Consider the following 144,179-nt stretch of genomic DNA (forward strand, 5'->3'; position numbering starts at 1 on the left):
CACTTGCCCTTCACTCTGTGCTCGTGAAAACATGAATTCTTCTCACTGGATCATTCTACTGACTTACGCTGGTTGGATCGCTCTCAAAGTCCATTGGTCCCACTCGGGGTTCACTTTGGGCTAGATCTATGCATCTGCAGCAGCTGCTGGAAAGCCATGAGCAATATGTAAGTGGTCGATGATTATGACCCACCAGCCATGGCCAAGTGAGCCCCTGGCAGGACGGACTGTACAATTCCTCCCAGTCTTCACGGTGGTGAGACAGCGCGCGAGACAGTCAGAGTCAAGACCCAGGCCCATCGTATGCCGAGTAGATGGGCAAACCAGCCTGCCTGATCCTCAGTCTCCTCGTCTGTGAAATGGCTGTAACATATTCTCTTCTTCCTTTACAGGGTTGCAGTGAGCCTTAAAATGAGAGGGTAGAAGACAAAGCCTTTTAAAACAGGTTTTATCCAGCAGAAAGAATTGACTAGCTGCAGGTATAAGTCCACAGGGAAAGGTATCCAAATCTCAAAATGGATCATATTATGGTCTAGTCCTCTGCCTAGGCATTCAGAGGTTTAGCACATACTGGTCCATCCCAGTGGTTGAGAGTTTGTGAAATAGGGAGAATTGTGATCACGCACAAAAAATGAAGAATTTAGCTTTTCTGGGTATTTGAAAATTTTTATTATAAAATGTTGGAAAACCAAATAAATGACATAAAGCTCTTTCAAATTAAGTTCTCATTTCAATGAATCACTCACTATCTGTATTCACCTACTCTATAGCCTATTAGTTTTTATCACTAAAATATAGGCAAATAGAGCTATCTTTTGAAATTCAACATTCATATAAGTCTATTGAACACCTCGTTTTGACCAGGCACTGTGTATAGGAGATAAATAGAAAGGAAGATATGATCTTGTACAAAACAGAATTTGCTGGGGAGATGGAGTAAAGGAACAATTACCGCACCCCAGGACCTCCAAGGAGGAAGGCAACATCTGAGGGAGGGGCGATATCAAGCCGTCCTGGACGAGGGCGGGGTTAGGCGGGCAGCTCCTAAAGCAATCCAGGGTGCAGAGTGGGTAGAATAATGAGGCAGGCACGGTGTGTCAGATGGTCCAAAGAGCAGAGGGAAGAGCGTGATCAAAGCAGATTCACGTCACCTGGGAGACTGGGGGCCTGGAGCCTGCGGAAGCAGCCAGTGACAACCTCAGGACCGTCTTCTTTCAGGTGAAGCGAGTGCTATGCAGGGACAGGGCGCTGAAGATGCTGGGCAGAGCAAGGGAATGTGAAGGCTCCTACTCTGTTCTCCACCCAGATCTCCGTATCCTGGAGAACACTTCCCTGGGATGCCAAGATGGGAGTCACAATTGCAGGAGGACCAGCACTTTAAAGGTGTCGTCAAGCCTGAGAAATCTGAGAGTGGAAAGCTAGTGAGGACAGGGAGGAGGTCCTGCGTAACTGAGCCGGGCTCACTTGCAGCCCGACATCTGTGTTTCTGGATCCTGAGCCCAGGTGCCTGCAACTTGATGAGGAATGGAAGTTCCACTGTGCATTACCCAAAGATGCTCAATGAACTCTGCTTGCTAGGGGCGCCACTGCCACGTCGTGGGGAGGCCCACGGTCATTCGAAGAAGAGTAACGTTAGTTAAAGCTACATGATTACTCATTTTGTAAACCATCTGGGAACCACGTTAATGAATACCAAAGTGAAATTCTCTGGGCCGGGCGTGGTGGCGCATGCTTGTGATCCCAGCATTTGGGAGGCTGAGACAGGAGGATTGCGGTTTGCGGACAGCCTCAGCTACTTAGTGAGGCCCTCTGCAACTTAGTGAAACCCTGTTTCAAAATAAAGAATAAAAAATAGGGCAGGGGGTATAGCTCAGAGGTCAAATGCCCCGGGTTTCATCCCTAGAATCACACACACACACAAAAAAAATTTCTGGCAATTCCATTATCTCAACACAACAATTTTCATTGTTTGAGAGAGCTTTTCAATTCTATACATTTATTGCTTTTTGGGATTTTAATCATAGCTTATATGCCATTTTAAAAGCTTAGCATTATATATATATATATATATATATATATATTAGCATTATATATATTATATATATGCCACATGGTTACATAGTTACCCTGTTGTTTATAATAACTGAAAAATACACTGTATTCTTTTTTATTTTTTTGAGATGGCTCTTGCTAAGATGCCCAGGCTGACCTCAAACTCCTGGGCTCACAGGGTCCTCTTGCCTCAGCCTCCTGAGTAATGGACTCCACCCTGCACCCAGCCACAATATATGCTGCATCCTAGTTCACAAAACTAGTTTCATTTGTTGGACATTGAGGGTACTTTTATATAAAAAATGATCAGTCCCTAAAAATGTATTTTAGGAAACAAATACATCTGTTGGAAACATTGAATTGAGCCCTCTTTAACATTAAAAGCAGGGATTTTCTGCTCATTTCTTCCTGAGGATCGTGTATACAGGAGCCTAGGGTAAGAGAACATTTTAAGTGTGCTGTCCAGAGGAAGTGTGGTCTGCAGAAGTAACGGGGAAGGGGCTGAAGTCTCCAAGAGGCAAGTAGACTGACCTCAACTTCAGGAAGTCCTACTTCTTAACCTCGGTATGGTGGGCAACTATGGTAGGGTGCCTGGGACCCAGGGGTTCCTGGATCTTGAGACTTTAGGACTGAAACCAGGACCTGTGAACCAGGAGGATGTGGTCACTGTTGATGTTGGTATGGAGGACTGAGAAGAGAATGAACAATTTATAGAAGCCAGCCTGTATCACAAAGCAGCAATTCAGAGAAAGCCTGCTCAGGCACTGCGATGAAGCTGTTGTCCTCCATGTACAAGACAAATAGATGTTTATCTCAGAAAACCTGTCCACTCATTTATTCAATAAATATGTAGGGAACACCAGGTGCTGTTCTAGGCATAAGACATATAATACATGTCCCCTGCTTTTCTATGGTTCTGGGGTGTGTGTGTGTGTGTGTGTGTGTGTGTGTGTGTGTGTGTGTGTAAGAGAGAGAGAGAAAGAGAGAGAATATATGGAGAATAAATGAAAAAAATATGAAACATGAAATGAGAAAACACAAAATAGCTGGGCATGGAGGCACACGCCTGTAAAACCAGTACTTGGGAGGCTGAGACAGAAGGATTGCAGGTTAAAGGCCAGCCTCAGCAATTTAGTAAAACCCTGTTCCAAAATAAAATGAAAGTAGAAAGGGCTGGGAGTGCAGTTCAGAGGTAGAATGCCCTTGGGTTCAATTCTCAATACAAACAAAAACAAAAAACCATGAAATAAATAAAGATGGATTTAATCAGTGCAGTGACAGATGAAAATGGGTTCATGGAACAAAAACTGCGGGGCAGTGGGATGCAGCCAGGGAAGGTCCTTCCTAAGAGCTGACATCTGAGGCCACCAGCAACTGAAGCTGATGCGGCATCCACATCCACAGAAGCATTCGGAGCAGAAAGAAGGAGGTGTGGAAGCCAGAGGGAGCCAGGGGTCCTACCTGGAGGGGAGTAGAGCTCCCAGTCCAAGCTCTGTTTTCACGCAAGAGCTCAGGATGCAGAGGTCACAGGCCCTGTCCACAGGCCTGTGAGTCCTAACCCAGCAGCTTGGTTCATTGTGGTTCCAATCTATTTGGCTTGAGAATGTCAGCCTCTCCCTTCATGCAACCAGAAGGAAGTCAAAGAAAGTTATTTATTTCAGACAAAAGGAAAACTGATACTGTAGCTGGATGTTGTGGCCCACGCTTATAGTCCCCGTACTTGGGAGACTGAGACAGGAGAGTCGCAGGTTCAAGGCCAGGCTCATAAACTTAGACTCTCAACACCTACAAGAGATCCCATTTCAAAATAAAGTAGGGGTTGGGTGTATTCATTTCGAGTCACCCCCTCATGCCATTTTGGCATGGGGCTGTATTTCTATCTTTCTAATAAACTTCTTTAAATCTTCAAAAAAAAAAAAAAAGTAGGGGCTGGGTGTGTGTGAGGCTCAGAGGTAGAATGCCTCTGGGTTCAACCCCGTGTGCACACACACGCACGCACGCACGCACGCACACCAAAACTGATGTTGTAACTGTTTGCTGACAGTCACAGAGATGAAACATTGACCCAAGACAGAGAGGAACTTTGAGATCCAGCCTGACCCCCGCGTCGGAGCCCTCAGTAAGGGCGTGCTTCAGAATCTCAGGTGAAAAGAAATACGGATTCAGAAGCCCGCAGAAACTGAAAATGAAACGGGTGCTCAGGCAAGCCACCCCACCTACCTAGCACCTGACCTGGAACTTGGGCCAGTTCAGAACCTGGTGCTACAAGTTGAAGAAATGGACAGCCCCGAGTGTAAGGGGCTCAGAAGACCGGCAGGCGAAACTGTAGGTGTGCCAGTTAGAGAAAGGTAGAGGAGGCCGATGATGACGACCAAGAGTTAACGCAGCCAAAACTGGTGGGGAGAAGACCACACCCGCGGGAGCGCGGAGCCAGCCCTGGGAGGAGCATCCTATTGGCCCCGCGGCGGCGGCCAGCCCCTGGGCGCGGCCTGCAGGGGGCAGGCGGTCTCCCGGGGAGGCGGGGGCAGGACCGGGGAGCAGGTGCCGCTCCGCAGCCGCCGCCGCGGGAGCCCGGTGCGCCTCCGCTCGGCCCGCGGACCCGCTGCCATGTGTGCCGCCCGGATGCCGCCCCTGGCGCACATCTTCCGAGGGACTTTCGTCCACTCCACCTGGACCTGCCCCATGGAAGTGCTTCGGGACCACCTCCTCGGCGTGAGCGACAGCGGCAAAGTGAGTGGGCGCGGGGCCGGCGCACCCCGAGCCGCGGGCGGACAGGTGGCCGGAGCCGGTGCGCGGCTTCGGGGCCGCGGGTTCGCGGCCGGGTTGGAACTTGGGCGCTCCGGAGCCCTAGGTCCGCGGGCTGTCTGGGGAGTGAGGAGATGCCAGGAGCCTGGAGCCCGGGAGTTTCTCACACCCCTACTGGTTTGATAGCCGTCCGGGCTGCAGGAAGGGGAGGCCAAAGAGAGCCCCCTCCCCCGAAATCTTAAGAGACTGGCGACACACGTAGGGTGGCTTCATTCATCTTTAGATCTTGGAGCCTGACGCAGAGCCTGGCACAGGGTGGGCGCTCCGCAAATTTGATCAAATTTATTGTAAAAAGACTAACGGAAGGGGGGCCCCTTGTGTTGATTAGCTCAGTTGGTACATAAAATAAGCAAAGAACGGATTCCACTCACTGGATCACACGACAGGCGATATACTGACGATACAGGCTAGACAACTTGCCATACTAGAAAGGAGAGTTCAAGAGAGAGAAAGAGAGGACATCTCTCTCTCTCTCTCTCTCTCTCTCTCTCTCTCTCTCTCTCTCTTACACACACACACACACACACACACACACAGCCATTTGCATCAAAGCAAACAGTCCCATTTTAAGGTTTAAAATGTCTTCTATACCTGTTTTCGAAAAAACCAGGACTTCTACAAATGACAGCGGTAACTTGATGTCTGCTATTTCCTGTTACACACACACACACACACACACACACACACACACACACACACGCTCGCGTGCCCACGGAACGTGCATTAGCAATGGACAGCCCAGGTTGGTAAATGAAGCCACTACATTTGGGGGAGAAATAAAATAAATCCAGAAATGGGATTTTTTTTTTTTTAGCCATTTCTCAACTACCAGCTTGGTTTGCAAAAGTACACATTTTTATAAGTATTTATGATCTGTCAGGTTGAAGATATTACTGTTGACTAAGGATGTTCCTGAGGCGGTCATAGTTTTGAATCATGTTTCCTACATTTGGAGGTAACCAAACCCTGTTATCTTATGGTGCTTAAAAAATATTCTCCCTGTATGTGTTTGGGGAGCTTGTGGTTGAGTTTCCCAGATGATAAAACTCCCAGAGCTCACCCAAATGCAGAGAGGCCAGTAAGCCCTGAGACTAGTGCATCTTTGCATGGAGCCACGACCCTCTAGTTTCAGGGACCTTCTGTTTGAGGCAAATCCTAGGAAGCCAAAGCTCGGCAACTGCAGAGTTCTGCAAGTGTTAGTCTAACCACACGAAGCCGTTCAACTCTTAGGTTTCATTAAAAAAAATTAATTTCCCATATCCAGAGTTCTTATTGGTAGAAAAGCAAGCAAGAGAGTGGGTTTGAGGACTGGCTTTAATAGTGGAAAGGAGTTAGAAAAGGAAGTAAGTTATTTTAAAAAAATTACATTTCCTAGGAATTACACAGAAAAGTATCAAAGTGTGTCCTGAATATGCAATTAGTGGTTGAGTCAAGGAGTCTATTCCTAACTAAGGAACATACTGAGATTGTAAATTTAGAAAACATGCCATCTCCTCACAAGCTACAATTAACTAGGAATTGACTACAAAGGTGAGTTTATCAGTGAATTGGTAATGATTTCTCCCCTCCTAGGTGCCAGACAGTTAATCTCAATGTTTGAAGGGAAAGCATGTTCTATAGATTTCAAGATTTGGTTTCTCTCGTGTGGAAATAGGGAATGCCTCATCTTTGGGAATGCTGGGATTACTTCTTATTTTCAAGTTTTGAAGATTAAAAAAAGAAAATATGTCATTGAGATAATAAAAATGTGGACATATGAGGATCTTTAAATTTTTACTGAGTTCCTAAAGCTATTTGGGGGATAAATATTGGGATGAATCAGGGGTGTGTGTCTAGGGTGCTTGTGAAAATGATGATTCCTGGCCGTCCTCTTGAGAGAACCTGAATTCCACAGGACTGGAGTCGGCTCCAGCTTCCCAGGAGATCTGGGCCCAGGTAGTGGGCGGGTTATATTTTGAGGAATGTAATACAAGGCTTGTGCGATGGGACCCGTTGTGTGAGATGTCGGGAGCTCAGTTCCCTGTATCAAACCCAGGCTGGGGGACATAGGGGACTTCTTCTGTCCTTCTCCCGTGTAGACCTCATCTCTCATTTTGTATGGCTTCTTTTAGACTCAAAGAATGGTAATGATTACATTTAATGCATTAAACTAAAGCTCATTCACAATTAGCTTAATTAAAAGTATTCTTGAGCCAATATTTTGCTATTGGACATTTTGAATTCATAGTTTTTCTATTTAAGCAGCATGTAGGCTTTTTATAATTCATTTGCAAATGTTTAATCATGAGACCCAGTGTGCTCAAATATTACTAAGGTACCTGATTCTTTCCACATACACCAGGGTCAGGTTGACTTTAAAAACACATCAAAAAAGACACGTTAGCCTTGGGACTTTTGATGCATACTTAGCTAGAAAAAAAGAGCGAGGTAGTGCCTTGGGGCAGCAGCAGTAAACCCTGGTGAGGACCTGGCTTTAGTTCCCTGCTCTGAGACCCCACGTGCCACCCAAGCTTTCTGAGACTCCATTTTCTCATTTATAGGATCAGATTTCCTTTTGCTAAATATTAAATGAATGATGTAAGAAGATGCCTGGCACTTAGTGGCAGCTTGATGCGGACCCTGTTCATTCCATCCCTTGCTTTCTTCTGCCCCTAACCCTTACTCACTGCGGAAAGTTCTCCTTTCCACCCGGTGGCACCGGTGCAGGACCAGAGGCAGAGAAGGAAGCCTGGGCTTGGGATGCACAGTGTGGGGAGAGGGGGCAGTGGCTGGCCTCAGCTGTGCCTCCTCATTGGCAGGTCACTGGCTCACTGGGGCACAGACTTACACCTGGGAAGAAAGAGCTAAGTTAGGAACAGCTACTGCTAGGGCTGCTTATTCTCAGTATTTCTCTTGGTCTTCCCGTTGTCACGATTCAGTCTTACAGATGAAGAAATTGAGATTTGGGAAATCATGCATCTAGAGATAGGTGGTGGTCCTCTAGTTGGATTTTGAAATATGGACCAAAGGGCATGTTCTCTTTACTGTAGCAGGCTGCTTTTCTAAGGCACAGCCTCTGACTTTAAAAAAGTTGAACTTTAGCAAAGGAGCTAAGATTTGTTGCTGTAATAGAAGCAGACTGATTCTTGAACCAAACACTGGGCTCACCACTGGAGATAAATTGATGAACAGAGCAGAACTCTCCCTTCTTAGTGAGGTTGACAACCTGGTGACACATTAACAGAATTGCTATGACCTATCAGAACTTGAACTGGTCTGGGGTGGAGGGAAGGCGTTCCCCAGTGTCAAATAGCAATGTGTAGAATAACGTTAGGCAGGAAGGATTCAAAATAGAGAAGAACCCTCTAGGTAGCAGAAACAGCCTATGCAAAGGTCCCAGGGTAAGAGAGAATAAAAGGTCAAGTTGGTTAGAGTCCAAAAGTTGAAAGAAAGGATAATACAAAGTAAAGCAGGACAGGTAGGCAGGCCAAGAATCACAGAGGGCCTGTGGAGTGGAGGAGGGAGTATACTATGATCAGAGTTGGCAATTTTTACAGGTCATTTAGTACAGGTCATTTTAGCCCGGCATTACTTAGCATTTCTACTTCCAATTTTTCTTACCTATAAAATAATTGCCTTAGCCGGGCATGGTGGCACACGCTTTTAATCCCAGCACTTGGGAGGCTGAGACAGGAGAATTGCACAGGTTCGAAGCCAGCCTCAGCTACTTAGTGAGACCCTGTTTCCAAATAAAGTATAAAAATAGGTCTGGGAGTATAGCCCAGAGGTAGAAAAGCCCCTGGGTTCCACCCTCAGTACCACAAAAAATTGCCTTAGGTTATCTCATGGGGTTGTAGGAAGGATTACATGTATTAATAAGTATAAAATATATAAAATACTAAACATCAGCAATTATCATCAACAATGGAGATATGGAGAGGGGGGCAGAATCCATCGCTGTTTAGATCAGTGCACTAGACTGGATGAGACATGCACTGTGTACATAGGATGAGAGGGTAGGAGCCTCAAGTGTGACACATGCACACACCTCTCGACAGGTGTATGTTAATGTGTGCCTACAGCACAGCGGGGCACTAATTCACCAGTGATAAGAAAGGCTTTCAGAAGGAGATGGTCATTAAGTTGAACCTTTAAGGACACAGGATTTGGATAAGCAGGAAGGAGTCACATAGCCTCCGTGAATGGAATTGGCCTGGGGCCTTCAATTCCCAAGACTGCCAGGAGGTGAAAGTTCTTTTTCATCTGAGTCTCCTTCACCATCTTGCTTTCCCAGAAGTTCTCCAGCTGAACCACAAATCCTGGTGGTCCTGTGTCACCTTTTCAGACTGCTTGGGAGGGTGAAGAGCCACCTTCCCTCCAAGCTCAGGAACACAGAGCATCCTCCTGGTCCCGAGGAGAGAAAGGTGGGCTAAGCCATCCCTTCCAAGACTGCAAAAATAGAAACTTGGCTCTCACACAAGGATGCTTTCACGCCCAAGTACTGCAGGATCATCTTGAGAATTCCTGTTTTCTAGAAGGCGGATGTCTTTGTTCAGCATGTGTATGACAGATCCAGATAGATACCCGTTCAATAGCCGTGACCTTTTTTTATTATCACATCTTGAATTTGGGCAGCTTGTGATCAGCTTGGCAAGAAGGTACATCATGGTGGGAGCCAATCGTGGGAACCCTATCCCCCCTTTACAGCCAGCATACTTGTTCTCCCAAGTTTCTATTTCAGCAGTCTCAGAAGAAATATCTTAGCCCACCTTTCCTCCTTGGAGCCAAGAGGATGCTCTGCATTCTTGAGCTTGGCACGAAGGTGGCTTTCACCCTCCCAAGAAGAAACACAGGACCACTAGGATTTATGATTCAGACTGAGAGAAATTCTGGTAAAGCAGAATAGTTAATCAGTCTTCCCTGCTAGCTAAGGATGGTGGAGATGATGTTCTTGCAAACAGGAAGTCTGCTCAGAAGCTCCATACTGCTGATAGTTATTTTCTTGGAGGTGGGTTCTATCATGTGTCTCCTCTTCTGCAGCCACCTGTGGCTCACTATGGCTTCTACCGTCCAAATGTCCCTGGAAGACTTTCGAGACAAGGACATTTTTTGGATGCAACCTATTTTCTTTTTTATTATACTTTTACTGGTGCATTGTAATTATACATCGTAATGAGATAGAGAGTATTGATAGGAAAATACATGCACACAGTCCTTGGTGTGTTTCCCTCTGGATTCCACCCCTCTCCAGCCCTTTCTCCATACATGTCATTGAGGTTGGTACTGATAATTTTGTATGATCTCACTTGTCTTCTAATCCTTCCTCCCCTTCATCTCCCTCTCTGGCAAATAGGAATAGGATCACTATGACCAGCTCCCACAGGTCATGACGGGTCTGTGGGCATGTTCACTGTTTTCCAGCACATCATGGCTTTCATATCTCCATGTTGTTGACGCTGATATCTCATCATGGAATCGCCTCCTTTCAATACCCCATCTTTCACTCCACTTCACAGAATGGTTTGAGCAGAAAGAACCTCTTTTGTGAAGGTTCAGCTATGAGGTCCTTTTTCTACAAAACTTCTATGGCCATCATCCTTATCTTGGAATAAATTGTTCCTTCCTCTGTTCTTGCATAAAAGTTTGTCTAGATTTCTAATTAATATTTTTCCTAGTGGTTAACAGCATGACTTCTGGAGATAGACTGTGAATTTTAATTTTAGCCTTGCCCCTTGCACAATTTTCTTCATGTATTTGAGCCTCTACACCTAAGTTCTCAAGCGTTGAGGTTTAATTTCTATTGTGAGATATTAAGAGGGTAGACACTTGATCTAATTATTGCATTTGGAAATGAGGCCTCTTGGAAGGTGATTCGGATTGGATATGGCCATCCTGGTGGAACCCCATGAATCCTGGAGGCTTTATAAGAAGATGGAGGGAGACCAGAAGATGTGTATGTACACACACACACACACACACACACACACACACACACACACATCCTCTCTCTTTCTCCCCCTGTCTCACACTGTGATGCCCTGTGATGCCTCAGGAATGTGCCACCAGGCAGGCTACCACCACATGTGACCCTTGACCTTGAACCAGAGCCATGAGCCAAAGTAAACCTGTTTACAATTTACCCAGTCCATGGCATTGCATTATTAGAATCATTTTGGTTTTGCTCAAGCCATTCTTTAACGATCAGCTCAAATACCATCTCTACAATTATTTTATTACTTTTCTACTCCAAAGTGATTGTTCCATTTATTTATTTATTATTTATTTATTTTTGGTGTTGGGGATGGAACCCAGAGGCATTCTATCTCTGAGCTAGACCTCCAGCCCTATTTTATTTTTTATTTTAAAACAAGATCTTGCTGAGTTCCTGAGGTTCTCACTAAGTCTATGAGGCTGGTCTCAAACCTGTGATCCTCCTGTTTTAATCTTGCAAGTACTGGAATTCCAGGAGTGCATCACCACGCCTAGCTTTCCCTCCTTTTGTTGTCTCTTCTATTACCGTGTTCCTTATAGATTATGCATACATTTTCTAATTATCTACATTATTTGTATGTATTTTCAAAGTAGTTCAAAGTTCCTGTTCACATAACATATGAAAAAAGGGTCCTGTTCACATAACATACTTCTTAGGAAGTAGTAGGATTTTACAAATAGTACAGGTGCTCAGCAAATATTGGTTAAATGGATGCATGCTCTGAAAGATTACAGCAATTGTTGAACAATTTGTCTTAATTTTTGCTAAGTGTATTCCTAGAGTGTAGTTGTGTGTACCTTAGTGTTGCATATAATTTAATCTTGTCTCCAGAGTAAATTTTATCACACAAAATGTAGATGTTCACAAGTTGTTTTGTTGATTAAATCCATTCTGACTTGAAAACAATGTTACCTAAGAGGGTTTTTTGGGGGGAGATTTTTGTTTTATGACAAAACACAAGAATTGGATATTACTATCTTGCATTCTGTTACCCATAACTGTATTATGCTTTTAACCATTTATTCTATACTGAGTACCTGCTATATGCTACATGTTTAACGTCCTAGAAAACTGGCTTCTGGCCAGTGCCTTTGTTACAAGCATCACCTTCCAAGTGCAATGAAATGCGGATTTCCTGTTTAAAGCTAAGCACTTGGGGTAAAAGGTTGCACTTCTAAATGAACATACAATGAGAAGCACCATACAGCTCAGGAAACCAAGTGGTTTTCCCAGTGGGATACAGGCTGAGAAGGAATGGGGTTTGTACCCGAATTGGCTTCCTCTTTAGTGTTATGATCTCGCTGGATGTGGTGGGAAGACCCCAGGCACCATTTCATCCAGCTAAGCATTTAGCTTTCCCTTTCAGTCCTGCCTCCTATGGGTTCCATACAGAAACTCCCTCCTTCATTCTGCAGTGATGTGCAGGGTCTCCTCTGTCTTGTTACTCACCTCCTGGTCTCTCCCTGTTGAAGCTGTGCTCCCTCAAAGGTCTTTTCCTTCAGCGTTGCTTCCTGCTCTTCTCAACAAAGCTAATTTTGTGTGGCAGCAACCAGCACCCATCAAACTCTAGCACAATCTGGCTGTATCCTCAAATCTACAGCCTTCTCACAACAACAAACTTTCCCTAACAGTGCCAAAGTGGTGACCTTTTTAAACTAATCAATACACATACATCAGACTTGACTAAAGTTGTTGAGGTAGAATACACTTTATGCTTCAAAAAAGAGTGGATAAGAGGTTTTTTTTGTTTTGTTTCTTGTTTTTTGTGGTGCTGGGGATGGAACCCTTCTACCTCTGGACTACACTCCCAGACCTATTTTTTATATTTTATTTGGAAACAGAGTCTCTTAAGCCAGCAAGGCTGGCTTCGAACCTGCGCAATCCTCCTGTCTCTGCCTCCCAAGTGCGGGGATAACAAGCCTGCGCCACCATGCCTGGCTGGATAAGAGGTTTTTTAATAGATCAACAGAAGGTCCGTGCAGTGGCGCATGCCTGTAATCCTAATACTTGGGAGGCTGAGACAGGAGAATTGCAGGTTCAAGACCAGCCTCAGCAACTTAGCAAGACTTAAAAACCTAGTGAGACTCTGTTTCCAAACAAAAATCAAAATAGGGCTGGAAGTGTAGTTTAGAGGTAGGCCCTTGAGTTCAATCCCAGTAAAACACGTGCGCGCGCACACACACACGATAGGACTGAGATAGATTAAAAAGGGCATTAGCCAGGCGTGGTGGCGCACGCTTGTAATCCCCGCGCTTGGGAGGCAGAGACAAGGAGGATCGCGCAGGTTCGAAGCCAGCTGCGCGCACTGGATTAAGAGACCCTGTTTCCAAATAAAAATGTAAAAATAGGTCTGGGAGTGTAGCCCAGAGGTAGCAGGGCTTCCAGGAACCCCAGTACCACCACCAAAAAAAAAAAAAAAAAAAAAAGGGCATTAGAATGTTCTTATTCTGTTTTTGTTTTGTTTTGTCTTTTGTGGTACTGGGGACAGAACCCAGGGGCCTTCTACCTTCAAGCTACACTCCCAAACCTATTTTATTTCTTATTTGGGAATTGGATCTTGGTAAGTTGCTGAGAGCCTCACTAAGTTGGCTTTGAACTTATGGTCTTCCTTACACAGACCTCTGTGGTCACCGTACTCTTAATATTAGGCTTCTCTTTTAGGAAGAAGAACACTGTTTCATTCTTTTCTGGTGTCTCTAAAACACTAAAAAAAAAAAAAAAAAAAAAAGAGTACAAGGTAAATTTTCAATTGGTCACGCAACTACAATGACAGCTTCTTTTTTTGTGTGATCCTGGGATTGAACCCAAGGGCACTCTGTCTCCAAGTGACACCCCCAGCCTTTTTAAAAAATATTTTTGTTTTGTTTTGAAGCAGTTTTGAGGCGGCCGAGGGTCTTGCTAGGTTACCAAGAGTCTCACTACATTTCTGAGGTGGATCACGAACCTGTGAGCCTTCTGTCTCAGCCTCCCAAATACTGGAATTACATGTGCCACCATGCCCTGGCCAATGGTAACTTTTTAAAGCACTCCATAGTACATTTAAGATCAGATTTAGAAAGTTTGACTGATTAAATACTAGCAGCACACCTAAGCAGATGTATATTTTAATATTGTAACATGATTAAAAAAGAAGAAATTTTGGCTAGAGTTCATCTTCATACATTGTGTTTGGCTTCTTGCTTATGACATTTGATTATACACCAACAGATTCAAGGCATATTGATGATGATATTGATCATACCGACGACAATAAAAATATCAAATATTTACTGACTGTTTGTTGCCTGCTGGGCCTGTGCTGAGTGCTCCACAGGCATTTTCTTACTAGAACTCCTGGCTGCTGGAATTGAGGTGGCATTGTTTATAGACAAGGAAGCTAAGGCTCAGCGTGTCCATCTTAGCTGTGCAATGATCGTCCAATGGTAAGAGGCTGGATGACTCTCCTCTCTCCTCACAGCGTCCTGTAGCTCTGTTTCAAGACAGCCAAGCAGCGGACTTACACGTAGCTTCTCTAACTTAAGTTGTGAATTCCTAAGACTAAGTAAGGATGGACTCGTGTCTTTGATCTTATGCCTTGCCTTCGAAAAGACCTACCCTTTTCCTTAGTGAAAACACTGTTTAGCTATCACACTAACTTATTAATGCAAAAGGACAAATCACATTAACCTCTAATTGAGATCTGTTTTTCAAAACTGATTTGACTGTTGAAGTGGTTGTAATACATGGTTTTTCTCACATGAATTAGTTACTCAGCATATTACCTGAGACCCCTTCACCCTAAACACCTGCCATGTCTTCTTTATCTGTCATGGGTCTCTACTAAGGCTGGCATCACCGTAGCAACAGCACCTGTTGCTATGGTCACAGTCTCAAACTATTACTGGGCTTTAAAATTTTATTTTGACAGAATAAATCTTATCCAGACAACTCCACATTAAAATACAGGTGTATCAAGGTCAGTTTATTGATAAGCTATTGATAGGTTAAAAATCTTTGGACCCTAAAGTGATTATAAGGTAAGTCTACTTTTAAGTGAGTCCTAAGCTTACATATAATGACATAATGATAGATCTATTCCCTTCCTTTGCCATTCTGGCAACTACTAATCTGCATTCTCTCTCAACAGACTTGCCTATTCTGAATTTTGCAAATAAATGAATGCATACATTACATAGTTTTTGTGTCTGGATTTTTTTTCACATAGCATAATGTTTTCATGGTTCATCCATGTTGCAGTGTGGGTCAGAATTTGTTCCTTTTATGGCTGAATATTATTCCATTGTTTGGACATACCACACTTTATCCATTCATTAGTAGGTGGACATTTGGGTAGTTTCCACCCTTTGACTACTCCCAATAGGGCTAGACCCCTTTGTACACAAGTTTTGATACCCAATTTATGTATAAAAATTCTTTTATGGCTCCCTGTTGCCTAACCCATGGGACACAGGTAGGCCTGGCCTTGCTGACGCTTGCTGAACCTCCCATGTTATTCTGTATCTTTGAGGTCTTTGCCAATGGCACTTCTCCACCTTCCATCTGTTGCATGAATACACCTTTCAAGACTCAATTTAAGTGTCACTTCATCAGTGGCCTTCTGCCTTCTGGCATCTCGTGCCCCACTGTCCACTCAGCCCCTCTCTGTGCCTCTTACTTGGCCTCAGGAATCTCCCCCAAAATCTAATCTTGAAGAAATGTCCCTGACTTTATTGCCACACGAATGTTTGTTGGAAAAATGATGTTTGGATATTTTTCACCACGGGTTAACCAGTTTGGAAAAGTTCACCTTAGGAGCCAGCTAAATGTACAGTGGCTAAAAGTATCTTCCAAATAACCAGTTGTTTGAATAAGAGCTCTGGGTTTAGAGTTGAGCACAGTGGCTCATGCCTAGAAGTCCAGGACTTGGGAGGCTGAAACAAGAGGATCATAGGTTCAAGGCCAGCTTCAGAAAATTAGCCAGATGCTTGACAACTGAACAACATTCTGTTTCAACAATAAAAAATAAAAAAGGGGCTGGAGGTGTCACTCAGAGATAGAATGCCCCTGGATTCAATCTCCAGGTTAAAAAAAATGAGTTTTTGCTGGGTGTGGTGGTACACGCTTGTAATCCCAGCACTTGGGAGGCTAAGACATGAGGATTGCACAAGTTCAAAGCCAGCCTCAGCTACTGAGTGAGGCTCTCAGCAACTTAGTGAGACCCTTTTTCCAAATAAAATAGAAAATGGTTATGGGAGTGTTTTGGGGAAAAGCCTCTGGGTTCCATCCCCAGCACCACACACACACACACAAAAATAGGTTTTAAAGACCAGATGCTTGAAAAAAAAATTATATATATATATTTGACTGCTGTGCCTTTGTCCACTCCGAGCTGTAACTGGTTTTATGTCCTGCTGAATAATTAAGAACTCTGGAAGAGTAGCTTTTCATTTGAACTCCAAGGCCTCATAAAGTTCTAAATGCCTCTGACTCGGCCTATGTTAAGGAGCTAGAATAATGTACATTATATAGGTCTGCTTACTTGAGTTTCATATTGTGGTTAAGGGTTTGCTTCTTCATACAGTGTTAATTTGCTTGGAATGTTGCTTGTAAATTGCCACTTACAATTTACAGTCCTGGAACATGGTAGACTCTCCATAAACAATAGCCCTTATTTTCCATCTCCTGTTCCTCACAGCACTTTACATAGTACTTTTGAACAAAACTAGTGTTCAATAAATGTTTTTTTAGTGGAAGAATGAATAGGATCAAATCGAATGGGCTGCTGTGCTCAGTACAGAGTAGATAAGAAATAGTTAATCAACAGGTTGTGGCCAATGTGTATGTAACCCAAGAATAATATTATTTGTGCCTTCTGCAGAAACATTTTGCCATGTTGTATTTAACGTGAAAATTGTTTTTTCCTCCGTCATATCTCGAGTGGCCTCACACAGCCCTTCACCTCCTTTTGAAGTACAAAACACTGAAGTCCTCCGGGTCCCTGGCTCACTGAAGTCATTTATACCTCCTCATGTTTCAAGGGCCATGTGGAGCTCAGGCTCAGAGCTCTCAAATGAGGGCAGGGCTCAGGTTGTTAGGATAAAGTGATGAGCAAAAGAAATGCAGTTTCTATCATATTTGAACTCAGAGGCAGTCATCAAATCAGTATGGATAAGTATATAATTTCTACAAAGAGAAAAAATGCAGAGTACTATGGAGATGTAGAACCAGAGGACTTGGTTTATTTTTAGGAGATGCTTCAAGAGCATAGCTCTAAGAAAGTGATATTAGAGTTTTGTTTGAAGCTTAAAGAGAAATTAAAGAGGTTGATGACCTGGGTGTCCATCAGCAGAAGAGTGGATTACAAAATTATGGGATATACACACAATGGAATTCTATTTAGCAATAAAGAAGAACAAAACTATGTCATTTGCAGGAAAATGGGTGGACATGGAGAACATTGTGTTGAGTGAGATTAGCCAGTCACAGAAAGTGAAGGGTCCTATGTCTTCTCTCATATGTAGAAGGAACTTAAGGAGTAATTGGAATACAAAAGGGAAGTTAGATAAAGGAGGAGAAACCTCAGTGGTTGGAGGGAGGTGGTCCAGGAGGAGGAGGGTGGGAGAGGGAGGATCAATGAAGGAATCACTTCCATCAACCTTATGTACAGATGTGAGACTCCCCGTGTCAATCTCAGTATGGTGAAAGGAGGGGATAGGAGGGAGTCAGGGGAAAGCCCCCCAAGTGCTGTGTGCATATATGCCACTATCACCATGAACTATATTATGCTGTCAGATTATAAGACTATAATGCACCAATAAAATTATAAAAAATTAATGAGGCTAGAGAGGGTTGGAAAGGGCTTGTACAAAGACCTGGAGGGAGGAGAACGAGGTACTGAGTGGCAAAGGATGGAGCAGCAAAAGGTATCAGGAATAGATGAGGCCCGAGATATAAGCAGTATCCACCTTGGGTGTCCTTGTCGATCTTTCCCTTTATTCCAAGGGCAATAAAAAGCTGGTGACCAATGTTAGAAGGAGGATAGATCAGGTTTGCCCAGGGCAAGCAAAAGTAGTTGCTGGAGGAGATAGATTAGAAGGTGATTGCAGTGGACTACAAAAGAGACAGGTGGGTGGTGACAGGGGTGAGGGGAAGTGGGCAGAGCCAGGCACAAAAGGAGGCAAAGTCCATTGAATCTGATGGCAAATGGATGAGGGGAGAGGAGAGCCTTCCCTTGAGTTCCAGTCTTGTACAGCTGGATGGATATGGTGACCATTACTGAGCTAGGGAACATGAGAGAGAGAGAGAGAGGGAGAGAGGGAGAGAGGAGAGAGAGAGAGAGAGAGAGAGAGAGAGAGAGAGAGAGAGAGAGAGAGAGAGAGATCTGACTTGTTTAGACTTTGTGATATCCACATGGAGATGTCAAGTAGCACTGGCATGTATGAGTAAGAAGAATGTGAAGCATAACCCAAAGGTCCAAAGAACACCCTAGCAAGATATTGTCATAGAAGGGAAGAAGGCGATCCTTCAAAATGGAGGGCGTAGACAGGTGTCACACATACTGAGAAGTAGCAAGAACATCGGACACACGTCCAGTAATGTTGTAAATGTTGACCTAGGAAACAATGCAGATAATGACAGACAACCTTTTTGAGATGCTAAATATATATTTTAATTACTTACTTATTTAATTTTACTCATCATATGAGAAGAATAATAAAGTCCCCTAGCAACAACAAAATACAAATGAGGTACATTGGTTTTTATCCTCCCAGTGCTTAAGTGACCGGAGGATTTTTACACAAACATTTGCACTTGTGACGTTCTGCAGCCACAATACTCTCACCCCCACCCCAGGATTTTGTGGATTCTTACATTTGAAGTGACTTTAGCAAAAATGTTCGAACTGTGGATTCAGAATCCACCTGTGCGCATATTCCTGTGTTTGTATAACGCTTCCCAGCCTCCCTGTGTTGTATAGTGATTAACTCCAATTACATTTAGAAAGTTATATAAGCCTGCTGGTTGGTTTTGCTCATTTGCAAATATTTCAATTGAATGGATGCCAAAGGATTGGCAAACATATATATATATATATATATATATATATATATATATATATATATATATATATACCAGATGTTAGACTTAATCACGGCTCTTTTAATAATCATTTACCACGTTATCTCAGAAGTCAGATTTAGCCCTGGAAATATAAATATGGAGTCCATGTTTTCGTTTTAAAGTACAGGATGCTATTAGTGAAACTTTCTTAAGGTCCAACAGGTAAGGCATATATTCTCTAAAAATTCAAGATTGTTTTGAAATTAAGCAGTAAACACATAAAACCAGGTAAGGCAATAGAAGATGTTTCTATTATGAGAAATGCAGTTTGGCCCCAAAGAAGCCCTTCCCTGAGGGAATTAAGAAAATCTCATCCTCCCCTCCCCTCCGTGAATGACTGTACAAGGGATATTTAATCCAGCTGAGAGAAGAAGCACATCGATGACTCACATGAAGAAGGAAAACTGCAACCTTTGGATGTATGAATGGAGGTTTGTACAATCCGTATCCCCCCACCCCAGACAATCAAGTGGGAAGGAGATGAAAACCAAGAAGATTTAGGCTGCTGGTGGCCTAAAGTTAGAACGAGGAAAGCTAGCCCTGTGATCTAGACAGGATTGGTGGCTCCAGACTTGTCAGGGTATTGGGCAGACAGAGAGGACAGGGAGAGGACGAGGGCATGTCTACATGACAGCAAAAGCTCAGGCATCTGTTCAGATAGTTCTTGTCTTTAAACATCCTCATCTTTCATTCCCACTCCCTTAAAGCCCTAACTCCTATTTCTCCCTGTAGACATTTTACCCATCACCTCCTCCAAAAAAACACCTTGACCGTTTTCCTTTCTTTGAGCTTGTGTAGCTCAATCTATAACGGCAACTTGGCCCTTGGAGACATAACACCACGCATTGTTCTGGTTTTCTTATAGGCATGTGAGTTTTATTTCCTTTGCCAGAAAGTAAAGGCTTGAAATGCAAGGATAGTTTTTTTTTTTTGTTTTTTTTGTTTTTTTTGTTTTTTTTTTTTTTGGTGGTACTGGGGTTCCTGGAAGCCCTTCTATCTCCGGGCTACACTCCCAGACCTATTTTTACATTTTTATTTGGAAACAGGGTCTCCTAAGCCAGCGCAAGTGGCTGGCTTCGAACCTGCGTGATCCTCCTGTCTCTGCCTCCCAAGCGCAGGGATTACAAGCGTGTGCCACCACGCCCGGCCAAGGATAGTTTTTTTATACACTTACATGGCCCTTAGCATTTTGGTAGATGTATGATATACATTTAAACAATATGAGGTTCCTTGAACCGTTATCAATTTAAACACTATCTCCCTGAGAATGGCATAAAATGGCTAAGAAGCACATACTGATTGACCTCCGGTCCAATCCTGGTATTTCTGCTCCCAGCCTCTGTATATGGTGATTTGATCTGCAGACTCCCTGCCCCGGGCCCGGGCACAGACTGTGTGTGATTTTGTGGGAGGGTGTTGAGTCCTACGAGCTGCGTGTCTGTGTGCTGGCCATTGCCCTCCTCAGTGAGCACCGCTGCCCACCAGCATCAACCTCTCCGAGCCCCTTCTCATCCTGTTATGTGTGTGGTGTCTCGTAAGTGACTGAAAACCAAATAAAGCTTTGTAGTTTTTTAAAGTGCTCTAGAGTTCTGGACAAAATTGCTGAGTAAGTTTGGAGGACCTTATAACAAAGTAGTTCCTTTTTTTTTTTTTTTTTTAGTGTTGCTGCTGCTGGTCTATAAACTCCAGAGGGCAGGGAGGGCGTCTTGCTCACATCCTGACCCCCCATTGCCTGGATGATAGAGTGTGCTCAGCAAATATTTGTGGAGTGGATAAGTAAGAAAATAATTATTTTTAATAAAGTAAAACACTGCCTAGTTTAAACACCATCTCCCTGAAATAGCATTTGGATTGAGAGGACAAGACGTGGGAAGGAAGTGTCTATCATTTGGATATGTTTCTTGAAAGCCCAAGTGGTCTTCAGCTTGTGGCACTGAAATTTCTTTTAGAAGGTAGGCTGTATGGAAGGAAGTTGGGGATGTGGCTTGAAGGGGGCTTTGGGATGCTGGCCCTTCCCCATCTCTCTGCTTCTTGGCTGCCATGAGGTGAATAAGCCTCCTGCACCGCAGGTGCTTACCAAAGCAACAGGGGCAAGTGACCATGGACTGTAACCTGTGAATTTGTGAGCCAAAATAAACCTTTTCTCTTTATTAGTTGATTTTTTCAGGTATTTTGTCACAGTGATGGAAAGCAGACTAAGACAAACATTTCATGTGCCAAGCCTTGCTCCAACTCTTTTTTGACTTAATATCTCTTTTAACTCAGCGACAAGTCTTTTACTCATTTAATTGTTGCAGAACCCCTATTAAATTAAGTACTACCTATTTCCATTTTGCAGATGAGGAAACTGAGTCACCAACAGTTTTGAGTCCCTTGTTTAAGGTTTAAGGTTCCATATCTAGTAACTAGTGGAGTTAGGATACAAACTCGCAAGTCTAGTTCCAAAGTCTTTTAACAGTTCTGCTATGAAAGAAATTAAATGTTATACTATTCAGTGTGTGGGGTACACAAAAGTCTTAGAATGTAGTCACCAGTCTATATTTGTTTTTTTTCTTTTTTTTCTTTTTTACTTCTTTTTGTCTTGCCAGAGAAAAATTCTAAGGGTTTCTGAAAAATTATCAGTAAGCTTTCTAAAGCAATTTTTATGACCCTTCCAAGATCATCAAATTGCTAATTCTTAATCATTTTCAGTGATACTGCTTGAATTGTTACATGTCAGGGATTTATTTTATTTATTGGCCATCCTGGGGATCTAACCTCAGGTCTTGCATATGCTAGCCACATGCTCTGAGCTATACCCTTGTCTTGAACCAGAGCTTTAGAAGCAGGTGAGGTAGGTATCGGCTTTTGGAAGTGAGGCAAAATAATCTAGTGTTTGTGGATAACTAGGGTCTTTCTCCAGGGGGAGAATTTGCAAGCCTAATAGCCGGGTTTGTTTTGAATTTCTTTTATTAACTCCAGAAATTGTTTATTGAGATAAGCAGGCAATTCAGTAAAATTCAATAATATGTAGATCATGTGAAACCTAATGCCAAGTCTATTTTAGAGCCACCACAAACAGAACATAAACAAACAAGGAATGAGAGAGGTATCAGGTCTCATGGAACACTTCTTGTTGGACTCAGATTTGACTGTGTGTGTGTGTGTGTGTGTGTGTGTGTGTGTGTGTGTGTTGCTGAGGATGGAACCCAGAGGCTTTCTACCTTCTAGCAGAGTCTATACTCCCAGATCTATTTTATATTTTATTTGGAAACAAGGTCTCACTAAGTTGTTGAGAGCCTTACTAAGTAGCTGAGGCTGGCTTCGAACCTGCGCGATCCTCCTGTCTCCGCCACCACGCCCGGCAGATTCGTTTTTTTTAATCTCTTGTTTTGTAGATGGAGCCATAGCTGATTTAATTTGGTCCTCCTGAAGGCATGCTCTCTTGATAGGCAACATCATTTCTGTACATGTTATTATTGATTTTGTAGGTACGCTTTATAAATCAAACTATGGAATAAGTTTTCTGGTATGACTTATTTAAAGAGCTTTTCCTAAATCATAGGCACACAGTCTTGGGGGTTCTATTTAGCAGAAACAAGCTAGACCAACATTTTGCTTTTCTCCTGTCATCCAACTGCCAATATGCAGTGAATCTGATCAAAATAGGCTAGGGAGCTCATGTTAGAGTTAGAAGTTGTAAAATATTTGACTCTTCATGGGGCTGGGAATGGAATTGTAATTAATATATAAGAGGAAAAATTGAAATAAAGATGTTCTGAATTACACCATTGCTATGATTTGGGTCTGGAGCATGTCCCAAAGGCCAGGTATTGAAGGCTTGGTCCCCAACCTTTCAGTGGGAGCGAGTGGGAGGTGCTGGCACCCTTGGAGGTGGGGCCTGGTGGAAGGAAGTTAGGTCATTGGGGCTGCGGGTGTATTCCTGTAGGGGATATTGGAACTCCAGTCCCTCCTCCCTCTATGCTTCCCAGCTGCCATGAGGTGAGTAGGTTTTCTGTACCCCCACCCTCTGCTATGATGTTCTGCCTTACCATAGCGCAAAACAACAGAGTCCAGCAACCGTATACCGAAACCATTAGCTAGAATGGTTATAAATTAATTATTTTTGGTATTTTGTCATATTGATGAAAATCTGATTAATACAACCACATGTTAGAAAAATAATGATTTAAAAATAGTCCTCTAGCTCTAAGGACAGGTAAGGATATATAAGAACTTCCAGGAGGATGTGTTCTCTGATAGTCTGTTCCACTATATCCTAGTGACCAAAAAGGAGAGAGACAAATTGTAAATGAAACTAACAGAATGCAATACAATGACTTTCTTTCTTTCTTTCTTTCTTTCTTTCTTTCTTTCTTTCTTTCTTTCTTTCTTTCTTGTAGTATTGAGATGGAACACAGGGGCTTTCTACTCCCAGGCTCCACTCTCAGATCTATTTTATATTTTATTTGGAACAGGGTCTCACTAAGTTGCTGAGAGCCTCACTAAGTAGCAGAGGCTGGCTTCGAACCTGTGCGTCCTCCTGTCTCAGCCTCCCAAGCACTGGGATCACAAGCATGAGCCACCATGCCAAGCATTTTTTTTTTAAATTAGGAAATATGACATCAAAGATCACTTTCTCATTACCATAAAAATATAACAGAAAAGATGGATTAAACCCACATGTCTGATTAATGGATACATCGTTCATGAATATGCATGAATATACTGTATTCATATGCTCTTGGAATGAACCAACAACAGTAGCATCTGGGAGCATTTGTACATATTCATTTTAAAAATATAATCCTAGTTAGCAAAAAATGATTATCCTAGTCCTGTATATAAGTAGGCAAGAGGTAGGGAATGTAGGTAAAGATCAAAAGAAAAATTAAGCTCATGACTGTTTCTATACAAGTCCAGAACTCTCTTAATATGTAATAATTGGGCTTTTATGGTGTTGACTATAGAGGAAACTTATAAGTAATATGGAGAAAATATATTTGGCCACAACTTGGGGTGGCTGAGCTGTAGAAGAGATTCTATCACTCAGCTGTAATAGAATGGCCGTGTGGTCATGGGCTGGGCAGCATCTTCCGTGTTTCTGTCTTCTTTACCCATACCAAGGGCATGGGAGGGCGCGTAGACCTCTCCAGCTGCCTCAAATGAATCTCTGCTCATCCCTTTGTGTTTTAGAAATTCTTTCCCAATATAAGCAAATAGAGCTTCAGGTGAGTAAACAGTTACCAAGTGCTTCCTGTTGTCAGGCCATGATAGGTGACAGGGATTACAAGATGAAGAGTCACTGTCCCTCCACCCACAAGGTCAAGGCCAGCAAGATGCACAGAATTTAATATCACAGGGGAGCTGTGATGAGTGACTCTGGTGAAGAAGGCATTGATTTTTTTGTGGTACTGGGGTTCCTGGGAACCCTTCTACCTCTGGGCTACACTCCCAGACTTATTTTAATATTTTTATTTGGAAACAGGGTCTCTTAAACCAGCAAGGCGATCTTCCTGTTTCCACCTCCCAAGTACGGGGATTACAAGCGTGTGCCACCATGCCCGGCTAAGGCAATAGATTTGAAAGTGTTTTGCTACCCTGAAAACTTTTTAACAGAGGTTAAATAAGAATGCTCTGAACTAGGGCTGCATTCTGACCTTCAGGGCATCATTATATCATTGCATTGGTATGAAGTACAAAGATGAATTATATAACATGGATTATATTCAAAATATTTTTGTGCTTAAACAAAAGATTTGTGGACCCCTAAAAGTTTCAAGGGTCTCCAGCTACCTTATGCCTACCTGCCTAATACACCAGATAGAGTTGTTTGTTAGAAACAGATTCTAGAGAAGCCACACATAAAAATCCATGAGATCAAAATAACTTGGCAAGACAGTTTACCTCTGCAGAAGGGTGTGCAACCGACAAAAAGTCTGGTAAGCAAGCACACGGAGCAGGAAGTCCTCTCAGCTTTTATCCCTAACGTGATCCTGCCAATCGAGGCAAGCCTTGATTGGTCAGGGCTTGGGGTACACAACTCTGCACGATTGGCCATTTTCTAACACAGACAGGAATTCTGAAACAAAGCTTGGCAAAGAAAGTACAACTCTGTGGCGATTAGCTTATTTCTATGACAGGCAGCAGTTTTGAAACAGAATTTTATTCTGGAAATTCTGGCTCAATCAAAGGTCCTGGGAGCTAAGATGAATGAATACTAGGGAAGTCTGGGAGTGGCGCTTACAGACGCATGTATACGGTTACAAAACGGGTGCCTAAGCTATAGTTACGAAGTGGAAAATAGTACACGTCTATGTAATTTTGCTGTTCCCATAAAAAAAGATTGTTTTTATTCCTAACAACCCCACCGTGAAGCATGGAAATGCCACTGGGGCACAGAGGAAAGGAAGTCAGTTCTGACCAGGTTGTTCTGGCAGAAGCTGCATGCACTTGAGGTGGCCTCAAAGCTGGGAGGGTCTGACCAGGCGGGGAAAGAAATCCCGAGGTGAGGGAAGAGTGTCAGCGCAGTGCCGCAAGCGCGCGCAGCCTGTGCGTGGGAAGGAAGAACCGCACAGGAGGGTGAGGATGCAGGAGGAGGTGAGGGCTGGGCCTTCTACACGTGTGACTGAAGCATTATTATTCTGTTCACGCTGCTTATTGGCACTTCCTTCAGCCATGCCCAAGCTCTTGTTTATCCACTCTGTAAACATTTTTAGAGCTACAATTACAATTTTTCAGTTCTTACAGTCCTACTTGGTTCTTTTTCAAGTCTGCTGACCATATTTGATTCTTCAAGTGTATCTACCTGTTTATCTGTGTATTTTCTCACCATCCTTCCAGAATTTCTAGGCTTTGGGGGATATTTCCGAAATCAGTCCTCAAGAATTGCTTTGGTTTAGGTTTTCTGGGGTTATAGACTCTCATAGCCTGTAAAATCTAAAAGAGTCTTTATTTTGTCCTTGTTCTTTTTCTTTTTGGATCTGGAAGCTGAACCCATGGGTGTTCTACTTCAGAGCTATGCCCCAGCCCTAGTTTACTTTCCAGTTTGCTGAGTTGCTCACGGTCTTGCTAAATTGCTGAGGCTGACCTCAAACCTGTGATCCTCCTGTCTCAGTTTCCCAAGTACCAGGATTACAGGTTTGTGCCAACACGCCGAATTTGTTCTTATTCTTGAAAGACAGTTCAGCTGGATACAGAATTCTAGGCAGGCAATTTTTTCCCCCTTAGCAGTTGAAAATATTTGTCAACTGTTTTCAGATTTCCATTGTGGCTTTGGAGGGTTCTGATCTCAATCTAAGCATCTGTCCTTTATGGGAATGATTTGTCTGGGTGCATTTTGTTTTTATCCCAGAGAATATTCTCTATCTGTGCATTGTTGTTTTGCATCAGTCATGGGAAACTCTCAGCTACTATTGCTCTTTGACTGTTGCCTCCTGCCATACTTCTTTCTCTTTTCTTTGGGACGTTGGCTCAGTCTTTCTTAGGCCTTCTTTTGTCTTCCATCTTTCTTCCTTCTTCCTTTTCTTTCTTTCTCACTCTCTTTTCTCTCTCTCTCTTTCCTTTCTTACTTTCTTCCATCTTTCCTTCCTTCATTCTTCCTTTATTGCTGTACCAGGGATGGAATCCAGGGGCATTCTACCTCTGAGCTATAGAGATACTGAGCTCAGACCTATTTTTTATTCTTTATTTAGAAACAGGATCTCAATAAGTTGCAGAAGGCCTCACTAAGTAGTTGAGGCTGGCCTTGAACCGCGATCCTCCTGTCTCAGTCTCCCAAATGCTGGGATTACAAGCGTGCTCCACCACGCTTGGCTTGTCTTCCATATTTCTTAATCTCTTCTTCATTGTATTTTATCCTGTTGTATCTCAGTTGTACATTATGAGTAATTTTTTAAGCCTTATTTGCAGCCTACAGAAGCTTTCTTTAGCTACAACTAATCTACTGTATTTTCCATTTGGTAACCTTGTTATATCTACAGTATAAGTTTTCTTTCCCTTCCTTTTTTCTCTCTCTCTCTTTCTTTCTTTCTTTCTTTCTTTCTTTCTTTCTTTCTTTCTTTCTTTCTTTTTTACTTTTTTATTTAGAAACAGGGTCTCTTAAACTAGCATGGCTGGCTTCAAACCTGCGCGATCCTCCTGTCTCCGCCTCCCAAGCGCGGGGATTACAAGCGTGCGCCACCACGCCCGGCTCCCTTCCTTTTTTAAAATTGGCTGCTGCATTATAGTTATAGATGGTATTAAGATTCAAAATCATAATTGCGTCCATATAGCACACATCTCTAGGTGTGTTTCCCTTAACTCCACCCACTTCCTGTCTCCCTGTGCATGCTAGTGAGATTGATAGCGCTACATGCATAAACAGAGATAACATTTGGTCTTTTTTCTTCCTCAAATCTTCTTTTTCCCTTCCCAACTCCTTCTCCCAACCCCCTTCCACTATTCTACTGGTCTCTCTCCTCATTTTCATGAATTTTTTCTTTCCTCTTTTCTTTCTAGCTTCCACATGTGAAAGAAAACATTCTACTCTTGATTTCCTGAAACTAGGTGATCTCACTTACCATAATATTTTCTAGTTCCATTTATTTTCCCGCAAATGACATAATTTTCTTCTTTTATGGCTGCGTAAAATTTATTGTGTGTGACTTTTTTTATTTATCTGTTGTTGAATACCTGTTGGTACTATAATTTGGAATTAATTGTATTTTTGATTATTTTCTCTCTTCTTCTTGATGTTTTTGTAAAAGCTCTAGGTCTTTTTAAAATATGCCTGAGCATTTTTTATTATCTCTTGGGATTCCATTCTTTATTTCTTTAAGCAAACTATATATACCTTGCATATATTTTGTCTCAGATGTTTTCAATACCTAAAATCTTTGAGATTCTAAATTCAGACTTTATGGTTTCTGCTAGTTTTTACCCATGATGGATTGTTTTGTTTGCATTTGATGACTTTTGATTATGGGTGTGATTTTGGTTTGTCTTAATCTGAGAAAACCTAGGGGTATAAATTTAAGATGTGATCCTCCAGGACCCTTAGATTGCATGTATATTTCATCTGAGCTGACTGCTTACTGTTCCTCTTTCAGTTTAGGGTCTATTTGTTTTTCACCAATTTTGGGGGGACGAAGGGGTTAGTGGGGATTCAGTCCAGGAGCATTCTACCTCTGAGCCACACCCCCAGCCCTTTTTGTTATTTATTTTAAAACAGGGTCTTAGTTGGTGAGGCCCTCACTCAGTTGCTGAAGCTGGCCTCAAACCTGTTATCCTCCTGTCTCAGCTTCCCAAGTACAGGGGTTATAGGCATGTGCCGCCACACCTAGCTTCATTCATGACACGTTCCCTCACGTTCCGCAAATTCTCTCCAAGAAGTCTTAGCAGCTCAGTTATTCTGAGCTGGAAGGCCCTGTGGAGTATCTTCCCCAGTGTGTTTTAGCAGTGGAGATGCTGATGCTCTTCAACACTTAGTGCCAAGCGCTCTTGAGCTTTTTACTTGCATCATCTCATTTAATACTTGCGACACTTTCCTGCGAAAAGGTAGTGATTTTTTTTTCTCATTTTACAGATGAAGAATTGAAACTCAGTGATTAAGTACGGGTTGCCAGCCAAGCATAGTGGTGCACACCTGCAATCCTAGTACCTGGGAGACCGAGACAGGAGGATCACAGGTTCACAGCCAGCCGCAGCAACTTAGCGAGGCCCTCTGCAACTTAGTGAGACCCTGCTTCAAAATAGAAAATAAAATAGGGCTGGGGTATGGCTCAGAGGCAGAATACATCTGTATTCAATCCCTAGTACCATACACACAGAAAATTAAAAATTAAAAAAGGGACCGTGGGTGTAGCTTGAAGTCTCTGAGTTCCATCCCTAGCACATATCAAATATAAATAAATAAATGAATGAATAAATAAATAAATAAGATTAAGGGCTGCCGGTATTATATACAAATGATAAAGCTGGAATTTTAAAAATTACCTTTAGCCTGGCGTGGTGGCGCATACTTGTAATCCCAGTGCTTGTGAGGCTGAGATGGGAGGGTCGCACAGGTTCGAAGCCAGCCTCAGCTACTGAGTGAGGCTCTCAACAACTTAGTGAGACCCTGTTTCCAAATAAAGTATAAAATAGGTCTGGGAGTATAGCCCAAAGGTAGAAAAGTCCCTGGGTTCCACCCTTACCACACACACAAAATAAATAAATAAATAAATAAAATAAAAAATTACCTTAAAAATTTATGTATGTGTTAGGAAATACAAACTGCACAAAGGATGTGTGGTGAATCTCCTGTCCCTGTCCCCAGAGATGTAGCATTTTCTTTCCAGCAGTTAACAATTTTTTATTTATTACTTAAAGATAATATACAAAAGCATTTAAACATATATATTATATATGATACTAAATAGCATGTAATACGTATTTTACATATCATATACTATATCACATAGTAAATAATAGTTATTATATATTATATTGTATGCCCAGTTTTTCTCGAAAAATAGATAAGACCAAAAAGGGTGATTTCTTGAGTACTTGTTTCATGTCTGGTATTTCCTATTGACGCATTCACTTTTTTTTTTTGGTGGTACTGGGGGTGGATCCCAGGGCCTTTTTTACCTCCAGGCTATACTCCCACACTTACTTTATGTTTTATTGGAAACAGGGTCTCACTAAGTTGCTGAGAGCCTCACTAAGTAGCTGAGGCTGGTTTCGAACCTGTGCGATCCTCTTGTCTCAGCCTCTCAAGCGCGGGGATTACAAGCGTGCGCCACCACGCCCGGCAACTCATTCACTTTTTGAGGAGCTATTAGTTTTATTTTATAAATGAGAAACTGAGCCTTAGAAAAATCAAGTAACCTGCTGAGGACTTGCAGACACCCCGGCAGAACCATCTTGTTGGCGGAGGCAGGTCTTGCTGCCCGCAGCCTGCAGCCCGCAGCTCAGTGCTGGCTCTTCAAAGGGAAGTGACTTAGCATCACACCCTGGTTGCCTAGCCCAGCCTCGTCCTCTGCCCTGGCTCAGAGGGAGGGTCAGGTGGAGGCCAGAGTTAGGCTTTGCATAGACCCTCCACTCTGGAGGTGCCTGCATGAGTTTCTGTAGAATTTCTTCTGGCCTCTGGGGAGTGCAATGGGGGCACAGATTAGGGTATTTTTCTGCTTAAGGATAAACCTTTGTTCCCCTCTTTTGAAACTCTCCCTTTTTTCTTGCCTTTCTGATTTTCTTAAGTCCTTCCAACCTTCCTGAAAGCATTTAGTTGAGTACCTTTGTGTGCCTAGTACTCAGGTGCTAAAAATACCAAGGTAACGAAATAGGAAAACACTGCTGTCTCTTGTTGAGGATAGACTGGATAGACTGTAGCGGGGAGAAAAACACATTACCTCCAAATTAGAATCCAGGGAGTCAGGTGATTGAGTTAGGCGATAGCTTCCTATCATCGCTCTAACAAATTACCACGAACTTGGTTGCTTAAGATGACATGTGCTGATTCTCACATTTGTGTAGGTTAGAAGTCTGAAATGAGGTTCACTGCCAAAAATCAAACTATCAACAGGGCTGTTTTCCTCTGAAAGCTCTAGGGGAGAATTCCGTTCCTTGCCTTTTCTAGTTTCCTCTCCTTTCCTTTCCTTTCTTTGTACTAGGGCTTGAATCTAGGGGCATGCTACCTCTGAGCCACAACCCCAGCCCTATTTTATTTTTTATTTTGAAATAGTAATTTGCTGAGGCTGGCCTCAAACCTGCTGTCCTCCTGTCTCAGCCTTCCAAATACTCTATCACAGGTGTGTGCCACTGCACCTGGCTGCCTTTCCAGTTTCTGAAGTGACAGTCCTTGTTCTGAGACCCACTCTCTGTTGATACAGCATCTTGCTTAAGTGGTCACAATCTTCTGTGTCAAATCTCCCTGATCCCTCTATTTTAATGACTCTGTGATTACATTTAAGGGCTGTTCTGATCATCTGGGACAATCTTCTCATCTTGAATTTAGCCACATCTGCAAAGACCGTTTTGCCGTATTAGTTAACACTCCTGGGTTGCAGGCATTGGGCCTGGATGTCTTTGGGGGTCGTTATTTGCCTTACCACAGTACTTTTGACAAATGCACAGAGGCAGGGCTCAAGGAGCAAGCAGCTCCTTTATCTTGAAAGCGCTGGTGAAAAATGTCCGCAGGGGAAGGGGCTGGCCCTTCAGCTCATTCCTTGAACAGCAGGTGGGAGCGAGCCTTCCTGTGTCGCTTTTGGGTGCTGTCTCTCTGCCCTTGATCATTGCTGTCCCGGCTTCTTTCACTCTTCTAGACTCTTCACATCATCCCGCTACCCCAGACCCCCCATCAGCCCTTCTCCTCTTCCCCAGATTCATCAGCCTCTTGTTTGGAGTCCACATTCATCTCTGAACAGAAGACTCCTATCTGTGTCCAGACCTGGCCGTCCTCGCAAGCCGCAGTCCTGTGTCCACACCTGCTGCCTGCGGGCTCTGCCCCCTGCACCATCTTTCCTCCATGCTGCCAAGCCGGCCGCTGCTTTGGCTTCTATAGTCTGTCCTTCTGTCCTCCTCTCATTCAGAGATTTAGTATTTACATTTCCATCTACATACTCACCAGTTCCCTGGTGTCCCAGGTTGTGCGGGCCTTCCTCAACGCTTTGCTCACATGACACTTCTTTTCATCTCTCTCTCTCTCCTGCTCTACACTGACCACTGCCTCTACGCAGGTGAACCATTCTAATGGTCAGTGCAAGGTTCTGCCTGTTTGACCACCCTGCTTCCTTATGGCTGCTGCTCTGTTACTTTTAATACGTGAGTCTTGCTTAGAAGCTTCTAGAGAATACATTGTAAATTCTTTGTGGCACTTCCAAGTCCTGAAGAGTCTGGGCCACACATCCAGTTGACTTATTCACTCACCAAAGGTTTGTTAGGATTTCTGGTATGTTTAGACTCTGCCTGGCACTGGGTATGGTGGTGAGTAAAAATAGGCATTTACATTGCTGTGAAATTTTTCATCTGATGGGAAAGACATTATGAAAAAAATAATTGTGGATATTTGTGAAATTGCAACTATAATAAACCATCTGCTTAGATTTATGTAATGCCTGTTAGGCATTCATTACTGGCCTAAGAATCTTACCTATATTATCTCACTGAACCTTCACAAGATGTTCATAACTACAATGCCCACCTTATAGATAAGAACATAGATAAGGAGTTTGGCTCATCCAAATTCACACAACTGGAAAGAATGTAAGCCAGACAGTGGCTTGGCTGGTTTTGTGCATGGAGCCACAAAATGAAGTACCTGGTGCTTGAGAACCATTACTAGGGGGTAGGAGTATGGGTGGGGATAAAATACTTCTAATCAGAAAGGCTTTCTAAGGAGGGGACATCCACACTGAAATAGAAAGATCGTTAGGGTTAACTGGTCAAGAAGAAAGGATAAATGTCTGTCCAGCGAGCAGATGATTTGTCTAGGCCCTAAGTAGGAGAGCCGGATGCCTATAAGGTTGGAATGGGACCAGTGGCAGAAGCAGGGAGAGCACAGTGGAGGGAGAAGCGAGGCATGGGATTTGGCTGGAGAGACAGGGAGGGGCCAAACCATCCACTTCCCTATAAATCGTGTTGCAAACTTTTTTCTTTATCGTAGATGTAATGCAGACTCAGTGGCTGGAGTCTTGCTTAGCATATGCGAGGCCCTGGGTTCAATCCCTAGCACTGCAAAAATAAATAATAAATAGATAAAGAAATATGATGGAAGCTACTGAGGTTTATGCAGGAGGTGTGAGAGAGATGTGTCAGAGGTTTTGACTGCCTTCAGCCGATGTGGCACTTATTTCCCCTGTGATGTGAGAGCAGAGCCCTTGCTCTTCCCCCTCTCTGTGCTTTCCCTCCATGCTCTGAGCTCTACAGGTATAACCTATTCTATCATGAATTGAACCTCTGAAATCTCCAGAACTGTATGTCCCTTCCCCCAAGCTGTGGTGGTCAGGTATTTTGGGTCACAGCAGTGAGAATGTTGGCTGAAACACTGTTGAAGACTTTTTTCTTGTTAAAGAGAAGCATGGTCTGCATGGTTCTTTTCTAACAGATTTGAATGTGGGGCGAAAATCAAGTAGAGTGGGAGGAATTAATTTTAGACTGCTTCTCTGCTTTCTACTTATTACAACAGAATACCATTGAATAATCATTATTCTTCAATGATGGAAATTAGTTGTTGGAAACTGTGGTTTGAGTTTGTTAAAAGGAAACTGGAAAAAATTAAAAATCTGTGTGAACTGTTTCTACCAATTTCACTAACATGTGGGGGGGGGAAGCGGGTTGAGATGTGGGAAGAAATGCCTGAAGAGTTATGTATATGTATGATTTTATCACACAGAACCTCACCATGATGTGTAATTGCAGTGCACTAATAAAAAAAAATCTGTTTGAGCCTTTTATGACAACAACTTTCAGGTCAAAATGGATTGTACTTGTTAGCTACTGCTCCATAGCAAATTACCCCCAAACTCGGGAGATTGAAACAACAGAAAGCTGTTTTCCTTATAGTTTCTATGGGTTAGGAATCCTATAGAAGTATGAGTGGTCCGACTCAACATGCCTCATGAGCTCTCAGTTGAGGTGTTAGCAGAGCTGTAATTCCATCTGATGGTTTGCCTAGGACTGAAGGATCACCTTTCCAAATTCAAGTTCATTCACTTGACTGCAGGCTGGTGCCAGCTTTGGGCAGGAATGCTTGGATTCTCCCCATCTGAGCTTTTCTTAGAGCTACTTGAGTGTCCTCACTACCTGGTTGGAGGCTTCTCTTCTAACAGTGGTCCAAGAATGGAAGAACAGGTGGGCCAGGTGTAGAGGTGCATGTCTGTAATCTCAGTACTAGGGAGACTGAGACAGAAGGATTGCAAGTGTAAAACCAGTTTCAGCAACTTAGCTAGGCCTTGTTTCTAAATAAAAAAAGTAAATGGGTATGAGGGTATCAGAGGTAGAATGTCCCAGTACCCCCCCAAAAAAAGTCAGGTGGACACTCTTTTTTATGAACCAGCCTTAGAATCACATAGTACAGTGAGCTCTTCATTCCAAGCAAGGCTGAGGAAGGAAAAGGACCAACCTTTTGAAGGAGGCTTGTCATGGGGTTTGTGAGAAGGTGTTTGGAATCCGAGCTGTGGGCGGGGCCTCCTCTCTTTCTAGGTGTAGGAATGGATTTCCGCCTCAGTGTTGCTGGCAGATGGTCAGTCAGCCTCTGTTTGGCACTCCCAGCTGTGAGGAGTGCACCATGCTGTTGTGAGTCAGTGCGTTCCATTTTTATCCAGTTTTAATTGTGAGAAGCTTCTTCTGTTTGTGTAACTGAGGGCTCTGTTGCTGGCTAGACCACTACTGAAGCTGGCCTGGCTGGTCTGGGAGGCCACTTCCACTTGATGGCTTTCCAGTCTGTGCACGGGTCCCCATCTTCCTACCGCTCTTTTCTCCAGATGCAAAACCTTCAGGTCCGTGCAGGGCACAGCCTTGTCCCAGGCTTTGTTTTTAGGATTTTCTCACTTTCTGATTCTCTTTCTGTAAAGACATTCCAGTTCAGTGTATTCCTCCAAAGCTGAAATCAGACTACGAGTTCTGTATCCAAGCAAAGTATAAACGTACATCACAGGCACTCCTCATTCTACCCAATAGGATAGGTCTGAGAGAAATGCCTGTAAAAGCTGAAATCATGCAAAATGGTCCTAATAGCCAATGAGAAAAATTCAATCATCTGTCACCTTAAAAACTTCTGTTAAAACATTAAAAACAAGCCGGGCGTGGTGGCGCACGCTTATAATCCCAGCATTTGGGAGGCTGAGACCGGAGGATCACGGTTTGCGGACAGCCTCAGCTACTTAGTGAGGCCCTTTGCAACTTAGTGAGACCCTGTTTCCAAATAAAGAATAAAAATAGGGGAGGGGGTGTAGCTTGGAAGTAGAATGCTCCTGGGTTCCATCCCCAGACCCGTTAAAAAAAATTAAAAACTTTATTTCACAATTAAAATCAGAGAAACTAGTGCTTATTTATTTGTTTATTATTATTTTTTTTTGTGGGTCTGGAGATGGAACCCAGAGGCATTTGACCTCCAAGCTACACCCCCTGCCATATTTTTTATTCTTTATTTTGAAACTAGGTCTCACTGAGTTGCAGAGGGCCTCACTAAGTAGCTGAGGCTGTCTGTGAACCGTGATCCTCCGGTCTCAGCCTCCCGAATGCTGGGATTACAAGCGTGAGCCACCATGCCCGGCTACTAGTGCTTATTTAATACACCAGAAATATGGACTTTCGGTTGGGTGTGGTGGCACACACTTGTAGTCCCAGGACTTGGGAGGCTGAGACAGGAGAATCGCGGTTCAAGGCCAGCTTCAGCTGCTTAGTGAGGCCTGCTGCAACTTAGTGAGACCCTGTTTTAAAATAAAGAATAAAAAAATAGGGCTGGTGGTGTAGCTCAGAGGTAGAATGCCTCTGGGTTCCATCCCCAGTACTGCAAAAAAGAAAAAAAGATTAACTTTTTATAAATATAGAAAAAAGCACCCCAAGAGTAGTTTGAGCAGTGCCTGCTGACTACCTCTCATCCTATAACTTGTGGTACAGTGGGAATGTATTTTCTCTCGAAAGTTGTCATCCTGTTTTACAAATTGAGATCAGCCTCCAACATTGTATCCTTTAACCTTCAGTGTCACGAAGTATCTCTGATGCTGTCCCTGAGAATTCCCTGCTGAGAAGCTTCCTGGTGTCATTTCTGTACATCTTGGAGCACGAGCCACCTTTATGTCCCTGAGTTCACCCTTGCTGAGTAGATCTGGAGACTCGTGGGTAATTCAGTGGCCACATTGCCACAGTCAGCTGTTTCTTCTATAACTGTGTTTATGTTGGATTCAGTTTTACTTCCTGTGTGATCATTTTTTCATTCCTGGGATGCATATTTCTCTTGTCTGACCAATTCAAATTTTCAATGATTTACTTTTGTAAAAAATGCCACGTGAGTTTATGGCTGGGAGACAAGAAAGCAGCACTTTGATGTGCTCTGGTGTCTGAGTGGGAACCAATAGCAGGTGCACAGTGATGAGTCGGCGCAGGTTTTGGAAGAAGGAACATGACCGGTCATGGGTCGTGATGTACATCTGTTATGGATAAGGTGATTTGTGGGCTGCAGAGCTACACGACATGCCCTTTAAGTACTCACTGGCAGTTAATGTGCTGTAGAGACTGATACTTGAACCAGGTCATTGGGAGACTGGTATTATTTAATTAAACCATAGTTTATGGAAATTTATTTATGTTTATTACAGAAATTTATGTTTATCAGAACCAAACACAGCAAGTCATGCCTATATTCCTACAAATTTGATCTTATTTGCAATCTATTTTTGTGAACAACTCTTCTATAGTGCTTAGTTTAAGCTCGTAATCCTGGCTCTTATCAAGTCTCATAATCTTAAGCTGTGCACTTGAATTTTTAAAAAATGTAAACCTAGGATTTTATTTACATTCCTTGATGTTGTTAGATTTAGCTTGTAGCTGTCTTTCAAAAAAACCACATTGTGTTTGGGCATCGTGGTACATGTTTGTAATCCCCGCCACCTAGGAGGCTGAGGCAGGAGGATCACAGGTTCAAGGACAGCCTGAGTAACTTAGTGAGATCCTGTCTCTAAATAAAAAAAAGCAGAGGATGTAGCTCAGTGGTAGCGCACCCCTGGGTCCAATCCCCAATAACCAAGAGAACAAAAACTGGATTGTGCTATGTAGGGAACAAACTGGCCTTTCAAATGATTATCTTTGCCACATCTAGGCCATTAACAAGAACATGGCTGGGGCCCAGCTCAGTGATTTGTATCTGGAGCTTCCAAGAACTCCCCAGCCACGCTCCCCTCACCCTGCCCACCAACCCTTTAGGAGGACTATGCAGCCAGATAGGATGTTCCTCAAGCTGCCTTCTTCGAGCCTGTTTAACAAAGTTATCTGATTGGTGCCCTCAGATGCCTTTCTGAAATCAAAGCTCACTGTGTCAGACAGAACATCCTCAAATACCAACTCCTGTTACCTCCTGAACACCGCTGATCATATTTTATATTCACAGAGAACTTTTACAGTCCCTGGAGCATTTGATAGACTACATTTAAAATGACAGTCCCTGGAGCATTTGGTATAGGACATTTAAAATTCATTGTGTTTATAGTCAAAGAAAATGTCACATTTTAAGAAATAATAAATCAAAGAGGTTAGGGGTTCACTCTTGTTTACAGAGCTAGTTAATCGCAGAATCTTGATTCTGCAGTAAATTTAATGCATTTTTCCTTTTCCAAACTATCTCAGAGGTACTTACAGGCAAGGAAAAGAATGTTTCTCCTTTGTAGATTTTTAGAATGGACTAGTTTTATAACTTCTCCCTCCTATAAGGTGTTCGTTATTTGTCAGGTCTGTTGTAACACAGTACCGCACACTAGATAGCTCAACAACAGAAGTGTATTCTTTCACAGATTTGGAGGCTGGAGGTCTGGAATCAAGATGTCAACAGGGTTGATAGTTTGAGAATTGCAAATAAATGATCTGTTCCAGGCCCCTCTCCTTGCCTACAAATGGCTGCCTTCTCTCTCCGTCTCTTCACCTCGTCTTCCTTGCATGTGTGTCTCTGAATCCAAAAGGATACCAATCATATCAGATTAGGACCCACCCGACTGACATCCTTCTGACTAGATGGCCTCAGAGAAGACCTTACCTATAAACAACATTGCATTCCTGCTGACTGGAGATTAGGGCTTCAGTATAAAAATTTTGGGAGAAAATGCACAATTCAACCCATAACAGGTCTTTAAAGGAAATTTCATGGTTTTAAAAAAAATTCCACCGGGCATGGTGGTGCACGCTTGTAATCCCTGCGCTTGGGAGGCTGAGACAGGAGGATCACACAGGTTCAAAGCCAGCCTCAGATACTTAGTGAGGCTCTCAGAAGCTTAGAGAGACCCTGTTTCCAAATAAAATATAAAATAGGTCTGGGAGTATAGCCCGGAGGTAGAAAGCCTCTGGGTTCTACCCCCAGTACCACGAAAAAAAAAAAAATTCCAATGGAGCAGGCTTGTGTGTGGCGGGTACCTTTGTATATGCCTGAATTTTCCTATCAATTGTTGTGTCTGCTGCAGTTGAGACAGACTTTGTGGTCAGCTGATGTCTCCTTTTAGTTTTCTAAAGATAGTGAGTGCTTCTCCTAAATCGATCGCAGTTGCCTACTTGCCGAAGAGAGTCCCTAAAGATGTCCTTTCTGAGGCAGCTGCTGAAATTACTCGCTTGTTTAATGATTTCAGGATTCAAACGTGTCATTTAACTCTGGGCCTGAGATTTGTAGTGAATTTCACTCAGTGCTCGGCGCTAATTTTACACTCATCGAAGCGGCTTCCTTCCTCTGCGTGTCGGTTAAGGCATCGAGGACTCTGAATTTAGGAAACAACAATTAGGGAACGATTTATATCCCAGGATGATTCACAACCTGGAAAGTGCATGTAAGGGTTGTTTATTGTGTTCCCAAGTGCTCCTAGAACCAAGGGACCGACAGGATTTTGTTTTAGATAGCTGGTGCTGGGATGCTCAGCACCTTCGCTGTTCTGTTTTCTTGTTGCCTCCCCCCTCCCTGTTTTTTCTTCTTGGTCATTTGGGTGTTCCATAAATGGCCACAGATGTGTATATTTTATATGATGCGAATTTTGATTTTTTTTAAAAATTTGATATGGGTAGAGGATTTGTTTTGCCTCTTTTAAATGTGATTTTGGTGCATCTTTCTTGTTTTTTTAAAGATGTAATTATTTTTTATTATTTATTTTTGTAGTACTGAGGATTGAACTCAGAGACATTCTGCCTCAGAGCTATGCCCATAGCCCTTTTTTGGAAAAAAATTTTTTTTTTGAAACCGGTCTCTTTAGGTTACTGAGAGTCTCACTAAATTGCTGAGGCTGATCTTGAATCCTCAATCCTCCTAGCTTAGCCTCCCATATACTGGAATTACAGGCATGAGTCACCATGCCCAGCTGATTCTTGTTTTTAGTTTATTCATTGATTAGGAGAATAGTAATGTCCATGTAAGATGTAATACGAAAGAAATGAAGAAACAGTGTTATCAGTTGTCTCTAAAGCCCCTTGGGTGCCCTCCCCACCTATTTTCCCTTCCTTTCCACATTATCCTAAGTTTTATCATGATCTCGCTTTTCTTTGTGCTTTTACTCTCTATATTTGTGTTTCTAAGCAATATACTACTTAGTTTCACAGCTAAAATTTTTAATGATTAATTGCAGTACTGGAGATTGAACCCAGGGCTTTATGCATATAAGGCAAATGGCAAATGACAAACACTCTAAGCTGCACCTCCCATCCTGAAATTTCCTTCTTCTTTTTTAAAATTTATATTTATTTTATTTATGTGTGTGTGTGTGTGTGTGTGTGTGTGTGTGTGTGTGTGTGTTACTAGAGATTGAACCCAGGACATTCTATCTCTGAACTACATCCCCAGCCTTTTTTATTTTGAAACAGGGCCTCACTAGGTTGCTGAGGTTGGCCTCAAACCTGTGATCCTCCTGCTTCAGCCTCCCAAGTACTGGGATTACAGGCATGCACCTTCACTAAAAAGAAAAAAAAAGGTTGAAATGTTAATAAAAAAATTATTTTATTTTATTTTTCTGTGATAAGGGGGGGTTGAACCCAGGGCCTTGCACATTCTAAGCTAGTGCTGTGCCACCGAGCTATTCCTCCAGCTCAAGAAGAATATCTTATAATGTGAACATTGTATAAAAACAAATTTAAACTTCTGGAAATAAATATGGACTATACACAACCCCATTGTCTGTGGTTACTTTTGCACTATAAAGACGAATTTGTACAACAGAGACAATAGGACCCACCAAACCTGAAATATTTATGTGGCCCTTTAAGGGAAAGTTGCTGACCTGTGGTTTATTATACTGGAGAAGCAGTCACAGTGGGTCTGGAGGAATCTCTGAGATGAACCAAGTCCAGCAGATACCTGTGCGTGCTCTCTGCCATGGGGAATTCATATAATCTGCTCTATTTCCTTATCTATAAGATGAGATCGTTGGCTCTCAAGACCCACACACCTCATGATACTCTTCGCTCCAGTCTACTCCAATAGGCTGACAGGCTTTTCTGTTTGTTTTTGAAGGCAATCTCACTTCACCTTTCTTTTCTGTTAATCTGTTCGATGCAAATTGAGCTAATATGGCAAATGTCATCCCTGTCCAAGAGCGCCAGAAACTTCTCTCTCATCATAGTGACTTTCTGTGTCATGGTGGGAGATGCGTGCCGCTTTATTTGGTTGGATGGCTGTGCTCTTTCACAACGCTGTTTACTCTGTTCCCTGGTTACCAGCCTCTTGCCCAAATCTGCCATCTGGTGTTGGAGGCCTCTGTCTTGCAGGGATTGGTGTTCTGAGCTGACAGGCATTACTCATCTGCCTTTGGCTTTAGTCTTTCTGACTTCCTCATTACTGCTCATCCTAAATTGTCCTGGTTCCAAGTAAGAAAGCACTTGGAGTTGTTCGCTTAACAGAAGGGACTCGATTTCCTCATCTGGAAAAAAAGGGGTTTGGCTGAGAAGGTCCCTGCCAACTGGAACCATCTACGACTTTTGGGTTTTGTGAAACTCGACCGCCCATCTAGACAGTGTGTGGGGTGTGAAGGGGAAGGCCCGCGGGCCATGCCAGGCACGTGTCCCACGGTGGATGAGGGAGTAGATAAGCAACAGCCGCAGAAGCCAAGACAATCCTGGGGTAAAAAGGCCAGGGCCCCACAAAGAAGACACCCATCATAGTTTGTATCTTTGCCACACTCATTTTATAAAACATTTTTAGAGATGTCCTAAAAATGAATCTCAAGGCTGAACCATGACCTATAACGCCCAGCATCCTCCTTGACCCGGCTTCCTGGCCCCTCTGTCTCCTGGTCCTTGTGCTGAATCCCCATGGGCATTTCTGGGGTTTCAAGACATGCTGGGCACATCCCCACCTGGTGGGCCTGGCACTAGCTGTGCCCTGACCCAGAATGCTCTTCCCAGAATAGCCAAGTGGTTCCCTCGCTCCTTCCTACGAATCTGTGCTCCAACATCGTCTCTCAGGAAGACCACCACACCCAACCTTTCAATCCATTCATTCAGCTCCCTTTTTTATTTTTATTTTTATTTTTATTTTGGAGGTACTGGGGATGGAACCCAGGGGCATTCTATTTCCAAGCAACACCCCTAGCCCTATTTTTTTATTCTTTATTTTGAAATAGGGTCTCACTGAGTTGCAGAGGGCCTCACTAAGTAGCTGAAGCTGTCTGCAAACTCCCTTTATTTTTAAATCACAGCACTCACTACTATATGCAATGTGTCTTATATTTATCTTTTATTTGGAATAATGCTATGCACACAGGGGGCACCCGGGAAGTATTTTATGAGCGAATTCATGACTAAGAGGGGTGGGGGGGACATTAAGTACTTGATTTGTGAATTAAAGTTGTCTCCAGCCCAGTTCTTTGATATTATTTATAGTGCACTCTTGTCTGTAACACATCTGTAGCATTTGCTTCTGTGCCCCTGTTTTTTGTCATCATTTAGCCCCCCAGCCCTCCTCCCTTCCCACCCGCCAAACTCTGGTTACTTATCAAGTACCAATTCCCACCTATCCTTGGGCAAATCCTCTTTCCCTCCATCTGAGCTGGTGAGGACGAGTGTGCTCCCTTATCAGCCCCTTCTCCATCTCACTCATCATCTACACGGGTGTCTCAGCTCCCCAATAGGAAGTTCCATGCATGGGGACTAGACTTGTATATTTCTATTAAGACTTTGCATTTTCATATATGTTTTAAATGGACTTGGTCTTATTGTTTTGGCTGGAATAAGTCACTTACTATAACAAATTTGAATCTGAAAGGGTGCAAAAGTGAAAGTGGACTTACTCATTCTGAACCACTATTAACATTTAGACACACCACACTTCAACATTCACGCACACAAACACACCACTCTTACCAAAAATGTGATCACACCTTGCATGATATCTAATCATGTGATTAGCATTGTATCAAGGATAATTTTCCATTCACTAAATATGTTTTCACTGCACTGTTTGGTTGTATCTAGCCAACCCCTCACTGACTGCCCTTGAAGTGCTTGCAATTATTCACTATTGTGTGATGTACACTTTGGGGTAGATGGGATAAAAGATTTGAAGAGATGGTAGATTTAAAATCAGATGTGTGGTTAGCTGGAACATGACTTGACTGGAAAAATAGTCTTTCATACGTTTTTAAAATAATATGCTCCCTAAAAGAATTTTGAGAAATCTTAAAATTTCTTGTACTCTTAAAAGCTGATACATATAATTTTATTAAATTCAAATATAGGTGAAGCCCATAATTTCTAATGAATTTTAAATGTACACATGTTAAAATTCAGTCACGCTATTATTATTATTATTATTATTATTATTATTATTATTATTATTTTTGGTGGTACTGGGGTTCCTGGAAGCCCTTCTATCTCCGGGCTACACTCCCAGACCTATTTTTACATTTTTATTTGGAAACAGGGTCTCCTAAGCCAGCACGAGCGGCTAGCTTCGAACCTGCGCGATCCTCCTGTCTGCCTCCCAAGCGCGGGGATTACAAGCATGTGCCACCACGCCCGGCTCACGCTATTATTTTTTAAGTATTTTTGGTGGAATCAAAATATAGAGATTTGATATCCATTTTAATCTATTTTTTAAAAACCTTAAACTAGCTCCTTTTTAATGGTCTGAAATGTTATACAGTCCCTTTTTCTTCTTGAATTAATAATTTTATTTTACTTTCCTCACAGAGTTTTTGGCTAATGCAATGTATTTTTACACTTGAAAGTCTTTTATTGATTATTTCAGGGCTGGAGATATAGTTCAGTGGTAGAGTGCTTGCCTAGCATGCACAGGCCCTGGATTTGATCCCTAGCAACGCATACACACACACACACACACACACACACACACACACACACACACTCTCTTCCTTTGGTCAACTATTGTAATAAAATTGACTTATATAAATCTAACCACTTTAAAATTTCCAGGAACACAGAGATATTTAAAGATGTATACTACAAACTTTGAAAGATCATTTGCCACATGTAAAATAAAAGGGCTTTGTTTTATTTTTCTACTAGATAATATATCTGTGATTGTTGCTTATTGCTAAAATGAAATTGGGCAGCATATTTTTTTTTCTTCTTTTCTGTTTCTGTGGATGTGAATCCTGAGAAACATTTTCACATAAATCAAAAAGATGGAAATGGAAAGTTATTTTATCACAATATTGACCAATTATTTGAACTCTATATGAGTTGACATTGTATATTAAGCTATAACCAATATATATATATATATATATATATATATATATATATATATATATCCTTATTGTTAGGAACACATTTGAGCTGGATGACTTATGGTTATTCCATTGACCCTGTTGTGTTCTTAGCTCTTATACCACTTGACCACTCAGGTATAGCCCAGAGAAAGAGAAGGCTGGGTTCCACCAGGGCTGGAATCTTATCAGATGAGCATTAATTAAAAGACACTGGAAATGAAAGAATAACAGTGGGATCTAACCTACACAAAGAAAAAGGTGAAAGAAAATGCTTCATGGGCTGGGAAAAAGCAGAGGAGAGATGGTACTGGGAAAGGTCCTTAGGGCAAAGGATTGGTCATCATGGTGGAAGTGGCCAACAGGCAAAGGGGGAAGTGTGGTCACAGGAGTGATCCAGTGGCTTTGTAGGTAGAGCCGTTCTGGGTCATTAATCTGTCCAAGAAGTAGCCATGGGTTTTGTGACTGAATTGAACGAGAACAAGTCAATGAAGACGGGTTCATGGAAACAGGTGGCCATGGACTTCAGAAGAGTTAGAACCACAAAGAGTGAAGGAGGGCTGGCCAACAAGAGAAGGTATGGGGCCAACAGGAGCAACTCTACAGCGGGAGGCAAGGGTTGGTGAAGGAGACCACTGGAGAAAGAAGAAAGATGCTCTGAAAACTAAACAGGGACAGTCTTAACGAATCAGGCTTGTGTGTCTGTCGGAAGCTGCAGGAAAGTGGTTTGGAAGTGGCTCTGGGGACGGAGGCCTCCACACTCACTGCTTCAGCCCGAGATCTAGTACCGGCCCTTTGAGAAGCCGAGTCCTCAGGGGAGAGCTCTGGTTATTACAACAGAGAAACTGGGAGCAGATATTGAAGGCACAGGGGAGCTCGCTGCCTAGGAAGGGCAGCAGCAAGAGGCCGCCATGAGGATGTCGTTAAGCGGGAGGTGTACGGTTTTGTTCAGGCGCATGGATGTAAGAGCTTTATGAAGATCATGTAAAATCAAGATCCCTGGTGTGTGTGTGTGTGTGTGTGTGTGTGTGTGTGTGTGTGTGTGTGGTGAGTGAATTCTAGTTTGGAGACTGACTTAAGAAAACAGAGAGATGGGTGGCGTTGTTCTAGTGGTCTTTGAAGAGTTGGGTCCTTGCCTAACTACTTAAATCTGTGGTAAGTTGTTACATGTGTCTCATCTGGTTGGAATAATGGAGGCTTGACAGGCTGCAGATGCACTGAATTATTATTTCAATGCATTTTTGTTTTTTACTGCCAGTATGTCATGGGCATCATTTTTTTGTACCTATATTATTCAATAAATAATAGTATTTGCTTGTCTTTTTTCTATTTGATTATCTATGCTTATATGTGTGTGTGAACTTTGTTAGTTTTTTGGTAGGAGCATTCTGCTAGCTTTATAGAAATAGAGAGATTTCTTCCTTCCTTCCTTCCTTCCTTCATTTTTCTTTCTTGTGGCACTGGGGATTGAACCCAGCAGTGTTCTACCTCTGAGCTTCAACACCGGCCTTATTTTTATTTTTATTTGGAAACAGGGTCTTGCTAAGTCAGTGAGAGTCTTACAACTTGCTGAGGCTGTCCTCAAACCTGCGATCCTCCCATCTCAGCCTCCAAGTACAAGCATGCACCACCACACCTGGCTTCCATTTTTCTTTACTCTGGAGGTCTTTTCCTAGCACAGAATTCCATCCTTTTGCCAGGTGTGGTGGCGCACGCTTGTAATCCCGCGCTTGGTAGGCTGAGACAGGAGGTTCGAAGCCAGCCTCAGCTGGCTTAAGAGACCCATTTTCCAAATAAGATATAAAATAGGTCTGGGAGTGTAGCTCGGAGGTAGAAGGCCCCCCTGGGTTCCATCCCCAGCATCACAAAAAAAAAAAAAAAAAAAAAAATCCATCCTTCTGCTCTGTAAGTCTCTGACTGTATATTGTCTAATAGAGCAGCCACTAGCCAGATACGTGTTTTGTTTTGAGCACTTGAGATATGACTATTGAGATTTAGGAAATGGATTTTTTTTTTTTTTTGCGGGTCTGGGGATGGAACCCAGGGGCATTCTACCTCAAGCTACACCCCCTGCCCTACTTTTTATTCCTTATTTTGAAACCGGGTCTCACTGAGTTGCAGAGGGCCTCACTAAGTAGCTGAGGCTGTCCGCGAACCTCGATCCTATGATCTCAGCCTCCCAAATGCTGGGATTACAAGCGTGCGCCACCACGTAAACTTTATTTTCAATCTAATTTTCATTAAGTTAACTTAAATTTACTTAGTTTACTCATTTGAATCAATTTTAAAAACATTTTAGTTTTGAAAAACTTTTAAGTGTTTGGAACAACTTGGGTTTGTGAGTCTGCTTTTTGTAAATTATGTCATGTAAATATACAAATGGAGTATTTCGGACAAACTTTAGCAACTGGCTTAAAATGTATTTAAATGAGCCAGGTGTGGCGGCACACACCTGCAATACTACTACTTGGGAGGCTGAGACCAGAGGATCACAGGTTCGACATCAGCATGAGCAACTCAGTGAGACCCTGCTTAAAAACAAAAATAAAGTAAAATAAAAGGGCTGGGGGTGTAGCTCAGAGGTAGAATACTCCTGGATTCAATTTCCGGTACCAGACAAAAACAAACAAAAAAGAAAGAAAATGAAAAAATACTTTAAATGCAAAATGTAATTTTAAAGTCCAACTCCCTATGAAAGGTAATTAATTTTTATATTGATTTTATGTTAAAATGATAATCTTTTATAAACATTGTCTTAAAACATTATTAAAGTTAAATTTTTTTGTGGTATTGGAGGTAGAACCCAGAGGCTTTCTACAGCTGGGCTATACTCTCAGACCTATTTTATATTTTATTTAGAAACAGGGTCTCACTAAATAGCTGAGGCTGGCTTCGAACCTGTGGGATCCTCCTGTCTCAGCCTCCCAAACGCGGGTATTACAAGCATGCGCCACCACACCCAGCTAAAATTAATTTTATATTTCATTTTTATACTTTCATCTTGCTACTAGAAAATCTTAAATTACAGGTGCAGTTTATATTTGTGATGGAAATTGTGTTTCTATTAGATAGCATTGTTCTGAACTAGGTGCTTTTGAAAAAGAGTTTATAAATGTAACTTGGTTTCCTTTAGGTTTACTGATTCATTCAGTTTCTTTCTCCAAAATATACTTTCATCATTTATATTGTTCTTAAAAAACTGTTATTGCAAATATATTTTCGAATGTATTAATGGAGTGCCTTACAATTTTTATTATTTATTTACTTATGGATTTTGCATTGCGCCACCTTTGAGATGTATGATAAAATCTGTTTTTATGGTTTTCTGATCTGCTTTGATTTTTATTGATTCCTCCTTTTTAAACTTTACTCATTTGAACATATTTTAAAACAACTAGCCGGGCGTGGTAGCACACGCTTGTAATCCCCACGCTTGGGAGGCAGAGACAAGAGGATCGCGCAGGTTTGAAGCCAGCTACGTGCGCTGGCTTAGGAGACCCTGTTTCCAAATAAAAATATAAAATAGGTCTGGGAGTGTAGCCCGGAGGTAGAAGGGCTTCCAGGAACCCCAGTACCACCAAAAACAACAACAACAACAACAACAACAACAACAACAAAACAACCACAAACCAAACAAAAAATAAATTAATAAATAAAACAACTGAGTTACTTTTCCTTAATTGTATGAATTACACTTTAATTTTCTCTTCTAATTAAAATTCCATTTTAAAAAAGAAGTATTAATGAATAAAGAAGTCAGCATTTAGTTCTTTTTCAGTTCCACAAACAAACAAATTATTTTTCCTGAGGTATAATGCCTTGCTCCTAATTAGTTAGATGCATTTTACCTAAGTTTTTCAATATTTTGTATTCAATGAAACATTTTCCCCCTAACAATTTAAAGATAAAACAGGAGTGGGCCTGAAGCTGTAACTCAGTGATAGAGCCCAAGACCTTGAGTTGGATCCCTAGCTCTGCAGAAAAACAAAACAAACATAAGCAAACTAACAAGCAAAACAACAAACAAACAAACAAAACAAAAACCCAGGATATTTTCTATAAATGACTCTCAGTCCTTCTTGTCCTCTGTGTGTGTGTGTGTGTGTGTGTGTGTGTGTGTGTTGCAATCCATGCTTATAGAGAAAACAATTCTATCATACTTTAAAAAACAATAACAACAGATATAATTGATCTATCATTTAACATGTTCCAGGCATGTGCTAATTTCATTGCCACAATAATCACGAGTCTTCACAGTAGCCCTGTGAGTATGCCCTAGAGTTATCCCACTTTGCAGATGGGGAAAGCAGACCAAGAAATAGTGAGGGGCCCTTCACAGCCGCCTTGCTGCTGCCCTGGGGCTTCAGCCCTTGCAAACCTAACTCGAGGGGTCACCATCTTCTCTACCTCATACAGTGCCTCTTGCACTTTCTACGTTTGTAGAAAACCACAACACATCTCTTTACAGAAGACGTCTAGCATTTGGACATCAACACAGTTCACGCCGAGTCTCAACTGTCAGATAATTATGTGTTTATGTGACATAGGTTGCTGGTTGACGTCACTCCTGTGACTTGGGTTTTCCATCACAGTCTAACCAAAATCATTTATTCACCTGAGATAAGGTACATTTTCTATGACAATTGTTTCCTTGACTCATTTTCAGGGATGGGAGAGAAATGCATGTCAATTAACCACCTTTAATACCTTTTATCTTCAAATTAGGATTTTTGAAGTCTCATAGACATATATTTGGTAGAAAAGGAGAAATAACACAGTTTCCGTCCATGGATGACCAAAGGCAAAACTCCTGTTTTTTTTTTCCTTCGGAACTCAATCCTGTTTGGTTTCAGATTCTCCTTATTTATCTAATTTTACTATTATTATCATTTGTGTACTGGGGATTGAAGCCAGGGGCATTCAACTTCTGAGCCAAATCCCCAACCCTTGTTTTATTTTTTATTTTAAAACAGGGGCTCACTAAGCTGCTAGAGGCTGGTCTTGGACTTGCGATCCTCCCATCTCAGCCTCCCAAGTCCTGGGATTACAAGCGTGTGTCGCCATACCCAGCTTGAAATACTTCTTTAAAATAAACTCAGCGACAATAATTATATATTTTATGACAACGAATGACTATGATTTATTAATATGTGATTCTTTTCTTCCTTTTAAAGATAGTGTTTTTAGAAGAAGCATCCCAGCAAGAAAAATTGGCCAAAGAATGGTGCTTCAAGCCATGTGAAGTGAGAGAACTGAGCCACCAGTAAGTCGCCAGCGACCTCTCCCCCTTTGCTGGGTGCCATTAACTAGGTTCAGTGACGGAATCCGCCCCAAGGGTGAAGTGCTTACGATTCATTGATTAGCTACTTAGATGAAGGTCCAGAACTCTGAGAACCCAAGGTGTCCATTTTATATATATATATATATATCTTCAGCAAAGATTTGTTGAGCCTCCTGTGTGCGGTGCTAGCACCCGGAAGCAGAAAAGACTGCCGGGACCCTTGTCCTCAGGAGGTTTTCTGCCCTTGTGAACAGGCGCATAAGCCTGGCAGCGGCAGATTATAGCTTCTCCCATAAAGAATGCATGTGGGGGAGGGGTGGAAACGATGGATCCGCTCTTGGGGGCAGAGTCTGAGAAACAGCCACTGTGACCGTGTGGTTAGGGAGAACCTCTGTCCAGATGTGCCCTTGAGCTGCCACCTCAGTGATTTTTAATATTTGTAGAAAATGTGTTTCCCGTGGCAGGTCCGCTATCCTCACAGCCTGCTTCACTTGTTTTATAGAAATGGGAATACTGGCTTTCGGCTCAGACATTTTATCTTGTTTTGGGCCAGCCGTGGGTCCAAAGTCAGGGAGAGTGGCATCACTTTCATTCTGAAGAGACTTTCACAGAAATTGAAACGCTTATGTGAAACGTTTAGTGGAACGCAGGAAGTGGAGGGTTCGAGGTGCCTGGTTTGCATCCTCGCGCTGCGCAGGGTGGCTGGTGGGTGTGGAGTCAGCCACTCTCCTCCTCTGAGCTCATCTGGGCTACTAAGTTCATCTAGGTGTGAGGTCAGGGACAGTGATCACGGTGCTCACAGTTTCCTGGCGTTTGCAGCTGATCTCGCATCTCCTTCCTCCTTCTGTCTCCCCGCCGCCTCTCAGCAGCTTGGAGGTGTGTGGGGAGTGGGCACAGGCAGTCTGCCCGCTGGATTTTCCTAAGAATCTAAGTTGAGAAAGAACAGGCATGTACAGTCACCTACCGTGTGCCCTCGTGATGGGGACTGGAGGGCGGATTGGAGATGGAGGAAATGGAGATTGGGCAGAGGTGAGGGGCTGGGGACTGGTTGGATAATGGGCGAGGGGTGGCTGTACCACAGTTTCTTCAAATTCTTCCTCCCTCTGTATGAGGCTGCATTTGGAGTTAAATTCACCAAAAGTTCACAGTCTGGGGACTCTAGGAGCACTACACCCAGGGGAGTGGTGAGGTAAGACATAGTTTAAATTTTACCTGGGCATGGTGGCACACAGTTGTGATCCCAGTACTTGGTAGGCTGAAACAGGAGGATTGCAGGTTCGAGGCTAGCATTAGCAACTTAGCGAGACCCTGTTTCAACACAGGCTGGGGTGTAGTTCAGAGGTAGAATGCCTCTGGGTTCAACCCCCAGTACCTGTCTCCTCCAAAATAAATAAATTTTGGAGGGAAACTGAGGTTTTTGAAGAAATTTATATTTAAAATGCAAAATGATTCATTATCAAACACAAGTTAAGCTAGGTGTGGTGGCATAAGCTTGTAATCCCAGTATTTGGATGGCTGAGACAGGAGAATCACAGGTTTAAGGCCAGCCTTGGCAATTTAGTGAGGCCCTCCACAACTTACTGAGACCCTGTTTCAAAATAAAGAATAAAAAATGGGGCTGGGGGTATAGCTCAGAGATAGAAGACCCTGGGTTCAATCTCCAATACCGAAAAAATAAATTAAATTAAATAAATGGGTGGATGAGCCCAGCATGATAGCACACGCCTGCAATCCCAGTGCTTGGGAGACTGAGACAGGAGGATCTCAAGTTCAAAGCTAGTGAACAGCATCTTAGTAAGACTCTATTTCAAAATAAAAATAAAAGGGCTGGGGGTGTAGCTCAGTGTAAAGCACCGGGGACCTCAGTACCCCCAGTGGGTGAATATTCTGTTAAGAGCACATAGGGGCACAGACTATTCTTTTTCTTTGCGTCTGATATGGCTTGGCCAGCATTGCAGGTTTGGAAGTTGAAGGTTTTTATGGGGGGGGGTGAGATTTTTCTAATGGGATTATGACAGTGGTTTAAGTAAGGTGGAAAGAGGAAAGCCGACAAGCAGAAGGGAGAGGGAAAGCAGTTTCACTCCTGCTGCTGCTGCCTCCAGCCTTCTTTTCCAGCCTCCTCTTTCAGCCTCGCCCCCCGCCCGCCTGCAGCTGGGCTCCGAGCGTCAGGAGTACAGAGCCCAGGGCTAATCCTGCTGGGCACTGACAAGTGGCAGGTGTGTAGCTGTGCCTGCTACTCCAGTGCTTCCTTTTGCTTAGTCCCCAAAAGGAGGCGGGCTCAAGGACTTCTAACGTGGGTATCTCCCTCTCATACTGCACCTTGGCACATTCTGATATCTGGAGTCATCCTGGAACTGCAATCTCACTTATGTGACTCTTTCTGTTAATAAGCATTTCACAGCGCTTCCTCTTTCCTAACAAGGATGGTAATCGTTCTAGGTGAAAGTCACCCTTCAGGCCCTTCTGTTGCCTCTGCAGATACCGACCCGGCCCCTGAGTTACTTCTCTCTAGTATCCCTGTTCCTGATAAACATGCTCAGGTTTTCCCTACATGAAAAGGAAAAAGTAACTGGTGTGTTCTTTTCATCCTACCTTTTACTAGCAAACATTTTTTTAATACTGGAGTTTGAACCCAGATGAATTCTACAATTTTACCTCTGAGAAGTACCCTCAGCTTTTTTTTATTTTTCAGTACCTAGGGACATTCTACCTCTGAACAATGAACAACTCGTCTAAACCTATTCTTTATTTTAAAACAGGGGCTCACTGAGTTGCCAAGGGCTTCACTAAGCAGCTGAGGCTGTCAGCGAACCCCGATCCTCCTGTCTCAGCTTTGCAGATGCTGGAATTTACAAGCATGCGGCACCACACCCGCCCTCGGCCCTTTTTATTTTTATTTTATAAAAGTCTCGCTAAATTACTGAGGATCTCATTAAGTTTCCAAGGCTGACTTTGAACCTGCGATCCTCCTGACTCAGCCTCCCAAGTACTGGGATTTCAGGTGTGCGCCACTGTGACTGGCTTTTTCTGCCCCACCAAACATTTTTGAAGGCGGCCTCTCCATCTGCTAACACTTGTCTCTCAAGTGCATCACGGTTTCTTCAGCACCTAGGACAGGGACTAAAACAAGTCAGAGACTGAGTACTTTTTAAATAATGGCCTAAATCCCCCCGAAGCTGAGTGCCCCCTTCCAGCCATTGTCCTCTCTTTGACTCACTCTTTTCCTTTGCTTCCTAGAGCCAATAAAAAGATCAAGTGCTGTGTCTCACCCTCTCTGTTCCTGTCGCCATCATCTTTATTCAGAAACTTTATGCTTGGAAAGAGTCTCTCGGCTCTGCCAAACCATGCATTCATCATCATAAACCCAACATGTGCTGGGCATGGTAGTGCACTCCTATGATCCCAGTATTTGAGAGGCTGAGACACGAGGATTGCAGGTTCAAGGTCAGCCTCAGAAACTTAGTGAGAGCCTCAAAAACTTAGAGAGACCTTGTTTCAAAATTAAAAAAAAAAAGGGCTGGGGATGTAGCTCGGAAGTAAAATGCCCCAAGGACCCATCCCCAGTACCAACAAAATAAAATAAATAAATGCAATATGCCACAATCTGGCAAATAAAACCACTGCCACTACCACCGTCACAACAAAAAACCCAAAGAAATAAATATCCTCTTGATCCCTCCATCTTGGCTAACAGATGTGTGATCGTTCACTAAAGGGAATATTCAAGACTTTATATAAAATTTTATTTTTAAAGAAAAGAATTATATAGTGAAATGCATAGATTTAAGGTATATAATTTGATATTTTGACAAAAATCTATGCCCAATGTGTGAAGAACTCACATATAAATCTAGATATAAGACACTCTTATCCAAGAAACATCCCTGGAGCCCTGCCAGTTACTTTCCGGCCCCTTGTAGGCAGCCACTACTCGATTTCTGTCACAAGGGTTACTTTTGCCTGATTGTTTATTTTGTGGTACTGGGGATGGAACCCAGGGGCATTCTACCTCCAAGCTACACTTCTAGCCCTATTTTTTATTCTTTATTTTGAAACCGGGTCTCACTGAGTTGCAAAGGGCCTCACTAAGTAGCTGAGGCTGGCTGCAAACTGTGATCCTCCTGTCTCAGCCTCCCGAATGCTGGGATTACAAGCGTGCGCCTCCATGCCCGGCTGCTTTTGCCTATTTTTGAATCACATACATAGAAGAACTCAATATGTATTCTTTCGTGTCTGCATTCCTCCATTCAGCATCATGTTATCGAGGTTCATCCATATCGTTGTACGTAAGAGTAATTGATTATTTTTTTTGTCGTGCCACAGATTGTTTATCCACATTTTCCTGTGGTGGCTATTTATACTGTTTCCAATTCGGAGCTAGTATGAATAAAGTCGCCGCGAGCATTCTCACGCAATCTGTTTCGTAAGCTTATGTTTTGTTTCACTTGAGTAGCTATCCAGGAATGAACTTGCTTATTGAAACCCTTTATGTTTGGCCATATCTGCACACACACTCTCACCCCTAACATCCTCAACTTGATTAAAAAGTGTTTGAGGACGCAGGAATGCCTTGCTTCTCTTTGGACTCCCCACAAAGGCTTAGCAGAGTTTCTTAACCACAGTGGGCACTTGGGAAATACCATTGGCTTGAACAATTCTAAATGCACAAAGAAGTCACACTGCCATTTCACTTTGTGGTCATGAGGGAAGCAGATCAGAGAGGAACCCACATTCCGTCTTTCCTCCTTGGGTGCTCCCCACGTCATAGGTCTGCTTACTGCCATCTCCTGCCAATCTCACAAGGTGCCACTGTTCTTTATTTCCATGTTGTGAGTTAGCAATTCTGTCACGTGGGGTATAGTGACCAGGAGTGCTGAGACTTCAAACTTCTCCAGCTATAAAGCTGAATCTGGCCGGGCGTGGGGGCACATGCTTGTAATCCCAGTATTTGGACAGCTGAGACAGGAGGTTTGCGGTCAGCCTCTGCTACTTAGTGAGGCCCTCTGCAATTTAGTTTGACCCTGTTTCAAAATCAAGAATAAAAAATAGGACTGGGGATTTAGCTCGGAGGTAGGATGCCCCAGGGTTCAATCGCCAGTACCTCAAAATAAAGCTGAATCTGAGTCTCAGCTCCAGAGCTGGCTAGTTTATGATTACTTTTTTCAAGCTAGTTAAATTTCCTGAATTTAAGTTTAACTTAAGCAAATGAGGGTAATACTCTCACACTTCATAACATTTGTGAGACTTATATCATCATCATGATGAATATTTAATGATGCTTTCCATTGGGTAGGCCCAGCTCTTAGACACATCAATCCTCACTACAACCTTCTGGCAATACTACTGTCCTCATTTTATCTAAGGGGAAACTGAGAAACAGAGCTGACATAACATGCTGGGTATCCCATTGTTGAGTTAGAGTGGAGCCAGACTTCCAGTCCAGACAAAGCATAGAATGGATCCACTTACACCTCTAATACACTGTCTCCCAGTATATCATAGGGGTAAGTGTATTGACACTTCTGTGTCCAATTCCCAGTGCACATGCATCTGCAGGAACTAGTAGCTGCTGTCTCCATCACCACCATCACCATGATCACCATTTCTAACTCTCTTTTTAATTTATTTTTTATTTTCATATATATACTTTTATTGATGCATTATAGTCTCACATCATAACGTAATTCATAGTGATAGTGACATACATGCACTCAGCACTTGTTGGGCTCTCCCCGGCTCTCCCCATTCCTCTCCTCTCCAAACAACATATTGAGATCAGCATTGGTATTCTTACAGATGTATACAATGTCAATGGAAGTGATTCCATCACTGATTCTCCACCTCTCAACCTCCACACGACCACCTCCTTTGGCTCTACTGCAGTTTTTCCTCTATTAAAGTCCCTCTTGTACTTTGATTACTCCCTACATTCCCCATATGAGAGAACACATATGACCCTTCACTTTCTGTGACTGGCTAATCTCACTTAACATAATGTTCTACAGGTTTATCTATTTTCCTGCAATTGATGTTATTTTGTTCTTCATTGCTAAGTAGAGTTCCACCGTACGTATAACCCATAATTTTGTAATCCATTGGTGGACACCTAGCTTGGTTCCATAATTTAGCTATTGTGAGTTCTGCTGCTATGAAATGGGTATGCATATATTACTGTAATTCTCTGATTTCAGTCCCTTTGGAAAGATACCCAGGATAGTTACAGCTGGAGAGCTCTCCTTTTTAGCTTTGTCTTGCATCTGAATGGTATGTGTACATTTGATTCAGTAGCATAAGAAAGCCTTTGTGATGTCAAGTTTAAGTTCAAGTTTCTTATGTGATTAAACATTTGCTTAGGGTAATAGCATGGTAGTAGTAAACAGATGTCTGTTTAGGTGAGTTTAGACACTTAACAGACAATGGTAAAGTGAATTCAATCTTTAGAAGAATTTTAAGTGTCTGCACCTTTCTAGGACTTCCTAGTACAAGAGTGAGTAGAAATGCAAACACTAGTTGGTGGATGAGAGCAGCATTCAGAAACACCCGGAAAATGGGGGTCAGGACATTGCAATCCTTCTTCACATAACTGCACACACTGCAGTGACCCATTTACACTCCTGTCTCCTAAGGTCACCTTTCCCCAACCAACACTTTGCTCTCGCCGCATCTGTTTTAGAACTCAGCCCCTTGGGCTCATGGTGAAGAAAGAGCTTGATTTCTTGCAATCAGCCAAGACCGAGGTGGCCATTGTGCCTAAGTTGGCAGCCACTGTTTCTCATCTTCTGTCACTCTTAGGCATTTCCTCTCCTCAGCTCAACTCTAGAAGTCATGAAGATCTTCTCTCCTGTCTTTACTCTCTGTCTTCTAACCACCCATCATGAGAACAAAGAATGAGGATTAGGCGATGATTTCCCTCCTTTCTTGGGCCATGACTGCTTTGTTTCCGCTCCCAGCTGTGCTTTTTCCTCTTCTCGCCCTCTCTGGCTAACCCCACACCTGCCATTTCAACTCTGGAGCTCTGTATCTCTTAACAAAGCTCCATTCTGATTTCCAGATGACTTCCAGCTGTCAGGTTGCATCAGCTATAAACTTAAGTAGGATGAAAATTTAAACCATCGTCAAGAAAAAAAAAGTGATCTTAAGGTACCGAAAGTGACGAACAGTGTAACTAAATGCTCTTTTTCTTGTTTAATTTGCAGCGAGTTCTTCATGCCTGGGCTAGTTGACACGCACATCCATGCCTCTCAGTACTCCTTTGCTGGGAGTAACGTAGACCTGCCGCTTTTGGCGTGGCTGACCAGATACACATTTCCTGTAGAACACAGATTCCAGAGCATCGACCTTGCTGAGGAAGTCTACACCAGAGTTGTTGTAAGTATCCTGTGTGTGAACATTGTATCATGCATGGTCATCTATAGACATATCCATTTCTAAGGCCCTAATTAAGTTATAAAGCATAGGCCAATGAGTGGTTGGGTGGACCATGGGAATTTTTCAAGTGCTTTTTAGTTCTTTCACAATCCAGTGAGTTTGTGACCACCTCATCTGCACAGCTGGACAGTGGCAAGGAGGGAATTTGAATCTAAGCTCTCAAATACCCAATCTGGTGGGCTTCGCATTACTCTCTTACTTCCCATGTTTTATATTGCCAAATCTGGGTTTAATGCATATGTGTATTCCCTTATTCTTGCCAATTCATAATGCTGTTCTGAGGACCATATGGAATAGCTGGGTGACCTTTGGAAAGTTCTGTGACTCACTTTCCCCATCTGTAAAAAAATAGAGATAATCATAGTACCTACTTTGTAGGATTGTTATGGTAATTCAGCAAGTTAGTATTTGTGAGGTTCTTAAAATAGTGCCTAGCACATGATAAGAGCTCAATGTGTTGGTTCTAAAAATACCCATCAAAATTTAAAAATTAAAAATGTATGCTGGGCGTGATGGTGCACACTTGTAATCCCAGCATTCGGGAGGTTGAGACTGGAGGATCGCGGTTTGCAGACAACCTTAGCTACTTAGTGAGGCCCTCCACAACTCAGAGAGACCCGGTTTCAAAATAAAGAATAAAAAAATAGGGCGGGGGTGTAGCTAGGAGGTCACATGCCCCTGGGATCTATCTCCAGACCCGCAAAAAAAAAAAAAAAAAAAAAAAAAAAAGCCAGGCGTTGTAGTGCATGCCTATAATCCTAGTACTTGGGCTACTGACACAATAGGATTGTGGGTTCGAAGCCTACTTCAGGAACTTAATGAAGCTGTCAGCAACCTAGTAAGACCCTGTTTCCAAATTAAAAATAAAATAGGTCTGGAAGTGTAGGTTGGAAGTAGAATGCTCCTGGATTTGATACTCAGCACCATAAACAAGAGAGAGAGAGAGAGAGAGAGAGAGAAAATTTCAGCCAGGTTCAGTGGTACATATCTGTAATCCAGCAGTAACAGGAAGATCATAGACCAGCCTCAGCAACTTTGGGAGAACCTGTTTAAAAAAAAGTCTAGAAGGGCTGGGAGTGCAACTCAGAGGTAGAAAGGTAGAACACCCTTGGGTTTAACCCCCCAGTACATTTTTTTTTTTTTTTTGGTAATTACATTTACAATGATGTCATCTATTTTGGTAAGTTTGCAAGGAGGGAAAACAGATTGGTCCCAGTTGTCAGGTCACGTGGAAATGTGATTTGAGCATTAACACCACTAGAGGGGACCCTGGGGCTAGTTCAGTCAATGAGCTTTGCTTCAGTGTGTGCCAACTACAAATGAAGGCTCGAAAAACGTCCTTCCTCCTCCTCTTTCAACAAAATCAGCTGCCTTTCTTTTCTAACACTGTGCCCAGAACATGAGCACCCCGAAATACCAGAAAGCTTCTGCAGTAAGGAACCTGCAAAGGCTTTTTCATCTGCCAGCCTGTACCCGTGGACTGTCACTCCTGGGTTTTCTTGTGTCAATTGATAGTTTTTCTTCCAGGATGTTGACTTTGTAGTAGTGACAGTATTATTAGCGTCCCACAGTGACTGACACAGCCACCCCCCTGCTTCCCTGGCCTCCCATCATCCCAGCCGTTCAAAGCAGAAGCAAGTCCAGCATTTGTACACTTGTCTCACTTAATTATAATTCAGTGTAATTGTGGGTCATACATGTTTAGCATGTGTTCACATGACACCGGAAAAACTGAGAAGTTTCAAAAGCTGCACATGAAGTTGCTGGCACATTGTGTTCATGAATTGTGTTAACCACACCAAATCTTTATCCTTGGAATTTATTTATACCTCCCATTGTCCTAAAAAAGGCTTGAAATGGCTAAAAATTGCATTGTATACAGCCAAAGAAAATGAGTCATCAAATCACAGCAAAGAAGAAAAAAGGGAGACGAAAAATAAAACAAAATTAAGAAGTCAATGCATATGAGCTTTGTGGAGGGGGAGGGTGTCCAAGCACTTGACAGAATTTGCCACAAAGTTGGCTTTAAGTTTCAACTACCTGATCCAGAAAGAGAAATCAGTTATGAAATTGCACCATGTACGTGACCTTTAAAAATCACACTTGTAGCTGGGTGTGGTGGTGCACGCTTGTAATCCCATACTTAGGAGGCTGAGATAGAAGGATCACAAGTTGGAGGACAGCCTCAGCAAATAGTTAGACCCTCATTAACCTAGGGAGACCCTGACTCAAAGTAAACATAGAATAGGGCTCTTGGTGTAATTTAGAGATAGAATACACCTGGGTTCAATCCCTGGTATCATAACAAGGAAATAAACAAACAAACAAATAAACCACACCTGTTAAAGCATATATAGGCTGGGTGTAGTGGCACATGCGTGTAATCCAGTACTTGGGAGACTAAGACAGGAGGATCGCAGGTTCAAAGCCAGATTTGACAGCTCAGCGAGGCCCTCAGCAATTTAGTGAGACCCTGTTTCCAAATAAGAAATAAAATCAGGCTAGAGATTTAGCTCAGAGGGAAAATATCTCTGGGTACATTCCCCAGTGAGAAAGAAGGAAAGAAAGGAAGAAAGAAAGAAAGAATGAGAAAGAACCCAGTATTTCTTAATGTGGATTCATACTCATTGTAAAGATGCTGTAGCAGTAAAAAGTTTAACTCTATCCAGACTTTCATGTTTAGAGAGATGAATATCAAAGATTATGCATCTTTAAGCAATAATCTATAAATATTATTTCTTACATCAGAGGATTAACTATTTTATGCCAGTGAATATAAAATAGACTTCATTCCTGATAAGTATTTGATGTGTGCACCCAATGTTTCAGACAATGAGCAGGCCCACACCCTAACAATTGGATGAGCTGAGGGCGTATTTGGCATCTGTTTATAAAGTTGAGATCAGCCGGGCGTGGTGGCACACGCTTGTAATCCCCGCGCCTGGGAGGCTGAGACAGGAGGATCGCATAGATGTTTGAAGCCAGCCTCAGCTACTTACTGAGGCTCTCGGTAACTTAGTGAGACCCTGCTTCCAAATAAAATATAAAATAGGTCTGGGAGTATAGCCCGGAGGTAGAATAGCCCCTGGGCTCCACCCCAGTACCACACACACACAAAAAAGTTGCGATCCACTCACTAGAGCTAGTCACCAGGCTGGCCTCCTGTGGCATTGCAAAAGGGAGCAGAGGAAGTACCCACAGATAGGACCAATAATATTTTGCTGAAATGAAACTTTTTTTTTTCATTTTCTCCTCCAGAAACAACCATAGATCTATTTCAACAAATTTACTCCATACATTCTGGTAGTGGTAGCTTGCTTTGCAAATAATTTAAAATGTAATTTTTTATTAGAAAAAAAATATCCAAGCAGTTCCAAAGACATATCAAGTCATTGTGGTACAAGGTAAAAAGAAAGGGAATCCCCCCCCCCATCATTGTAGCTCCCTGAAATTATCTAATCTGTTAAAAGGTAGGGGGACAGATATTCCAGATCTTTGATTTTCCCCAAGTGGTTTTACTTTGTTATTATTAAGTCATGCGTTAGCTGCAAGAGAATTCTTTTTGAAATTATTTACCTATGACCATCTAATGTGATGATGTCAACCTAATTCCCATTCTTTTTTGGGTAAATTTGCTGGCCCTTAGTATTCTCTCTTCATTCTATTTAACTATCTTATTCAGGTGTGATTGACATAAAAATTGACATACAAAAAGCTGCATGTGATGGATGTCCAATATAACTTGATGGATTTGTAAATAAGCATACATACCTGTGAAATCATCGCTATAGTCAAGGCCATAAGCATGGATATATCACCTCCAAAAGTTCCCTCTCAATCCCTTTAGTTTTTATTTTTCTATTGTGGTAAAAGACTTTCAGTGTAAAAGCTACCCTTTTAGACAGATTTTGAAGAATATAATTGTATACAGTATTTCTGATCATGGCCATTATTCTGTATAATAGATCTCTGGAGCTTGAATGTCTTGCATAACTGAAAGGTTTAAACCCTTTGGCAGCTGGGCGTGGTGGCGCACACTTGTAATCCCCGCGCTTGGGAGGCGGAGACAGGAGGATTGCGCAGGTTCAAAGCTAGCCGCGTGCGCTGGCTTAAGAGACCCTGTTTCCAAATAAAAAAAGTATAAAAATAGGTCTGGGAGTGTAGCCCGGAAGTAGAAGGGTTTCCAGGAACCCCAGTACCACCAAAAAAATAAAAATAAAAAATAAAACCTTTGGCAAACACCTCCTTATTTCCCTCTCTCCCAGCCCCTGGTAGCCTCCATTCTATTCTCTCATTCTGTGAGTTTGACTGCTTTAAATTCTGTGATGATTTGTCCTTCTGTGTCTGGCTTATTTCACTTAGGATAATGTCCTTGTGATCTGTCTCATCGTGTATAGCATGATTTCTTTTAAAAATTAACTACGTGTGTGTGTATGTGTGTGTGTGTGTGTGTGTGTGTGTGTGTGTGTGTAAAATTTCTTTATCTATTCATTTTTCACATTTTTCAGTGGGCATTTAGGTTGATTCCATATCTTGATTATTGAAAATAATATTGCAGTGAACCTAGCACAGGTATGTGTTTGTAATTCTAATTTCATTTCCTTCTGGAAATGAGATTGCTGGGTCAAATGGTAGTTCTATTTTTAATTCTTTGAGAGATTTCTGCCCTGTTTTCCATAGTGGCTGCACTAATTTACATTCTCAATAACAGTGTACAAGGGCTTCCTTTTTTCCACGAGCTTGACAACACTTGTTATGATTTGTTCTTTTGATAACAGTTATTCTAACAGGTGTTAGGCATCTTACAGTAGTGAGATGTGGATCTTTTCTCAATTTGACATATTTATTTATTTATTTATTGGTACTAGGAATTGGACCCAGGGGCATTCTACCTCCGAGCTACACCCCAGTCCTATTTTTTATTTTATTTATTTTTATTTATTTATTTATTTATTTTGCTGTACTGGGGATTGAACCCAGGGGCATTCTACTTCTGAGCTACACTTGCAATCCCATTTTTTTCTGCTTTTTATTTGAAACAGGGTCTCATTAAGTTGCAGAGAATCTTACTAAGTAGCTAAGGCTCACCACGAACCTACAATCCTCCAGTCTTAGCCTCCCAAGTACTGGGATTGTAAGCAAACACCACCACGCCCGGCTCAGTTTGACCTCTTTAAGAAGTAGTTTTTTCAGTTGGAGAATTCTCGTTTTCTGGGAGATCTCTCTCTTTCCCTCCACTGCTTCCTCTCCCTAGTGTCTCTCATCCAATCCCTCTTTCTTCCAGTCACCTCTTTCTTTTGGCACCTGCTGTGAAAAAGACATTGACACTTTCAGATCTATTTTCATGTGTCTGAATTTTTCTTTCTTGCTCCATTCTTAGACAATGTCAATTCCCAGTTTTGCAAATCATTAATTCAGTCCTACTATTATGATAGCTTATTCTTCTCTCAATGAAACACTGTTCTATCTTATTCATCTGGGATGCTAATTTTAATTCACTGTATGTCTCTTGTCTTAGTAGTTTTGCTTCCTTGGGTGTTCATTCAATAAATATTTTCTGATCATGACTAGGGTACAGACACTTCTCTGGTTGCTGGAGATCAAGCTCCTGGCCTTTGTCACTGTGTTAGCTTTTCATCTGGATTCATGATTCTAATGGAGCTTGTTCTTATCTACAACAGACAGGTTCTAAACATCCTCTCCTGCAGTCAGATGTATTTTATGTTATGTACAAAGCATCTTAAAGTTTGGAAAGATGGGCATAAAAATCCAGATTTCCAAAATGTTTTAACCTTTGGGACCAGATGACATCATGGGACTCTCATTTACTTTTTTCCAAATTAACTGAAGCCAGGTGGAGATTGACAAGGGAGGCATGTTTCTTTCTCCCCCTCTCTCTCTCTCTCTCTCTCTCTCTCTCTCTCTCTCTCTCTCTCTCTCTCCCAGAGGCTTTTCTACCTCCAGGCTATACTCCCAGACCTTTTTTATACTTTATTTGGAAACAGGGTCTCACTAAGTTGCTGAGAGCCTCACTAAGTAGCTGAGGCTGGCTTCGAACCTGTGTGATCCTCCTGTCTCAGCCTCCTAAGCGCTGGGATTACAAGCGTGCGCCACCATACATGCCTGACTCCTTCTCTGTTCTCTTTCTTCTAAACTCCTGCAGACACTTGGGCTTTTAACAGCTGTTATTTTACTTCACAAAGAAGGATACCGATGTTGAGAAAATTAGGAAACTTTCTTCAAGTCACATAGGTAATAAAAGGCAAAAAGCAAGCAAGAACCCATTCTGGAAGGATTTCCTCCATACTTTCAAAAAGATCTGCTAAAATCTCAACGTAGTCCAGGTCAACCTTTTCTATGCTAAGTTCTGTTACAGTTCATGCAATGTCAGTTCTGTTTCCTTTTTCTCTTTCTTTCTTTCTCCTCCTCCTCCTCCTCCTCCTCCTCCTCCTCCTCCTCCTCCTCCTCCTCCTCCTCCTTCTTCTTTGTGGTACTAAGGATGGAACCCAGGGGCATAATACCTCTGAGCTACACCCCCAACACTACTTTTTATTCTTTATTTTGAAAGAGGGTCTCACTGAGTTGCAAAGGGCCGCACTAAGTAGCTGAGGCTGTCCGTGAACCGTGATTCTCCTGTCTCAGCCTCCCAAATGCTGGGATTATAAGCGTGCGCCACCACACCAGGCAGTTCTGTTTTCTTAAAAGTCCTTACGGACCACTCTCTCATTTTATTCTGATTGGGATATTCTGTGGCACCGCTAGAATCTGGGCATTCCTTTTGCCTCTTTTCTGTGTTGAATCCCCATTCTCTGGATCCAGGAATCCATTGTATTTGTGTCACTCTTTCATTTTGCTTAAACACATCTTCTGGGTTCTTCCTAAGGAAGAGTTCACTGGGTATTAAATGTTCCAGTATTTGAATATCGAATCCCTTCTCCATTCTACCTCCATGCCTGATTGGCAATTTACCAGGGTATAAAATTATACATTAAAAATAATTTCTCCATGCCAGCCTCAGCTACTTAGTGAGACCCTCTGCAACTTAGTGAGAACTTATTTCAAAAGAAAGAGTTCAAAACAGGGCTGGGGGTGTAGGTCAGAGGTAGAATGCCCCTGGGTTTAATCCTCAATACCACAAGCAAACAAACAAAACCTCTCCAGAATTTTGGAGGAATTTCCAGAATTGTTCTTCTGTCTCCAGCATTGTTGGTGAAAAAATTCATGGCTGTTGTGATTTCTGTTATTTGTCCTTGGCCAGTTTTCTTTTCCCCATGGATTTTACTTTCCTTTCTTTACCTACAGGCTTACTGTCTCCCAAATTTATCCCTATTCGAGTTGTTTTTTATTCATTTTCCTGAGAATTCTGTAAGGGTTTCCAGATTGGAGTCTACTATCTTATCTCAAATGATTTCACCCTCTCCATTTTCTTTAAAAAAAACAAACAAAAAACAAACTTACTTTTGGAACTTTTTCCTGAACGTTGGACCTCTAAATTCAGCCTTTCCTATGTCTTCACTCCTGACTGTTCGTCTTTCTTTTTCTAAGACATTTCTTCTAATTATCTTACAATCTTTCCACTGGCTTCCAAATGTTAAGTATAATATTTTTACTTCTGAAGAGGCCTTGTTCTCTGCTTTTCATAGCATTGTTTATTTGTTGTGGTTGTAATACCTGATTTTACTTTCTTACAGATGTTAGCCATTGTTTTGTTTTTGAACTGGTGTCTCACTAAGTTGCAGAAGGCCTCACTAAGTAGCTGAGGCTGGCCGTGCACCTGTGATCCTCCTCTCTCAGCCTCCCAAGTACTGGGATTACAGGTATGCACCACCATGCCTGGCTATTGCTTCTTTTTTTTCTTTTTAGCCAAGCTTTCTTCTGACTTACAGATTATCCTTTTCCTCAAGATATGTTTGTTTGTTTTAGGGTTTTTCTGCCCTCACTCCTCTTGTTTATAGCGGTTTTCTTCCACTTTCTGTTGAACTCTGGACATGCACTCATGTTTAAGCATGGTGATCTGAGCCGATTGGAAGATCTACGTGGAGTGGCACTAGCTGACTGGGCACCTTGTTATGGGGGGCATAACAAAGTTATGTTAGTGGTAGCAGTGAATAGGCCCCAGATGTCACTGTGAAGGCTTTTTTTTTAGAGCCATGTATTTTCTCAGAATACTTCAGTCCATTTGAAATAGTACATGTGGCATCTGGGGAAGGTGACAGGTGGCCCTGGAGGTCAGCCAGATTTCCGCTTACTCCTCTTCTTCACCTTGTGTTTTGGGGCTGGCCTCCTCTTAAATACTGTTCCGTTTCTGCAAAGAATAAATCTTTCCTACAAGGAACAGGTTAGGGTGGTTGGCTGATTACATCAAGGAAGAGAAGGCTCCTTTCCTGCTCTGAGCACCTGTGCCTGGGTAATTCCCTGCTGGCACCCGCATGCTTCCTACCCTTTGTCCGAAAACTCTGTGTTCAAGTTTTAATCATTTTTTTATCTTCCAAGAAGATATTGAAATGTTTCCTCTGTCTCTATCTTCTCATGTTTTGGGGGATTAATAAACTTAGTACTCCTTGACTGTTGTGTCAGTGGAAATTTGCTAAAAAAAAAGATACATACATGTAAATAATCTGCCAAGTTGAACTAGAAGTCTGTCTGACCCATAATTTTGCTTTGTAACAGAAAAGAAATATCATTTATGTAGTCTCAAGTGCAATAGAAATCTGGATATCTTTAAGCAACTCTAAGAAATAAGGAATTAATTCGTGTCATATTTATGAATTCTGAAACACAGAACCAGCAAGATCTAGGAAATCACAAGCATAACTGCTTCCCCAGCTAACACTGTGGGATTATAAATACTTTTGCCATTTACTGAAGTATATTCCACACCAAGATGGCATACCTTTAAATAAAAACACTTTAAAATTAAAAACTAGAACTCTAATTTCATCTGTGTATGCCATGTGACTTTTCTGAGCCCGTGCAATTCGGGGGTTTTGTGATTTATTTTTAGAGGAGAACGCTAAAGAATGGAACAACCACAGCTTGTTACTTTGGGACGATTCACACTGACTCATCTCTGCTCCTCGCGGAAATTACAGGTGAGTGGAGGAAAGGAATTATGGGAACGTTTAGCGAAGACAGCCAAGCCGTGTCTGGCTACCGCGTGTACTTGGTGGGCAGTGCTACCTTTTCATTGCTAAAATTTGAACAATGCATTTTTTCAAATAATTGTGTATAACTGCAGGCCTTGACATTTTTTTTTTTCTCGTGGCACTGGGGTTCCTGGAAACCCTTCTACCTCCAGGCTACACTCCCAGACCTATTTTTTAAAATATTTTTTAATTTGGAGACAGGGTCTCCTAAGCCAGTGAGACTGGCTTCGAAACTGCACAATCCTCCTGTCTCTCTCTGCCTCCCAAGCGCGGGGATTACAAGGGTGCACCACCACGCCCAGCCAGGCCTTGACATTTTTATTGTTTAAGTAATTTGATTATTTACTTCTGGTTCCAGAATAATGTTTGTGGATCTGAATTTTTTTTTTTTTTTTTGGTACTGGGAATTGAACTGAGGTGTACCTCCAAGCTACACCTCTAGCGCTACTTAATTTTTTTTCTTTTGTAGGTTTTGCTAAGTTGCTGAGGGTCTTACTAAGTTGCTGAGACTGGCCTCCAACCTGCAATCCTCCTGTCTCAGCCTCTCAAATACTGGATTATAGGTGCCTGCCACCAAGCCCAGTTAGATCTGAATTGTTTGTGTTCATTGTGGGCATGTAGGGGCAAATTTTATATACTCTAGCTATGGCCACAGTTTATTACAATTAGAGTCAACAGGCAGATCCCGGTGACACTCAGGGCGCTGTGCTGGATGCTGGGATCACATTGTATAGGAAACTAGCCTCTGTCCTTCAAGAGCCAGACAGGAGACTTACACAATAGGTTAATCATTTTAGTCACATCTGTGCCTCTGTTACTACATGCCAGGCAATTGTACAAAGCACTCCATATAGGTTAATATAGATTAATGCAGCTGCAAACAGCCCTATGATAGTCTTATAGTAAAGATGATGAGGTTCAGAGAGGCTAAATAATATACCCAAAGTGGCATGGCTAGTAGGCAGAGCTGAGACTGTGATTCTAAAACTTGTACCGAAAGTCGGGTATGATGGCTCACGCTTGTAATCCCAGTGCTTGGGAGGCTGAAACAGAAGGATCGCACAGGTTCAAAGCCAGCCTCAGCTACTTAGTGAGGCTCTCAGCAATTTAGTGAGACCCTGTTTCCAAATAAAGTATAAAATAGGTCTGAGAGTATAGTCCGGAGGTAGAAGAGCTCCTGGGTTCCACCCCAAGCACCACACACACACACACACACACACACACACACACACACTTGTACCAAGCACACCACCTGGCAAGTACAGAAACACTTATGAAACTGACCAAGACGGTTTACACCAAAGGCTTAATAGGTGATGCTGGAAAGATTACAGATGTCAAAGACTGCAAAAAGAACCCAGGACTGGGTCATCTGGTAAGTTTTCACAACAGGAGCTTTTAAACTGGGCTTTGGAAAGGAGATAAAATAGGGAGAGAAGAAAATGTCTCCTAGACAGAGGAAATGAGATTGACAGAGGTGTGTGGAGAGAACGTCAATGGTGGATGGATACAGGAAGCTCGAAACAGAATAGTTTAATGGCGGGGAGGATTCTTTGCATGGTGGGGCAGATGGGACAACCAGGGTGGGGATGGGCTCAAATATGCATCAGGGACTCCAACAGGTTTCATACAGGTGAGGATGCAATAAAAGTGGCGTCCTAAGGGAGATTAATCTAGTGGCCAGGTAAATTGCAGAGAAAAGAGAGAGGCAGAACGACTTTTAAAAAATCTTATGACAGTACAGAGACATTGTAAAGAAAGCAATTAATGTTGCCCATGTCGGTTCAATTTTATGGCTGAAATAAAAATCTTCCATTACCTCTGGTGAGAACGAGGTTCTTTACTACTGAGAGTTACTAGTAGCATAAAGTAAAATCCCCCAAAGATAGTAGCACTGACATGGCTACAGTTAAGAAGAGTAGCGGTGGGGCACCTGAGAACCATATGCCAGACACTTTATGTGCATGATTTTCTGCGTTTCTTATAACCCTGCCCATAGCAGAGGACACCAGGAACATGCACGTCTGCACCTTATATAAATAACACCTGCTATCCTGAGAGTAATCAAAGAGATGAGGTACGAAATCCAAGTCTGTCAAGCTCTGGCACTCATGTTCTTAACACTTAACCATACTATGTTTTTATCTAGAAGAGGACCATATTCTATACAGAGAGACTCAATCCTAGGGATGGTGGTAGAGTAGTTGAGACGAGGGAGATTGTGGGGTGGGGAAGAAGGAAGGAAGGGAGATGTAGTATGTCAAGGAATGTTAGAGGACCTGAGGCTGTCCCCTCCTTTACCATATGATTAAACGAGAACAAAGTGACACTAGTAAAAATATAGACAAGCTGCATAAGCCAAAGGAAAACCTGAGTAAGAAGTACAGAACACCAGTTATTTCTGGACAGCCCAGGAGTGTGGACATGGGGCGAAGGGAAGAAGCTTTACAACTCACTGAATTCGCTGAGGTTTTGTTCTTGTTCATCAGTGCTGTGATGATGTCTAATCCTTTACATTCTCAATTGTGTTTTTCATAATGATTTTAATTTAAAAGAGTTTTTAAATAGCTCTGGAAAAAAAATCCTCCCGATTTCTTTTGTGTGTGCTTTACAGATAAATTTGGGCAGAGGGCATTTGTGGGCAAAGTATGCATGGATTTGAATGACACTGTTCCGGAATACAAGGAGAGCACTGAGGAGTCAGTCAAGGAAACAGAAAGGTAATGTGCTCATGGTCTTGATTTGATTTTGGGGGAGTCTTCATCTCCACTGCTGCAGTTAAGATGGAGAGAGGAGCCTAGATACTGTCAGAATCTGGTTTGGATTCGAATGTAGTGACTCACAGTGTTCTGTCTAATGCAGAGTCCAACAGCAAATACGTTCAAACTCTGATAATTGTTAATGATTTACAAAGAGCTTTTCTCTGAGTTTCTAGCTTGATCCTCATAGAAATCTCCTTGAGGCAGCTATCTTTTATGATAAGGAGACTGACAGAGGCCAAGTGACTATGGACACTTAGACAATATCAGGCAACTTCCCATCCATATAATGAAGTACCAGAGATAAGTAACTAATAAAGGGAAAAGGGTTATGTGGGCTCTGGTTCTGAAGGTTCTGGTACATGATCAAGTTTTTGGGCCTCAGGTAAGACTAAATTAAATCATGGTAGGTGTGTTAGTGGAGCAAGCCATTCACCTTATGAGCCAGGAAGCAGAACAAGAGAGAAGGCTCTTGTAATCCCAGTATTCGGGAGGCTGAGACTGGAGGATCATGGTTCGCAGACAGCCTCAGCTACTTAGGCCCTTCACAACTCAGTGAGACCCTGTTTAAAAATAAAAACACTAAAAAATAGGGCTGGGGGTGTAGCTTGGAGGTACAATGCCCCTGGGTTCTATCCCCATTACTGAGAGAGAGAGAGAGAAAGAGAGAGAGAGAGAGAGAGAGAGAGAGAGAGAGAGAGAGAGAGAGAGAGGAAGAAACTGGTCAGAGTCTCCTGACTCCCATCGTGGCATGCTCACAATGGCCTAAGGACCTTTTACTGAGCCCTACTTCCTAAAGTTTATGCCACCTCCAGTTGCACCACCCCCAGGGCCAAGGCTTTAACACATAACCTTTGGGGGCCTTCATCTGAACCACAGTGGTCACATAGCTTTTAAGTGGCAGAGCCAGGATTTAAAACCAGGGTCTGAGTGGGCATGGTGGTGTGCACTTATAATCCCAGCGCTTGGGAGGCTGAGACAAGAGGATCACACAGGTTCGAAGCCAGCCTCAGCTACTTAGTGAGGTTCTCAGCGACTTAGTGAGACCCTGTTTCCAAATAAAATATAAAATAGATCTGAGGGTATAGCCTAGAGGCAGAAAAGCCTCTGGGTTCCACCCCCAGTGACACACACACACACACACACACACACACACACACACACAGAATCTGTGATTCTAAACTTAGAGTTCTTTCTGCTATGACATGGAACTCACCTCATATTTAATGTAAAAAAAATTAAAACAGGGTGAGGGAGAAAGAAAAAGAAGACCTGCAGGAACACTTACTGTGAAATGTGTATATTTTAAAATGATAAGTGAGGAATCATTTATGGAATAAAATATTATAGCAAAAGTTAGGAAAATGAGTTAGATGAAGAGTAGAGATGGAAAAACTCTCATCTAGAAGACTTTTAAATGACTTTTGAGAGTTCTCATTCAATTACTCGAAAAAAACCTCTTATTCTAAAAAGTCATTTTGCATGACTTTTTAAAATACCTAAGGAAAATGTGCTTCCTTGGTATGAAACATAAAGAAGTACAAAAAGGTACAAAGAAGAAACATGTTCTTCATAATTCAACCATCTAAACTTATTAGTAGCCGGGCGTGGTGGCGCACGCTTGTAATCCCCGCGCTTGGGAGGCGGAGACAGGAGGATCGCGCAGATTGGAAGCCAGCTGCGCTGGCTTAAGAGACCCTGTTTCCAAATTAAAATATAAAAATGGGTCTGGGAGTGTAGCCCGGAGGTAGAAGGGTTTCCAAGAACCCCAGTACCACGCACAAAAAATTAGTATATTTATTTTATATCCTTTTAGTGCTTTTTCAAGGTGGTGAATGCATCTCTCATTACCATTTTGTCCTACCATAGAAAGAATTCATCCATATCTATGCTGAAAAGAGAGTAACATAAGAATGTAGAAGCCGTGTGTGGTGGCACATGCTTGCAATCCTAGCATTCGGGAGGCTGAGCCTGGAGGATGGCGGTTCACAGACAGCCTCAGCTACTTAGTGAGGCCCTTTGCAACTCAGTGAAACCCAGTTTCAAAATAAAGAATAAAAAATTGGGCTGGGGTGTAGCTTGGAGATAGAATGTCTTTGGCTTCCATCCCCAGTACCACCAAAAAAAAAAAAAAAAAAAGAAAAAAAAAAAAAGAATGTAGGGAACTAGAGTATTCCCTCTCCAAAAATGTGGCCTGAAAGGACACCTCATGAGGGTGACATGCAGAGATGTTGGTAGGAAGGCCAGGTCTCCTGTTCCTACCGCCACTTTACATCCACGTGCTCACAGGGGCCTTGCAGTACCACCTACAGTAGAGGTTCTTTTTTTGGTACTGGGGGTAGAGCCCAGGGGCCTTCTACCTCTAGACTATATCCGAGGTGTATTTTTATATTTTTATTTGGAAACAAGGTCTCACTAAGTTGCTGAGAGCCTCACTAAGTAGCTGAGGCTGGCTCTGAACCTGCAATCCTCCTGGCTCAGCCTCCCAAGTATTGGAATTACAAGCGTGCGCCACCACATTTAGCTACAGTAGAGGTTCTGAGAACATTCGATGGTGACACAGAAGGTAAACAGAGATTATGGGAGGGACCAAGGCCTGTTCTACTGCTACAGGTTTGAAGAGGGTTTACCAAAGGTTGTGAACAGTCTTCTTTGAGAGAATCTCCACTTCAAAGAATAGGGTGCCATATGCAAGAGAATCAGAACAGGTAGGTATGTAAAAAGATAATAAAAGCTTTTGTCCACATAAAGACTTACATGTGAAGAATGCTCATGGTCGCATTTTTCATAGAAGCCAGATGTGAAGCAGGTCTCACTGGGCACCTGCATCGGTTGTGGCTTCCGACTCCTTACCCATACCATGTACCAGCAGCAATCCGCTTATTAAGCCCACCGAGACACGGAATTACACAACATGTTACGTGAAGAAAGTCTATTACTCAGAGTAGGATTCATGGCCAGCTGGTCTCCTCAGGCTCTGGAACAACCCAGGATTGGTGAACCCTTGTCCACACACACCCCACCTAAGGGACCCTGAAATCACTCTCCACCGAGGGCTTTATACTGGACTCGGTGGGCAGGACATCTTGTCTAGGAGGCGCAAGAACAGAAGCCAGGCTGATCTGGCCAGTTCCGCCTTATCCAGGATCATTCATTTCCAGCACATTCTTTAGTTACTCTGAGAACTACATGCAAGAAAGGAGGGAAGAGCCCGGCCACCAAGGCTGTCTGAGGACTTGTCCTACACTAAACAGTGGAAATAATAAATATACCCCAACTGGAAATTGGATAAAGTGTGGTATGCAGTGAAGTATTATTCAGCCATAAAAAGATCCTGATATGTACTATAACATAGATAAACTTTAAAAATATTATATGAAAAGAAAGAAACCCAAGGTTACACATCATATGATTCCATCTCTATGAAATATATAGAAAGTACAAATCCATAGAAATAAAAAATTACTTTAGAGGCTGCCCAGGGCTGGAGGCAGGAATGCCTATTAACTGTAAATGGGCCCGAGGGATCTAACTGTTGGGGTAATAAGAATGTTTGAAAGCCATGTTATGATAGTTTCATGGCTCAGTAAATTTACTAGAATTATTGGATATTGCACTTAAACAGGTGAATTTTATGGTATATAAATTATTGTTCAATAAAATAGCTCTTAAAAATAGAAATAAGTCTATGAGGTGGGTGCTTTTGAGTTCACAGCCCTTTAAAATGAGTTAAGTAGAAAGTGATTTGTTTTTTAAGTAAATATACTTTTGAAAGGTTTGCTTTTGAATTCATAAGAAAATGATTTTTTCAAACAAAAACTTGGGTGATATGAAAGAGCATATTATCAGAAATTTCAGCTATGTATGGTTCCCCCTGGGGGCACAGTAGTGTCTGTCTGTCTGTCTGTCTCTCTCTCTCTCTCTCTCTCTCTCCCTCACTCCCTCCCTCCCCCCTTCTCTCTTCTCTCTCTGTTTCCTGCACCCTTCCTCTCACTTTTATTCTTAATCTCACACGGTTGAAGCAAAGGTTTAAAAAAAAGGCTGAGATTTCAACAATGCAGAATTAAAGCTGAAAGATGAATTTATGCACCAAGTCCCTCTTCTCATTTGCCAAAGCCACTGTGTAGGTTTAACTAACTTGATGACGTTGGTGTCATCCTAAAACTTTTTTCATGTCAACACTACTTCTGTGTATCAAATAATATTGTAAAGCCTCCAACAACTTGCTATAGGCAACCTAAAGTAAATATCTTCATAAAATGAAGGGCTCATTTGAAAATTACTCTCTCTTCATCTTTTGTAATAGATCAGGACTTCTATTAGTTTGGATTTGCATTTAAGTATGTATGGCCTGCTCATTAAATTACCTTTAGTTATGGGTCATATTATTGCCATATTGCCATATGGTCTTATGAGTTTTTACGTTTATTTTCATAGGGTGTTGGGAAGTTTTACTGCTGGTACAAGTATTTTTTTCATGTGATCTTTAGCAGCCTTGATGTGATACCTTGAATATTTGACAAGGAATTTTATTGCCTTATATTCAACACCCAAGAGACAGAGGAAAATATCTTTTCAAAAATTTTATTTTAAATCTTTTATACCTTTATTGGTGTACTATAGTTTTACATCATAATAAAGTTCAGAATGATAGGGACATAGGAAAATTGTTTGGATATAAATATTTTCTCAGAAATAACCTATCATGATGCAACTTTTAGAAGGCCACCTTGGTTTCCCTTCCCCGGGCCTCTCTCACTTGAAGCATGTCCCTGTACATGCTCACAGAGGGGAGAAAGTACCGCCTTCTCTCTAGCTGCAGCCACATGCTCAGCTTCTCTGTTGATCCACTTTTGTGGTCATTATAAACCTTAACTCACATTTTATTCCAAACCAAAGAGATGCCAGAAGGTAGAAAACTATATCTAGTAAAATTTTCCAGTCACTGAAGTAGCCATTTCATAGGTTTTATTTCCAGTTGTCACCATCTACTCAGCCAAAACAACTGGTAACTGGTAGGATCACCAACCTTCCCTGACCCTGAGCATTACAACCACCTCTGGACTGTTCTTTTTTTTTTTTTTTTTTTTTTAATGGGGATGGAACCCAGGGGTATTCGACCTCTGAATCATGATCCTCCTGTCTTAGCCTCCCAATGCTGGGATTACAAGCCTACGCCACCATACTGGGCTGTTCCGGCCTGTTCTTTACTCAGGTATCCACCCACTCCTCCCTTAGGACTCTGCCCTTGGAAATAAATGGTGATATTGTGTCAATGAGTATCTCCCACTTTAGGGAAATTAGAAGGAAAGAGCCCCATGGATTCTTCCAGATGCTTCCAGGTGCATAGGACTCCATGGATAATATCCTCAGAGCACAACAGAGTCCCATCTTCTCCACACAGTTTAAGCTGGTAGAGCAGCCTGAGTGCTGTGGGAATTCTCATGAACAGCCTGATGCCGATGACAACAGTACATTGCCTGTGATTTTTATACTCCATCTTTGGCTGCAAGAGAGAAAGCAGAGTAATTACTACTTGTTAATCTTTAATTAGTAGTGGTAAAACATGTACAGCATTAGAAATGTTTACATGGAAATGAGAACATGTAAGGATCATGTTTTGGCCCTTCCAAAAGATTTCTTCGAGAATGCTTAAATTTTCTAAATTTCCATTTGTTGCTTCATTTCAGATTTGTGTTGGAAATGCTCCAAAGGAATGTAAGTAAATGTGTCCAGAGCTTGCATTTCAATTGCCTTTTGTTGGTTGTTGTTAAACTGCTTGATAGATTTTAGTCTGTGTGCATTTGGCTTATTCCCTAAATGAGGAGAATTTTTTAAGAACCTTAAATTACTGTCACAGTGGATCTGTAAACTCAGTGAGGTTGATCAGGCATGTAGAAACTTTTTAAAAATTATTTGGCTGACAAAGGATTTTAAATACTTAAGGTGTACAATAAGATGATTAATATGTATATGTATGATTTAATAATTATTGTAATCCAATTAGTGTGTCCATTATTGCCTGAACTATACAGTGGATTCCAGAACCTGTTCATTTTATAACTGAAGATTTGCTGATTAATATTTTTCTAATATGATTCAGAAATCCTACCTTTGGGTACATAGCCAAAGGAAATGAAATCATTATCTTGAAGAGATACCCCTATGGTCACTACAGCATTATTTATCAAAGCCAGATATGGAAACAACCTGAGTGTCCATGGATGAATGACCTTATAAAAATACCACACACACACACACACACACACACACACACACACAATGGAATATTGTTCAGTAAGAAAAAAGAACATTCAACCATTTGACATGAGCTGTTTCCATGAAACCCAACATGCACTTTCACCATCTCTTAGGATCGAGCCTGCCCTAAAAATGAAGGTGTAAAATCAACTTGCTATGTGATACGCATTTGGGGGTATGCTACATGTTCACAATATCCATATTCTCTTCATCGCTTGTTTTCTGTTATTCTAGTATTCTAGAGTGAGGCCCATAGTCACACCGCGGTTTTCCCTTTCCTGCTCTGAGACTCTGATGGCTGAACTGGGCAGTATCGCTAAGACTCATGACTTGCACATCCAGGTGGGTATTTTTCTTTCATTTGTGCCTCTACTGAGACCAGAAGGATTTCTCAATACTCTATGTCATCATCTCCAGTTCTTCTTCTACTGAGATCTCCTAGGAGTCAAATTGTTATGGGGCAGGAAGTCCCCTAACAGACATCAAATAATCCAGTTCTTTAATTTTGCAGGTAAGAAGCTTGAAGCTCCTTTAACCCTCAGTACTTTCCAGTCAGCCTTCAGGAGACAAAGGCATCTTTATAAGTGACAGCAAGACCAGTGCAGACTGTTGACTTACTCTCTGTAGGACACCTTGACTGCATTTCTTTCTTACTTCTCTTTTATTTGATTCTCAGTGTTCTGTTCCTTCATTCTTGGAGAAACCAGCTCTTATTTGAAAAACAAAAAGAACCTAATTTCCACCTTATGAAAATTACATTTAAAAGCTCTTTTGTTCTGAGTTTCTTAATTTAAAATCAGGAACAAAAAAAGTATACCTTACTTTGTCATTAAGTTGTAGCAGTTTGAGAATAAAACACTCTTAAAATCTTACAGCTTGGTTAAAACTGGGAGCTCCTCTCCCATACCCAGGCTTAATTACATACTGTATTAAAATTTCACTTCTTAAAAGCTGAGTATTTTATAGGAAAGGGCAAATTGGGGCAAATGCAGTATATTGATTCTTTACCATTTCATAGGGTCTTTTTTTTTTTTAAGATCTGTCTTCTTAAGTCCCATTAACTATTTTTGTCTCCTCCTCTTTTTCCTCCTCCTCCTCCTCTTCCTCCTCCTCCTCCTTCTCTGCTGCCTTCTCCTCCTCCTCCTCCTCCTCCTCCTCCTCCTCCTCCTCCTCCTCCTCCTCGTCCTCCTCCTCCTCCTCCTCGTCGCCCTCCTCCTCCTCCTCCTCCTCCTCCTCCTCCTCCTCCTCCTCCTCCTCCTCCTCCTCCTCCTCCTTCTTCTTCTTCTTCTTCTTCTTCTTCTTCTTCTTCTTGTTATTTTGTGGTCTATGATATTTGAATTCTGGAAACCCTTCTTTTTCCAGGCTACACTCCCAGACCTATTTTATACTTTTCTATTTGGAAACAGGGTCTCTTAAGCCAGCACGGCTGGATTCGAACCTGCGCGATCCTCCTGTCTCCTCCTCCCAAGCATGGGGATTACAAGTGTGCGCCACCACGCCCGGCTTCCTAGAGATAAAATTTTAAAAACTTAGATAATGTTTCTAGTTTGGAAGAAACACAGAAAGCCTGTGTTCTTCAGTGAGGAAGGCAACAGAGGTCCGTTTTTGCTGGAGGGCTGTGTATGGCTGAGTGTATTTACTCCCATCCACCAAGAAGACAGGCAGCATCTGACTGCCATTTCTTCTCATCCTATTTCCTCGAATTTCATCAGTGGTCTGAGACTTCCTCAAGGTCACAGCTGGATCTCATTGTCTGGGTGGAACACCTGTTTTAAAATGTTGCTATTTTCCTCTTAATCTAACTATATTCTACCTTATATATAGAGAGAAATGACATTTCTGTTTGCTCACAAGTTATTTCCCACCATCTGTAATAATCACTCATTGGCTGAAGTGATTTTTGTTTCAGAGGAGGGGCTAACACGGTCACTCGTGAGCTTTGTGTCTGCTGAGAAGCAACCTATTTATGCCTTCTTTTTTTTTTTTTTAGGTACTGGGGATGAGACCCAGGGGCATTCTACCTCTGAGCTATACCCCCAGCACTATTTTTTATTTTTTGTTTTGTTTTGAAACAGGGTCTCACTGAGTTGCAAAGGGCCTCACTAAGTCTCAGTCTCCCAAATGCTGGGATTACAAGCATGAGCCACCACGCCCAGCTCATTTCTGCCTTCTACGTATTGAATTTCTATGAGATTTTCAAATATGTGATGCGACTAACATATCCACAGCTAAAAGAATTTTGGAAATCACTCATCTAGCCCAACCTTTTTACTTGAGAGGTGAGAAAAAAAAGAAGCAACTTTCCTAAGACACACAGCCAGGATCAGAACTTGGGTCTGAAACTCAGCTGTCTTTGTTCAGATTCCAGTTTTCTCCTGAGTAGGCATGTCGTCCGTCCTTGTGATGTCCAGCAAACTCACCAACATGGTCCAAACCAAAGGCTCAGGCCATCACGATGTCCAGCAAACTCACGGAATGTATGGTTCCTTATATAAGCAAGTAGAAGCCAGCCATACCATTTTGAGGCAGAGGTATAATTTCTAATATTTTCCAGAAAAAAGCAAGTGAAACTATTTTTTTCTTTTCTTGTAGAGCCACATAAGTGAAAATCGTGATGAACTGGAGGCCGTGAAAAACTTACACCCCAGTTATAAAAACTACACAGATGTCTATGACAAGAACAATCTTCTGACAAATAAGGTAAATCCTTTATCTTGGGATGATCTATGTGAAAGAGGCACATTTACCTGAATTCTAAAATCTCAGTAGTAATCTTCAGGCTTCTGTGATGTGTACATGTACCAAACTAGATGAAAACCCAGTCTGTGTGTAGTTAATATGGGCCTGAAGTTTTCACGCCAGTCAAGAAGCCTGAAGTCTCCATTTGAAGGTGGCCAGGTCATTTGGTCCAAGCACATTTTGAGAGTGCCCTTGGCATGTAAGTATGCCTGCCTTTGGGTCAGCAGGTGCATCTCTAAGGAGCCATTGTATAAGGGATATGAAGAGGGATGATAATTACATATGAATGTTTAAAAATGACTATCAGTGAGGCATTGGTTAAATTATAGAACGTGTATAATTAGAGTATTATTTATTTATTTATTTATTTTTGGTGGTACTGGGGGTGGAACCCAGAGGCTTTCTACTTGCGGGCTATACTCCCAGGCCCATTTTAAAAAATATTTTATTTAGAAACAGGGTCTCACTAGGTTGCTGAGAGCCTCACTAAGTAGCTGAGGCTGGCTTCGAACCTGCGTGATCCTCCTGTCTCAGCCTCCCAAGCACGGGGATTACAAGCATGCACCACCACGCCCGGCTTAGAGTATTATTTAACATCCACAAAGAATGTAGTGTACAGGCTTACAAGAAAGAAAGTACCATTGAATGTATCAGTGTATTTGATTTGGAGGTACATTCTCACTTAGAGAAAACTAGCTGGAAGGTACACATTAAATGTTAAAAATGACTCTTCCTGAGGGGAAAGGCAGAAGGACTTTCCACTTTTTCTTTCTTTTTTTTTTATGGTGGTACTGGCGTTCCTGGAAGCCCGTCTATCTCCGGGCTACACTCCCAGACCTATTTTATTTTTGGAAACAGGGTCTCCTAAGCCAGCGCGGCTGGCTTCGAACCTGTGCAATCCTCCTGTCTCTGCCTCCCAAGCGCGGGGATTACAAGCGTGCGCCACCATGCCCGGCCCACTTTTTATTTCTAAACACTGAGATTTTAATAATGAGTAGATAGCTGGGCATTGTGGCACTTGTATGTAATCCCTTTGCTTGAGAGGCTGAGATTGGAGAATGGCTGGTTTGAGGCCAGCCTTGCTTAGCAATGTAAAGAGATTTTTGTGTTTTAAGCTGGTAAGGCAGCTTAAAACACAAAATAAAGAGCTGGGGGTTGCTCAGAGGTAGAATGCCATTGGATTCAATCCCCAGTACCTCCCCTCCCACAAATGAGTATGTATTACTTTTGTAATTGATAAAAAATTATTATGAGTGATAAGAGATTTTATTACCGTAATATACCCTTTGACCTTGGCCTTCAGTGCAGTGTGCAATCTGCGGGGAGAGTTCACCGGCAGCAGTTTCTTAGTGACTATGTAGATGGAGATATGAGTGTAGCTGATTCAAAAGGTTAACACTGCATAAATCATGTAAATGCTGCATCAGAATTTCACCCTCTTTTACATGTATTTCCATGTGATTAGTAACTTAACCTTCAATTTGCATGTTAAGTTTATTTGCACAGAGGTTGAAAAAGTTTTATTTTGATAATAATTCTGTGGCCACTGAACCATGCCTCCCAAAGGAGAAAGCTATTTAGATATAGGTTTTGTACTGAAGGGAAAATGAATTTTGAAAGATTAAAGTCTCACTCAAGACAACCCACAAATGTTACCAAGACTGAAAATTTAGAGAGATCTCATACTTGTGCAGTGCCTGCTTTCTTAGATCCAATCTGCCTTCTGAATTAATGCTTATAAGATAGTATATTTCCTAATTTTTATGAAAAGGTACAGATAGGTAAGATAAAGTTCATTTGGTTGTGTCAAGGCCATTGCCGCCTATATGAAAACTAGGAGCAGAAATAAAAAATAATTTTTTGCAGGATCACTTTTATAGCTTCTCTGTACTAAGAAATTATACAGAACTAAAGGTTACTTCTAGAAAGCTCTCTGTACTGAGAAGTTTCTAGAAGTAAAAGTTTCTTCCAGAAAGTTTTGATGAGCATAGGAATAAGCACAGCCTTACTGGTAGCTCACCACATAGGTTTAGAAAAAAGTAACTTGGCAGTTTTCTAGAGTAGTGATGACAGAACCATAACTCTTCCAACTGAGCCTCATTACTTTATAGATCAACCAACAGAAACACAAGCAAGATAGAAAAATGTGCTAAGACTTTTGTAATATAATGCTTCTGAAGGCCTTTTATGAGGTATAAGATTTATACCGAGTGGCATTATACAGATAACCACAGTTGTTCTTGAAAAGATGGTAACAGCCAAGTCATAGCTTCTGTCTCTCCCTATAATATCTTACTGCAAATGAGTACTACTGTGAGCATTTTCTAGCAATAAACTCCACGCAAAACACTCTTCTCTCCAGACAGTGATGGCACATGGCTGCTACCTTTCTGCAGAAGAACTTAAGGTATTCCATGAACGAGGAGCATCCATCTCTCATTGTCCCAATTCCAATTTATCGTAAGTAGGCAATAATTGTTTGCTACGTTATGACTGTTGGTTGCAGATGGGTGGCCTAATACCTTTGTTTTCTCAGTCATTCCTTCCTCTGAGGTCTGGAACAGGAGGTAGTTACATGGATGGAGGGGAAAGTAGCATATAAAAGAGGACATTTTTGTAGGTTGTGCATTTGAAGACACACCCATCTCTTAATATTTCTGAATTTGCACCAAAAAAAGACAGTAGGAAATATAGCTGAAAGAGTTTTAAGCTAGTGTCACTCAGGGTTTACATCCAGGGAATGAAAGAACATATGTGCCAGCCAGTGTTCAGGGAGGCAGAACTGACTCCTCTTCGTGCTCTGGGCTAGAAGGAAGGGCAGTGCTGGCTGTAGCCAACCCCCTAAGTGTGGATCATGCTGCTGGATCTGACAGGATGCCAGCTCGCACAGGGCAGCTCCAGAGGGACCTTGTCCCGTGGCAATTCCCCAGAACTTAAAGCTTTGTTTGTAACATGTTCTTATCCCTCTGAAAGGTTATAGATTCCTAAGTGAGTCAAATGAAAGTTATGGTTTTGACTCCAGAAAAAAGTTCATAGACATAACCATGGAATTTTTATATTCCATGATGGTGGCCCATGGATGCTAGTTTAGTAAATACAAGATAGTAAGACAGAAAAAGGAAGAAGTCAGTGAGGGATGTATCAGCAATAAGGTTATAATTTTGGGCTTCTGAAATTTAATCCTTCTAGAAAACTCTCAGAGAAAGTATGAAAAGCAGACCCCAAAGTTGTCTTCCCTGAGGAGTGAGGGAGCTTCGGAGTTATAAATGCTCACCAGTGACTGGTGGTGGGCTGCTGTTGCCGGCGGAGAAGCATTAATTCCTGGGACTTCAGGCCTTCCCCAAACAAGGGGCAGTGGGGCTCTATCAGTGGACTACAGCCCCCTGGTAAATGGCTGCAGGTGTTAGGGGTTGGACGTCTGGGAACTTTGTGTGTGTCCCCAGCACTATGCAGAGGGCACCTGGAGCCTCAGGACATATTTCTGGAGTGTTTGGAGAAGCTCCGGAGGCTCTGAGTTTTCAGATATAAAGTAGTTGCACATAACAGGGAATTTTGCCTAAGTGACCTTGATTATGGTCTAGTGATCTCATATAAGAAGAATTTAATATCCCTTGGATGAGTTGCACAACGTCCTCCAAATTAAAACATGACCTGGGGATATAAGTTGAAAGTAAAATGGCTCAGGGTTCAATCCCTAGTATCACTCTTTCACACATGCACGCACACACGCACACACGCACGCACACACGCACGCACCATGACCCAGCTTTGCAAATTGAATTTGAATTTAAATTTCTTAAGGACACATTTCTGTTTAACTGTTTAACTCAACAACTCTGGGAGAGTTATTACACATGGGGAAATTATGGTTATATGCGCTTTGAGCAGACCACTTTGACCTTTGCATCTTCTTAAATGTCTAAGAATAAACTTTAGTTTCCTTCCTTCCTTCCTTCCTTCCTTCCTTCCTTCCTTCCTTCCTTTCTTTCTTTCTCTTTCTTTCTCCTTCCTTCCTTCCTTCCTTCTCTATCTCTCTTTTTCTTTCTTTATTTTTGTGGTACTGAGGATGGAACCCAGGGGCATTCTACTTCTGAGTGACACCCCCCAAGACTATTTTTTTTCTTTATTTTGAAACAGGATCTCACTGAGTTGCAAAGGGCCTCACTAAGTAGCTGAGGCTCTCTGAGAACTGCGATCCTCCTATCTCAGCTTTCCAAATGCTGGGATTACAAGTGTGCACCACCACGCCTGGCTCTTTTTGTTGTTGTTGTTTTTAGAAAGTCAGCACTTCTATTAAGCTCAGGGTCATGGAGTCTGGAATTTAGCCCAGGAACCATCTCCCCTAGTCACTACTATCCTCAGGCAGCATCTGAAGACACAGCAGCCTGCATCCCCTTTCTGACTGTACCCTTCTGTCTTTGACCATGCACGAGCAGAGAAGGAAAGGGGTGACACGTTCTTACTCATCATAAGAGTTGTGTCTGACCCTCTGTAACAAAAGACAGATCAACAAAAGAAAAGTCTAGCAAATTTATTTAACCAAGGTTTTATGTGCACAGAAGCCTTCAGAATAAAGACCAAAAGACACAGAGATCTCTCCCTATTTTTTTTTTTTTTTTTTTTTTTTTTGGTGGTACTGGGGTTCCTGGAAGCCCTTCTACCTCCAGGCTACACTCCCAGACCTATTTTTACATTTTTATTTGGAAACAGGGTCTCTTAAGCCAGCGCGCGGCTGGCTTCGAACCTGCGCGATCCTCCTGTCTCTGCCTCCCAAGCGCGGGGATTACAAGCGTGCGCCACCACGCCTGGCTCCCAGACCTATTTTTTATCTTTTTATTTGGAAACAGGGTCTCTTAAGCCAGTGCAGCTGGCTTCAAACTTGCGCGATCCTCCTGTCTCTGCCTCCCAAGCGCGGGGATTACAAGCCTGCGCCTCCAATGCCTGGCTGATCTCTCCCTATTTTTATGTTTTGATTTGATGAAGCTGGGTGTGGTGGTGCACGCTTGTAATCCCAGCATTTGGTTGGGAGGCTGAGACGGGAAGACTGCGGTTTCCTGACAGCAGTAAGTGATTCCTTACTTTCCCTTGGGCTCCTGCTGCTTTATCGTCTTCTGAGATGGCCTCACATCAAGGACTAAGCTCTTTCTGATCCTCAGCACCTGGGTGGTCTGATTTGACTCTGTGTTTTTTGTTTTGTTTTTGTTTTGTTTTGAGATACTGGGGATGGAACCCAGAGACACTCTATCTCCAACCTACACCCCAGCCCTATTTTTTATTTTTTAATTTGAAACAGGGTCTACCTGAGTTGCAAAGGGCCTAAGTAGATGTGGCTGGCCATGGACCCACGATCCTCCTGTCTCAGCCTCCCAAGTACTGGGATTACAAGTGTGCACTCCCACACCTGCCTCGACTCTGTGTTTGTTCGGCACTAGAGCCATAGGAGGGGAAACGCAATTCCGTTAATATCACCACCAGTGGAATTTCTTTCTATGTTCTTCTGTTGGGAGCACATGGCTCTGCTTGTTCTGACACCTCCTCTCTCCACAGGCTCAGCAGTGGCTTTCTAAATGTGCTGGAAGTCCTGAATCATGAAGTGAAGATAGGGCTGGGGACAGGTCAGTAGTTCATCACATGGAGCTGTGGCCGTGGCCACTGAGTCACTTGACATGATTAATTTGCAGGTAACAGATGTATGTGTAAGAAACATTGTCTGATAGTGATGTCTTAGTAACAAGTATCCAACCAAATAGTAAGAACACGTATGTAAAAGAGGTTTTGATGATGCCAAGCCCTGAATGCTACCATCTCGCTTGTGGTTAGAGATGAAGCCAGAAATGATCATTCCTTCAAAAGTGTTCTAAAGGTTCCTTTTAAAAAAAGTCATTGAACTTTTTCTTTCTTTCTTTTAGACCTACTGGCTAGGTTTTAATAGTTTGGATTTGCATGGTTTTTACTTTTCAAAAACTTTGTTATTGCAAATACTGTCCTGAAAGAACATTTTTTTGACCTTGCCACTGTGAGCACAAATCCAGTTCCTGCCAGCACTGAGAATTCTGAGATGTGAGAAAAAAACAGCTTTGCTTCTGAGCGATGTTTGGCCCAATGTGATGCCTGTTTCCCACAGGCAGGCCGGCCGTTCCCAGGCCAAAGGGCCTGCTAGGCAGCCAAGGAGTGAAGATACTCTCTCTCTTCACAATGCATTTAAAAATTAGTCCGCATGGTAAACTCACTATGTTTACCTATAAAAACAAAACAAAACAAAACAAAACAAAAAAATTAGCCCGGTGTGGTGGCACATGCTTGTAATCCCATTTGGGAGGCTGAGATGGGAGGCTCCTGGTTCATAGACAGCCTCAGCTGCTTAGTGAGGCCCTCTGCAATTTAGTAAGACCTTGTTTCAAAATAAAGAATACAAAATAGGGCAGGGGGTGTAGCTCAGAGATTGAAGGCTCCTGGATTACATCCTCAGATCCACCAAAAAAAAAAGTTCAAAATTCTAATTATTCTAATTTAAGACTTAAATCACTGAAATTGTGGTGATATCTGGATGGAGTCACAGATGTTATGGCAGAAAACTAGAGACTTTACTTTCGCAGGAAAGCTTTCATGGTTAAGTAAAAAATAGTCAAAAGTTTGTGTTACACTCTATATTCAGCTAATAAAAATAATTTAGCAGACATATAAAAAATTAGGCAGGTATTGCTTTTAGATTTCCTAATCACGGGATGACTGAAGTTCATCGCATGATTCCCCAGTGGCTTGACTTTGGCTTGTAGAGCTATGGCCTAAACAGTGTAAAGAAATCTGTTCCTACCACTTATTACTTGTAAGAACTTCATTAATCTCCTAAAGATGAATTTGCTCATTTCTACAACAGTAATCATAACAACAGTTATAATAACACCGGTTTATATTATAAGCTTGTTTTGACAATTAAGTTAAAAAACAACAACACATGCAAAATGGTGGGCACAGGGCCTGGCCTATAGCACTGGCCAGTCAAGGCACTGGTGTTAAAAGGAAGGACAAGGCTGGCTCATCAACCGAATGTTATTAACTTGGAGCGTGCACTTTCATCTTTACAGTCTCTGTTGCAGTAGCCACCCTGTGCTCTACTGCTTTCTGGACATGCTCTTTTTATGTATCAATTTGCCCTTCACTTATGAACTTTAGAAGATATTCAGCCATGTGTTATTGATAGAGAGAAGGCTCAAGAGCAGCCCCTTTACCCTGTCTGCAAAAATTGTGGGCAGGTCTTGACTTGCTCAAGATTAGCTGGAAGAAGCCCATGTCAAGCTTATAAAAAAAAAATATTGAAAAGCCATGGGAAGTGGTATCAGGAAGAAAAAGCATCTGAGCAACATCTAAAAACGATCTACTGCAGGATTAGGAAGAAGGCTTCTGAATATCTCCATCAGCCTTGGAGGAGATGCAACACTATGAAAGGACCACAGGTTGTGGTGGCGATAAAACAGTTTAAAGTCAGCTGGGCGTGGCGGCGCACACTCGTCATCCCAGCATTAGGGAGGCTGAGACAGGAGGATCGCGGTTTGCGGCCAGCCTCAGCCACTTAGTGAGGCCCTTTGCAACTCAGTGAGACCCAGTTTCAAAATAAAGAATAAAAAATAGGTCTGGGGGTGCAGCTCGGAGGGTGCAGCTCGGAGGTAGAATGCCCCTGGGTTCCATCCCCAGTACCTAAAAAAAAAAATATATATATATATATATATATATATATATATATATATATATATGAAGTCAAAGAAGAAAATTGGAAAAATTTTTAAATAAAAGCATGTAGACTGAGGGATAGTACAACCACTTTGTAGAACTGACATTAGTTTCCTATAAAGTTAAACATATGTCTACATATGCCCTAGTAATTGTCTACATATGACTTAGCAATTTTGCTCTTGGATATTTACTCTAGAGAAATATGTTTGCAAAATAGGAATATAGGAATCATTATATCAGCTTTCTTCATAATAGCTCCCAAATGGAAACAATCCAAACATCTGCCAAGAGGAAGATAGATAATATATATATATATATATATATATATATATATATAGTAGCAGTTGAATAAATAACAAACTACTGATATATGTGAAACATGAATCAGTTTCACAAATATTTGTTAGCAGAAAATGGTAGCACACACTTGTAATCCTAGTACTTAGGAGGCAGAGATAGGATGATCACAGGTTTGAGGCCAGCCTCAGCAATTTGGTGAGACTATCAGCAACCTGGGAACACCTTATTTCAAAATAAAAAATAAGAGCCGGGTGTGGTGGTGCACAAATCCCAGCATTTGGGAGGCTGAGACAGGAGGATCATGGTTCGCCGACAGCCTCAGCTACTAGTGAGGCCCTTTGCAACTCATTGAGACCCGGTTTCAAAATAAAGAATAAAAAATTGGGCAGGGAGTGAGGCTCAGAGGTAGAATGCCCCTGGGTTCCATCTTCAGTACTGCAAAAATAAAATAAAATTAAATTAAATTAAATTAAAAAACAGGGAGTGTAGCTTAGAAGTAGAATACCCCTGGGTTCAATCCCCGGTATCACACACTGTGAATGTTTCTTTCATTAAGCGAAAAAAAATGTACAAGCAAGCACATGGCATGATTCCATATGTATGAGCCCCAGACCAATAGAGCTAACTGATCTGATGGCAATCACAATGGCATTGTCAAGGGCTGGGGTGATGCTCAGGGGCGCAGCTGAACAGGCCTGAGGGGACTTGCTGGAGTGAGGCAAACGGTTACTCTCTCTTTTTTTGAAGGTCTGTGTAATAGATTATATTCGTTGAACTGAATATCTTAGTTCTATGTTTTTTAATTTATTTTTATTTATATTTATTTATACTTATTATTTTTTATTTTTTCCGGGTTTGGAGATGGAACCCAGGGGCATTTGACCTCCAAGTTACACCCCCAGCCCTATATTTTCCTTTATTTTTTGAAACGGTCTCACTAAATTGCGGAGGGCCTCACTAAGTAGCTGAAGCTGTTCATGAACCGCAATCCTCCAGGCTCAGCCTCCGGAATGCTGGGATTACAAGCGTGCGCCACCACGCCCAGCTATTTTTCTCTATGTTTTTATTTTTGTTTTTGTTTGTGCAGTACTGGGGATGGAACCCAGGGCCATTCTACCTTCAAGCCTCACTCCCAGCCCTATTTTTTATTCTTTATTTTGAAACAGGGTCTCACTGAGTTGCAAGGGGCCTCATTAAGTAGCTGAGGCTGACCCTGAACCGGGATCCTCTGGTCTCAGCCTCCCAAATGTTGGGATTACAAGCGTGAGCCACCATGTTCAGCTATGTTTTTTTTTTTTTTTATTATCTTAATTACACCTCAGTGAAAACAAAAACAAACCATCCAGGAATAGAATTATTGTTGACGAAAATTAAATCAATAATGCGGAGGATAAAACTAACCAAAGGTCCTAAGAGGGTGTTAGATGGTGATCCATGGTGGGGGCAGAAAACCAAGCACCCACGCAGGGCCATTTCTAGCTGGAGCACCTGATGATGTAACAAGCAATACTCCAAGCTTTGAAAGATACTTTTTTCTCCCCCTGAGTTTAAGAAAGAACCACATGCCTATAATGTCAGGATTTGGGAGCCTGAGACAAGAAGTAGTGAGAGAGACCCTGTTTCAAAATAAAAGTATGGGGGTGTAGCTCAGAGAACGCCCCTGAGTTCAATCCCCAGAACCAGAGGAAGGAAGGAAGGAAAGAAGGAAGGAAGGAAGGAAGGAAGGGAGGGAGGGAGGGAGGGAGGGAGGGAGGGAGGAAGGAAGGAAGGAAGGAAGGAAGGAAGGAAGGAAGGAAGGAAGGAAGGAAGGAAGGAAACTGCATTGAAAGTGTTTACCCAGCCAGGCGTGGTGGCGCACACTTGTAATCCCAGCATTCGGGAGGCTGAGACAGGAGGATCGCCGTTCGTGGACAGCCTCAGCTACTTAGTGAGGCCCTCTGCAACTCAGTGAGACCCTGTTTCAAAATAAAGAATTAAAAATTGGGCAGGGTATGTAGCTCGGAGGTCAAATGCCTCTGGGTTCCATCCCCAGACCCGAAAAAAAAAAAAAAAAAAAAAAAAGAAAAGAAAAGAAAAAAGGTCCCTAAAACATTCACGTAGAGAAAAAAGTTCAGAAGTTCAGGTATCAACAAAACAATTAACGGCCGGGCATGGTGGCACTTGCTTGTAATCCCAACAGTAGGGAGGCCAAGACCTGAGGATCGCGTTTCACAGACAGCGTCAGCTACTTAGCAAAGCCCTTCGCAATGCAGTGAGACCCTGTTTCAAAAATCAAAAAATCTAAAATATGACTGGGGGTGTAGCTCGGAGGCACGATGCCCCTGGGTTCTTTCCCCAGTACCACAAACAACAACAATTAAAACATGGTGTTTGTTCAGATGTGGAGAAAGAGTTCAGAGGCACAGCAGTTATTAGTTAACAAATATCCTAAGCAGCCAAATTATACTTCATGTGTGAAGAAAATATATTCTCAGCTCTACAAAGGCTTGTAAAATATTCTCCCTGTGAAACTCTTGAAAATTATTTGAAAATCTCTATCCTGTCATCAGTGGCAAGCAAAATGAAGGGCCCTTATAAAGGAAGTCGTGGCACGTGCCTTAGAATGTCACGGAAAGCTGTCACCAGTTAAAATATTTTAGAAAGTTGGAAATAAGTTTAAAAAACAAAAGTCAGTGCCAAAAATATATCTTAATATAAATGGTGTTAAAATAATATCTTTTAAAAACAATCAGGATGGCAACATGAATCAGGAAGAGAACCTGAATACATGATACTTATTCTTGAAACTGTATCAGGTTTTGAGCTTTGATTTTATTTATATTTTATGATAAACATTTATTTGTATCTTTTTTTGTTTTGCAGTACTGGGGATGGAACCCAGGGGCATTCTACCTCTGGGCTATAACCCCAGCCCTATTTTTTATTGTTTACTTTGAAACAGGGTCTCACTGAGTTGCAGAGGGCCTCACTAAGTAGCTGAGGCTGTCCTCAAACTACGATCCTCCTATCTCAGCCTCCCAAATGCTGGGATTACCAGCATGCGCCACCATGCCCGGCTTGTATTATTTTTTTTATATTGGTGGTATTGGGGTTCCTGGAAGTCTTTCTACCTCCGGCTACACTCCCAGACCTATTTTATATTTTTATTTGGAAACAGGGTCTCTTAAGCCAGCATGGCTGACTTCGAACTTGCGTGATCCTCCTGTCTCTGCCTCCCAAGCGCAGGGATTACAAGCGTGCACCACCACGCCCATCGTATCATTTATTTATATCATACATTTTATTTATATCATTTGCATATCTTTGATATGTTACAAAAATTAAAATAATATGTGCTCTGCCAGAAAGAACTTGCCACAAACTAAAAACTTTTCTATCTTCTGATTTTATTAACAAAAACCAAGTTGTAAAGCCGGGCATGCATGCTTGTGATCCTGGTACTTGGGAGGTTGAGACAGGAGAATAGCAGGTTCAAGGCCAGCCTCAGCTGCTTAGTGAGGCCCTTCACAACGTAGTGAGACCCCGTTTCAAAATAAAGAATAAAATATAGGGCTGGGGTGTAGCTCAAGTGAGAGGCAGAATGCCACTAGGATCCATCCCAGTACCGAAAAGAAAAAAAAAAAAAAAAAAACAAGTTGTAGCTTGTGCGTAAGGGTGAGAAGATGAAGATGTATTTGGCAAATGGAAGCAAAATTGTTAAGTATCTAAAACATTTTGTCAAGCGAGGCATGGTGCTTTATACCTGAAATCCTAGTACTTGGGAGGCTGAGACAAGAGGATCACGTATCATATTTCACTTTCTGTTTTGTAATTTGAGTAGCCCTTATTCAAAATATTTAGGAGTAGATGAGTTTTGTATTTCATGTTTATTATTATTATTATTATCATTATCATTATTATTTTGCAGTACTAGGGATTGAACCCAGAAGCATTCTACTTCTGAGCTACACCCCTAGCCCTATTTTTATTCTTTATTTTTTCAAACAGGGTCTCACTAAATTGTGGAGGGCCTCACTAAGTACCTGAGGCTGGCCGTGAACCTTCAATCCTCCTATCTCAGCCTCCCAAGTACTAGGATTACAAGTATGCACCACCATGCCCAGCAGATTTCAGATTTTTTTTAAATTTTAGAATATTTGTATATATGTAATGAAATATCTTAGGGAATGGACCCAAGGAACACAGAATTCATTTATATTTCATATACAATTCAGATACACAGACCTGGGGTAACATTACCCAGTACTTTAGTGTGCGTGAGGTTTTTATTGTTGTTGTTGTTTGTTTGTTTGTTTTTGGTAGTACTGGGGTTCCTGGAAGCCCTTCTACCTCTGCACTACACTCCCAGACCTACTTTTTTATATTTTTATTTGGAATGGTCTCTTAAGCCAGCACAGCTGGCTTCAAACCTGTGCGATCCTCCTGTCTCTGCCTCCCAAACGCGGGGATTACAAGCGTGCGCCACCATGTCCAGAGCTAGTGTGTGTGAGTTTTAACTACTGCTAATCACATGCACAGGTTTTCCACCTGTGGTGTCATCAGATTTTGGAGCTTTTAGGATTTCAGGTTTTTGGATTAGGAATGCTCAGTTTGTATTAAACATAACTACTTGCAGATTTATGAAAACAGGATACCTCCTACCTAATGCAATAAGGAAAACATAAAAGTCAAACCAAACATCATGAGTAACCTCAGAACAGTCATCTGAAGGAAAATATTTTGAAATATAGAACAAATGAACAGAAAAGACATACATATTTATGAAAGCAAACAACCCAGGTGCAGCCTGCGTCTCGCTGCTCAGAGATGATTTCCTGGCCCGGCCAGATGGTTCCATTACGCAGTGGTTCCTCGATCTCCTCCTGGAGTCGCGTCCAGACCCCAGCTTTCTTAAGATCCTTATCATAGCTCCCTAACTGACCCCTCACCTAACGCTCCCTCGGGGAGTCCTCGCTTTCGATATATACTCCTCGCGCGTTGCTCCTGTTCACCGTGCAGAAGCCCAGCCCTTGATCGCAGCAATCACCTTTCTCAGGGTCTAGAGAAAACTGGGCATCCGGCACTTGCTGGAGGAAACCCTCCAGTGGGGTTCACTTTACATTCTGCTCCTAGATCCTAGGTGGCCCTCAGCATTGGCAATTGAAACAATTATATTTTTCTAATAAGTGTATGTCTCTTTAGTCCAAGGCAGCTTTTTCTGATTTCTCTTTAACTTTCCACCCCAACTCATACCCTCCTCACTGCCAGCTCCCGCCCTCATCACATAAGTCGTTACAAAAGTAGAAACGGTCGGAAAGCCTTCCTTCAACTTCCCATCACCAAACTCACACACCTTTCTGCTTCTTCTGGCATTTCCTCTACCTTTTTATGCTACAGCTTACAAAAGGGAAAAAAAAAATCTCTGTTTTGAATCTAAGGCAAAATACTAAAACACCCTGAGGTGTGTTTCCTATACTCTCTGTCCTAGTATCTCAATAAATTAATTCCTTTGGCCACTGATGTCCTCCATCACCAATGTTCTCTGTCAACAAAGAAACAATCATCAAGAAGTCAAACAACAATAAATGCTGGTGAGAATGTGAGGAAATAGGAACTCTTCTACACTGTTGGTGGGATTGCAAATTAGTGCAACCACTATTGAGATCAGTGTGGAGATTCCTCAAAAACTGGGAATGGATCCACCCTATGATCCAGCTATTCCACTCCTGGGTATCTTCTCAAAGGGACTGATTTGAGAAAATCATAGTGATTTATGCATATTCATGTTTATGGAGCACAATTCACAATAGCCACATTATGGAACCAACCCAGGTATCCATCAACAAATAAAAGGATTGCAAAATTATGGGCTATCCAAACAATGGAATTCTACTCAGCATTAAAGAATAACAAAATATCATGTGCAGGAAGATGGGTGGATCTGAAGAACATTATGTTGAGATTAGCCAGTCACAGAAAGTGAAGGGCCATATTCTTTCTCTCATGTGTGGGATCTAGGGAGTAATTGTGATGCCAGAGGGACTTTAGATAATCAAGGAGAAACCTCAGTGGAGCCAGGGAGGTGGTTTAGGGGAAAGGAAGGGGGAAGAGGGAGGCTCAATGAAGGAATTGACGTTGGGTATTATCCACGTACGTGAGAACACCAATGCCAATCTCAATACCCTGTGTGGGGAAGGAGGAGCGAGGAGGGAGCCGGGGGACGCCACCAAGTGCAGCGTGCATGTAAGCCACCATCACTGTGAACTACCTTATGATGTGAGACTATAAAGCACCAATAAAAGTATAAAAATATATATGCTATCAAAAAATAAATAAACAAAGGAGCAAAGCTCTCCTCTTATTCACACATCCAGTGAGGCTCCTGCTCTGCATCTCTGCTTTTCTTCACAGCAGAATTCCTTCAAAAAATGGGTACCCACGCTGCCAGCTCGCGGAGACGCTTCCACTCCTCCACACACCTTGGTCTGGACTCCAGCCCTGCCCGGTGCCTTCTCTCTGTCCTCCCTCCCGTGGCTGCTGCCACCATGATCTCTTTGCAGCTGATGCCCAAGGATGCTGTTCCGTCCCTGTCACACTGGGTATCCTCACGGCATTCGCCATGGTTGACTCCTCTCCACTCGGTCCAAATAATCTTATATTGAAGTCAATGAAATTTTGTTCAGATTTTTCTTCTTTTTCTCTGGCAGGCCCTTTTTTTCTCTTCTCTGAAGGCCAGTTCTCCTCTTCCTGGCTATTCAAACCTTCTAGGCTTAGTCTTATCCTCTCTCCTTTTTGCTTTACCTTTTCTTCTTAGGAGATACTTCCCACAACCGCGGGTTCACATGACGACAGATATGAAGGCTACTCATAGGCTTTTATCTCTACCTGACTCTTCCTTTAGATTTCAGACCTGCACTTTTTTTTTTGCGGTACCGGGGATGGAACCCAGGGGCATTTTACCTCTGAGCTACACCCCCAGCCCCATTTTTTACTCTTTATTTTTAAAACAGGGTCTCCTAAGTTGCAGAGGGCCTCACTAAGTAGCTTTTGCTGGCTGTGAACCAGCCATCCTCCTGTCTCAACCTCTCAAGTACTGGGATTACAAGCGTGCACCACCACGCCTGGCTTTTATTCTTTATTTTTAGAACAGGGTCTCCTAAGTTGCAGAGGGTCTCACTAAGTATCTGAGGCTGGCCGTGAACCTGTGATCCTCCTGTCTCAGCCTCCCAAGTACTGGGATTACAAGCGTGCGTCACCACACCTGGCTCAGACCTGAATCTTTAACTGCTGTATTCTTCCTCCTCTTAGACCTCTCCTCAAGGAGCATCCCAACTCAAGATACCCTCAGACACATTTAAGCCTGGCTATCTTAAATCACTCTCCTTTCCTGAGATTTCTATTTCCCCAAGTAGAAAGCGGGTATTATCTTTGGACCTTCTTCTCCCTCGTGTGTAAGCACCACATCCAGCCTCGCAGCTCCTTGGTACCTTCTGAAACCTTCTCTTCCCACAGGGCACCGCCACCTGCCACATGCTGCCCAATGGGTCTCATGTCCAGCCTGGGCTCTTTAAATTCATTTTTCTCTTTTGAAAAGAATCACAAAAATCTGATGATTTCACCCCCTGGAGCTTCCCCCTCAATGGGATGTTGAGCGTGTAGCCCTGTAGCGCTCTCACCCAGCCTACAGAGAGTGCTGGAAAACACTCTCTGCACCTCGTCATGCAGCTGAGCTCGTCTTATTTCCTGCTCAGTTCACATGGCATTGCCTTCCCTGGATGTCCAGTCAAGATGGCCTTCCCTCTCCACTTTCCCATCACTAAACTGAGCAGCATTTATTATTAATATATTTTTTGATCCAGTGTAGTGGTGCATGCTTATAATCCTAGCATTTGGGAGGCTGAGACAGGAGGTTCTCAGTTCATAGACAGCCTCAGCTACTTGGTGAGGCCCTTTGCAACTCAGTGAGACCGTTTCAAAATAAAGAATAGAAAATAAGGCTGGAGGTGTAGCTTGGAGGTAGAATGCCCTTGGGTTTCACCCCCAGGACCAAAAAAAAAATGTTTTTGTTTCCCCTTTCTTCTCCACTCCATAGTGAGCCCGTGTGAGAAGTCCATCAGTTTTATTTATGTGTGCTTAAATAGATCAAGCACATAGAAGGTGTTCAGTAAGTGTTAGATAAGTGTTAGATAAATGAACGAATGTATATGAAATTAAGGCACAAATGGAAACCATTTCTTTTATCATTCCCTTGACCTCTGGCTTAGGTAGTCACACTTTTATGGCTTCTGTTTCCTCCTCCTCTTCCTTCCCTTCTCCCTTCTCCTCCTCCTCCTCCTCCTCCTCCTCCTCCTCCTCCTCCTCCTCCTCCTCCTCCTCTTCCATCTCCTCCTCTCTTTGTGGTGTTGGAGATTAAACCCAGGGGTGTTCTACCTCTGAGCTACACTTCCATCTCTTTTTATTTTTTTATTCTGAAACAGAATCTCACTCGGTTGCCAAGAGTCTTGCTAAATTGCTGAGACTGGTCATGAACCTACAATCCTTTTGCCTCAGCCACCCAAGTACTAAGATTACAGGTGTGCACCACCACATCCGACTCTTTCATGGTTTTTTGGGTCTTCTAGGAAGCGGTAGTGTTTTTATGTGACTACGACAAGCATGAGATGATGCCATCCTTATTATTATGGTATGGTGGGAGAGGATGAGTTTGGGAAAGAGATTTTTCTGAGAGAATGAATCTGGTTTTCTCCCTCCTACACACAGCTGCCACCCTTTGGTCTTCATTCTGTAGTACATAGGTTTTGTAATTGAAAAATAGATGATGTCATACCTGAGAAAATGGAGGCTCACTATTACTAAGTGACTGACCCAAACTCCCACAAAGCAAAACAGTTCTGCACCCCTAACTTAAAACCAAGTTCATAAAATGTGGACACTTATTACTTTTCTTTTCACCTTACCACACTGCATCTTGCTATATGATAAAGTAGAAATTTCACCTACACTGAATGTGGTGTAAAGAAAGAAAAACACAGAAGCTCATCCTGTTACTGCCATCATGGAAACCCTAGAAGAAAAGCTTCACTCTTATGAAAATGGCATTAGCTAGGCTTGTCCAATGAGACCGAACCAATATGAGATATAAATAGATATAGATAAGTTATATATATAGAAGAGGGGATTTGTTGGGGGAATTGGCTCACACAATTATGGAAGCCGAGAAGTCCCATGAAGGCTAGCTGCAGGTTGGAGACACTCAAATGCCAGTAGTATGGGCCAGTCCAAGTCCAAAGGCCTCAGAACCAGGGAGGCCAGTGGTGAAGCTACCAGTCCAAAGCCAAGGACCTGAGCACCCAGTAGGGCCCTGGGTGAGTCCTAGAGGCCACAGGCTCCTGGAGTTCTGATGTCCCAGGAAAGTAGAAGAGAGTGTCCCCGTGTCAGGAGACGAGACCAACTCATCTGCTCGCTGTTTTTGTTCCTTCTGGGCTCCTGGCTGATTGCTTGGGACCTGCTACCTGGAGGGTAGATCTCCCTACATATTCCACTGAGACTCACAGAGCAGTCTCCTCTGGAAACAGCCTCCCAGTCACACTCCAAAAATAATGCTTTATCAGTTCTCTGGGCATCCTTTAATCCAGTGAGGTGGGCAGCTGAAATTGAGTATCACAGAACCTGTCTGAATAGCCTGATTCGCGTGGCCCAGGGTTCATCCTTTGATTGCACAGAATTGTTCTTTTGTTGGAGGTAATTTTGCTAATGGTCCACTGGCAACCGAAGAATGTAAAATGATTAAATCAATAGTATAGCAAAGCCAGGCATCTCTCAATCTTTTTTCTAGTAAATTGCATAGCATTTTTCCCTAATCTGTTTTTATTTTCTTTGCAGGGCCAATTTTTATGAGATATTGAGGAAAATACTATTTGCTGTGATATTTTATAAATCCTTTATTAATAACTGCACATATTTAGATTTTTTTATATTCTTATATCCCAATTGCATCACTTTTATTTTTCTATGCTTATTCAACCTTTATCTATAGTGAAATATTTTTAGTCTTTACATGTTCCTATACCATATAATAGGGCTTTTATTCTACCTTTATGTTTGACTTCACATAGTGAGTAAACAGGAAGAATTAAAAGTAAATAAACTAAAGGAGCAGGAAGAATTAAAACTAAATGAATAAAAATGCTTTAACCCCCACCCCCAACAGTCCAACACATGCTATGGATAGGAGGCTGGCCATCTTCAGGAAAAGCGGTTGGGGCTGGGCATGGTGGCACATGCTTGTAATCCCAGCATTTGGGAGGCTGAGACAGGAGGATCACAGTTTGAGGACAGCCTCAGCTACTTAGTGAGGCCCTCTGCAACTCAATGAGACCCGGTTTCAAAATAAAGAATAAAAAATAGGGCTAGATTGTAGGTTGGAGGTAGAATGCCCCTGGGTTCCACCCCCAGTACTGCAAAAACAAAAACAAAAACAAAAAATAACATTTGGGTAAATAACATTTTAAATGTTACCTCTAGAACATTAAGTAGTTTACAAACCTGACCACACATATCAGAATTGTGTTGTGTATCTTTACAAAATACAGATTGGTTGGCCAAAGGTTGCAAAATTTTAATTAGGCATGAAAAATAATTCCAAGAGATCTATTGTATGATGGTGACAATAATTAAAAACTGCACATTATATATATTTCAAGAATGCTGAAAGTATTCCCCTTATTGCCCAGTGCTAGAGATCAAATCCAGGGCCTCATATGAGCTTGGCCAGTGCTCTACTACTGAGCTACACTGCCAGCCCCAAGAGAGTAGATTTTAAGTCTTCTGCCCTAACCCCAAAAAAAGGTAGGTATGTGAGGTGATGCCTATGCTTATTAGCTAACTTAACCACCTGACAGTGCATCTGAGCATCACAATGTCATACTAGGGGTAAGGGATGTAGCTCAGTTGTAGACCTGTTGCCTACCATGCATGAGAACCAGAGTTGGATCCCCAGCACTACAGAAATACCCAAATAAAATAAAAAAAGGAATACTATATGCCATAAGAATATACAATTTCACTCAGCAATTTAATAAATAAAAAATAGAGACTCCTGAGTTTAACCCTGTAGACCCTGATTCAACAACTTCATGTAGGGTCCTCAAGAAATCTGTCAAAAAGTTTCCAAGGTGAATTTGGCAAATAGCCAGATTTGAGGAGCCCCGCTTTGGAGAGGAGGTATGACATGAATGTTAGGAATAGCCTGAGTTCAGCTGGGTGCGGTGGCGCATGCTTGTAATCCCAGCATTCGGGAGGCTGAGACAAGAGGATCGCGGTTTGCGGACAGCCTCAGCCACTTAGTGAGAACCTCTGCAACTCAGTGAGACCCTGTTTCAAAATAAAGAATAAAAAAATAGTGCTGGGGATGTAGCTCAGTGGTAGAACGCATCTGGGTTCCATCCCCAGTACCTTAAAAAAAAAAAAAAAAAAAGAATAGCCTGGGTTCAAATTCTACTTTTCTTCTAGCTGGTGAGGCAAGTTTCCTAGACTGAGAGGCAACTTACCTTGTCACATGCTCTGGTGCTTTTATCTCTAATATGGAGTTGATAAAAATAGTAGGCACCTTATGGTTATTTTGAGGACTGAATCAGTTCAACGGACATGATATTCTTCAAATGATTCTTGTCATAAAATAACAACTGAGTGCTGGTCAGCTACTATTAGATGTTTGGTATTGGCTTAAAATTGGTGAATTTATTTCTTTTTAATTAACATATAATAATTATACAAAAATAAAGGCTTAATGGATGGTTACTATCTATGAACTAATGGATAATTAACATATAATAATTATACAAAAATAAAGGCTTAATGGATGGTACTAACATGAACTAATAGTTTAAGTAGATGCAATGAAACTTTTCAAGGAACTGAATGATCCTCTAACAATCCTGTTCTTATTTTTTTTAAAAAGGATTTTCTAAAAAAAATCCATGCAAGTTTTCCTAAGGACATGTATGACAGTCAAACATAAAATTGAGCTCCAATCTATGATTACTATTAAATAAACAATTACCTCTGATCATATATATATATATGGGCACTAACAATTATATATGTCTACCTAAAAATGATAGGATTCCTTAAAATATGAAGTATATTTTATTAGCTATAAATGTGTCTTACTCTAATAAAACATGCTAACTTACTTGACATTTATACAAACTCATTTAATAACTTCTAGATTTGTTCCTGTCAAAGGTAGTATTTCAATTTAATGATGATTAGGGACTTTATTTAAATCACTAAAAATCTCATTCCTCATTTAATGATGCTAATCAATTTATAAAGCTGTCTACCTCAGCATTGCTTGTTTATTATACTAATTTTCAAAAATATATGTTCACTCTAAAGCTCTTCCTGAAAAAGTATCATAAAGAAATAATTTCTAATTTTCTAAAGTTTTCATCTGGATCAAAATAAAGTCAGGGCAGTTTTTTCTTAGTATAGAACTGTGAGTTCATTTTATTTATTTTGTTTTTATTTTATTTATTTATTTTGGTGGTACTGGGGTTCCTGGAAACTCTTCTACCTCCGGGATATGCTCTCAGACCTATTCTTATACTTTTTTAAAATTTGGAAACAGGGTCTCTTAAACCAGCGTGGCTTAAGAGATCCTTAAGAACCGCGATCCTCCTGTCTCAGCCTCTCAAATGCTGGGATTACAAGTGTGGGACACCACGCCCGGCCGTGAGTTCACTTTAAATCACATGTTATTAAATTATCTTTACAGCTATTCAGGCATAGTTGAACAATTTTTCTGAGAGTTCAGAGAATATTCAGAGATTCTTCTCTTAGCATTTGGGTATTGTAGAGGGTTGAATTGCAGCCTCCAAAATATGTCTAGCAAAACCTGTAAATGTGATCTTACTTGGAATAAAGGTCTTTGTAGAGATAAATTAAGGTAAGGAATTCAAGCTGAAATAATTCTGAAATAGGGTGGGTCCTAAGTCCAGTGGCCAATGCAGGAAAGGAGAGATGCCTAGAGACACAGAGGGAAGACAGCCATTTGCAGATGGAGGTGGAGACTGGCATTTTATTGCCTTAGACCAAGGAATGCCAGGAGCCTTGAAGCTGCACAAGGCAAGGAAGGCTCTTTTCTAGACCTTTATATCAGTATATTGGCCCTGCTAACACTTTGATTTCAGACTTTTGAAATCCAAAACAGAAGAAATTTCTTCTGTATTGTGACACAAAATCCATGGTGGTTGATTGGCCACAGAAGCCCAGGAACCTAATTCAGGTTTTAAATTCTTTTTAAATGTTGGTGTGTAGCTCTTCAGTGTTTATAGATAAGAACTTTATTTATTTATTTATTTATTTATTTATTTATTTATTTATTTTTGAAGATTTAAAGAAGTTTATTAGAAAGATAGAAATACAGAAAATAGACATACAGCCCCATGCCAAAATGGCATGGTGGGGGGGGGGGTGACTCGAAATGAATACACCCAAGAGCTTTTTTTTAAATGTATGCTCATGATTGGACTGTCACTCAAAACAAAACAAAAAACAACCTTACATACCAGTTGTCCCATTTATTCTCATAAAGTTATTGTTTTGGCTTTATTTTGCCCCCATAGATGTGGCTGGTGGTTATTCTTCTTCTATGCTCGATGCCATCAGAAGAGCAGTGATGGTTTCCAATATCCTTTTAATTAATAAGGTCAATGAGAAGAGCCTCACCCTCAAAGAAGTCTTCAGACTAGCCACGCTCGGAGGAAGCCAAGGTAATGACTATTTTATTGCACTCAGTGTACAACCACAGTGTCTGTCCTCAGGTGCAGTATGAAAATATACGATGGTGGAGTCAGGGCACTCTAACATTTATGACTGTCCTATCTCACATAACACACCCACAACTTAGCCAGTGAAGTATATATTCCGGTGTGTGTGGAGGAATCATTCTTTCAACAAATTCACCGTCTTTGGCAGGATAGGTAAGTGGTACACAATTACCATATTAATCATTTTAATATTTACATGGGTCACATGCATACAAGATAATTAAAATAATCCATTCTTCCTTGGAATTGAGTACTTGCCTTGTATTGGCCTGGGTGATAATACTAAGAGCAAAAGCAACAGCCAGGGCTTGCTGCGCTCTTACCACAGTCAGGCACTATGAACACACTTTATGTAAGTTGCTATCAAATCTCTTGACCAATGTTATTAATTCCATTTTACTACCAAGGAACCTAAGAGAAACTTACAAAGCTGTGAAATTATATGCCATGATTTGAACCCGAAAACCTAAGGCCAGGGTGCAGATTCTTACCTTCTCCCCTCCAGTAGGCTAGGTTCCTGTATGAAACCCTATGTAGGCCACACATTTGGTGTATATATTTAAATATGCTAATTACTCAAGCCCCTTCAAAAGAAGAAAGATGTAAAAATACATGATGTGCAAATACTATTCATCAACTTTTCTCAGTTCTCATGTATAACTCTTTGTATAGAAAAAAAATAGTTGTTATTGTATTGCTTTAAGTCATCATATAAATATAGTGCAATATGAATGGGTGATACCAGAAATAGCATAAAACCATAGGGATGCCTGTAATCCAACACTTGGGAGACTGGGACAGAAGATCACAGGTCTCCTAGACACCTTAGCGAGGCCCTCAGCAACTTAATGAGACACCGTTTCAAAAATAAATAAACAAAATAGGGCTAGGGATGTAGCTCAGAAGTAGAATGCCCCTGGGTTTGATCTCCAGTACGATACACATCAAAAAATACATAAATGAGAAGATATACAGATGAAGATTTATGATAAATACCCTGAGACTTAGAAATGAAGGGTAATCAAGGCCAGAATTATCCTGGGAGGAGCAATTAATTACTCTGCTCTTTGAATGTTCTGAGCTGTAATGAATACTATAAACAATTTTTCAAAACGAACAAGCAAGGAGTAGTTGTACTCTGGGCATTTCCCTAAACTTTATGGTTTTATTTTCTAAGTGAAGTTCCAAGCCACCCATTATTTTAAGTTGACACACTCTTACCCACACCACCACTGTATCTACACCTCTGAGTTTGGTTCAGGTTGTTCTACCCTCCATTTTCATGGTACAGACAAGGTGAATTTCAATAGTGATTTTTTTGTGTGTGTGATACTGGGGATGGGATCCAGGGGCATTCTACCTCTCTATATCTTATTTATTTACTTTTATTGTTGTTTTTTGTAGTACTAGGGAAGGGACGCAGGAACATTCTATCTCCGAGCTGCACCCCCAGCCCTATTTTTTTATTCTTTATTTTGAAACAGAGTCTCACTGAGTTGCAGAGAGCCTCACTAAGTAGCTAAGGCTGGCCACGAACTGAGATCCTCCTGTTTCAGCCTCCCAAATGCTGAGATTACAAGCGTGCGCCACCATGCCCGGCTCCTAAATAGTGTGTTTTCTTTTTTTAAATTCCAACTTCTCTGTGACTTTCTCCACCAAGATCCTGTTTCTGATCAAGCCATCATGGAGTGCCTAAGAAATCATTTCTACCCTGCTATGTAGCTTTAAAAACTGTTTCTGGGCTACTGGGCTTCCTGTTATAGGATTTCTTCTCCTGAGCTTGTGTCTTTGGTATAGACCGAGTGAAATAAGATAAACAAATCTCTGAAGCATGGCCTTTTCCTAACTCTCCCCCAGCCTTCCCCATCACACTCAAAAAGATCACAATGTGCTTAAATTATCTTCAGTCAACGCTCCCAAGACGGCCAAACTGCACTTCCTGAAATTTGTTTGAATTGCTCACCATCTCAGCTGGGTGGGGCCACCTGCAATAATCTGAATTTACATCAGTTTACAGATTCACTGGAAATTGTGTCTTTTCTGGTTAGTCAATTCCTTAACTCTGCAGGTTCTAATAAACAACCCACTTAGCTTATACAAATTTGCATGGGCCATGGCCAGGCGTGGTGGTGCATGCCTATAATGTTAGTACTTGGGAGGCTGAGATGGGAGGATCTGCGGGCTCAAGGACAGCCTCTGCAAATAGGGAGACTCTCATCAACCTAACGAGACTCTGTTTAAAAAATAAAAATAAATAAAACTAGGCAGGGGGTGTAACTTGGCAGTAGAATGCCCCTGGATTCAATCCCTAGTACCACAAAACAAAATAAAACATCTTGCATGGACTCTAGCAAATGTACCTGGTTTTCTGGACTATTAAACCCACAACAGCCAGGCATGGTGGCACATGCTTGGAATCCCCGTTCTTAGAAGGCTGAGACAAAAGGATCACAGGTTCGAAGCCAGCCTCAGCTACTTAGTGAGGCTCTCAGCAACTTAGTGAGCCCCTGTTTCCAAATAAAATATAAAAATAGGTCTGGGGGTATAGCCCAGAGGTAGAAGGCCCTTGGGTTCTACCCCAGTATCAAAAATAAAAAGAAAGAAAGAAAAGAAGGAAGGAAGGAAGGAAGGAAGGAAGGAAGGAAGGAAGGAAGGAAGGAAGGAAGGAGAAAGAAAGAAAGAAAGAAAGAAAGAAAGAAAGAAAGAAAGAAAGAAAGAAAGAAACAACAACAACAACAACAACAACAAAACCCTCATACTTGCTGTGATTCTTTGTCAAGGGCAAAAAGAAGTGGAGCTTGATCAATAAAGGAGGAGAAATTTGACAGTGATTTTCCATTCAGCAATTCATAGAAGTCACCTACCTGCTTTTAACATTTCTAATTACTTCACAACTTTCTCTCTGCTATGAGATTTCTGCAGATTAAAAAAAATCTTTTCTGAGAATAAAGGAGCTGCCCTTTAAATAATCTTTCAGAACAAATAAGATTTCTAAGTCAGTGCTTTGAGATTGCCAGGATACCTGCACATAGAAATAGAATGTATCAGCTCTTTGCCTGACAGGAAAAATCTATTCATATTTTCACAGCAGACTATATCCTGACAGTGATAAAATGCCACAGACACATGCAAAGATTGAAATAAATAACACTGCACCCCAGTCAACCCTCCTTATATGCATACCACCCTGTGTTTCATAAAATGCTTTTATCAGTCATTGTAATTATACATCATTGTGAGATTCAAAGTGATACAAATTATTTGTGTTCTCAGTATATACCCTACTCATTTTACAGGCTTTAACAAGATTTACATTCAGTTTTATGACCAGAAAAGCCAACAGACCTCATCTTCTGAAACTAAATCATAAAAATGAGAGATGTTCTTGCTTGGCATTTAATAATCAAAGAATACGAATTATAGCTATGAGATGGGCCGAATCAATAGACAGTATGGACCTATGTCCTATTTTGGAAAATCATTCTTCTTAGGCAACCAGAAAACCTTTGAGGTTACAAAGAGAGGGATCTGCCCTCAAAGTCATTGGGGTTCTTGAGTTATAAGGACCTGTTCACTTTGAGAAGTGAGCTTTTTTTTTTCTAGTCAAAGGACTTAAGTAAGGAGTTTATGATGTCTATGTCTGCACTGGCAAATAGGCAAAAGGAAAATTATTTTTCATTTACTTGAGGTTCATTTTACTGCCATAAAAATCCATCTCATCAGCTGTCTTCTGGGACAAAAAGGGTAAAGAACGGCATTGCAACGCTGCAGGGAGACGGGAAAGGAAGATAGGTGTACATCAATCATGTCTTTTAGACCGGCTGGCTATGAGTGCACTGATGGAGCTGAAATAAAGGGGCGTCATCGAATTATGACTGCAGTGATGAAGGGAACCATTTTTATCCTCAGATTTCACTTCTATGTGCTTACTCTGCTTTCTCTAAGTAGAAGTCTTGTAACCTGTTGCAATGAGAGCACCTCTCTGCCTCACTATTGACTACTGTTTGTTTTTCCTAGTGATGTTTTGGCAGATTTTGTCCTTGCAACCTGGGACATGGGCCATGTCCTATGGCCCAGTGGTTTGCAGAGCTGACTGTGTACTCACTTGTTCCCCTCTGTAGCCCTGGGGCTGGACAGCGAGATCGGAAACTTTGAAGTGGGCAAAGAATTTGATGCCCTGCTGATCAACCCCAAAGCCTCAGACTCTCCCATTGACCTATTTTATGGGGATTTTGTTGGTGATATTTCTGAGGTAAGTGAAAGAAAGTTAACCAAAAGGCATTGGTTTCGTAAATAAATCATAAGCGTTTCTCTGTAGAAAATAGAAATGGAAACAGTTTAGTGGCATGCAAGAGGATCTTAAAGACAAGTTAGATCCCTTCAATGGTGATTATCATTTCATGATAGCAATGTTTAGATTAATTGTTTTAACGAGATATGTATATTTTGAGTGTGTTTTTATATTTGGATGTATTGGTCTCTAAGTAGCCACAGTGTAGCTAAGAACCAACTGAACGCATGGGATTAAACACTTTCATATGTAATTTTGTTCAATCATCAGAACATCTTCCAGAGAGGTATTAATATCTCTCTCTAAGAGACTTGTTAAATTGCCATGTCAAAATAGGGGCAGTGAGGCTCAGGGAAAGTCAGGTGATTTGCCTAAGGACTCATGGCTGATAATTAGTAGACAGAATCTGAATTCAAATCTAGGACACTTTGACCACCAGAGGCTGGGCTCTTGACAACTACGCTACAACAATTTTCTTACTTTTATAAGAAAATATGTTTTGTTGCTTTATTATAAAATATTTCTCTAAGAATAATAAAACATCTTATTTTAATAACAACTGGCTATGAAATCGTTTTTAAAAAGATAATAAACTATGTCCATTTATAAACTGATTTATTTATGAAAGGAAACATGATAACATATTGAAATTTTAAAAAGAATTTCTGGATTATTTGAAGTTTGTACTGCTTATTACTATAGGGGAAAAATGTCTTTTCTTTTATCATTTTATATTCAAAGCTGAGGTCTACAAAAGACAGATTAATCATAAAATTTATTTCATACCACAGTCTTCTCTGACTCTCTGTCTTCAAAGATGAGGTCGTTCCTTTCTTCTAGGTGTAGGAATGGTACCTCAAAAGGAGGCTCTTATGATCTGCCTCAGAAGGTCAGAAAATCCTCCCTAAGTTTTATGACCTGCTTCAAAAGAGAAAGGTGAGGTAGGGTCAGAGTGAGCTTCCTGCCTTTAATTTTGGGATAGTGAATCCTAACTCCATCATTATTTTCATATTATTTCTTTACTCTTTTATTCAGTTGAATTTGTGGGAATAGGGCTCTTCTCACTCATCTAGTGGCTTTTCTTATATACCTCTTGAAGTAAAATATTTGGCTCATGAAATTAATTTTTTCTTTTATGGTGTGTGTGTGTGTGTGTGTGTGTGTGTGTGTGTGTGTGTGTGTTACTGGGAATTAAATCCAGGTGCATTTTACTTCCAAGCTACATACCCAGCCCCTTTTTTTACTTTTCAATTTTTGTTTTTGTTTGTTTGTTTGTTTGTTTATTGGTGGTACTGGGGATAGAATCCAGGGGCTTCTACCTACAGGCTATACTCCCAGGCCTATTTTATATTTTATTTGGAAACAGGGTCTCACTAAGTTGTTGAGAGCCTCACTAAGTAGCTGAGGCTGGCTTCGAACCTACGTGATCCTCCTGTCTCAGCCTCCCAAGCGCAGGGATTGCAAGTGTGTGCCACCACGCCTGGCAATTTTTTTGTTTTAAAACAGAGACTCACTAGGTTTCTGAGAGTCTTGCCAAGTTGCTGAGGTTGGTCTCAAACCTGACACGTTCCTGTTTTAGCCCCCCAAACACTAGGATTACAGGTATGTATCATTATGCCCAGTAATTAACTTTTTTAGTTTTTATAATATTTTTCCTCAGAAGATTTCAAGATTGTAGACCATAAAATTTCTAGCAATGAATAAATATTCCTTAATAGCCAGTGGTGGTGTGTGGTGTGTGTGTGTGTGTGTGTGTGTGTGTGTGTGTGTGTGTGTTCATTTTGGAAAAGACTATTTTTTTTTTTTTTTGGTGCTACTGGGGGTGGAACCCAGAGGCTTTCTACCTCTGGGCTATACTCCCAGACCTTTTTATATTTTATTTGGAAACAGGGTCTCACTAAGTTGCTGAAAGCCTCACTAAGTAGCAGAGGCTGGCTTTGAACCCATGCGATCCTCCTGTCTCAGCCTCCCAAGCACGGGGATTACAAGCGTGCGCGACCACGCCTGGCAAGACTATTTCTTTTTACTTAATAGATTTTTCCATTGAGAAATAAATTTCAATTTTAGGGCTTTGCCTAACACTATTTCTTATGAATTTCATTTTTTAAATGTACAAAATACTATTTCTGACTATGTTCATTTTCCATTTTAGGCTGTTATCCAGAAGTTCCTCTATCTAGGTAGGTTGATATATATCTCTATGCTAATAAATATAACATCTTTCTTTTTCTTGGCTATGGCTCCCTATATTTTTGTACCATATATTAATCTGTTAATTAGCTTTGATTTGTTTAACACTTCTCAGCATCAAACACAATTAAGGCATAATATCTAAAGGGACTATTTGAAATGCTCAAGGCCCCCTCAAGCATACAGTCATAACACCCAGGCTGAGCAATAGAAGCAATCTCAGGTCTTAGGCTCTTACATTCATTTGGTACCCATGTGTGGTTGATGACTATGGACCCTCAGCACATGTGCTTCAGTGTACTCACATTTGATTTTATTCGTTGAGAAAGAGAAAAACAATAAAGATGCAAAAGACTCTCCTCTGCCTCCCCTTCCATTCAAGGGGCAGGAGAGATGTGTGTTATTTCTTCTGCAGACTGCACATCTCACCAGGCTGAGTGTGATTCTGCAGTGGAAAGGTACGGATTCTTTTTCCAATTTGGACTGGAAATGCAAATGACCACTTCAGCTGAAAGGATGAGGATGGGGAGTCTATTTTTGCTTTAGGTACAGAATTCAGACCCTCATCCTCAAATTAGTTATGGCATCTTCTATTGATCATGTTATCCTGACCAGATTATGAATAATCTGAGAAATTATCTATTTTCCTCTCTTTGAAGTGTTTTGTTCTAAATCCCTCTTAATGGCAATTAAAATAACTACTGGCACAAAAGCACTTTATAAATGGTTCTCTGATTTTTTTTCTTTCAGGAGATGATCGAAATATTGAAGAGGTTTATGTGGGTGGAAAGCAGGTTGTTCCGTTTTCCAGCTCAGTGTAAGATGCTTGGGCATCTGTGAAGTTCTCCTAGGATGACCTGGTTCCGCATATCCCTTGTGTCCAGGCACAGTTAAAAAGTGAAAAATAGTACCTTGTGCTTGGGATGACTATCTCTTTCCGTGTCTAGTTACAGTATTTGCTTGGCAAATTGTTTGAAGAAAGTGCACTAAGCCTCCACTGCAGGAAGGTTGATAATTTCATGGATACACCTCCCTCTTGAGCTATTCTGATTTACTTCAAGCTCAGGCAGAAAGGAATGTTATTGCTGGTGGTGTGATTATTATGATATTGAAGTAAAATCTTTTTCATATATGGAAATGCAGAGAGAAAACATACTTGTAAGGTTTTAGATACTTTGAACCAACAAGTGTGTTAATTTGGGAACCGAAATTGAACCAGTGACTATAGGAGGGGACAAAAGTTCAACTGTGAACAATTGTCAGAAAATCACGTTGGATTGTGTTTGAGAATTATATACTGTGCATACTAATTTAAAAAGAGAACTTACTGAATTTTAAAATGTGTTTCTAGACCGACCTTGTGTTTTGGAAATTTGCACTTAATGGAACTTGCTTTCCAGAGACTTGCTGTTGTTGTGCTTTGCCTTCTTTTGGGGATGAATGTCAGAAATTGAATGCCATTTGCTTCTTAACTATAGTTCTGTGCTTCAAAGTGTTTGACAGAAGTTGAGTATTAAAGATGTAAAGTCTCTTAGGAATAATATATAATTACGTGGCATAAATAGCTGTATTTTTGTGTACTTATGAATTCACAACTGTGTGATGTTAGAATTGCTTCCATTTATTATAAGAGAAACAAATCACATACACCATTGTTGGGTAGACTGAAGTTTTAATAAATTGGGACGAGTACTGGCTGTTAAGAGCTACTGACACTAATAGGACAGGTTCCTTTACAATGGCCTATTCTACTCTCCACTGTGCCGTTGCTGCAAATTTTATACTCAGATGTCAATCTGTCAGAATCTTAAAATGAAGGACAAATCCCATCAAATAAATATTATTAAAATATTTTAAAATGCTGTATATCAAAAGCACTCCGCTTTCTAGTTTCATCCTATTGTCTGTTAATTCCTTATAATTTTCAGAATGTTAATACTTTGGGATAATGAAAAACACATAAATGTCCTACTTAAGGTTTATATTAACAGGACTTAATCTGTACTAGACATCTGAGAACATTGAACAAAGTGGAGAGTACTTATACCTCCTAATAGAATGTCTTTTCCATACACTAGAATCAATAACAAATTATGATCTTATGATAAATCCTTAGACATTAAATATGTAAGTCTTATACAAATCCCATATTTTCTTAATTTATTCCAAATATTATAAACAAACAAGAAAAGAGAACAGATTTTCTTAATATAGCATTCTTTCCTAAGGCTTGGATATGACTCCTTGATATTAACTTACAGTAGGATGTTTTATGTAATATTGCTAATTCTGTACCTACAGAATTAAGAACACAATTTTTCTCCTATAGTGTGTTATTTTTGCCTAGTCATGATAATTAAGCAGTAATTTGACCAGATCCCCCCCCCAGTGGTAGAAGCTATTTTAAATTTAGCTATATATACACAATATATAACTATGAGATACTGTTTTGGTCTTTAAAAAAAATGGTTTAAGATGAGCATGATGGCACATGCTTGTAATCCCAGAACTTGGGAGGCTGAGACAGGAGAATCGCACAGGTTCAAAGCCAGCCCCAGCCACTTAGTGAGCCTCTCAGCCACTTAGTGAAACCCTGTTTCCAAATAAAGTATAAAATAGGTCTGGGAGTATAGCTGGAGGTAGAAAAGCCCCAGGGTTCCACCCCCAGTACCACACACACACACACACACACACACACACACACACACACCAGTTTTATGGGGTATTGATTAATTTAGTAATCCAATTTCCAGTCTCAGTTTGTATTTCCAGTATTTCTAGTTCATGAGCTACATCAAAGATACTCCACCATATTTCTTCCCATTTCTCTATAATGCTAGAAAATATTTTCTGCTCTTTCAACTTCTGCCAAAAGAACCTGGTTCCATGGTGTGTAACCAAATGAATAGACTTAGGACCCAAGATGTGACATGTAAGATCCTCTAATAGCCAACAGCTGATTCCGGCTTCTCCAAGACCCTACACTTTTACCTTCCTTAAGGGTGTACATTTTGATGTTGAACATCAGTTTTCATTTAGACCTAGGATTACAGGCAGTAATATAAATAAGTATAGCATCAGAAGCAGGAATAATGGCCATGTACCACCATCTGTTAAGCATCCAGTTTAGCCCTGATAGTATGTAAAGATCTGAATAACCTTTCTAGTAAAAATAGAATGTGTTGAAATGTTTACATGTACTTTGATCTCTCTGCATCCCTTATAACTCATGTTTTATCTCCTCAAGTATAGTATTCCTGGATGTTACATATGTTGTTTTTAGTACTACATGCGTTAGCCATCCCTGGAGCCAGATGTTCTGAACTTTGAAATGTTGAAATGTTGCCTTTGCCAAATGTGAGTTGACTTTCTGCACTGTGGAGAGGCACCACAGCAAGCCAATCCAATCCCATTTGTCATTTTATATTTGAATGGTGTGCTCTCTGACAGGAAAGAAAGAATTAAAACCATAACAGCCCTCCCTTCTCCCAAGCGCCCTGCATCACTGCCTTGTTTCCATGGTATTTTCAATGCAACACACTTTAAAAGGTAAAAACAGATTCAAAAGGATCTTTTATCCAACATTTACAAAATATTTTTCCAACCAGAACAAAAAAGTAGAGTAATGAGTGGAGGTGAATTTGATTTTCAAAAGAGAGGGAATAATGGGAAATAAGATTAGGATGTGAGAAGTTGTCCATGTTATCAACTGAGACCAAGAAGGCACTATTCCTTTATGGTGTGTCTCAAATTGAATTATCATAAGTTTTAGACTATAAGAGAATATCCTGTAACAAAGCTCTGTTCATGCCAGGAGGATAACTCTGTGAACATCAAATCTCATTCAGTCTCCTGCTTCGGTGAGAAGTCTGCCCAGTAATGGGAAGAGAATGGTAGGAAACATTCCCCTTCATGCCTAGCTGATTTCCAAGTGTGCCCTTGAACGTCCCTGTTTGCCGGCTGCCGAGAGCTTAGAGAGGAAGCACAATGGGTTGAGATCTAGAGATGTGTTTTCAATCTTCTCTCTACCAGATTCTTCCTATTTTTAAAGCTTTCACCTCAGAACCAGACATATGGGAAGCTTACAGGCAAGCTGGAAGGCACGTTGTATCAAATCCTACCTTGTGCTGCATGTGGAAGACACCCAGAACCGGAAGCTTCTGGAGCCCGTAGGAAATCTTTTCATTGTTGTCTGGTTTTTGACTCCCACGTTTAAAAAATGTTCTGAGTGGTTCAAAAGTAGACTAAGAAGCATGTCATGGGAAATGACTTGAAATTATTTTTAAGTTATAGAAATTGTTACACATTTTTGATTTGGTTGTCTGGTTGGGGTTTTTATTAGTTTTTAAGACCTAAGATCTAAGTAGATCTTAAGATCTACTTGTTACCTTAGGTGTGACTTTGGAATTCACACTTTATGTCTCTAAAGACATAAGGAAGTACACTAGTGAAAGGCATTGAAGAAGTATCCAAAGACCTGGGGAAAGTGCTCAGATCAAAGAACCCGGCTAGAAAACCCTGACATTGGTCACCAGGTGTGTCTTCACACCCAGCCTCTCCTCTTTCCCTCCAATGCCTCTGTTGTGAGAGAGAGTGAGTAGTGATGGGTGAGTTTGTGGTACAGAGCCAAATTTAGTGAAATGCAAAAGTCAAAGAGCCACTGATGAAATTAAATGTGAATTATAAAAGGGTTTTCCCAGTCCACAGTGTTCAAGTGACTTGGGTAACAGAAATTGTCCTTAACTCATCTGTTGTGTGGTAGTGATTTACCTGTCTGTTTTATACCCAAAAGCCTGCCAGAAAACACTCTTTAGTGAAAACCCCTTTACCTTGTTGTTCAACTCCTGATTGCTGCTCTCAAGAAAAAAAAATATATATGTATGTAGACACGGGGACAGTTTCCCCTCGGTATTTGTATGATTTGCTTATTGTTATTGTGCTAAGTGAGCGCCTATGTACTTCAGGAAAAATAAATGAGATTTTGTGTTTACATTATTCTTTTTTGTTGTGAGTTTTCTCTATTCTATTTTGTTGTGATTTCTAGCAGATAAAAGTTAATTTTATAATGTGTTTCTCTTTTTGTCATGGATTTAAAAAAGAAAATAGGTGGGGTGTGGTAACACACACCTGTAATTCCAGTATTTGGGAGACTGATAAAGTAGGATTGCAAGTTCAAGGCCAGCCTGGGCAACTTAGTGAGACCCTATTTCAATATAAAAACTAAAAAGGACTAAAATCTAGCTCAGTAGTAGAACATCCTTGGGTTAAATACTAAGTACTAAACAACAACAACAACAAACAAACAAACAAAAGACAACCAAAAACAAACAAAATTCAGAATAGAATATTACTTGTTGGGCAACATGTATTTTCCATTTTATAACAGTCATTATATTTAGCTTTTGAAAATTAAGCTGACCCATTTAGAATTAGTTTGCCGTTGCTTTTGATGTCAGCAGAATTTACTGTTTATATTCTGAAAGCCATAACCCAGAGTAAGAAATGCACTTTACATCAAGAATAAGCTCACATAGGAGAGAGGTACAAGATGGTGGCGGCAGCCGTGGTTGCAGTGGTGACCACGGCTGCCGAAAAGGACATGCATTCCTCGGAGAAGCCCTGGACACCAGGTTTTGGTTTAATATCTGATTGGAGACATTTCCAGCCATGACTTCCTATCTAGAATATAGAGAGAGTGGATAACGGCGGAATTAGAAGCAAGATGACTAGGAGGTGCACATCAAACAAGAAAAGTGATTTTTGGAAGAATATCCCAGAAGGGATTAGAGAAAAGACCGCTTCAGCCGTACATGATGGGGACTCGTAACAACATACCTTGTAAGAAAAGTGATCCAGATGTGGTGGAGGGAGACCAGCAGTGCTGGGCGAGAAGCCGAGCCGTGCGTCCTGGGGAACTCAGCGCACCTGGCCGCCACACTCCTCTATGCTGCGCTGGGGTTCTTGTTGCACTCGGAACAACAGATCCTGCTCTACGCTGTGAGGCTGTGAGCCTCCACTCTTGGAGGGGAGATAAAATTCATTGCTGCTGAGTGCTCAATCCCACAACCTTTTCATAACACACATACTGTCTTCTATTATTAAAAAATATATATTGGAGAGGGGTCAAGATGGCAGCGGTGGCAGCCAGGATTCAGGAGATGCAGACAAATCCTATCCAATTCACCTGGAACTTTTGGGGAAAAAACCCGCGAAGAGGGGCTGCTCCTGCCGCACATGCTTAACAATTCTGGACATCTTATCATGTAAGGAAGGAGCTCAGCAGAGAACTAGGAGGAAGGCAGTGGCGACGGCAGTGGTGGCAGTGGAGGCTAGTATTTGGGAGAGGCAGACATCTGATCCAACTCACCCTTATCTTCTGAAGAAATTGCCCCAAAGGTAGAATGCTACCACCATGCATGCTCAGGAATTCTGGACAACATGCAGTGTAGGAAAAGTGTTTGGGAGAGAATTGAGATGGTGGAGGCAGCAGCAATGGCAGCAGCCAGTATTCAGGAGAGGCAGAGATCTGATTCGATCCACCTTGATCGAATCACGCCCCAAAGGTAGAATGCTACCACTGCACATGCTCGGGAACTTGGGACAACATGCTGTGTGAATAAGGTGCTCAGAAGAGAACCGAGATGAATGTGGCAGCGGCAGCGGTGGTCAATATTTGGTAGAGGCAGAGAGTCAATCCAATCCACCTCATAATTTTAAAGAAATATCCTCAAAGGTATACTGCTACTGTTGCACATGCTCGGAAATTCTGGAAAACAAACTGTGTGGAGAAGGTGTTTGGGAGAGAACCAAGATGGCAGTGGCAGCAGCGGCGGTGGTGGTGACCAGAATTTGGAGGGGCAGACAGATCCAGTCCAGTCCACCTTGAACTTTTTTGAGGAAATCTCCCCAAAAGTAGACTGCTCCTGCCACACATGCTCGGGAATTCTGGACAACATGCTAAGTGGTAAAAGGATTTGGGGTTTCAGAGGGAGCCCCACATAGCCTGGATGGGCTGCCATGCTGCATGTTCTGGGATTCATCAGCTCTCATGGCCACTGCACTCCTCTGCGCAAAGCGGGAATCCAGGGTGTATGTGGAGCAGCAGAGCCTGCTCTCTGAAGTGAAGCTGTGGACCTCTGCCTTTGGAGGGGAGACAAAATTCATTGCCACTAGGTATTTGGGGTCCCAGCTTTCACAAAAGACATGTACTGCTTTCTCATATTTAAAAAAAAATTGAAGAATGTTGGGTGTGGTGGTGCACGCTTGTAATCCCCGCGCTTGGGAGGTGGAGACAGGAGGATCACGCAGGTTCGAGGCCAGACTCGCTGGCTTAAAAGACCCTGTTTCCAAATAAAAATATAAAAGGAAATAGGCTTTGGGAGTGTAACCTGGAAGTAGAAGGGTTTCCAGGAACCCCAGTACCACCAAAAAACGAAAGGAAGAAAAAAGGGAACATCTGTAGATGACCTGCTCATAGTGACAGAGACCAGAGCCCAATGCACAGCAGGGTCGGTGCCGGGGCCTTTTAGGCCAGGATGGGAGCCTGCCAGGTGGCTAGGTCAGTGTCAGGGCCAGGGAGGCTGGGATCGGAGCCTGCCATGAGGCAAGGCTGGTGCTGGGGCCTTGGAGGCCGGGATTGGAACCTGCCATGAGGCAAAGCCAGTTATGGGGCCTCTGAGGCTGGGATTGGAGCCTGCTGAGGGGTGAGGCCAGTGCCAGGGCCAGCGAGGCCGGGATCAGGGCCTGCCTTGAGGCAAGGCCAGTGCTGGGGCCTCGGAGTCTGGAATCGGCGCCTGCCATGCAGTGAGGCCATAGCTGGAGCCAGCAAGGCTGGGATAGGAGCTTGCCTTAAGGCAAGGCCAGTGCTGGGGCCTCCAAGGCTGGGATCAGAGCATGCCATGAGGCAAGGCCGGTGCTGGAGCCAGCGAGACTGGAATCAGAGTCTGCCAGGTGGCCAGGCCAGTGCCGGGGCCTTTAAGAGTGGGATTGGAACTTACAATGTGGCATACACAGAGAAATATCACAGAAAATAAAAAATCAGATGCTTTCCCTAATATGTAAAAACTAGGAAGAAATGGGTAATAGGAGGAAATCTAGTTGAAGAAAGGGCTCTATGGAGGAAAATTAAGGTGACCAATCAGAGGGGATGGGATTGAGGGAGGGGGAAGGAATGGGATGGGGGATGGATAAAGGCTAATTGGATGATGTATGCTTGGATATCCTCACAAGTCTTGTATTCCATTGTGATGTCTGACTACAATGCACCAATAAAAATATATTAAAAAAAGAATAAGCTCACATAAACTGGGTGTGATCCCCCACCCCAGCTTGTAATCCATTGATTTGGGAGCCAGAGGCAGAAGGATCACAAGTTTGAGGCCAGCCTCAGTAATTTAGTGAGACCCAATTGAGATGCTATCTCAAAATAAAAAAAATAAAAGGGCTAGTGGAGCTGGGCATGGTGACACACACTTGTAATTCCAGAACTTGGGAGGTTGAAACAGAAGGATCACAGGCAGTTGGAGGATAGCCTCAACAAGTAGTCAGAATCTCATTGAACTAGTGAGTTATTTTTTTTGGTGGGGGGAAGTACTGGAGATTGAACCCAGGGGCTACCTCTGAGCCAAACCCCTGGTACTAATTTTTATTCTTTATTTTGAAACGGGGACTCACTAAGTTGCAGAGTACCTCACTAAGCTGCTGAGGCTGGTTTTGAACCTGCGATTCTCCTGTCTTAGCCTCTCAAATAATGGAATTACAAGCATGCACCACCACACCCAGCTGAGACTCTTTCAAAATAAAAATAAATTGGGCTGGTGGTGTAGCTCAGTGGTAGAATATCCCTGGGTTCAATCGCCACTACTGAAATAAAGAATCAGTTCATACATACATATACGTGAATGTGTGCTTAAACATGTCATAAAAATAATTATCTATGATGCCTGAGGCTATTTAATACTATGGTATTCTATTCAATTTTGCTCTATGTACTTTTTCATGATGGTGGTGATTCTCCTAATTGATTATCTAATGGATTGTCTCCTGCAATGTTTTGGAGGCAGTTGTTCCTGTGTATTTTGGGCCTGAGCTCTGCCACTGCCTCCTGGGTGATAGACAAATCACTTTTTCCTCTGTGACATAGGAATTACATGAGTGCCTGTCTTTGGGACATGATGGCTAAATTAAATGATGCATAGAAAGCACTTAAGACAGCACCTGATCACAGAGAATGTGCATCATATACTAGATACTGTCTTAAAAATTTAATCTAGACCAAAGAGAAATAAAAGTTACATAAGACTCATTTTCTCAGTTTATTTTTAATCTAAATCAAGCAATGTTAAGGATATATATATATAAAACAAAAATATTCTGTAATACTTTTCAACACTACTATGAATGAGTTCATTATTTTTATTTATAACATGAAGCATATAGTTGCAGATTTGCTCCATAAATTCACCCCCCCCCATGTCTGAGCAACTGGCAATAAGTCCCCAGGTGGCCTTGGTGACCCAGCTTTTCTCAGAAAAACTGCCCAGAATGTAGAATGTGCTGGAAGTACACCATTCAGAGACTAAGAAGACTAGCAGGGGCTGTCCCCACCTGTTCTGGAGCAGGATGTCCTGCAGTGATTCAGCCCAGGGAGTCCAGGCCCCCGGGGAATGAAAGCCAGGGCAGGGTATGCTTGGCAGGTCCTTTGATGTGGTTCAATGTGGGGTAAATGCAGATGAGAGTCTATCAGCCCTGGCAGCCAGGGACTGACTCGCCACATATCTTAGGGCTCTACTGTTCCTTGCTGCCTGTCGGTGAGTGATAAAGTTGTTTTATTTAACTTTTGTGATCATTTACTCTCACAAGCTTCTTACAAGTGGTGGAAACTGCAGCCCCAAGTGCAGTAGGCACATGGATCTTCACACCACTTACTTTTAGAAGAGAAATTTCATATGCATAAAAATTTCTCTGTGTCCAGTTTGCACATTGTGGGCATGATGTTCTATAACAGTTCATTAATAGACCTATGCAAATTATTGCACAGTACTAAGCTCAGGATTTAAGTAAAATTAGATTTAGACCTAAAGGCCTGGGATGCACCTCAGTGGTAGAGTGCTCGCCTAGCATGTGCAAGCGCTGGTTTCTACCCCCCAGAGCCATGTACACACATGCACACAACCAGATAACGGCAAAAACCCAAACAACAACAAAATAGACATAGAGGTATAATAAATACCTGTCAGTAGCAAAACAGCCATGTGGCGGTGTTTTAAGAATCTATGAAGAGGCTACTTTGTCAGTGAAATATAACTCACAAGTTACCATCACCAACAGAAGCAGGGTTTTGTTTTGTTTAAAATTGTATAAAAGGGAAGTATTCTTTGTCCTTTAAATGGATAAAACAGCCAGGCATGGTGGCACACGCTTGTACTCCCAGTGCTTGGGAGGCTGAGACAGGAGGATTGCACAGGTTCGAAGCCAGCCTCAGCTACTTAGTGAGGCTCTCAGCAACTTAGTGGGACCCTGTTTCCAAATAAAATATAAAAATAGGTCTGAGAGTATAGCCTGGAGGTAGAAAGCCTCTGGGTTCCACCCCTAGTACCACCAATAATAATAATAATAATAATAATAATAATAATAATAATAATATAACAGCATTCTAAAGAGTGTTTTATTTTTACTATTTTAAAATTATCCCTAAGCCGGGTGTGGTGGCGCACACTTGTAATCCCAGTATTTGGGAGGCTGAGACAGGAGGATCTTGGTTTGTGGCAAACCTCAGCTACTTAGTGAGGTTCTTTGCAACTCAGCAAAACTCTGTTTCAAAATAAAAGAATAAAAAATAGGGCTTGGGGTGTAGCTCAGAGATAGAATGCTCCTGGGTTCCATCCCCAGAACCAATTAAAAAAAAAAATATATATATATATATATATATATATATATATATATCTACCTAACGCTTACAATCCTACCTCTAATGGATACCATCACTGTAAAATTACACTGAATTTATTAGACTTTTAAACATTTGTGTGTGTGTGTGTGTGGTACTGGGGTTCCTGGAAACTCTTCTACCTCCGGGTTACACTCCCAGAACTATTTTTTTAATATACTTTTTATTTGGAAACAGGGTCTCTTAAACCAGCGCGGCCGGCTTCGAACCTGCGCAATCCTCCTGTCTCCGCCTCCCAAGCACAGGGATTACAAGCGTGTGCCACCACGCCCAGCTGACTTTTAAACACACTTCCATGAATCTGTTTTGAGATAGGGCTATAGGTAGGGAGAGAATACCATTCTCTACTACAGATTTTCTGCTGGGCAGTTTTTCAAAAGTAACTCAGAAAATAAACGATTTCCCCCCATGAAAGGAAGGAAGGAAAGAAGAAAGGAGGGAAGGGGAGAAAGAAAGCAAGAAAGAAGAAAAGGAGAAGAAAGAAAGAAAGAAAAAGAAAGAAAGAAGAAAGAAGGAAGGAAGGAAGGAAGGAAGGAAGGAAGGAAGGAAGGAAGGAAGGAAGGAAGGAAGGGAGGGCAAATGTCTTGGAAATTTGCAGAGTACCTGGGCCTCTCCTATTGCCTAGCTTCTGCCCACCCCTGATGAGAGTAAGCCAACATTTGTGCCCTCGCTGTAGAAAGAGAACTCAAGGTCATAAGCAGCAAAATCCAACATGGGAGACATAAAGGCTCCAGGAAGATGATCACTTTGTCAGATGAAAGAGGTTCTCATTATATTTGCTTGAAAACAGGAGCTTGTCACCTCACTGAAATTAATTTCTTCCTTTTAATCTTGAACAGTCTCCAAATCATTTTTGCGTACCTGCTGTCAAGGTTATTAAATGAGTAATGCAAGGAAGAGTCTTGTTCTTGTGTTCTGAATTTCTGAATTTCCTCTCCGGGAGCCCCTGTGAGACTTGACAGCCACGGTCCATTTTTTTGTCGTTGCTGTTTTTCATTCATCAAAAGTTGGTTCTCTCCACACCTGAACTAGGGAACAAACGTGGGCTGGCTCTGTGCTTGTGAAACACTTTGAAAACCTTGACTGAAGTGCAGAAACAGAGGAAGATCTGGGAGGTTTTTGTTATTTCAGAGGAGAAATTAGGAAGCTCAGAAAAATCAGTGTGGACACTTGTAATTTTCAACTCATGGACACTTTCTTCTTAGCAGAACCATAAAAGATCAATCGGATAGGTGACGTGTGCATTTTGGACTAATTTATGTAATCACAATACAAACCTCCAGCATCATACACGTGTTCTGAGATAAGGCAACAGCATGTGCTGCAACTGCCCAAACTGTACAGTAGTGACTCAGAAGCACGGGAATAGAACCAATGTATGGGGTGTAGGGTATGTGCTTGTTTAAGCTTAGTAATAGGCTTTTTAAATGTCACCCAGGACAATTTTGCAATCTCATGTAGAAATATTCATGTTTTCTATAAAATTAGGAAATCAAGTAAAAAATAAATATAAAACCAGGCGTTGTGGCACACACTGTAATCCTAGCTCTTGGGAGGCTGAGACAGGAGGATTGCAGCCTCAACTACTTAATGAGGCATTATTCCACAACCTTGTGAGACCCCTGGGTTTTACCCCCAATACTATAAAATAAATAAATAAATAAATAAATAAGTAAATAAATGTATATAAACCCTTCATGTAATGCCATTGGTGGTACTGTAGAATATTTATTTAATATGGTATAATTAAATACAAAACAAATGCTAATTAATCAATCAGGTTGCCCTGAAATATATATGGCTCTTCTCTTATTTTTTTTTTTTTAGGTCTTAGTTAATTTCAAATTTTAAAATAGTTACTTTAAAAAGATAGGACTTGATACATACAGAAAGTACAAAATAATGTCCTATAAAGTCATATTTAATTTGCTAATTATGAGACTGGTAATTTGTGCTTGTGTGTGCGTGCGTGTGTGTGTGGTACTGGGAATGAAACCAGGGGCCTTCTACATCCAGGCTATACTCCTAGACCTATTTTATATATTTTTAAAATTTGGAAACAGGGTATTACTATGGTGCTGAGAATTTCATTAAGTAGCTAAGGCTGGCTTTGAACCAGTGCCATCCTCCTGTCTCAGCCTCCCAAGTACTGGGATTACAATCATGAACCACCATGCCCGGCTCCAAGATTGATAAATTTTAAATAACCTTCATTTATGCAATGTTTCATCAGTGCACAGTAGAAATTAAACACAGGTCAGTTCTGAGGGTTGAAAACAATGTTTGTCTCTTGGAGAAGCTCACATTTGGGAGTGGGAGCTGAGGGCCAGGTGCAGAGAAGTCAGTGTGTGAGGTTTATGGCAGATGTAGCTGGGATGCTGGGAAGTATAGCGCATGTGTGGACAGATAGGACAGAGGACATGGGTCAGCAGTGAATATTTCACAGAGGAAGTGACCTCTGAGTCTGGAAGAAGATCAGGGCTATATGTTTTTTATGAGAAGACACTCAATAGTGTATTCCAAGCAGAGCAGGTAGCAGAAGCAGCCACAAGTCATCAATCAGAAAGATGCACCCTCTGAAGATGAGGCCAGGGCGCCTGTCAGTCATCATGAGAGTCGCCAAGCTGCTGGCTCAGGGCCTGGGCCTTTCTCCCTAGAGCTTCTGTTTTCATCGGTGTGGAACAGAGCCAAGAATCTATGTTATCAAAAGATACCTTGGGTGTAGTGAGGACAGCCTGCCTGGGATGGCAAGGACCAGGTGTGATCTCCTGTACAAGCTACTAAAGAGAAGACACAGGGCTGGCTGAGGCTAGAAATGACGAAACTCTTGGGCAACATTCGTCCTTTCCCCCTTGTTCACTGGACAAATATCTAATTATCAAACTTTGAGCTGCTTTTTCCCCAGTGGGGAAGAGAGATGGCCACCATGTTTCCACTGTAGGCAGAAACCTAAGCAGGTGAATCCTACCCACAACACCCAGCGTCCTCTTACTGACTCTGAGGCCTGAGGCTGTCGGGCACTCCCAGGCGGGTGGCTCTCAATTCCACCAGGCTCCTGGGCTCGCTTTGCCATTCTGCAGACAACCGCGGTGTCCGCTGGACTGAGCCCCTTCCAACTTGGTTTCTGCCACTTAAAAATCAAAAAGCTCAGATTTTCTTTGAAGACAAGAATATAAGTTTTTAAATTTTTTTAAAGAATGAATTATAAATAAACCACTACCACTGGGGCATGGTGGCACATGTCTGTAATTTCAGTACTTGGGAGGCTGAGACAGAAGGATCTCAAGTTTGAAGCCAGCCTGGGCAATTTAGCAAGACTTTGTTTCAAAATAAAAAGGGCTGGGAGTGTAATTCAGAGGTAGAATGATCCTGGGTTCAACCCTAATACCAAAACAAGTAAATAAAAATCAATAAACAAACAAATAAATAAATAATAAACAATCCATTCTTCCTTCCTTAGTCATTTTATCACTTCTAACCTCCAGTGCCCGGGCAGAAACTCCACTCTCCACATCCATAGAGCACCTGCAGCCCCCGCCTGGCACTTTCTGGGACCCCAAGGCAACCTTTGACAAATGTCACCCTCTTTCTTTTTGGTGAAGGTACTAGGGATATGAGGACGTACATGGCAGATATTAGAAGATATTATATTCAAACATCTAGGGAAGATATTAGAAAATCAAGATGACATTTAAAGAAATAACAGGTGGCTGCCAGGCATGGTTGCACATGTACTTGGGAGACTGAGACAGGAGGAAAGCAGGTTTGTGGCCAGCCTCAGCAATGTAGCAAGGCTCTCAGAAACCTAGTGAGACTTTAAAAAAAAAAAAAGATAAAATGGGGCTGGGGGTATAGCTCAGAGATAGAGTGCCTTTCAGTTCAACCCCCAGTACTAAAAAATAAATAAAATAAAAAAAGACTTGCTCCATGTGAAGAGGGGGTCACATGTCTGAAGATGATCCCATGGGCTTGAGACCACTTGCAGGAAAAGTTTTTGAGCCATGTACTGAAGGTGCAGGCCACCCTGTGGGAGGCTGTGTCCCTCAGTCACCAATGAAGAAGAGTCTTCCCCACTCAGGAATCGGTGAATCCAAGAGGGTATCTGGCCCCAAAGAAAACCCATGAAATGGTAGGGAGTTGCCAACCTGGTGTTGAAGCACGGAGCTACTTATGCTTCTGCAGTCTTTAGCCCTGCCTTCCTGCTCACTTAGGCTAACTGACAACAAAAGAGTCAGGCAGCTTTTAGGGGAGGATGATCCTGTGACCTCTGTCGATAGGATCTAGCTTCCCTGCTTCTGAAGAAAGCAGTGACTCAGAAGAATAAGCTTCAGCCAGGGCTGTGGACACAGGGGTGCTCTCCTGCTGCCTGCCCCACCATTTGCCCTGATGGGCATACAGTGGTAATGACGTGGGACTATTGACCTCCTGGCATTCCTGCAGGGCCAGGCAGGGCCAGAGCCGTGTGCTTAATGCAAGGCCTAAGTCTCTTTGGGCCTCTGGGAGTTTCTGTCATATGTAGCGCCAACTGCTGTTTTAGCAAAGAGCCAACATATCTAAGGAGGAATTAAAAAGCTAGTCAAAAGATTTTCTGGTTTGAGGTGTAGCTCAGTGGTAGAGTGACTTGCCTAGCATGCAGGAACACTAAGAAAAAAGTCACACACACACACACACACACACACACACACACACACTATTCATGTACATCAAATACACATATATTGCTGCTCTAGCCCTGGCTCCCCCCAAAAAAAACTACTCAGGCTGAAGAATATCATAAAATCACTGTAATCAATTAGACTGACTACCCAAACTGATGAAGCCCTTGGGGCTTATGTCACCAGAGTTTGGCAGGATTTTTAAATTTCTGAACAGGTTCATGTCTTCTCTTGAGGATATTGCAGACACTCTCCAAAAAAAGAACAGGAAAGTGAGCCCCCCCTCAACTTTCACTTCATGGGGCCATGATGGTTTGACTTCAAGGACAGACTGTCACTCAAAGATACTTTGAAATCCCATCACGCCCAAGTGACTAGAGCCAAAGATACCTTAAAAGCATCTCAGGAATGTGGACAAATTCAGGAGGAATCGTGGATGGTCTGCCTGAAAATACTCATGTTGGGGGAAAACAGGCTGATTTTCCATGAGGCTTCTGGGTGGGAGGAGAGTGAAAATGGAAGGTTCAGGGGGAAATGCTTGACCACCTGTAGACATGAGTAAAACCAGCCATACATCATGAAGAAAGCCCGTGCGAATACTCAGATCTGCACTAAACATGGTCTTTCTTTAGGAAAGACCACATGTACATGGTCATTTGAAGTTAGATAAAAAATAGTAAATCAGAAAAAAGTGAATCAGAAATCAGGTCACCTAGACTAGAAGTTGATTTGAATAAACTCATTATGCTGTTCACATCAAAAAGGCTAAAGGAGAAAAACAAAGACTTTTTTTTAACTATGTGAAGAAAATCAAATGAATTTAGTGCTCATGGGTCAAATCAAGAGTCTACGGGCTGAACAAGCTTATTTACAGTCTGAAAACTAACACTTTGGGAGAGAACTTCAAAAGAGCGTCACCTGAAACTCCCAATACTACTTGAACGAATTCAAGAATGTAGTGCAATTCACAGAAAATCAGCTGAGGAAGGAGTTTACTCTGAAACGAGGAAGTTACTTCCCCAAATGTATAAAAACTCCGGCCACATGAACCATGAGACAGCAGAGAGAACCACTTCCTTCAATGAAAGAGATCACCAATCTCCTTCAGTGAAGAAAGGAAGGGAGAAGCACAAGGGAGCCTGTTGTCAGCCCTGTAACCGAAAGAAAGCTCAATAAACGAAGACAAGAAAGTGCTCACAACAGACAAAACTTGGCTCAAGCAGAGTTTAAATTCCAGCTTGGCACAAGGGCTCCCACTGCTCCACATTTTGACCTGGGAAGGGACCCTAGAGTAAGAATCCCAGAATCACCAAGTCCCTGAGGAAGGAGGGTGAGGCTGTGAGGTCTCGGGGCACAGGGGACCGTCAGGGTTGACCCAGGCTTGCAGCAGGCGACCCTGGACATCCATCACCACAGGAGGACATTTGACTGTGTTTTCTCTCTTTATGAATAATTTTGGCTTGTCTATTTTTAGTTTAAATCCTGTTTTTTAATTGATGCTACATTTCTTCTTATTGCCTAAGACAATCATTTTCAAATACAGATGGCTTTAATATAATCTCTATAAATACATTATTTCACATCTATTTCTCCTAAAATTAAAAGGCATGAGTACTTTATTAAAGTAATAAAAAGACTACTATATTTAAATCATAATTGAAGTTTGACATGACTGGATGAAGTTTGGAACAATAAAGACAGTAAGCTATGAGTTTTTATTAGAAATCTATAACATCTGCATAATATTTACTTCAATAAGTTCTAACTGTATTTTAAAAATGTTCCTTCCCCCAAAAACAAAACCCACCATCTAACCCTAAGTAATACCAGGAGATGGGTCTAATTTTAGTCTTGAACTTGGTTATTTTATGCTCTGTGGACCCACACCGGTAGCATATTCTGGTGTCCATATTTTGATTTCCAAGGGCAGCTGGATTATCTGCAACTCCACGACCAGGCTTTCTACCATAGAATCATGCCCTTACGTTTTTTTCTAATTCTTGTCTTTTGACTTGTCTTCCTCCCTGTTAACTGTCTTTCTTCAAAACAACTGTAAAAAACAAAACAAACAAACAAAAAAAGTTCAAATGATCTTAAAAAGTCATAAACAAAATTATAAGACAATTTTCCACTTGGCCAAAAAAATTTTCACACGACAAATGAAGTACCTTTCTTAATTTCTAAAAGTCTATAAATCATCAGAAAATATCCAGTTGTTCTTTAAAAATTGATCAAAAGACAGGGGCAGAGTATTTACAGAAGAAGAAATACAGTTGGCTCTTTATAGGACATGGTGTTTATCTTCACTAAGAATAAGACACATGGAAGTTATTTATTTACATATTTATTTATTTATTTATTTATTTATTTATTTTGTACTGGGGGTGGAACCCAGCGGCCTTCTACCTCTAGGCTATGCCCCAGACCTATTTTTATATTTGATTTGGAAACAGGGTCTCACTAAGTTGCTGAGAGCCTCACTAAGCTGCTGAGGCTGGCTTCGAACCTGTGATCCTCTTGTCTCAGCCTCCCAAGCACAGGGATTACATGTTGTGACACCATGCCCGGCTTTAACACATGGAAGTTAAACTTAGAGTTTATTAAACTCCTATGATAATCTCATATTTAGATGAAACAGGTGTCCTTGCATATTGCTAGTGAGATTATAAATGGAAACTCTCTGAAAAAGGAAATTTGGTAACAACTCTCAAAAAACGGATATTGGTGTCCTTCGACCCAAGACTTCACTTGGAGGAATTTATTCCCTATTCAACACAAGAATATTTTTGTAATTGTAATAACAAAAGATCGGGAACGATGTAAAGCCCATCGACAGGGATTTGAACACCAGATCATACTGTGGAGCTGTGTAGTTTCCAAAGCAGTTGTTTTGTAGAGAGTGGGAGGGAAACGTGCATTTCACAGCTTTCCCCTTTGCATTTGTAGTATTTAAATTTTGTTGTAAGATGAACACATACCTATCCTAGTATGTGGGATGCTGAGACAGAAGCATTGCAAGTCCTTGGTCAGCCTCGGCAACTTAGTGAAACCCTATTTCAAACTAAAAACTAAAACATAAAATAGGGCTGGTGGTATAGCTCAGAGGCAGTATGCCCCTGGGTTCAATCTCCAGTACCTAGCTACCTAACTAACTAACTAACTAAATAAATAAATAAATAAATTTTGTTGTAAATGTGTGTATTGTTTATTTTTAAATGAAATGCTATTTCAGAAATGAAAAAGTAGAACTGGGCGTAGTGATGCACGCTTGTAATTCCAGCATTTAAGTGAGGCTGAGACTGGTGAATGGGGCAGATAGCCTCAGCTACTTAGTGAGGCCTTTTGCAACTCAGTGAGACTTTGTTTCAAAATAAAGAATAAAAGCCAGGTGTGGTGGCACACTCTTGTAATCCCAGCATTCAGGAGTCTGAGACTGGATGATTGGATGATTGCAGTTCGCAGACAGCCTCAGCTACTCAGTGAGTCTCTCTGCAACTTAGTGAGACCCTGTTTCAAAATTAAGAATAAAAATAGGGCAGGGGGTGTAGTTCAGAGGTCAAATGCCCCTAAATTCCATCCCCAGACCCGAAAAAAAAAAAAAGAATAAAAAATAGGCCTAGGGGTATAGCTTGGAGGTAGAATGCCCCTGGGTTCCATCCCTAGTACCACAAAAGAAAGAAAGAAAGAAAGAAAGAAAGAAAGAAAGAAAGAAAGAAAGAAAGAAAGAAAGAAAGAAAGGAAGGAAGGAAGGAAGGAAGGAAGGAAGGAAGAAAGAAAGAAAGAAAGAAAGAAAGAAAGGAAAATAAAAAGTAGCCGGGGGCATGGTGGCACATGCTTATAATCCCAGCACTTGGGAGGCTGAGACAGGAGGATCACACAGGTTTGAAGCCAGCCTTAGCTACTTAGGCTCTCAGCAATTTAGTGAAACCCTGTTTCAAAATAAAATATAAAAAAGGTCTGGGAGTATAGCCTGGAGGTAGAAAAGCCCCTGGGTTTCACTCCCAGTACCACACACAAAAAAAAAAGAAAAGAAAAGAAAGAAAAAGAAAAAGAAAGGAAGGAAGGAAGGAAGGAAAGAAAAAATGAAAAGTAAAACTAAAGTCGAAATAATATCAATAATTAGGATTTAGCGGGCTAATTCTATATGCCCAGATTTTTTCCCAGAGGATTTATTGAACAAATTTGTTTAATCTTCACAAAAATCTAATGAGAGGAGACTATTATCATCTTAATTTCAAAAAAGAGGAGATTTGGATCTGCATAAATTCAGTAACCAGGTTGGATTCTAAACCAAATAAAGAACATTAGTAAGACAATTGGCAAGATTTGAGTAGCAAGTAGATTAGAGTCCTGCAAATATTTTTTTGTGTAAAAGTTCAATGAGTAAATTTTAGGCTCTAGATCATAAAAGTTTCTGGAAGCTGGAAGTGGTGGTGCATGCTTGTAATTGCAGTACTTGGGAGGCTAAGACAGGCGGGCTGGCGGCAAGTTCAAGGACACAGCATTGCAAGACTATCAGCAACCTATTGAGACCCTGTTTCAAACTAAAAAATAAAATTGGATGGGGGAGGCTCAGAAGTGAACTCCCTTGGGTGTGGTGGTCTATGCCTGCAATCTCAGAACTTGGGAGACTGAGACAGGAGGATCAAAGGTTTGAGGCCAGCTTCAGCAATTTAGTGAGACCCTATTTCAAAATAAAAAGTAAAAAGGAATGGGGGTCCTCCACAAGAGTCAATTCATGATGGATCAAAGAGTTAGAATTTATACCAGAGACCTTGAGACTCCTTGAAGAGGGCATAGGTCCAACACTGCAACACATAGGCACAGATAAACACTTTCTCAACAAGACCCCAAAGGTCAAGAAAATAAAAGACGAATCAATACGTGGGATTGCATGAAACTGAAGAGCTTCTGTTCAGCAAAGGAAACTATCAAGAACTTCAACCGAGTGCCAACAGAATGGGAGAAGATTTTTGCCACCTACACCTAATTCTAATATCTAGAATATACAGAGAACTCAAGAAACTCAACACTAAAAAACCAAATAATCCAATAAAAAATAAACAAGTGAACTAAATAGACACTTCACAAAAGAAGAAACTCAAATGGCCAACAAATGCATGAAAAAATGCTCAACATCATTAGCAATCAGAGAGATGCAAATCAAAACTACCCTGAGATTTCACCTTACCCCAACTAGAATGGCAATCATTCAAAACACAAACAACAACAAATGCTGGTGAGGATGGGAAGAAGTGGGAACTCTAAAACATTGTTGGTGGGATTGCAAATTAGTACAAACACTTTGGAAAACAGTATGGAAAATCCTCAAAAGAATGGGAACAAATCTATCATTTGATCCAGCAATACCACTTCTGGGTATTTCCCCAAAAGGAAGAAAACCAAACTACCAAACTAATGCATGTGTATCTATGTTCATAGCTCTACAATTCACCATTGCCAAACTACGGAACCACCATGATGTCCATCAACAGATGAATGGATTACAAAAGTGTGGGATATATACACAATGGAATTTTACTCAGCCATTAAAAAAAAAAACACAATTGCAGCATTTACAGGGAAATGGATGGATCTTGAGGACATTTTGCTAAACGAGATTAGTCAGTCACAAAAAGTAAGGAATCGATGTTTTCCCTAATATGTGAAAGCTAGGGTGAAAGGGGTCATAGGAGGAACTCCAGGTGAAAAAGGAGATCCTATAGAGGAGCAAATAAGGCAACCAAATGTGGGGATGGGAGGAGGGGAGAAGGAAACTCTTTAAAGTCCATGATGTACTAATTCATATCATAGTCAACTACTAAGCCAAGCATGAGAGGGAGGGATGGGGAGACAGTGTGGTGGGGACTGGGTGGGGGCTGGCTGGGTGATGTGTGCATTTAGGTCTACACAAGTCTTTTGCTTCATCATGATGTATAAATACAATGCACCAATAAAAAATAAAAAAATAATTTTATCAATAGGGTGGCAGGTACATAATCATTAATTTACTAAAGTGGAACCTTCTAATGCCTCTTTTATTAGTCTAAAGATGCAACCTAAAAATGTATATCATGGGTATTACTATAACTTAAAATTTTTGCTTAATAAAAATCCCAGATAGTTAAATTCATGCCTGAATTGGGCCATGGGGTGATGATTGATCTAATTATATTTTTTACAGCTAAGATATAAACTTCCAAAATTGCTTGTAATAAAAACACTAACAGAACTTTAAAAGTTCCTTTCTCTATTTATATTCCTAGGCTATTAAATTCTGGTCAATATTTGAAAGTTTTAGAAACAGAAAGAACTTTCTAAGATGATATTAATGACTAAAACATATCAGTAAGACAGAATTTTTCTTATATTTGTGCATCCAAGTTGCCCTCCCAGAAACAAAGCTACGGAGAACAAAGTTATTTCTGGACAGCCTGAAAAAAATGAAAAAGTTACATCCAAATTGTTCAGTGATATTTACTTTGCATATCCTAAGAACATCTAAATAGACATGTACATGAAAACAACTCCCAAAACCTCAGTTTGTGACCAAGTAAAACAGGTGAGTGTAAGAATAAAAAAAAAAAAAAAAAAAGAAACGGGGGTATATATAGCTCAGAGGTAGAGTGCCCCTGGCCCCTGGGTTCAGTCCTGAGTACAATTATAAACAACAGCAACAACAACAAGCACAATGTGTAAGCAGATAAGGGTGCTGAGTTCCAAAAAATTTAATTGATGAACATTGAAATTTTAATTTCATTTTCATAGTTTCTCATTTTAGTGGGGTCTATAGCACATATGGTGGGCATGATGAAATGGCTTTCAGGCCATGGTTTGTCAGCCGTGTGAGGTAACAGCATTGATCATTGTACGGTGGTTATGTAAGAGAATGTCCTTGTTTTCAGAAAATAAACATGGAGCTATTTAGAGATCAAATGTCTTTCTGTTTCCAGCTGGGTGTGGTGGCCCACGCTTGTAATCCCAGGGAGGCTGAGACAGAAGGACCCCAGATTTGTGGCCAGCCTCAGCTTACTCAGTGAGACTTCCACAACTTAGTGAGACCCTGTTTCAAAATAAAGAATAAAAAAGAGGGCTGGAGGTGTATCATGGAGGTAGAATGGCCCTGGGTTCAATCCCCAATACCACACACATACACACAAAAAGTCTTTGTTTCTAACTTGTCTCTTCCAAATAGTTGTCCAGCTTCTGCTTGCGTACCTCCACTAACAAGGAACTTGTTTAATTATAAGACAACGCGGATCATTAGAAAATGATAGGTCATATTGAAAGACTATAACTCCATGTGAAAGAAAAGCTAAAATAAAATGATTTCAAAGTGAATGAAAGTAGCTTTTGGCATTTTTCAGGGGACAAGATTGCCAGCAGGCCCAGGAGGTGAAGAGGTTTAACTAGTGCACCACCTAGTGACTAAAGTTTAAAAAGATGGCTGGAACTATCAAGAAGTTGAATTAAATTTATTTTAGCACTCATAATACAATTTCATAATTTTAATAAGAGTCTCAAATTATACAAGAAAATTTGGAAGATTATTTTTCTATCAGGAAACTATACATAGTTGTTTTCTGTGTGATAAAAATAATCTCTTAGGTTGGACCCAGATTCTTTAATACATTGGTCTTGGAAAAATTATATTCTTAGTGACAATGAACTGAATTTACTTATTGAAGACAATTTTGCAAGAAAAAAGTAAAATTATAAAATCCAAAATGGTTTCCTAGAATCACCGCAGTTCCTAAAGAATGAAAAATTTCAGAAAGTAATCTAGCTTGCAGCAATATACATAAATAGATTTCTATGAACATATTAAATTCTGCCAAATAAATTAGAATCTTGAGCCGAGCATGGTGGTGCACGCTTGTAATCCCAGCATTTGGAAGGCTGAGACAAGAGGATCGCGGTTCACAGACAGCCTCAGCTACTTAGTGAGGCCCTTTGCAACTCAGTGAGACCCTGTTTCAAAATAAAAAATAAAAAATAGGGCTGGGTGTGTAGCTCAGAGGTCGAATGCCCCTGGGTTCCAACCCCAGTACCTCAAAAAGAAAAGTTAGAATGTCTATTCCAACAACGTTACATAGTCATCAAGTATGAAATTCAGTCATACTGCTTATAGTTTGGTCAGTTATTTTACTTCCGAGGATACATGCATAATTGAAGCCATACTGCTCTAGATAATGTAAACCAACATGGAGTGAGAGGGGAAAGGAAAATAAAAAAGAGAGAGTGAGCATTTGGGGCATCCTAACTGAGTCTAGCTTTCCAACATCATAGCAAGATGCCATCATGTCAGCAAACCGTCTTGGGAATTCTAGCCTAGTTGAGCCTCCACACGCCATACAACCCAGCACTCCAAGTGGCATCGCTTGAGAACTGCCCAGCTGAGCCCCACGACCCCCAGACTCACGAGAGAAGACAACAAGGCTGTTTTAAGCCACCACACATTGGGACGTATTGCTAGATCAGACATATACATAATCTTCCCCACACAACAGCAAGCGTACGCATTTAACAGAAGAGATGTTACTTCAGGATGTCACTGATACTGTGTTCTTCAGGAAAATAGATGTAATTGAGGCCAACAGGGCAAAAGTCTTTGCCCAACCTAAGCAAGCCAGCTCTAAAAAGTGCTAATCAATTTTCTAGGCTGATTTTTTTTTTTTTTTTTTGCAGTACTGGGGATGGAACTCAGGGGCATTCCACCTCTGAGCTACACCCCCAGCCCTAGTTTTTATTCTTTATTTGGAAACAGGGTCTCACTGAGTTGCAAAGGACCTAAGTAGCTGAGGCTGGCTGAGAACCATGATCTTTCATCTCTGATGTGTGTGTGTGTGTGTGTGTGTGTGTGTGTGTGTGTGTTACTGGGAGTGGAACCCAGGGGTTTTTCTACCTCCAGGCTATATTCCCAGACTATTTTATATTTGATTTAGAAACAGGGTCTCACTAAGGTGCTGAGAGCCTCACTTTGTAGCGGAGGCTGGCTTCGAACCTGTGCGATTCTCCTGTCTCACCCTCCCAAGCACTGGGGTTACAAGTGTGCACCACCACACCTGGCTCTGATTTATTTTTTAGGGGAATATAAGAGGCTTATTTAGGGAAGTGGGGTACAGATTAAGAGAAGACTGTGATAAAGGGACTAGAGAAAGGGTCTGGAACAGTTTGCTTCCAGAAGTGAAAAACTCAAGCTGGATCTGTTTCCACTCTTGTAGTCAAATCATCGCGTTGGTAATGGCTGCGGCTCACGGCCTCCCACCTGGGAACTGGCTGACAAGCATGACATTTGACCGTGTGACTCCATCCAACTCTATGAATTTCACAGGCATCCTGCTGTGACAATAACTGAAAACAGTTTCAACTCCTTTGCTTTTCTAAAATCACTGTATCTTTAGGTCAAGAAAAATGTTTCCATGTTTCTAATTCGTGAGGGTTTTTTTCTGCCCATCAAGTAAAGAGTTTTGTAAATGTGCTAAAATATGCTATTAACCATTGTAATGGACATTGTTTATCATATTTTAAGGATTGTAGTTCTTTGATCTGGCTCCTGGGCATCTGATTGGCCAGGTCGGGTTATGTGCCACCTGTGAGGCTGCAGTAGGAGTTATTTATGTTTTGCTCCCAAGGTTACAACGTGTAGTAGAAACGGCTCAAGGATTGGCCCCCTATATGGATTCTTGAGCCATTTCCTTTTTCACAGCAGGCTAGGATTCTTAGCTTGAAGCCTGCCAGCAGCAAATTCAAATTCTTCCACTTGCTGTTGCCTTACATGTAGCCACAATAAGGACATTTCAGCCATTTGGAGCCTGCCTGCTTTTTATACCCCACAAAATGACAACCAACACCTGCTGTTGTGATTAGATATAGAATGATCCTTGAAGAGCTCATAAACTGGTGTTTGGAGTTGAGTAATTGAGTCAAAAGGACTGGCTAGGTGTGGTGGCGCACGCTTGTAATCCCCGCGCTCGGGAGGCGGAGACAGCAGGATCGCGCAGGTTCGAAGAGACCCTGTTTCCAAATAAAAATATAAAATAGGTCTGGGAGTGTAGCCTGGAAGTAGAAGGGCTTCAACCCCAGTAAAACCAAAAAAAAAAAAAAAAAAAGGATTGTAATCCCAATGGATTCATCTGCGTGTTGACCAGGCCAGTAGCGTATGACTGAAGGAGGTGGGTCCCCGGAGGTGTGGCCTCGGGATTATACATGGTTCCTCCTGCCCTGATGGCTTTCTCACTTCTGGCCTCCACGATGTGAGGAGCGGCTGCCCTCTGCCTCTTTCTGCTTTCTGCAGCCGCCATGCCCTGAGACTCACCATCCCCAGCCTCACACTGACTAAACCATGAGAAAATAAATCATGCTTTCTCTACGTTATGTGGTCAGGTTTTATAGCTGTGAGAATTCTGGCTAAGACATCTGTTATCCATACATAAGAAAATCCCATAGCTTTTAAAAACTACAATAGAGCGACTGCACTTCAAAGCTCTCGGACCCAGAGACTCTTGATATTGCAGCCAAGCGACACGGGCAAGACCTGTGAGTCCCTTCTCCAACTCCCCTGTCCTCTCAGTGCTCCCTTACCCTCATCTCCTTCTGAGTGGTGGCCTTATGGCTCCTGCTAGCTCTTTAAGGTCTCCTGGTATGAAGAATTCCCTTTCTTATAAACCATATCTCAGTGTTTCCCAATAAGCTTATTGCAAAATATGTCTTTAGTTTTGTATCGGGGATCGAATGCTGGGGCATACTGCCTCTGAGCTATACCTTCAGTCTTTTTTATTATAATTATTCTTTTGTATTTTGAAACAGGGAGAGTCTCACCAAGTTTCTGAGAGTCTTACTAAGTTGTTGAGTCTGGTGCCAAAATTGCAATCCTACTGTCTCAGCTACCCAAGTAGTGGGATTACAGGTATGCACTGCTGTGCCTGGCTTACCATCTTGTTTTTGGCTTAATTAGCCCTGAAATTCTCCAACTCACCACCATCCCTTATCTATGATTCAAAACTCTTCTGTGGGCCAGGATGATATTTCTGCTACACCAAGGGCTATTATGGTTTCTTTGAACTCACCTGGAAATATAAATATGTAATGTAATCATCCGTTTTGACTTCCCAGGACTGATGGTATTCTGGGATATGGATGTGGAACTATCAGTAATAAAATTAGGAAAGGCCCCAGGGAAATCATGATAAGTTGCTCACCATAGGAATGACTTTTTCTATGGAAAAATACATAACTGAGTTGGGCATGGTAGAGCATGCTTATAATCCCAGCATTTGGGAGGCTGAGACAGGAGGACTGTGGTTTGCAGATAGCATCAGCTACTACTTAGGCCCTTTGTAACTCAGTGAGACCCTGTTTCAAAATAAATAACAAAAAATAAGGCTGTTGTGTAGCTCGGAGGCAGAATGCCCTTGGGTTCAATCTCCAGTACCACAAAAAAAAAAAAAAAAAAGAAAAAGAAAAAGAAAATACATAACTGGTCACTTGTCAGCTTAGTGCATACAAATATTGGAATATACATGTTGCATATTACCTATTATTCCTTCATTCAACATATTCTGTCTTTTAAGTAAGGCAGACATGAATATCTTAACATAATTTTTCCAACAGTTTTCATTGGAATCTTCATATTCACTAATATTTTAGAGAGCAAATCCAGGATCCCAAAAATATCAAGAAAGAATTCATGACTTGGCTAAAAGTCAAAGGGAGATTTTTATAGTGGTGCCAGAAAAGAACCAAGAAATAGCTGGAGTTATTTCTTTAAAAATGTTTCTTTAAAAGCGAGACTATTTCTGGTTTTTGGTAAAAAAATAAATAAATAAATAAATAAATAAATAAATAAATAAATAAACAAACAAATAAATTGCTCCAGGCAGAATGGAGAGGCCATGCTGGCCAAGAGCCCAGGCGTCAGGGAAGCTGCCCTTGAAATCTTGTGGAAATTTTTATTATCCCCCAAACTCCAAAGTCAGCTCTTGCACTAGTCAGCTTTCCATTGCTGTGACAAAATACCTCATGATATCAACTTAAAGGAGGAAAGATTTATTTTGCCTCATGGTTTCAGAAGTTGCAGGCCATGATGGGCTGGATCCACTGCTTTTAGGTCTGTGGTGAGGTAGAGCATCATGGCAGAGATGGTATGGTGGAGCTGAGCTGTTCACCTCATGGGGGCCAAAGCAGAGGCTGGGTGGGAGAGACAGACAGACAGACAGACAGACAGACAGACAGTCAGACACAGAGAGACAGAGAGAGAGAGAGGAGAGAAAGGGCCAGTACAGAAGACACCCTTCAAAGGCACATTCTCCCTGACCACCTCTTCCAATTAGACCCCATCTCCTGAAGTTTCTGATAGGTCGAGTCCCTCCTTCCCCTATGGGATCTCCACAGCGGAGACAGGAGCCAGAAACAGAGATATCGCAAGAATCCAGGTGTCTCGAGACTCCAAGCATCGCGAGGCAGACTCCAGAGGTCGGGAGACTACAGATGTCATAAGAGAATCAGCATGCCTATAAAATATCGGTACTTCCGATCCGTCATGTGACTCAGCTGGCCAACTGGGACTGCGCACAACTCTCCATCGGTCCCTTCCCCATGGCTGGCTGACTCCCCAAAGGTGCTGGGTTCTTGATTAAAGCTATTGTTAATAGCCTGGTTGGTGCTTGCCTCCTTTGCAATTTCCCCAAACTCTATTTCCAGCGTTTCAGTTTCCACCACCTCCCAATAGCACCACCTGCTGGGGACCATGGTTCCAACCCATGAGCCTTTGGGGAACATTCTCGATCTAAAGCTCCATAGGTGGGAAAGATTCATGATTGAATACTGCTAACAAACACCAATAAAACCAAACTCACGGCCTTTAAGTTAGGCCATCAGTTGTGTGAGGCTTTAAACATTCTTAAATCTATTTTCTTAGCAACCAGGAAAAACAATAACACCAAAAATCCATAGGGATGAATTTGTTCTCTAAATTTAAATTCTTTGCTTAATATGTCCGTTTTACATATACTGGGGATTCAACCCTGGGATGCTCTACCTCCAAACTACCCTTTTTATTTTTTAGTTTGAAACAGGGTCTTGCTAAATTGTGAGGATCTCACTAGTTTGCTGAAGGTGGCTTCGAACCTGCAACCCTCCTGTCTCAGCCTCCCAAGTACTGGGTGTGTGTGCCATCACACCCAGCTTAATATGCTTTTAATAGAACATCCTCTGAATGTGTAAAAAAGCCAAGCTTGTCATCTGTTTCTTAGGGTTCTCCCTAAAAACAGCCTGAGAAAAGAACTCATATGTAGGTAGTGTATTTTGGGAGGTGATTTCAGGAAACAGGAGTGAGGAGACTGGGAGAATGAGAGAGAGGAGAGAAAAGCTCAGAACAGAAGGGTGCATTGTCAAGGTTACCACCATGGCAGTGTGGGTCCGGATTAGAAATTATTCAAAGCAAAAGTTCCTGTGTGTAAGGAATTGGGAGGCAGGCTTGCTGGGCAGTTCTGGCTCCAAAGGTTTCTGTTAGATATCACTGGGGCTGTGATAGGCCTCTAAAGGCTTGTCAGGGCAGGCAACTCACTCCTGTGGCTGGCAGGACATCAGGGATGGTTCTTGGTCTTAGACCTCTTATATGAGCCTCTTCAGGGTCCTCACAACATGGCAGATGGCTTCCCCAGAGCAAGTGGCCCAGAAGACCAAAATGGAGTATGCAAAGCACCTGATGATGTAGCCTTGGCGGTCATACAGTGTCACTCTTTCCATATGCTCTTAGTCACACAGACCAGCTCTGATTCGCTGTGGAAGAAACTCTGTGAAGGCATGGAGGATGGTTGGTGTTCACCTTGGAGTCTGGCTTTTCCATTTAGCCTCAATTTCCTAGCAGTGTTGTTGAGAAGGTGAATGAGATAATATATATAATATTTTTACTACATGATCTGGTATGGTAAATACTCAACTATTATTCTGAGCCTTTATCTTCTTTTCTCTTCTACCCAGTGGCAGACAATCTTCATAGCATCTGTGCACTAATTTCCACTCATCAATGGGCACATTGCTGAAAGAGCCTGAGACTCCCCTGTATCCAAATAGAACAACTGAATGCAAAAATGAAGTGTTTGAAGTGCCACAGATCACCTGCAAGCTGGAAAGCTTGCTCAGGTTGAGAGCTATGGTGTGATTACCTCTGTGCTAATAGCTCTGTGCCCAGTGCCCAATCCAAGCCATCCCTGCCCTGAGGGATGAGTTAGACCTTCCTTCTCTCCAGACAGCACCCTTGCTAAGAAATGGTCACCTGTCTCCATCACAGAAGAATGTTACTTCCTTAGGGGCCTCAATCCCCCATCCTCTCCTCCTACATCCCTGGATTTTCCCTGGCCTCTGTAGAACCAGAACAGCATTTGCTGATTTCTTTGACTTGATTACTGCTCTTTGGGACCTGCCATGTGGGTAGATTTTTTTTTACATTATGCCCCCCAAACTGCTCAAATTCTTACCTGGTGGCATTTTAATGTATGCATTAATATATAAATAAACCCAACATCCTTGGCAAGTGTTATGGTTTGGATTCTGTATGTCCCCCAAGCTCTCATGTGTTGGCTAGTTTTGGAGGTAGAGTGTGGCTAGAAGAGGCGGTCACTGAGGGCATGGCCTTGGGGACTATGTCTGTGGCTGGTCTCTTCCTTTCTCTTTGTTCCCAGCTGCCATTAGTTGAACAGCTGTCCCCAAGATGCCCTGCCGCTGGCCAACTAGGGAATATACCTCTGAGGTCATAAATCTAAATAAGTTTTTCCTTCTCTAAGTTTTTTTTTTTTTTTTTTTTTTTTTTTGGTCAGGCATTTGGTCACAGCAACGTAATACAGTGAGAAAAAATATTTGTTCAACTACAAGAGCTGCAAAATATCCGTATCTAGTTGTACTTTTGAGGATACATTGATAGCTCTACTATTTGTTACTTTTTTCCCCTCCACTTGCTATTAAGGATTGTATTTGCATTCTCAATACTTGGCCATAACCTTTTTTTTTTTTTTTTTTTGACATCCAATAAATGCCTTTAGACTAGATCAGTAGTCTTCATTCAGCCTTGGCTGTTCATTAGAATTGTCTGAGAGCTTTCAAGACTTCTAATACCCCAGCGGCACATCAGTCAATTACCCATGGATTGCTGGGCATGGAATCAGACACTGTCCCGTCCCTAAGGCTCCGTCCTGCAGAGCCCTGGGAAAGAACACACAAACGCCGAGTCTGTTGATGATGCTTCCTCTTTAATGCTTCCCCCTCAATGCGCACAGCAGGCAAATATATATCAGTCTCATAACCCCTCCCTCATCACTCCACCAACCCCAAGCTTCCCACAGCTAGGGCATGCACATTTCTAACCCTCTCATAGGCGGGCTGGTGGTAGCATGAGGCGCTGCATCACTGATCATCCGTAGGGCACCTGATAGGGCTCACTGCGCAGGCTCAGGGCACCGCCGGCCTCGTGAGCCTCGTGACTTGGCAACATGCCTAGGCGCCATCTTGAGCCACCGCCCCATCCCGGTCTAGCAGAGCGGGCCCCCGACAAGACACCAGTGGGTTTTTTTGTTTGTTTGTTTGTTTTTTGTTTGTTTGTTTTAGAGCTTCTTAGACTAATTCCAAAGTTCTAAGTTTGAATGTGATGATTTTCAAACTTTTAAAACTTTAAACCCCTTGCCCTTCTTAAAAATTATTGAGGACCCCAGAGTTTAGTTTAAGTGGATTACATTTGGATATTTACTGTATTTCAGAGTAAAACATAAAATATCCAGTTACTAATTAATTCACTTGAAAGTGACAATAAGCCCATATATGTTAAAATACCATTTTTAAATGAAAATAGCTATCTTTTCATAAAGAAAAATTTGGAGCAGGGACACTGTTTCAAACCACCTTAATATCTGGCTCAATGGAGAAAGTTGGACTCTCATATCTGTGTCTGTATTCAATCTGTTGGGAGTTCAACATGTCACATGGCCTCTGGGAATTTTTGTGTACTCACCATGAAAGTAAAACAGGCAAATTTTTGTATTGTTAGGAAGACAGTCTTGATTTCATGTACTGCCTCCCCCATTCTGCACTTTGAGAACTGCTCCTCTAGCAGGCTATGGAGTGCTCAACCACCAGACAGGTTAGTTAGCAAGCCCTTCGCTTGCCCTCCCCAAACCACTCATTACACCCTCTAGTACTCTTTACTTTCAACTACCCGCTCTCACTGCCCTTATTATTACTGTCCTCTAGAGGGCGCCCGAGGCCCTTTGCTTCCTTACACAGGCTTGCTGGTGCCCTAGTAAGTTTAAGCACCTGTGTGAAAAACTGTGTGATTAGGTCAGGAAAACATGAGTTGTAAAAAGGAAAGTAATTAAAAGGTATTTAGAATTTGTATAAACATGCATTTTTTTTCCTGTGTATTTTTACTGGAGATTGAACCCACAAGCATTCTACTTCTGAGCTATAGCCTCATTTGTTATTCTTTACTTGGAAACAGGCTCTCACTAAGTTACTGAGAGCCTCACTGAGTAGCTGAGGCTGGCCAAGAACCTGGGATCCTCCTCCCAAGTACTGGGATTACGAGCATGCCTACAATGCCTGGCTCAACGTGCATTAATTATACATATTAGTGGGTAGTATGTATTTCAATACATGCATATAGCATGCATTGATAAATCTGACAAAGAATAACTAGAATATATAGGGGATTTAAAAAGCTAACAACAAAAAATCAAGTAACCCCATTTAAACTGGGCAAATTATTTGAATGAATACTTTTCAAAAGAAATAATACAGGTGGCTCATGCCTGTAATCCCAGTACTTGAGAGGCCGAGGCAAGAGGATTGCAGCTTCACAGCCAGTTTCAGCAGCTTAACGACTTAGTGAGGTCCTCTGAAACTCAGGGAGAGCCTATTTCAGAATTTAAAAGTTTAAAAAATTAGTGCTGGAGGTGTAGTTCAGAAGCAAAATGATCCTGGGTTCAATCCCCAGTACAAAACAAACAAAAACACAAATACAAATGGCTAACAAACATATGGGGGGAAAAAGCTCTATACTACTAGCTATCAGGAAAATGCAAATCAAAGTATAATGAGACATCATCTCACTCCAGTTAGAATAGCTAGTGTCAAAAAGACAAAAAAAAAAAAATGATCCATACTGGTAAAGATGTGGAGAAAAGTGACCCCTTTAACACTGTTGGTGGGAATGTAAATTAGTGTAGCCACTATACAGAACAACATGGAGGTCCCTCAGAAGAACTTAAAAGAGACCTACCATATGGTCCAGCTATCCCACTACTAGTCCTACGTCCAAAGAGAATGGAGTAAGCACGCCAAGGAGACACCTGCGCGCCTAGGCTTCCTAGCCCCCCATCACCATAGCAGGACGAGGAATCAACCCAGGGGCCTGCTGGGGCCTGCGACAGTGGGCCACTGAGCTAAGGTTTTGATGTCTTCTCCCCTTTCTTCTTTTTCCCCTTCCTTTTCTGTTTCAGAATTCCTGAGGCACTTGACTTTTTTGGAGGGAGGAATTCCCTATGTTATTCCTAATCTGTTGGTGCAATAAAGAACTGACCGGGGTAGGTAGGGCTAGAGAAATGGTTCTTAGTCTTCACATTCATCAGATTCACCCAGACAATTTGTTTCAAGTGAAGCTTTCCACATCGCTGCCACATAAAAAAAATATGTTCATTTCATGGTCAAAGCAAGACTTGTGAATAAGCACTTAAAAACAAAAAACAAACAAACAAATAAACCTCCTACCCAAGTGTGACAAAACATGCCTGTAATCCCAATACTTGGGAGACTGAGACAGGAGGAGTGCAGGTTTGAAGCCAGCCTCAGCTACTTAGTGAGGCTTTCAGCAACTCAGAGAGACCCTTTTACCAAAAAAAAAAAAAAAAAAAAAAAAACGGCTGAGGGTAAGCTGGGTGTGGTAGCGCATGCTTGTAATCCCAGCATTCAGGAGGCTGAGACAGGAGGATCGCGGTTCGTGGACAGCCTCCTACTTAGTGAGGCCCCTCTGCAACTTAGCGAGACCCTGTTTCAAAATAAAGAATAAAAGCCGGGCTTGTAATCCCCGTGCTTGGGAGGCAGAGACTGGAGGATCGCGCTGGTTTGAAGCCAGCTTCACTGGCCTAAGAGAACCTGTTTCCAAATAAAAATATAAAATATGTCTGGGAGTGTAGCCTGGAGGTAGAAGGGTTTCCAGGAACCTCAGTACCACCAAAAACAAACAAACAAACAAACAAACAAACAAGCAAAACACACACACAAAAAAACAAAATAAAGAATAAAAAATAGAGTTGAGAGTTTAGCTCGGAGGGTAAATGCCTCTGGGTCCCAGCCCCAGGCCCATTAAAAAAAAAAAAAAAAAAAAGGCTGAGGGTATAAAGCAGAGGTAGAATGCCCCTAGGTTTAATCCCCAGTACACACACGCCCCCTAAAAATCTGAGTGATTTTAATATAAGTGTCATTTACATATCTTCTTTTTAGATGAACTTCTGTTTAAGTCCTTTGCCTACTTTGAAATTGAGAATTTGCCTTTTATTATTAAACCTCACATGTTCTTTATATATTCTAGATACAAATTCCTTACTAGATATATGATGTACAAGAATATCTCTCACTTTGTTGGGTTTTTTTTTTACATTTTTTAGGTAGTCATTTGAGGCATAAAAATTTTAATTTTGATGAATTCGATATATTTTTTTCATTTTTGCTTTTGTTGTTATAGCAAAGACACCACTGTGTAATACAAAGTCACAAATATTTGCTCTTATGTATTTTTTAGGAAAACATTCATAGTTTTAACACTGTCATTTCAGTCTAAAATCCATTTTTGGTTAATTTTTGTCTAGAGGGTAAGGTAGTGGTCCAACTTCATTCTTTTGCATGGATAATCTAGTTGTTCCAGTACCGATTTTGGACTCTTCTTTCTTCATTGAACTGTATCAGCACCCTTGTCAAAAATCAATTAACTATAAATGTTTGTTGTATTTTTGGACTCAGTACTTTGGTCCATTGATCTGTCTTTATACTAGGACAACACTATCTTGCTTACTGTACTTTGTAGTAGGTTTTAAATCTACAATGTCTAAGTTCTTCAATTTTGATCCTTTTCAGGATGATTTTGGCTAATTTGGGTCCCTTGAATTTTTATATGAATTTTTGCATCAATTTGTCAATTTCTTCTAGAAAAACCAGCTGGGATTTTGATAATGATTGCACTTAATTTTAATCAATTTGGAAAGTATTACCATCTTAGCAGCATTAAATCTTAGTCTATGAGCATGGAATATATTTCCATTCATTTAGATCTTCCTTAGTTTCTTCCAGCAATGTTTTGTTATTTTGGTATATAATTTCTGTTATTCTTTTGTTAATTTTATTCCTATGTATTTTGTAATTTTGGTACTATTAAAAATGGAATGTTCTTTCAAATTTTCATTTCTAATATATAGAAATGTGTATTTTGTATTTTGTTCATGTGCCCTGGAAACTTGTCGAACTTGTTGATTTGTTCTAATGGTGTGTGTGTGTGTGTGTGTGTGTGTGTGTGTGTGTGTGTTCCTTAGATTATTTTGGTACTGAAGGTTGAACCCAGATGCCTTTTACCTCCAAGGTACATCCTCATTCCTATTTTATTTTTTAATTTTGAAGCAGTCTTGCTCCGTTGCTCAGGCCAGCCTCCGGCCTGCAATCTTCCTATCTCAGTCTCCCAAGTACTGGGGTTACAGGCCTGTGCCACTACACTCAGCTCTCCTTAGAATTCTCTGTATAGATCATGTCCTCAGCAAATATACTTTTACTTTCTCCTGTCTAATCTTCTCCTTTTATTGGTTTTTATTGCATAAATACTCTAACCAGAAGTAGTAAGAGAGACTGTGCTGGTCTTGCTTTTGATCCTTGGAGGAAGTCTCTAGTTTCTCACAATGGCTTGTGGTTAATTTAAGTTTTTCATAAACTTCCTTTTTAAGGCTTAAAAAGTTCCCTTCTATTTCTAGTTTGTTGGGTATTTTTACCATGTTATGGTGTTGAATTTTGTCAAATGCTTTTCCTGTATGAACCGAGATGATGTGTGCTTTATTCCATTTATTTGATCAGGATATTACATGATTGATAGGATATTGTTTTTCAGGTATCAAACCAATGCACATTCACGGAAAAAAATCAGACTTACTCATTGTGTATAATTTATTGCACATGTTACTGGTTTCATTTGCGTGTGTGTGTGTGTGTCTTTGTGTTCTAGGATTCCTCATATATCATTGATAAATATCTTTGATGCACACATGACGTGTAAATAAATGAGTGTTTGGAGAGCAAAGGCCTCCCTCATCTAGACAAGCTCTAAAATACGTGCATAGTTTCAGGAAATTTAAGGACATAAGATTCAGTCGTCTTGAGGATTTGGGCAGGCTGTATTACTGTAGAGTGACTCTGTAGAGAAGTGGTGGTTATGTTAAAGTAGAAAAAAGTGGCTGAAGTCAAAAGGCAGAGCTGACACGTTGCTTTCTGATTCCGAGGTAGGAGAACGTGTATAGTCGCACTCTTTTGACGGGCTCTATTTCTCCATCTGTACAATGGAACAGGGATGGTTGGAGGCTGGGGGAGGAGTGTATTTGACTAAATACCTTGCACCTGCCTCATAGTCCTAAGAGTTCGTGATTCTCTAAAAAAGATGTGAAATTCAGACTTAAAGAGAACATTTTACATGTTTTTATAGTTTGTTTTGTTTGGGTTTGGTGTTGGGGATTGAACCCACGACTGAACCCACCCTGCCTCCAAGCCATACCTCTAGCTCTTTTTATTTTCATTATTTTGAAACAGGGTCTTCCTTGGTTGCTGAAAGTCTCACTAAGTTGCTGAGGCTGGCCTCAAACTTGCAATTCTCCCATCTCAGCCTCCCGCGTCCTGAGGTCTCCACCAGACCCTACCGCAGTTCTTATTTAATGTCTCTAAGGTTATTATGAGGGTGAAAGATATACAAATTAGTTTCAACACAGTGTGATAAACACAATGTCTTGACATATGAAAAAGAAAGTTTGATAATCCTCTTGAAAAAGAAGGATGGCTTTTGAGCTGAGTTTTGAGAGATGACCAGGATTTTGTAATTACAGAAGGCAGGGTAGAGAGAATTTTTTTCCCTATATTTCTGCTACTATATTTTCTGCCTACAAGTTTTTCTATTTTTTTTTCCAGTACTGGGAATTGAAGCCAAGGACATTCTACCTTTGAGCTACACTTCTAGCTCTTTATTTATTTATTTTTTTTCTTTTAACAATTTTTTTATTGAACGTAAATAGTATACATTTAAACTATATTTGGTGCCCTCTCCCCCCCGCCACCATTTTCCCTTCCCCCCTCCCACCAATGGTTGTCCAGAGTAACCATGTCTTATTCATAATTTTACACATGTTCAAATGTAGACCCTCATTAATCAAGCTCAGCCTTCCTCCTCTCCTATCTTCCCATTCAAACTTTGCTGGTATTTCCCCTCCATTATCTGGAGTCCCACTGGTATCCTCTGTGTTTCCTAGTTTGGGCATATTAGAGGAAACATATGTACCTTCTCCTTCTGTGCTTAGCTGATCTCACTTAACATAATGTTCTCCAGGGCTTTCCATCTTCTTGCAAATGATATAATTTTGTTCTTCTTTATGGCTGAATAGAATTCCATTGTGTGTATTTCCCACAGTTTTGCTATCCATTCATCTGTTGATGGAGATCTGGGTTGGTTCCATATTTTGGCTATTACAAATTGTGCTGCTATGAACATAGGTATGCATATGTTGCTGTAGTTCTCTGAATTCAACCCCTTTGGAAAGATACCCAGGAATGGTATTCTAGCTCTATTTTTTATTCTTTATTTTGAAACAGGCTTTCACTGAGTTGCAAAGGGCTTCACTAAGTAGCTGGGGGCTGGCCTTGAACCTGCGATCCTCCTTCCTTAGCCTCCCAAGAACTGGGATTGCAGGTATGTGCCACCACACCCAGCTAGCTTGTATATTATAATTTTCAAGAGCTCATTTTTTTTAACTGCTTCTAATGTGCTCTTATCACTAATTTTGAAAGAACATCCCTTGGTATAAGAAGAAATTTTGTATTTATAGAGAATTTAATAGTGTGCTCTTATCTTGCTGCTAAACTCTAAATTTTCTGGACAGAGTATATGATTGGAGTTCATTTGAAAGTCAATACGACCTGCAATTTTAGGGATCTTTTAAAAAGAATGCCTTCTGAATGTCAGATTGGGCCTTTCAAATCTTGTCATCGCTATTGTCACCATGCCACTGTTCCAGCAGAGGGCACACCTTTTAAATTAATTTCTTTTCTAAAGGAGATTTCACATCCTTCTTCATTGACTTTAATTTCTTGTGTCTTTATCACTATCATAATGTCTTTAGGGTGCAAAAAAAAGGAATTTAATAAAATAATATTAGCCCCCCTTGGTTATAAGCAACAAGAACTCGGGAAACAAGAACTTTTGCCAAGAGAATGAAGAAAGTGTTAGTAAACACTCAGCTGTACAGAACCATGAGTGATGGCTGGGGCCAAGATGGAAGGTATTGCAAAGATGAGACCACTACACAGAAAACTGCGACAAGAGCCGGGCGTGGTGGTGCACGCTTGTAATTCCAGCATTTGGGAGGCTGAGACAGGATTACGGTTCGCAGCCAGCCTCAGCTACTTAGTGAGGCCCTTTGCAACTCAGTGAGACCCTGTTTCAAAATAAAGAATAAAAAAATCAGGCTGGGTGTGTAGCTCAGAGGCAGAATATCCTTGGATTCCATCCTCAGTACAGAAAGAAAGAAAGAAAGAAAGAAAGAAAGAAAGAAAGAAAGAAAGAAAAGAAAACTGCAACAAAAATAATTCCTTCCAATGCTTTTTTAAAAAAACATTTATGCTCAGTTGAAGATTGCTTTGATTTAGTCCAAATAATTGCTTAATTTTTGTTTGCATTTAAAAATCTTTCCATAAATAAATGGCTAATAGGAAATATGTTAAATATATTATGACTACACATAATTATTATCGTAGAGTAACTAGATAACATAGATAAAAAGTGTTTTAAAATAATCTGTATACACGTAAGTTATTTTTAAAACAAGAACAGTGGGTCTTGCAACACTCCTGCTGCTGGTGGGAGACCATGCACTCAGACCACAGTGTGAACTGCACAGCTTTACATTTCTTGCAGGGAAGCCAACTTCATGAAAAACTTTCATTTAAAAAGCATGGTTCATGCCGGGCGTGGTGGCGCACGCTTGTAATCCCAGCATTTGGGAGACTGAGACCGGAGGATCGCAGTTCACGGACAGCCTCAGCTACTTAGTGAGGCCCCCTGAAACTCAAGTGAGACCCGGTTTC

At 41.5% G+C, this 144,179-nt stretch overlaps 1 protein-coding gene across 1 annotated transcript; it reads left to right on the plus strand.

The window, feature by feature from the left end:
* Positions 1 to 4,659: 4,659 nt before the first annotated feature.
* Positions 4,660 to 106,030, plus strand: GDA (guanine deaminase; the record flags this gene model as incomplete). Its single annotated transcript, XM_080709338.1, has 14 exons — positions 4,660 to 4,786; positions 48,451 to 48,535; positions 55,750 to 55,921; positions 64,986 to 65,073; positions 67,742 to 67,847; positions 73,577 to 73,604; positions 74,382 to 74,489; positions 76,740 to 76,847; positions 79,249 to 79,346; positions 82,434 to 82,501; positions 98,525 to 98,671; positions 102,850 to 102,980; positions 105,172 to 105,199; positions 105,960 to 106,030. 14 exons carry the CDS (start codon positions 4,660 to 4,662, stop codon positions 106,028 to 106,030), a joined length of 1,365 nt encoding a protein of 454 aa, XP_080565464.1.
* Between the last annotated feature and the right edge of the window lie 38,149 nt (positions 106,031 to 144,179).

This window comes from Muscardinus avellanarius (assembly GCF_963383645.1).
Source record: "Muscardinus avellanarius genome assembly, chromosome: 13".
NCBI lineage: Eukaryota > Metazoa > Chordata > Mammalia > Rodentia > Gliridae > Muscardinus > Muscardinus avellanarius.